At 48.3% G+C, this 144179-nt stretch overlaps 1 protein-coding gene across 13 annotated transcripts; it reads right to left on the bottom strand.

Annotated features, from left to right (window-relative positions):
- Positions 1–49125: 49125 nt before the first annotated feature.
- LOC100278251 (protein HESO1) lies at positions 49126–85307 on the bottom strand. Of its 13 annotated transcripts, XM_035960940.1 has the most exons (12): positions 85192–85282; positions 84982–85013; positions 84556–84744; positions 83868–84002; positions 83602–83781; positions 83326–83510; positions 83136–83231; positions 82697–82742; positions 82487–82593; positions 50533–50601; positions 50259–50360; positions 49126–50162 (listed from the first exon to the last, which is right to left on the bottom strand). In XM_035960940.1, the coding sequence occupies exons 4-12, from the start codon at positions 83944–83946 to the stop codon at positions 49452–49454; spliced, it is 1575 nt and encodes a 524-aa protein (XP_035816833.1). In that variant the 5' UTR covers positions 83947–84002; positions 84556–84744; positions 84982–85013; positions 85192–85282; the 3' UTR covers positions 49126–49451. The 13 variants fall into 13 exon arrangements, 12 of the variants coding, with proteins under 12 accessions (XP_035816833.1, XP_020396481.1, XP_020396479.1 ...); XM_020540892.3 differs by lacking the exon at positions 83868–84002 and having other exon boundaries at positions 85192–85307; XM_020540890.3 differs by lacking the exon at positions 83868–84002 and having other exon boundaries at positions 85098–85289.
- Between the last annotated feature and the right edge of the window lie 58872 nt (positions 85308–144179).

Genomic DNA, 144179 nt, shown 5'->3' with positions numbered 1-144179 from the left:
CCAGCACTGTTTTACTTTTCTCCTTTTCTTTTTCTGTGAAGCTTTAGAAATTTGTTAAAAATGGTAGGAAAATCCTAAAAATATGAGACCAATTTTCTTAGAACCCTAATTTCCTGTAGTATTTAATAAAAATAAATTCATGATTTTTAAATCAAATAGGGAATTTTAGAGTATTTAAAATAGCCTGAACTACTGGTTCTAGATTTTTAGAAAATAGATAATAATCCCAAAATTGCCCAAACTTTTTATGTGAGCTTTTCACATTATTTAGAAGCCATGGGTAGAGTTTGGTTTGATTTGAACATTGTTTGATAACTAGAACCCAAAACCACCCCCTGCTCTTTGAACTCCTTTACCGACTCCGGAAACCCTAAGTTCCCGAAATCCCGTGAAGGAAAGTTGTACTCAAGACATAGATAATAAGTTTACATTATCTTTGCATTCTCATGAGCATTACATGACATTCATTCTTATATATATACCTATATGGTTATATTTAGAAAACGGAGAAGAGAGTGAAGTGACTGAAGGGAAGACACAACCACCTTTGGAATCTCAGGCAGAGACTTGGCTCTACTTCGACATCTGCGAGTCCGAGCCTGACTCACCTACTAACAAAGGCAAGCCCCGGTGCATGCAACCCCTTTCCTTGTGTTTTTAAATACTTTTCGCACACTTAAGTCTAGTGAAATGTGCATTAGGTTCATAGGAATTGCTCGAAACCCTTTGATGCATTGCTTTCCTTGATATCCATACCTTTATAGATACTTCTGTGAAGTATCAAAATATGATTTACAAAAATGCTTAGCCTTGCTTAGATCTTGTGGTTAGAGGTTGTCCTTAATTTAACTCGAGAAAGGATGGCTTCTACCTGCAAGAATATTTTCATTTGGAGCAATGGTGGGATCTTACTGCAAAGCTCCCTGTGATGCTCTTTTCATCCTCGGGAACAGAAACAATCCTAAGGATGGAAGTATGTAAATCGAGACTTGGGTTAGGAACAGGTGATGTTCTACCCAGGTTGATTAAGGATTAACGCGTATGTAGGCTTGATGATCGAGGACCCTTTAACTGGTCACATGCCTCGTCATGGGTAAGCCTTGCCTCGGGCAGACTAAGGCCGGAATAAGATAACACGAAATGGGCGTGGAGCGGTGGCGAGAGTAGCGTGTACCCTCCGTGGCAAGAGGCTGGACGGTGGTGTATCTGTGCTCTCGGTTTGCGTGAACCTGATCCGGTCTTAAGAACCCCGGTGGCGGGTTGACATATGCAAGGGTTAAGTGCTACATATGTCGTGTGATTGGAGATCCTCAGCTGAGTATAATCGATTCGGATCGCCGTACCTTCGCGGTTATGAAGACTTGGTCACTGCCCTGCAACCTAAAGTCAGGATGTGAACACTATGGATAAAAATGATGTTGTATGGATGAGATGTTGAAATTAGACTAGATGCAAATAGAGTCTATTAATACTTAATATGACGTTAAAAGATTGAAAGTAAGGACTCACTTTAGTAAGCTGCTTCTGCAAAAGTATAAGTTGATTTTTGCTAAAGCCTCTCCTTGACTCCTATTTATCCAGCATACCCTTGAGAGTCCTTTCCTTAGTCGGGTAAGACTTGCTGAGTAATTCCATACTCAGGGTTTATCCCTTTGTTGTTTTTAGGTGAGGAAGCGACAAAGTTTTGTTGCTTTTGCTCCAAGGTGGTATCTAATGAAGAAAAACAAGAATGAAGATACGGGAGGACTTGGTCCTCCACATAGGATCGTTTTGTTTGATAATTACTTGGGAGGAGTTTTTGCCTCCCTTGATATGTGTACTCAGCACTCGTTTATAGCTCTGGTCTGTAATAAGTAACTTGATCTTACTTTCTAAATAAATGTAAGTTTATGTAATTGCTTCCGCACTTCTATATCTCCGATGTTCTGTAATGTCTGCAAGACGGGTGAAACGTTCCTGGTGAGGTAAGGAAAGATACCGAACTTGTCAAGTGACTTAGGAACATCTACAGGGTGTCTGATGTCTGTTAGACAAGGACAACTGTAGGTGGGCCTAATTACTTGGGAGGTTCCGTCACAGCTGGTATCGGAGCGTAGCCCTTCTTTGCAGATGTTATGAGGCATCTTCAAAAGGATTTCTAAAAGTCTTACCTAAAAACTCTTTTCTCTTCTTACCTGAGTATTCTGAAGAGTCTATCTTAAAGACCAAATAGGAAGAGTGCAATGTATAGAAGGTATGAATCAACTAAGGTTGATTCTGTAATTACACATGCATCATGTCATACAAACTTTAAGTTAAACCCCCTGCGTAGCTAGTTTAGTACATGATTCATCTACCTTGTTCATACATCCTTAGTGAATAGAGTGTATCCGTTGCCCTTCTCTATAGATGAATCAACAAGAAGCTCCTACAGGAGTTGGAGAGTTTCTACAAGATTTTGGTGTTCCAGTGGTCCTGTGGCGACTACTTCAAGAGGTCGGATATACCGAAGCACCCAAGTACCAGTGGTCACGCACTGTTCTTAGAGGACAACCATGGTATGAGGTAGTAGTGCGTATTACAGAACGTGCTAGAAAACCATCTTGGCCGTATTGGATGTTCCATGCCGAAGGAATGACTCCTTGGGAGGGTGCTCAGGTAGCTGCCTTAGAGGTACTAACAACCATTTGTTACCAGAAAAGGGAAGAAATACAAGCCACATCTATGAGGTTGTTCCCTGCAGTTGCCTTAAGTGACCCGTTGGTGTATCATCACCAGGCCCGATTAATGGAAAGCATTCCTATTGGGCAGGATTCTGTTGAATCGGCATCTGCTCGAGTTTTGATGGTCGTGCTAGAATTGCAACTTACTCGGGGGCACAGTCGTCAAAAGTGGCAGCAGTTGTACACTGGGAGCTATGCAGCATTTAAGATGATGGAAAAGGCCAAGAACAGTGCTTGTACTCAAGCACAAGAACGACTTGAGGAAACAAAGGTTCAAGCGGAACAGGTTATTGGACTAGAGCATCAGGTGATAGAACTTCAGATACAACACCAAGCTGATCAGAATCGCATTAAGGAGCTTGAGCATCAGCTAACTAATGCTCATTCTAAATAAAAAATTTTGAGTCAGCAACAAGAAGAAATTTGTCTGTATGCTATTGCTGTTAGAGAAGACCTTAAGGAAACCATGAGCTTCATAAGCCATCAGGATCAGGCGATAAAAGAATTGAATCGTGCTCATCCCATGGAGTTTCAAGTAGCACAACGGCTTATCAACCATCTGTAGCAAGCAGTGCATAGGCTCAATGTTGCCTTTTATCCTACTCCTGCACCGGCGGACTAAGGATTCCTTGGAAGAATGGCAACAAACATCTAGCAGATGGTGTAGCTAGAGAAGATGTAATAGATCAATGTAATAAGGTAGGTGTAGATAGACTAGCTTGGTAATAAAAACAGGTTAAACTTTGTTGGAAAGAGTTTTCCTGTTTTACCTGAATCATGTAATATGTGAGCTTTTATATGACTATGGTGTAAGAAACGACTGCCGGTTTATGAAGCAACTTTTAATATCTATAGTAGTTTCTCAAAATTCAAGAGTTAAGATGGCTATTCCTTTGGATATTCCATGTGGATCACCATGTTGCCTTATTAACCTAACCTAGGAAAGACATGTTATCTATCGAAGGCCTACCAACTTAATCCTTGACCTGATGATCCCTATGATGGGCATAGAAATATGCTTGGGCTGAAATAACAGTCTCCCATCATACTTCTTTCATCAAGTTTAGGTTATGGCCATGCCTTGTTCACTTCCTTGGGCCATGATCTATTTGGATCTCTACTTGTGATCGTACTTACAGGTGGAGTTTCTTTTGTACCTTGTCATCCTTGATCAATCTATTTGTGTTGTGTGAGATTCCTTATTGGTTATGTCTGGTATTGGCGTTATGACTAAAATTGATGATGCTGCGCCAAAACCGAGGGCCTCTTGTGGGTATACACACAAGGTTGTGCTGCTCGATGCACGCTTGTATCACAGTTAGTAGTCATAATCCATTATGAGATTATATCAAAATGCTATCTCTACGCAAATTGTTCTTACCACGTGAGATTCATTGTTGGTACTAGTTTTGTAATGGTGTCATGGTTAAGGACTTATGGTACCGCGGCGAAACTGAGAGCCTCCTATGAATGTGCACCCAGGATTCTGCTCCTTGGCGCATGTTGGTATCAAGGTCTCTAGTCATGATCCATTGTGGAACTACACTGATGTGTTATCTCCCATTGACCTTTCCTTGAAACAATTTCTATGTTGTTTGTGAAAGAGATCAAGCAACATTTGTCATTTCCATTGGATCAAAAGGATATACCACTTACACGCGTGGTCTTATTTCTTTTGATCATGGTAGTGACTACTCATACAAGTTTCCTTTGCATCCTTTGTGTAAAGGTGAAGCCTTGGATCTTTTTAGTGTTGAATAACAACTGATTAGCTTTCAAAATGGAGACTGGTTTTCCCTGCTGCTGAAATGCAGGAGTTTGTTCATTCGCTTTCCTAATTAATCTGTGTATTCCCTAACCAAGTGGATAATTCATCTCGCTTGAAGAAACGGATGAACAACCTGACCAAATGGATTTCTATCCAAATGCATGACCTTTGGCTTGCAAATGTGAACTCTCAACCCTTGGCTTACCGATGGTACTGAGAGGACTTGCTCAATGTCAAAAGTAGTTCAACAAGTTGGTTTCACTAACGTGCAACTGCCTAGTGAACGAAGGTTGAGTTTAGAGATCGTTTTATCGAGTTGTCTAAACTCACTTTGGTTCAACCCACCATAAAGAAAGTACTTACAAGAATCGAGATTAAGTCAACCAATAACCCCCTAGTCATCGCTCTAGTCACGCCTCGACCGTCTCACGCGTGTTTTTCCTGCATGTGTGATCATGTCGATCCATGACTAGTGCTGGATAAAATGGACTGGTTGCAAAGTCCGCATCTACAGATTCCTCCGCTGGTGATTTTTCTTGAATCAATATCACCTTTCGTGAATCTGGATTCCCTGGCTAACACGAGTTGACCGTGATGTTATTCGACATTCACACTCGTCTCGTGTGCTATGAACTTACTGTAACCACTTGTTGGTAAACCTCTTCTTGTGTGTTTTACCCAAGATGGTGCATCTGATTCTATTTGGGTAAAGTTGCATAATTGCCACCCAACAGACTCAGATAGTACAGTGTCATCAGAAAAAGCAAGTTGCACACGTGGAAATGGGAAGATATTGTATGGACTTTATCATGGGATTACCCAGGACTACAAAAGGGTATGACTCTATCTGGGTTATGGTTGATCGGCTTACGAAAATTTCTCATTTTCTGCCAGTCAAGACAAATCACCCGGTTACTGTCTATGCCCAATTGTACATTGCTCGTATTCTTAGTCTGCACGGTATTCCGAAAACCATAGTGCCGGATCGTGGATTGCAATTCGTATCCAAATTCTGGGAAGAACTTCATAAATCCCTGGGTACTAAACTGCTCCACAGTTCGGCCTATCATCCTCAAACCAGTGGACAGACTGAAAGAGTCAATCAAATACTGGAAGATATGCTGCGAGCATGTGTTCTGGACTTCTCACAAGAATGGGATAAATGTTTGCCCTTAGCGGAATTTTCATACAATAATAGCTATCAAGAAAGTATCAAGATGGCACCTTTTGAAGCTCTGTATGGGCGACGATGTCGAACTCCGCTAAATTGGTCTGAACCTAGAGAAAGATACTTCTTTAGGCCTGATATGGTGAAAGAGGTCGAAGAAAAGGTTCAGAGAATTATTCATAATATGAAGAAAGCTCAGACTCGACAAAAGAGTTATGCAGACCGACGACGACAACCCTTATGCTTTCTAGTAGGCGATTATGTCTACTTAAAAGTTTCACCAATGAAAGGAGTATCGCGTATTGGGGTTAAAGGGAAGCTTGCACCCAGGTACATTGGTCCATTCCTGGTGATTGAGCAATGTGGACCAGTGACGTACCAACTTCAACTACCCGAAACATTGTCTGCTGTGCATAATGTGTTCCACGTGTCACAATTGAAGAAGTGTCTTCGGATTCCCGATCGAACCGTTGAAGTGACTGATGTTGTCCTGAAACCAGATTTAACATACTCGGAACATCCTATTCGAGTTCTGGATCAAAAGGACAGGGTTACCCGAAGAAAGACTCTCAAGTTCTACAAGATACTGTGGAACCAGCATTCTGAAGATGAAGCTACTTGGGAAACTCAAGACTTCTTGAATAAGAATTTCCCAGGCTTCCTAGCCTCATGTAAATTGTAAAGCCTGTATAGCTGTTGTAATAAAGAAGTAACCCCCACATCACCCCTGCCTTGCACCAAAACTTAGGAAATAAAAATGTGATGTGTTTCCTTTACCATTATCTACCCTAGGATCTTAATCTCGGGACGAGATTCTTTTTTGGGGGGAAGGATGTAACACCCCTGGTGTTACTGTAACTAAAACTTGAGCATGGCATCATAAGCATTGGCATTGCATATGTTTGATACACCTAGAGTGCATTCACTAGGTAAAAATTTCAAACAAGTTGTATTGTTTTAATGTTTTTGCAAATAGAACCCTGGTTAAAGGACTTAACCCTAAATAGAGGTTAAAAGGGTAAAACTTAACCCAAGTTGAGAAAACCTAAAATCTTTAGGGTAAAAGTTATAAAATGACCCCAAAAATAAAGTTGAATCACATTTATACCCCTAAGATACCAGAAACCCTAATTGGAACCCTGGAAAACCCTGAAACCAAACCCTAGGAGCTTATGTGCAAAATTAGTCCACTTTTGGGCTAAAGTGCAGAAACCAAGCTAAATAAGTATTTAAAGTCATTTGGTTCACAAATATGTGGACTTGAAAGCCAAACCCTAAGTTTTGGACCAAAATGCAAAAATCACTTCTTAAAGCACTATAGAGGCTAAGTCTGAAATTAAGTGTTGAGGGCTCAACTTTGGAGCATTGGATCTTCCAAAGTATTGAGAATTTTCCCTAGGTCACCACATCAATATTGTAGATCTATGGAAGGAGAGTAACTTTGTTATAGAACTCATGCCTTGGTACCATAAGGGATTCTGAAATAAATGAGCCCGAAGTTGCTCTGTCAGGCTGGTTTATTTTGAAATTCAGACTTACTGTGTAATAAAGCCATCTTTGGGGTTGAATTCAACCATGATCTAGTTATCAAATGAGCTCAGTCACTATAGTTGATTTGTAGCTGGTATGTAGCCCTATAACTTTGGTACAGAAAGCTTGCTCGGTTACTACACAAAATTGGGAGTAAATAACCCTGCAAATCACGCTGTCATGTCGGCTGATGATCTTTGCCATGGTACAGTGACAAAAGATCTGCGGTGTCGTGCATATCACCGTCGGTGACTCACCGCCGCGATTCGTGTCACCGCCGGTGGTCGATCTCGTGCTACGATTCGTGCGGACCGTGTGGATAACACTTGGAGACCACCGCCGTGGATAAAACTTCAGCCGCTAAAGAAGTCCAGCCACCGTACCATGTTCACCGTGGTGGAACCGATAAGAACACCGGTGAACCGCCGCCTCCCGGCTTTGTGCCGCGTGGCTCTGCCCTTCCACCTCGTCGTCGTGACTCCTCACGGTTGTCTCATCGATGCCGGTGAGCCCGCCACGGCGGTGGACACGAAATCGCGAAGCCGATGACCTTCCTTATCTCCGGCCGCCACCGCGCTTAACCCAAATTCCCGGCCACCGCTATCGCCCCCTATAAATTGAAGCCACCGTGAGCTCTGCAAGGTCATCACGCACCCAGCCACCAGATATCGTCCTCAATCGTTCACCTGAGAGCTCGAATTTTGGATTCCCCCCCCAATTCGGTTTCCGCCGCCGCGATAAACACCTCCCCGTGGCCAGCCCAACTCAGGTTAGTTCCAGTGTCCCAGTTGCTTGTTCTAGAGTCCTTAGACCCTCCTCAAGCTCTACGACCCACCTAATTGAACTGGACCACCCTGGGTTGCCGTGAACGCTCGTGTTCTTCCCCGATACCCGCGGTCACCGTGGCCAGAGACATTGGTGTAGTTGTTTATGAAATTAACTTGGGGAAAACCTTTACTCGGTCCTGAATTCGGTTTAGACCAACGTAGAGCGCCAGTACTTGCCCCAATCAACCGATCTACTAGCTCGTCGGAGCTCCACGGCGCGCTGCCGTCGTCGGGGACTCCACCTTGCAAAAGGATAGAACTACGGGGGTCTTTTTATAAATGGTCAGCGACTTGGTTAAACAGTAGTGAAACCTGTTCCCAATTATTTAAGAAGGCAAGGGCCTCTGCGCAATCTCGCCGTGCGGGCGCGCGCGCTGGCGCGATTCCCCTCTGGGCTGGGCCGTATGGGCCGCTTCTGACCCAGCACTGTTTTACTTTTCTCCTTTTCTTTTTCTGTGAAGCTTTAGAAATTTGTTAAAAATGGTAGGAAAATCCTAAAAATATGAGACCAATTTTCTTAGAACCCTAATTACCTGTAGTATTTAATAAAAATAAATTCATGATTTTTAAATCAAATAGGGAATTTTAGAGTATTTAAAATAGCCTGAACTACTGGTTCTAGATTTTTAGAAAATAGATAATAATCCCAAAATTGCCCAAACTTTTTATGTGAGCTTTTCACATTATTTAGAAGCCATGGGTAGAGTTTGGTTTGATTTGAACATTGTTTGATAACTAGAACCCAAAACCACCCCCCTGCTCTTTGAACTCCTTTACCGACTTCGGAAACCCTAAGTTCCCGGAATCCCGTGAAGGAAAGTTGTACTCAAGACATAGATAATAAGTTTACATTATCTTTGCATTCTCATGAGCATTACATGACATTCATTCTTATATATATACCTATATGGTTATATTTAGAAAACGGAGAAGAGAGTGAAGTGACTGAAGGGAAGACACAACCACCTTTGGAATCTCAGGCAGAGACTTGGCTCTACTTCGACATCTGCGAGTCCGAGCCTGACTCACCTACTAACAAAGGCAAGCCCCGGTGCATGCAACCCCTTTCCTTGTGTTTTTAAATACTTTTCCCACACTTAAGTCTAGTGAAATGTGCATTAGGTTCATAGGAATTGCTCGAAACCCTTTGATGCATTGCTTTCCTTGATATCCATACCTTTATAGATACTTCTGTGAAGTATCAAAATATGATTTACAAAAATGCTTAGCCTTGCTTAGATCTTGTGGTTAGAGGTTGTCCTTAATTTAACTCGAGAAAGGATGGCTTCTACCTGCAAGAATATTTTCATTTGGAGCAATGGTGGGATCTTACTGCAAAGCTCCCTGTGATGCTCTTTTCATCCTTGGGAACAGAAACAATCCTAAGGATGGAAGTATGTAAATCGAGACTTGGGTTAGGAACAGGTGATGTTCTACCTAGGTTGATTAAGGATTAACGCGTATGTAGGCTTGATGATCGAGGACCCTTTAACTGGTCACATGCCTCGTCATGGGTAAGCCTTGCCTCGGGCAGACTAAGGCTGGAATAAGATAACACGAAATGGGCGTGGAGCGGTGGCGAGAGTAGCGTGTACCCTCCGTGGCAAGAGGCTGGATGGTGGTGTATCTGTGCTCTCGGTTTGCGTGAACCTGATCCGGTCTTAAGAACCCCGGTGGCGGGTTGACATATGCAAGGGTTAAGTGCTACATATGTCATGTGATTGGAGATCCTCAGCTGATTATAATCGATTCGGATCGCCGTACCTTCGCGGTTATGAAGACTTGGTCACTGCCCTGCAACCTAAAGTCAGGATGTGAACACTATGGATAAAAATGATGTTGTATGGATGAGATGTTGAAATTAGACTAGATGCAAATAGAGTCTATTAATACTTAATATGGCGTTAAAAGATTGAAAGTAAGGACTCACTTTAGTAAGCTGCTTCTGCAAAAGTATAAGTTGATTTTTGCTAAAGCCTCTCCTTGACTCCTATTTATCCAGCATACCCTTGAGAGTCCTTTCCTTAGTCGGGTAAGACTTGCTGAGTAATTCCATACTCAGGGTTTATCCCTTTGTTGTTTTTAGGTGAGGAAGCGACAAAGTTTTGTTGCTTTTGCTCCAAGGTGGTATCTAATGAAGAAAAACAAGAATGAAGATACGGGAGGACTTGGTCCTCCACATAGGATCGTTTTGTTTGATAATTACTTGGGAGGAGTTTTTGCCTCCCTTGATATGTGTACTCAGCACTCGTTTATAGCTCTGGTCTGTAATAAGTAACTTGATCTTACTTTCTAAATAAATGTAAGTTTATGTAATTGCTTCCGCACTTCTATATCTCTGATGTTCTGTAATGTCTGCAAGACGGGTGAAACGTTCCTGGTGAGGTAAGGAAAGATACCGAACTTGTCAAGTGACTTAGGAACATCTACAGGGTGTCTGATGTCTGTTGGACAAGGACAACTGTAGGTGGGCCTAATTACTTGGGAGGTTCCGTCACAGTTACCCTACGCCCCCTTTGTACACGGTGCAGTTGTATGAGGAGCATCGGGTACCTCGTTGTCGGGTCTGGCTAACTTTGGAGGCTCATCCCCTTCAGCCGGGTTGGCGTTCTCTTGATTCCGAGACGATTGGACTCAGGACGGACGACACCGTTGAGGCAGCAGCCATGAAGACTCTGACAACTTTCTGTGGCTACCATCCCCTGGAGATGGTGATGCACCCCTTGGGACTCTTCCCTGCTGAGAAGAAGGATGATCCCATGTGGTGTAACCGCGTGAGCCATGTGAAGGATGTGTGGGCAATGTATCCTGACTTGGTTGGGAGGGTCACTGTTCAGTGCATGAGTGCGCTATACCGCCTTCAGGCCCTTCAGAGCGATGCTATGACACTTCTTGCTAACACCGCTCAGGCTGCCAAGCTCACTCTCGACAGTCGGGAAGATTTTGTGGTCGACCTATCCACAAAGTTGGTGGAGAAGGATCTGCAGGTGGAAAGGCTGAGCCAGCGTATCACCACCCTGGAGCAGCAAGTGGAGATCCGAGATAACACTATTGATGTCTTGGAGAACCAGCTTCACGACGTGCAGAGGGAACTCGAGGAAGCAAATGACCACTTGGACATGCACCACCTGGAGATGGAGGCCAATGAAGCAGGAAGCGAGGGAGAAGAGGCTCCCGAGGACCTAGGACCAGCCCCTGGTGCCAATGGGACTACCTCCGTGATGCCTCCTTCACCCGTATCCAGTGTCGCTTCCACCGCTCAGGGTTAAGCAGTCGCTTCGACGTTTTTTTAGGCGGATAGAAACCTATGCGAGCTTAGTAGTATCACATTTTGGACTAGGCTTGTGGGTACCTTCCCCTGATTGATGTAACCCTGTAAACTTTTGATATCTGTGGGATCCTTGTCACCCTGTTATCTTCATTTCGAACCTAATATTATGATTATGGCATTTTCCTTCCATATGAGATGATATCTTGTCATTCGGAAATGTGAGTTGGGATAACAATGGCGACAATCTCTGTTTTCAGATGGCAGCGAGGCAGCGTCGTGGGCAGAATGAGCAAGCTCCCCCGCCACCTCCTCCAGCTCCCACATTGCAGGAGCTGATGGCCCAGCAGAATGAGATTCTGCGACAGCTCTTGCAGCGCCAGCCCCACCCTCAGCATCATGGTGGAGGCCAGCATCAGCGACCTCCGGCTATGGCAACATACCAGGAATTTCTGAGCACGCAGCCGCCCTTGTTCACCAAGGCAGAGGATCTGTTGGACGCCGACGTGTGGCTTCGCGTCGTCGAGTCCAAGTTTCCCCTCCTCACGGGAGACTGCCCTGATGAGGCCAAGGCTCGCTTCGCCGCACAGCAGCTTCGCGGCCCTGCTCGGACTTGGTGGGACCACTTCCGTGCTATGCTCCCCGCTGATCGTGAAGTATCTTGGGAGGAATTCAAGACTGCCTTCAGAGGGCACCACATCCCAGCTGGCATTCTTGATCGGAAGCTGAATGAATTTCTGGCCCTTAATCAAGGAACCCGCATGGTACTGCAGTATGCGCAAGCCTTCAACGACTTATGCCAGTATGCAGGGTACCATGCTGATTCTGATGAAAAGAAGAGGGATCGCTTCCGCAGGGGGTCTCAATACCAAGCTGCGGGAACGACTCAACACTGTCCGGGCTGATAGCTTCAATGAGTTGGTCAACATGGCAATCTCTCAGGAGGATTGCATTGTTGCTCACCGGGCAGAGAAGAAGAGAAAGGCACCAATGGCAGCACCATCCGCTCAAGCTCAGAGGTTCCGGATTGTTTCTCACAATCAGAGCAGGGGTTTCCAGCAGCAGGCAGGCAGATGGGTGATCAGGCCACCTCAGCAGCAGCAGCAGCCGGCACCCAACCGCTATCCAGCTCCCGCCCCAAGGAACAATCAGCCTCCGCAGCAGCAGCAGTTCCGCCAGGGCAATGGGAACAAGTGTTTCACTTGTGGCAATGTGGGCCACTATGCCAAGAATTGTCCCAGGAACCAGCAAAGGCAGATGCCAGCACCAAATCAAGACAAGGGAAGAAAGCAAAAGGTGCAAGTCAGGCAAGGGAAGCTCAACTTCACTGCTCTAGAGGAAGTGCCAGAAGGAGCTCCTATCATGACCGGTACCTTTTCAGTTTATAATCAACCTGCTTTAATTCTGTTTGATTCTGGTGCATCTCATAGTTTCATTAGCCAAAAGTTCAGTGCTAATTGCAAACTGCCATTCTCTCACTCAAAAGGGTCATTCATGATAGTCACACCTGGGGGTAAAATTGCAACTAATCAATTAAACCAAAGTGTGCCTATTCAACTGGGAAGCCACATTGTCAAAACCACTCTTCTCGTGTTGGGATTGGAAAATGTGGACATTATTCTAGGAGCAAATTGGATGACCTTGCACCAAGTTGTGCTTGATGTAGCCAGTCGTACCGTGGAAGTTAATTCTCCTTTCTGCGGGAATTTCACTTTGATTCTGCCTAGTCAGGGTTCTTCTCAGTCATGTGCTTTCTCTATGACGGAGTTACCCCTGAAGAAGATCCTAGTGGTCTGTGAGTATGCAGATGTCTTTCCTGATGAATTGCCAGGGATGCCACCGGACCGGGATATTGAGTTCGCCATCGAGTTGCAACCGGGAACGGCCCCAATTTCCAAGAGGCCCTACCGAATGCCACCCGCTGAGTTGGCAGAGTTGAAGAAGCAGTTGCAAGAGTTGCTGGATAAGGGTTTTATTCGCCCAAGCACTTCGCCTTGGGGATGTCCAGCACTGTTTGTGAAGAAGAAGGATGAAAGCTTGAGGCTGTGTATAGATTACCGCCCTCTTAATGCGGTAACTATCAAGAACAAGTATCCTTTGCCTCGTATTGATGTTCTCTTTGACCAGTTGGTCGGGGCCTAGGTGTTTTCCAAGATAGACCTTCGCTCTGGCTACCATCAGATCAAAATACGAGCAAGTGATATTCCGAAGACGGCATTCTCAACCAGATATGGGCTATATGAATTCTTGATGATGTCATTCGGGCTGACAAATGCACCAGCATATTTCATGTATCTGATGAATTCTGTTTTCATGCCGGAATTGGACAAGTTCGTGGTGGTTTTCATCGATGATATTCTGGTGTACTCAAGGAACGAAGAAGAACATGCCGGGCATTTGCATGTAGTGCTTCAACGTCTGCGAGAGCACCACCTTTATGCCAAGTTATCCAAGTGTGACTTTTGGCTAAAGGAAATCAAATTCTTGGGTCACACTATCTCTCAGGCTGGGATAGCTGTTGATCCTGACAAAGTGCAAGAGGTGATGAACTGGAGGCCACCAACGACTGTTCGCCAGATTCGGAGTTTTCTGGGATTGGCTGGTTATTACCGAAGATTTATTCCGGACTTCTCTCGAATTGCGAAGCCTATTACTGAGTTGCTGAAGAAAGAAGTCCAATTTGTGTGGAGTCAGAAGTGCGAAAATGCCTTCCATGCGTTAAGGCAGCATCTGACCACAGCACCAGTATTGGTGCAACCCGACAGCAGCAAGCCTTTTGATGTGTATTGTGATGCCTCGGGCACCGGGTTAGGTTGTGTCTTGATGCAAGACAACCGAGTCATTGCTTATGCCTCAAGAGCACTCAGGCCTCATGAGCAAAATTATCCCACTCATGACCTTGAGTTAGCAGCAGTGGTTCATGCATTGAAGATGTGGAGGCACTATCTAATGGGAACCCACTGCAACATCTTCACTGATCATAAGAGCCTTAAGTACATTTTTACTCAGGCTGATCTCAACATGAGGCAGAGAAGATGGCTAGAGCTGATCAAGGATTATGACCTGGAGGTACATTATCACCCAGGGAAAGCTAATGTGGTAGCTGATGCCTTGAGTCGGAAGTTGCAATGCAACTGTATTCTGATGGATTCTCGTGTTAACACCTTGTGTGATGAGTTGAGCAAGATGCAAATTGAAGTGATTCCTTCTGGTTCTTTGTCTCAAATGGCTGTTGAGCCAGCTTTGCAAGACCAGATTATCATGGCCCAGCTCAGTGACAAGGGAGTGCAGATTATCAAGAAGAATCTCCATCAGAAGGTTGAGAAGTATAATTGTTTCCGCCAGGATGAGAAAGATGTGTTATGGTTTAAAAGCTGATTGGTAATTCATAAGGATCAGGATCTCAAGAGGAAAATTTTGGATGAGGCTCATCTCTCCAAATTCTCTATGCATCCGGGAAGCACCAAGATGTACCATGATCTGAAGCTTTTGTACTGGTGGACCAGAATGAAGAGGGAGATAGCCCAGTACGTATCAGAGTGTGACACCTGTCAGAGGATAAAGGCAAGCCACTTGAAGTCCGCTGGAGCTTTGCAACCACTGTCCGTACCTTCGTGGAAGTGGGACGATATCAGCTTGGATTTCATTGTGGGTCTGCCCAACACTTCTCGTCATCATGATTCAATTTGGGTTATTGTGGACCGATTGACGAAAGTGGCACATTTTCTTCCTGTGCACACCACCGATAAGGCTCAGAAGTATGCAGAATTGTATATTGACCGGATCGTGTGTTTGCATGGATTACCTCGGACCATTGTTTCTGACCGAGGAGCCCAATTTGTTGCCAGATTTTGGGAGCAATTGCAAGAGTCTTTGGGAACCAAGCTAATCAGGAGTTCAGCTTACCACCCACAGACTGATGGTCAGACGGAAAGGGTAAACCAGATTCTGGAAGATATGCTGAGAGCTTGTGCGATCGATTGTGGCAAGAACTGGGATAAGCACCTCTCCTTGGCAGAGTTTGCTTATAACAATAGTTACCAATCCAGCCTAAGGATGGCACCTTTTGAAGCTCTCTATGGAAGAAGGTGCAGAACACCACTCAATTGGTCTCAGCCTGGTGAAAGAGAAGTTTTTGGACCTGATTTGGTGACTGAAGCCGAAAGGAAGGTCAAGCTAATCAGGAAGAACCTAGAAGCTGCTCAGGCCAGGCAGAAGAGCTATCATGATAAAAGAAGGAAACCTCTCCAATTCGAGGTGGGAAGTTTTGTATACCTCAAGGTATCACCCACCAAGGGAGTGCAGAGGTTTGGGATCAAAGGCAAGCTAGCCCCTCGTTACATTGGACCTTATGAGATCATCGAAGCATGTGGACCCGTGGCATACAAGCTGAAGTTACCTTCAAAGATGTCTGCCATTCACAGTGTATTCCATGTATCTCAGCTGAAGAAGTGTGTTCGATTGCCGACTGAGATCATAGCAGAGCCAGAATTGGAGATAGAGCCAGATCTCTCGTACCAAGAGTACCCCTCCAAGATTCTGGATTGCAAGGAAAGATCAACTCGGGCTAAATCAATCAAGATGTTTAAGGTCCAGTGGAGTAATCACTCAGAGGAGGAAGCTACTTGGGAAACCGAGGAGTTCTTAAGATCCAACTTCCCCGGTTGCCTACCTAAGGAAGCTGGTATGTAATCACCCCCAACCCCTCCTCCTGCCTTTCGAATCTAATTTCCAAAAATATGATCTTAATTCAGAATGAAGTAACTAAAAGATAAAACTTAAAAGGACTTCCTTCTGAAGTTGCAAAGAGAATGACATTCGAAGAGCAGTTTTGCCCTAATAATAATAATCATCACCCTTTTCCTATCAGTCTCACCCTTCGCTTCACCCCGGGAGGACTCTGGCCTGAATCTCGGGACGAGATTCCTTTAAGGGGGGAAGGCTGTGACACCCCAGTGTCACCTAGGGTTTCTCTTAAAAAGCCAAACCAAGAACCATTATTTTATGTGAACCAAAGTAAGCATGAGCATCAAATTAACTTAAGTAATAAAGAATTCACCAAGTACATACTTCAAAGTGTCATGATCAAAACAATTGAGACTTTTGAAAGATAAGAATGTGTAACCCTAGTCTAGAACTCTAAGTGAGCCCCATGAACAAAATTCAAGAAAATAAGGAAAAGGGAATGAAAAATTTAAAATTTTGAATTGAGCCAATTATATAAGTTAAAGTATATTTATTAAGCAACAAGAAAGATTGAGAAAGCTTAGCCAAAATAATTCAAATAAAACCCCAAATCAAGCTTCTCATGTAGGGACTCATTGGGAATTCTGAATTTCAGAATTCTGAAATTCAGACCTTGAGCCAAAGATCAGGGATGTTCACCTTGATCCCTAACTCGAATCCTAATGGCCCCATTGACAAAATTGTGTCTAACTAACCCCTCTATCGTGTGCCAGAAGATGGCATTGGGACGCGAGCCCTAGACACGACAAAACCTGGGATTTGCCTCGGGTTTGGGCAGGGAGACAGACCAGATTTCCTGGCTCCATATCTCTGCAACCAGTAGGCAAAATCCTATGACCCCCACACAAGAATGGTAGCTTGTAGGGAGGAGAAGAGGTTTTGTGCACTGACCAAGGCGAGAGCAGGCTCGGATGAGCGACCACACGCGCCAGAACTTGGGCAGAACGCACGGGCACACGTGTTCGACCCTGGTCGTCACGCCAGAGCTCGCCCAACCCGCGCGCGCGCTCACCCCGGCGTCCGGTCAAGTCCGCCGCGCGCCCACGCCCTCGGCCGTGCCCGCCCGCGCCTATAAAGCCTCCCCGGGCGCACCTCTCTTCGCCCCGCACTCACCCTCTCCGGCCAGCCACTTTCCCTTAGCTCCGGCGAGCTTATTTCCGCCCGCCATTGCCACCAGAGCTTCGGCCGCCGTGGCCAGCCCACTCCAGCCACCCTCAAGCCCAGCCAGTGCTTCGGCTAGCTCCGCCAGTAGCCCGTGAAGCTTGCCAAGCCCTCGGACCCGACCGGACTTCACCGGAGGCCCGAGATCGACCTCACCGGACTTCGGTCTTCCGCCGCAGCGCGTGGACCGAGCTATCCAGTGAGTCTCCGCCCGATTCCTTTCGCTCATAGCTTCTCTGGCATCCCGTGGACCTCCCTGACCCATTTGATTGAACTATCTCGCCGTGACCAGGCCGGTCTCCTCGCCGCCGACGAGCATCCCCGCCTGCGCGCGTGGACCGACCGACTCCGGCCATCTCCGACGGCGTTCCGCACACCGTTGTGATCCCCGCGACCTCCCCTTCATCCTCGACCACTTCACCGGAACAGTCTCGCCGCCGGTAAGCCCCTCCGCCCTTTTCTTCGCCGCGGCTACAGTTTAAGGTAGAAGAAGGACCTTGGGTTAGGTTCTGTAGAACCCGAGGGGTTTTCTGTAATGTCAGCGACTCATGTGAATAGTAACCTAAGGACTGATTCGCGTAGGAAACTTAGAAAACTGCCAGGGACCCCAGTGCAAACTGGATTTCCATTTAATCAATTCTGTTATTCTTTTTAAAATGACCAGAGAACTTAGAAAATCCATTACTTGATGAAATCTTAATAAAAAGTTGTCAAACCAATTTTGCTAGCTTTGGAATATTGTAATCTGTCTTTTAAAAATAGTGAACCATATGCTTTCTGTTCTAAAGTTTAGAGTTTAAAATTAAAAACAGAAACCCCCTAAACCTTGTTTAATTAAGGAAAATTAGTTTTTCTTTTGTGCTGAGCTTAAGAAAATTTGTAGATGCTTATACCTTAATTAGACACTGTTTAAAAATAGTAGGAACCCCAGCATTACAGATTATGATGTAGTTATTCATTTAGAGCTATTTTGTCCAAAACTTAGAGAAAATCAGAAAGGCATTAGAAAATGTTGAACAGTGATTAATGATATTTTTCCTAGTTTACTTATGCAACAGAGAACCTAGGAAAAATGCAGAGACCATTAATTTGGACCAGTTTTTAATTAAGATGCTTTAATTAGCCTCATATAGACTGAAAATCAATTATTAGAATTGCAAAACTATAACCAAAGTGGTTAACAAAAATCCAGTGAACTTATAACCACCAGAACCCCACTACCAAAATACAGAGCACCCCAGCCCAACTCTTTAAGTAAGGAAATTAAATGCAAAATAATAATAAGGCATTTTTCAACTAAATCATGAACAACCCCAAATAATGTGATAATGGGCAACCAAAAATTAGCTAAGTCCATGATGAGACAAGCCACCAGAGAAAAATACAAACCCATGAAAAAGAAGTGAACCCATACCTTGTGCTAGTAATTTGTGAGAAAGGCCATTTAACTCAAATAATGCAAACCACCCCTTCCCTTAAGCAAAAAGAAGCCAAACTTCAGAATGATTGCTCTTGCACAAAATACTAACTAAGAAAACTAAGAACTCTGTTGTTTGATGTTTTTCAAATATAGTGGTAGTAGAAAGCACCCCTTTGGCTAGAAACCTTAAGAAAACCATAGGAAAAGAATTAAAAGGTATTAATGACTAGAAATTTGTATCAAGTCATGTTATAACACCTAAAAGCCAGCAAAAATAAGTTTTAGAGAATTACCCACTGTTAAATAATAGTTGTAGTTCAAAGCACCCCTTCTGCCCTGAAATTTGGTAATTTTGTCCAGAGAAAACCATTCACTTTCTGACCCCCAAATTTTGTAACAGGGAATCATACACCAGTAACAAGCCACTGTAATTTTTGCAGAATTTTTGGAATTTTATAAAAGCAACTTGTAGTTCAAACCTACTCCAAAACATTAAAGGAATAAAAGAAAAAGGGAAGAAGAATTAAACCCCACCTCAATAAGTCTAACTTGAGAACTTATCATTTATCACTAAGACTTAAAAAGAGTTCAGCAGAACCCCAAAAAAAAATAAACCTATCCCTTACCTTAGCTAAGTGTAACCCAATCTACCAAGTATACCACCCAAGGGTTTTACACAAGTAAAGTTAACTTGTTTAAATTCAAAAGACCATACACCTGTAAAGTTATAATTTCTAAAAGCACATATCATATCATGCATATATCTTACGCATTGCATTCGTTAGATTGTAATCTTGTCGACGGAGAGTACGTGCTCATCCCCGAGCAAGGACCTGTCCAAGAGGAGGACCAGGAGCAGGCTTCAGAGGCTGCTATTGAGGATCTCCCCGCAGCCCTAGCAATTGAAGGCAAGCCCCGGTTTTATGCATAACCATGTTATTATATGCTACTTTACTACACTTAATGCTTGTAGGACTGTAATGTGCACTTAAGTGTAGGAGTTGCTTGAAACCTCTAGTTGCATGAACTTAGGATTCCTTTTTGAGATGAATACTAGTATGCTAGGTCGAGTAGCTGCTTGCTAATCAGGATCTCGGTAGAAGTCGAGTGATTTTTCTAGCACTCGCGCGAGGTCAGGAATTGATTGTACTCATCTTGATAATGCGATATATGTTGGTCTATGGATTCGAATCCAGGGAGGATGCCTTGTCCATGAGACGGGAAAAACGAATTAAGGATTAATGTGTGGATACCTGAGTCAAGCTTTTGAACGTACTAAGCACATGCCGGGAAAAATGGTAACCGGTAAACCTAGTACCTGAGTGAAGCCGGGCGCGGACTTTATCCCTCATGCGACCTGAGACAGGGTCTCCCATGCTAGCTATGGTGGGTACAAGTGCGGTCACTGCACGGCGGCAGCCGGGGTCAGTGGAGCATTGTATGCCAAGGCGGTGAGGCCTGGACGCGAACGGGGAATCAATGGGGACGGTTGTCATGTGTGGGGTCGGAGTACCCTAACATGCCGTGTGTTTAGGTTTACCTTGCAAGGTTTAAAACTCGATTCGAATCGTCTGCTTCTCGCAGCTAATGAGACTGCTTGATTCCTTGTACTGCATCGAGTAAGAAGTGAAATGAGGATTATATGAGATAACTTGTTGGTTGAACTAATTGATTGTTACCATGTATGCTTAGAAGGAGCAAATCTAGCTAAGTTAATGATGGTAGAACTTGAAAAGCTAAAAATTGATTTTAGAAACAGCTAGTGCTTTGGCAAACCAAACCCCTCAGCCAAACAGCTGCATAGTCTAGAGGTAGAGGAGTAGACTCCTCACACCGGTTAAGTCTAGCTGAGTATTAGTATACTCAGCCTTGCTTGTGGCACCATTTTTGCAGCTACCATGCAGGATGTAGTTGATGGTGTGACTTGGCCTACCACCCTGCCACCGGGTTGGACGGTCGAGTGGGATGTTGCTCCGGCAGGAGAGGAGCATGAGGAGTAGTGGGCTAGGCCTTGCCCATTTCCTCATTACCGACGACGTTGATTATCTGCTGCACTTTAATTTGTGAACTTTACTTGCTACTCAAAAACTCCGATCTATGTAATAACTCAGTACTTAATTTGAGGTTTCCTGTTTTATTGTATATCTTCTGTGACTCACCTTCGAGTGAGATTGTGGAATTTGATCATGGTTAAGTGGCTCTATCAGACTAGATCTGAGGGACTGACGGGTTATTCCGATTTAAGTGTGTTACGGCCCCTGAGGCGTGACTTAGGCACTTAGGCTGGAATAATTCGGGCGGTTCTGCCACACTTTCTTCCCCCCTTCGCGCTCGGCCTCACGCCGACCCATCTCGGCTAGGGCACGCAGCGACATTTCACTCGTCGGCCCAGGGACCCCCCGGTCTCGAAACGCCGACAGTTGGCGCGCCAGGTAGGGGCCTGCTGCGTGTTGACGAACAGCTTCCTGTCAAGCTCCAGATGGGCAGTCTCCAGCAACCTCTCCAGCCCGGGACGGTGCTCCGTTTCGGGAGTCTTGAATTCATGTCCCTCGACGGCAGCTACGACATGATACTCCTTCCCCCGCCGTGCGACAGCGACAATGGCGGTCGGCAGCTCGCCCGCCGGCGGCGGAATCAACGACGTCTTCCCCGCGTGGTGGAAGAACAACATTCGAGCTCACCCCGCCCTCTCCCCCGCCGACGGAGGAGGAGGCTGGGCAACCAAGGCCAAGCAGGAGGCGGCCCCTCGTCGGCTGTCGAGCAAGTCGACGGCGCCAGCGCCCCAACAGGGGGCGCGTCGGGCATCGACCTCGCGTTTGAGACGAAGACGAGCGTCGTCTCCCTGCAACACGCCAATTCCGAGCAAACAGACGACGCCAGCACGCTCGCAAAAGGCTTGCTGGGCGTCACCCTCGTGCCTGAGACGATGGTGCAGTCAGTCCCCGACGTGACTTCATCACCGCCCGTCGACCAAGAGGTACCGACCGATTCCCATCTCACGCCCCTTGGATTCAGCCTCGACCCGCCAAGCGGCTTCGCTTCGGCGGACGCTCTCGTAGAGGCGAGTCCAAACCCTCTGGGGTATCGTATGTGTCACCCTGGGACCGGCTGACGGACGTCTCGACCTACGGGCCCTCGGGGTCTGAGGAAGATGACGAGCCCGACTTCTGTTGGGATTTCTCTGGACTTGGTAACCCCAGTGCCATGCGGGACTTCATGACCGCATGCGACTACTGCCTTTCCGACTGTTCCGACGGTAGCCGCAGCCTCGGCGACGAGGAATGCGGCCCAAGTCGTGAATGTTTCCACGTCGATCTAGGGGGTCCCTCCGAAGGCAACCATCTCGGTATGCCGGAGAACGGTGATCTCCCTAGGCCTGTGCCTCGCGTTGACATCCTACGGGAGCTAGCTGTGGTCCCCGTCCAGGCAGGGGGTCATGACCCACAGCTTGAGCAAATCCGCGGGGTGCAGGCCAGGCTCGACGAGGGAGCAGGAACACTTGAGTCGATCCGCCGGGACGTCGAGCAGGAATGGGCGGGCCAGCCTCCGGCCGGAGAAATGCGTCATCTACCCCAGGGTATCCAGCACCGCATCGCCAACGATGTCAGGGTAAGGCCGCCACCCGCTTCCAGTGGGGTCGGCCAGAACCTGGCTGCAGCGGCAATGCTTCTCCGCGCGATGCCGGAGCCATCAACCACCGAGGGGCGGCGAATCCAGGGAGAGCTCAAGAATCTCCTGGAGGGCGCCACGGTCCGACGGGCCGAAAGCTCCGCCTCCCGAAGGCAGGGGTACCCCTCGGAACATCGCGCCGCGACTTCCCGATTCATGCGGGAAGCCTCGGTCCACACCGGGCGCACACGCAACACAGCGCCTGCGGCCCCGGGACGCCTCGGCAACGAGCACCATCACCGCGACCGTCGGGCCCACCTCGACGAGAAGGTGCGCCGAGGCTACCACCCCAGGCGTGGAGGACGCTACGACAGCGGGGAGGATCAGAGTCCCTCGCCCGAACCACCCGGTCCGCAGGCCTTCAGTCGTGCCATAGGACGAGCGCCGTTCCCGACCCGGTTCTGACCCCCGACTACTATCACAAAGTACTCGGGGGAGACGAGACCGGAACTGTGGCTCGCGGACTACCGGCTGGCCTGCCAACTGGGTGGAACGGACGATGACAACCTCATCATCCGCAACCTCCCCCTGTTCCTCTCCGACACCGCTCGCGCCTGGTTGGAGCACCTGCCTCCGGGGCAGATCTTCAACTAGGACGACCTGGTCCAAGCCTTCGCCGGCAATTTCCAGGGCACGTACGTACGCCCTGGAAACTCCTGGGACCTCCGAAGCTGCCGACAGCAGCCGGGAGAGTCTCTCCGGGACTACATCCGGCGATTCTCGAAGCAGCGCAACGAGCTGCCCAACATCACCGATTCGGATGTCATCGGCGCGTTCCTCGCCGGCACCACCTGCCGCGACCTGGTGAGCAAGCTAGGTCGCAAGACCCCCACCAGGGCGAGCGAACTGATGGACATCGCCACCAAGTTCGCCTCTGGCCAGGAGACGGTTGAGGCTATCTTCCGGAAGGACAAGCAGCCCAGGGCCGCCCACCGGAAGATGCCCCCGAGGCGTCAACTCAGTGCGGCGCCAAGAAGAAGGGCAAGAAGAAGTCGCAAGCGAAACGCAACGCCGCCGACGCGGACCTTGTCGCCGCCGCCGAGTACAAGAACCCTCGGAAACCCCCCGGAGGTGCCAACCTCTTCGACAAGATGCTCAAGGAGCCGTGCCCCTATCATCAGGGGCCCGTCAAGCACACCCTTGAGGAGTGCGCTATGCTTCAGCGCCACTTCCACAGGGCCGGGCCACCCGCGGAGGGTGGCAGGGCTCGCGACGACGACAAGAAGGAAGATCACCAGGCAGGAGAGTTCCCCGAGGTCCGCGACTGCTTCATGATATACGGTGGGCAAGCGGCGAACGCCTCGGCTCGGCACCGCAAGCAAGAGCGTCGGGAGGTCTGTTCGGTGAAGGTGGCGGCGCCAGTCTACCTAGACTGGTCCGACAAGCCGACCACCCCGACCACGTGCCGAGCCCGAGGAAATACCAGCTCGTCGTCGACCCCGTCATCGGCGACGTCAGGCTCACCAAGGTCCTCATGGACGGAGGCAGCAGCCTCAACATCATCTACGCCGAGACCCTCGGGCTCCTGCGTGTTGATCTGTCCTCGGTCCGGGCAGGCGCTGCGCCTTTCCACGGGATCATCCCCGGGAAGCGCGTCCAGCCCCTCGGACAACTCGACCTCCCCGTCTGCTTCGGAACGCCCTCCAACTTCCAAAGGGAGACCCTCACGTTCGAGGTGGTCGGGTTCCGAGGAACCTACCACACGGTACTGGGGAGGCCATGCTACGTGAAGTTCATGGCCGTCCCCAACTACACCTACCCCAAGCTCAAGATGTCGGGCCCCAACGGGGTCATCACCGTCGGCCCCACGTACAAACACGCGTTCGAATGCGACGTGGAGTGCATGGAGTACGCCGAGGCCCTCGCCGAATCCGAGGCCCTCATCGCCGACCTGGAGTGCCTCTCTAAGGAGGTGCTAGACGTGAAGCGTCATGCCGGCAACTTCGAGCCAGCGGAGACGGTTAAGTCCGTCCCCCTCGACCCCGGCAGCGACGCCTCCAAGCAGATCCGGATCGGCTCCGAGCTCGATCCCAAATAGGAAGCAGTGCTCGTCGACTTTCTCCGCGCGAATGCCGACGTCTTCGCGTGGAGTCCCTCGGACATGCCCGACATACCGAGGGATGTCGTCGAGCACTCGCTGGATATCCGAGCCGAAGCCCGACCCGTCAAGCAGGCTCTGCGCCGATTCGACGAAGAAAAGCGCAGAGCCATAGGCGAGGAGATCCACAAGCTAATGGCGGCAGGGTTCATCAAAGAGGTATTCCATCCCGAATGGCTTGCCAACCCTGTGCTTGTGAGAAAGAAAGGAGGGAAATGGCGGATGTGTGTAGACTACACTGGTCTAAACAAAGCATGTCCGAAGGTTCCCTACCCTCTGCCTCGCATCGATCAAATTATGGATTCCACTGCTGGGTGCGAAACCCTGTCTTTCCTCGATGCCTACTCCGGGTATCACCAAATCAGGATGAAGGAGTCCGACCAGCTCGCGACTTCTTTCATCACGCCCTTCGGCATGTACTGCTATGTCACCATGTCGTTCGGCTTGAGGAATGCGGGCGCGACGGACCAGCGGTGCATGAACCATGTGTTCGGCCAACACATTGGCCGGACGGTCAAGGCCTACGTCGATGACATCGTAGTCAAGACGAGGAAAGCCTCTGACCTCCTTTCCGACCTTGAAGTGACATTCCGATGTCTCAAGGTGAAAGGCGTGAAGCTCAATCCCGAAAAGTGTGTCTTCGGGGTGCCCCGAGGCATGCTCTTGGGGTTCATCGTCTCCGAGCGGGGCATCGAAGCCAACCCGGAGAAGATCGCAGCCATCACCAGCATGGGGCCCATCAAGGACTTAAAAGGCGTACAGAGAGTCATGGGATGTCTTGCGGCTCTGAGCCGCTTCATCTCACGCCTCGGCGAAAGAGGCCTGCCTCTGTACCGCCTCTTAAGGAAGGCCGAGTGCTTCACTTGGACCCCCGAGGCCGAGGAAGCCCTCGGGAACCTAAAGGCGCTCCTCACGAATGCGCCCATCTTGGTGCCCCCCGCTGCCGGAGAAACCCTCTTGATCTACGTCGCCGCGACCACTCAGGTGGTTAGCGCCGCGATTGTGGTTGAGAGACGAGAAGAGGGACATGCATTGCCCGTCCAGAGGCCAGTCTACTTCATCAGCGAGGTACTGTCCGAGACCAAGATCCGCTACCCACAAGTTCAGAAGCTGCTGTATGCGGTGATCCTGACGCGGCGGAAGCTGCGACACTACTTCGAGTCTCATCCGGTAACTGTGGTGTCATCCTTCCCCCTGGGGGAGATCATCCAGTGCCGAGAGGCCTCGGGTAGAATCGCAAAGTGGGCGGTGGAAATCATGGGTGAAACAATCTCGTTCGCCCCTCGGAAGGCCATCAAGTCCCAGGTCTTGGCAGACTTCGTGGCTGAATGGGTCGACACCCAGCTCCCAACTGCTCCGATCCAACCGGAGCTCTGGACCCTGTTCTTCGACGGGTCACTGATGAAGACAGGAGCCGGCGCAGGCCTACTCTTCATCTCGCCCCTCGGGAAGCACCTACGCTACGTGCTACGCCTCCATTTCCCGGTGTCCAACAATGTGGCTGAGTACGAGGCTCTGGTCAACGGGTTGCGGATCGCCATCGAGCTAGGGGTCCGACGCCTCGACGCTCGCGGTGACTCGCAGCTCGTCATCGACCAAGTCATGAAGAACTTCCACTGCCGCGACCCGAAGATGGAGGCCTACTGCGATGAGGTTCGGCGCCTGGAAGACAAGTTCTACGGGCTCGAGCTCAACCACATCGCCCGGCACTACAACGAGACTGCGGACGAGCTGGCTAAAATAGTCTCGGGGCGAACAACGGTTCCCCCGGACGTCTTCTCCCGAGACCTGCATCAACCCTCCATCAAGATTGACGACACGCCCGAGCCCGAGGCACCCTCGGCCCAGCCCGAGGTACCCTCGGCTCAGTCCGAGGCACCCTCGGCTCGGCCCGAGGCACCCTCAGCTCGGCCCGAGGCACCCTCGGCACCCGAGGGTGAGGCACTGCGCGTCGAGGAGGAGCGAAGCGGGGTCACGCCTAATCAAAACTGGAAGACCCCGTACCTGAAATATCTCCACCGAGGAGAGCTACCCCTCGACCGAGCCGAGGCTCGGCGGTTGGCGCGACGCGCCAAGTCGTTCGTCTTGCTGGGAGATGGGAAGGAGCTCTACCACCGCAGCCCCTCGGGCATCCTCCAGCGATGCATTTCCATCGCCGAAGGTCAGGAACTCCTACGAGAGATACACTCGGGGGCTTGCGGCCATCACGCAGCACCTCGAGCCCTTGTTGGAAACGCCTTCCGACAAGGTTTCTACTGGCCGACGGCGGTGGCCGACGCCACTAGAATTGTCCGCACCTACGAAGGGTGTCAGTTCTACGCAAGGCAGACCCACCTGCCTGCTCAGGCTCTGCAGATGATACCCATCACCTGGCCTTTTGCTGTGTGGGGTCTGGACCTCGTCGGCCCCTTGCAGAAGGCACCCGGGGGCTACACGCACCTATTGGTCGCCATCGACAAATTCTCCAAGTGGATCGAGGTCCGACCCCTAAACAGCATCAGATCCGAACAGGCGGTGGCGTTCTTCACCAACATCATCCATCGTTTTCGGGGTCCCGAACTCCATCATCACCGACAACGGCACCCAGTTCACCGGCAGAAAGTTCCTGGACTTTTGCGAGGATCACCACATCCGGGTGGACTGGGCTGCCGTGGCTCACCCCATGACGAATGGGCAAGTAGAGCGTGCCAACGGCATGATTCTACAAGGACTCAAGCCTCGGATCTACAACGACCTCAACAAGTTCGGCAAGCGATGGATGAAGGAACTCCCCTCGGTGGTCTGGAGCCTGAGGACAACGCCGAGCCGAGCCACGGGCTTCACGCCATTCTTTCTAGTCTATGGGGCCGAGGCCATCTTGCCCACAGACTTAGAATACGGTTCCCCGAGGACGAGGGCCTATGCTGACCAAAGCAACCAAGCTAATCGAGAAGACTCGCTGGACCAGCTGGAAGAGGCTCGGGACAAGGCCTTACTACACTCGGCGCGGTACCAGCAGTCCCTGTGACGCTACCACGCCCGAGGGGTCCGGTCCCGAGACCTCCAGACGGGCGACCTGGTGCTTCGGCTGCGACAAGACGCCCGAGGGCGGCACAAGCTCAGGCCTCCCTGGGAAGGGCCGTTCGTCATCGCCAAAGTTCTGAAGCCCGGAACGTACAAGCTGGCCAACAGTCAAGGTGAGGTCTACAGCAACGCTTGGAACATCCAACAGCTACGTCGCTTCTACCCTTAAGATGTTTTCAAGTTGTTCATATACCTCGCTCCCACGCAAAGTTTAGTCATCAAGGAAGGGTCGGCCTTGCCTCGGCAAAGCCCGACCCTCCCTCGGGGGCTAAAAGGGGGGAACCCCCTCTGCGTCGAAATTTTCCTCGAAAAAAGATCCTTTCTGCCAGAATGTCTTTCGTGCTTTTTGACTACTTCGAAAGTGGATCCTGAAAACGACGGAGTACACTTAAGCAGCCAAGGCTAATCGAGCCGAGGGACTCCTACGCCTCCGGGATACGGATACCTCACTCATCACCTTCTGTGATAAGTAACTCACGTTCGGATAAGTGATTCCGCGGACCGAACAAGTCTTCACGTTCGAAAGCTCCTCTGCCGAAGCGATTCTTCGAGCCTTCTCGACTGCGTCGGTGACAGAACCCTATGGACGGGTAAGAGTGCGCGTAAGCGGCAAGGCCGACCGAGCCGAGGGATTCCTACGCCTCCGGGATACGGATACCTCACTCATCACCTTCCGTGAGAAGCAACTCTCGCTCACACAGACAATTCTGTTACCGACGAAAAAGTCCAGATACTCGAAACAAGAGGAAAAGAAACGCAGCTTTACAACACGGCGAGGGTGTGTTTGGGCCTCGGCGGCCGCAGAAAACACACACTACAAGATAATCTGATCCTGTAGGCTCGGATCTCGACAGTTGAAGGGAACAGCAGCACCCTCGGCGTCAACTACACCTTCGACGAGGTCCGACCTAGCCTCCGACGGCAACACGGTCCGAGGGTCTCCACTCTGAAGGACGACTTCACCATCACGCCCGGGCCATCGCCGCTTGGGTCTCCTCCAAGAATCCGGCTCGAGCAGGTGGCTCGGCTTGTCACCCCGAGGCCTCGGCCAGCTATCCCCCGAAGATATCAGCCCGGCCCGAGGCCTCGGCAGATCGACTCCGGCGTCGGTCCCGCTAACGGACGACCCGGACAGGCTCTGGCCGACCAAGTCTTCTTTTCGAGCCAACTCTGCCTCTGTCTGTGCTGACACCGCTACCCCTGGCTTCGGCTCATCGAAGAGCGGCCGAGGGGTTCCTTTAACTAAGCAAGAGAAGCCTCGGACAGCAAGGCCGACCAAGCCGAGGGACTCCTACGCCTCCAGGATACGGATACCTCACTCGTCACCTTTGCACGGGGCGACTCACGCTTGGTGAAGCGGTTCAGACAACCAACAGGCGAGTCTTAGTGCTCGAAAATGAGGAAAAAACACGGCTCCGTGCCAAAAATACATACATGTTCAGGCCTCGACAGCCACAATGAACAAAAACACCGGCATTTAAGGTGCCATTACAAACGGAACTCCGGTTCCACCTCCGCAGGTACGAACAACCCCACTCGCTGGGGGGGCCTGCGGAGCAACAGAAGACCGACGAACGGCACGCCGTCACCCGCTCCAGCAGCGGCGACGACGACGACTTCTGCTCCGGGGGGCCGAACAGCGATAGCGATGACCTCAGGGCGGATGCTGCTGCCAGGAGGCCCCCGCCCGTGCCCAAACTCGTGAGGCAAGGACGGGCAGAAGGCCGTAGAGTTGGAGGTCGGTCCGTAGGCGGCCCCGGCTATCTCGTCGGCGGAGGAACATCTTCCAGCTGCCGTGGCGGAAGGCGGCGCCGGGAGCGGCTCCGAAGCCACTCGCGTCCGAGAGCCGGGCACGCGGCAGCTGCCAGCTCCACGGACGGCGAACGCCCTTCCCCCCGATCACTGAGGGAAGGAGCGGGCCACCGCCCACGCAGGGGCCGACCCCAACTCGGCACACTCCCCTCCCCAGCACTGGTGATGAAAATCCATGAGGCTGAGGGAGGGGCAGAGGCCGCAGCCCGGCTTGCTTTCCCCCGCCATCGAACTGGAGGTCACCGTCTCGGGTGACCGCCGGCGGAGGGGTGCAGCTGGGCTGCATGATGAAAATCATTGAAGCCGAACAATGACTGAAAGGTACCGACTCCCACGGAGTTGCGTTCCTCCAACGACAAGGCGAAAGGACTGCGGGCATCCCCCATCCGGGGGCTCGAAGGTGAAAAGACACGATGCATAAGGGAGCGCGAAGACATGGTCGCCTTTCAAGGGGGTCACCCTCCTTTTAAAGGCGACTCTCCCTACTTGCGTCCCCAGCCGTCGTGGGCTGGGTCTTCTCCAACACGCTCCAAGATCCTCCCCCTACGGCGCGGGGGCTGGGTCCCACACGTCATGCAAGCCAGCCCAGAGCAGAAGAAGCCAAACCGCCGCGCGTGGTGCATGCAACCGCCCAGCGGTTACAAGCAGTTCTCCACTTTTGCCCAGACCAGCGGGCGAAAGGGCGGGCAGCCATGCAGGCGGCATGCAACCGCGCCAAGTGGGCGCACCTCTCCGACTTCCAACGCGCCCAGCATGGAAGCCCACGCCCACGCGTCAGGCAACCAGCGCGCCGGTCGCTACGTGCAAGCAACTGCACCGCCACTCGCACCACTGCCACGCCTCCTCGACTGCGGAACCAGTACCGCGACTCGAGGCAACCCTGCGTACGACCCAGCAGTGCCAGCCAGGTGCGACGGTCAATACGGCCAAAAACGGGCCGGTAGTGATGGCGGTGGCAGGCGGGCGGGAGCGGCGGTCACGTCGTCAGCCAAGCTTACGTCCCATCCTGGGGCAGTGAGAGAGCCCTCTCTCACGGCGTGAAGACGACGCGCCCGTGTTCCGTTCCTCGAAAGGCTCGCGCACGCGCAACGGCCGCCCCGCGAACCACTCGCCCCGTCACATTAACTCCGCGCTGCGACAGGCGGCGTCTCTGGCAGGGGAAGCGAGCGACGCTTCGCCTTCGCCATAATGACCGCGTCAAAAAAGGTACGCCGCGTCATTCGATTTCGTGTCCTTTTCCTTTTCCTCTTTCTCTCTTACAACAGGGACCGGGAAAGGGGGATACCCCGAAAAGGCCACTTCTCCATGAAGGAAACGGGCTCCGAGCCTCCCTACTGATCAGAGGTTCGAAGGCTGGCCCCTCGGAGGGGTTCAACAGCCGCCTCAGAGCACGTGGGCTCCACACCCACTACTGGTCAGAGGTTCGAAGGCCGGCCCCTCGGAAGGGTTCAACGGCTGCCTCAGGCCACTCGGGCTCCGCGCCCACTACTGATCAGGGGTTCGTAGGCTGGCCCTCGAAGGGTTCAAAGCCGCCTAAGACACAGAGCGAGGGATGACCATGGGTACGTTCGATACATAACCAAGGCTCGGGCTACGCTCCCGAGGTACCCTAGGACATTTCCGAGACCAGCGGGAACGATCTTGTAACGGAATCCCATCAGAGGGAGGCATCGAGCCCTCGGACCCCGTCGACAGGGGACCGGGTCCGGTAGATCACCCGCAGGTACTTTTGGGCGCGCCTCTGGTCCTCTAGCCGTCCCCTAACAAATGGGGCACGGACGTCCGCTCGGATTACCCGCCAGCAGCTCAGCGGAGACACCATGTTTGGCGCCCACCGAGGGCAACATGGCGCTTTCCCCCCTCCTCCTTGCGAAAAGGCGACGCAGGGGCGTATGTAAAAAAGTCGAGTCTGTCCCTGATCGTCCTCTCGCCCTGTGTAGAGGCTCGGGGGCTGCTCTCGCAAACCCGGCTCCGGCCAAACCGTTGACAGCGTCAACATACCAGCCCGAGAACTTGGAACCCGACCGTGCACCCGGGCTACGGCCAGCTCGCATGAGGGAACGACCAGACCAGCCGAAGCATTACGCGAGGCATTAAGACCTCGGAGGAGTCAAACCACTCCTCCAAGGCCTCGGGGGCTACACCCGGCGGGTGCGCTCGCGCGCACCCACCGGAACAAAACGCAATCGAGAAAGGCTGGTCCCCTTGCAAAAAAGTGCGACGAAAGCCTCCAAGCGAGTGCTAACACTCCCTTCGAGGCTCGGGGGCTACTGTCGGGGACCATAATTAGGGGTACCCTCAAGTCTCCTAATTCTCAGCTGGTAACCCCCATCAGCATAAAGCTGCAAAGGCCTGATGGGTGCGATTAAGTCAGGGATCGGTCCATTCGAGGGACTCGATCACGCCTCGCCCGAGCCTAGCCTCGGACACGGGCAGCCGACCCCGGAGGATCTCTGTCTCGCCCGAGGCCCCCCTCCAGCGACGAACATACTTCCGGCTCGCCCGAGGCCCTGTCTTCGCCAAGAAGCAACCCTGACCAAATCGCCACGCCAACCGACCAGATCGCAGGAGCATTTAATGCAAAGGTGGCCTGACACCTTTATCCTGGCACGCGTCCTCCAGTCGACAGAGCCGAAGTGACCGCAGTCACTTCGCCGCTGCACTGACCGGCCTGACAGAAGGACAGCGCCGCCTGCGCCGCTTCGACTGCTGTGCCGCTCAACAGAGTGAGGCTGACAGGCAGTCAGGCCCGACCTCAGGCACCATAGGAAGCTCCGCTCCGCCCGACCCAGGGCTCGGACTCGGGCTCAGCCCCGGAAGACGGTGAACTCCGCTCCGCCCGACCCAGGGCTCGGACTCGGGCTCGGCCCCGGAAGACGACGAACTCCGCTCCGCCCGACCCAGGGCTCGGACTTGGGCTCAGCCCCAGAAGACGACGAACTCTGCTCCGCCCGACCCAGGGCTCGGACTCTGGCTCAGCCCCGAAAGACGGCGAACTCCGCTCCGCCCGACCCAGGGCTCGAACTCGGGCTCAGCCCCGGAAGACGGCGAACTCCGCTCCGCCCGACCCAGGGCTCGGACTCGGGCTCAGCCCCGGAAGACGACGAACTCCGCTCCGCCCGACCCAGGGCTCGGACTTGGGCTCAGCCCCAGAAGACGACGAACTCCGCTCCGCCCGACCCAGGGCTCGGACTTGGGCTCAGCCCCAGAAGACGACGAACTTCGCTTCGACCGACCCCAGGGCTCGGACTCGACCTCAGCCGACGGTCTCCGCCTCGCCCGACCCAGGGGCTCGGACTCGACCACGGCCACGGAAGACAGACTCGACCTCGACCTCGGAGGAGCCTCCACATCGCCCAACCTAGGGCGCGGACCAACCACGTCGACAGGAGGCGCCATCATTACCCTACCCCAAGCTGACTCGGGCTACGGGGAACAAGACCGGCGTCCCATCTGGCTCGCTCCGCCAGATAGGCAATGATGGCGCCCCGCATGCTCTGTGACGACGGCGGCTCTCAGCCCCCTTATGGAAGCAAGAGGACGTCAGCAAGGACTCGACAGCCCTGACAGCTGTCCTTCCGCCAGGCTCCAGCGCTCCTCCGACGGCCACGACACCACACGAACCGGGTGCCAAAACCTCTCCGGCTGCCACGACGGCATGTACTTAGGGCGCTAGCTCTCCTCCGCTAGACACGTAGCACTCTGCTACACCCCCCATTGTACACCTGGATCCTCCCCTTACGCCTATAAAAGGAAGGACTAGGGCCCTCTTACAGAAGGTTGGCCGCGCGGGGACGAGGACGAGACAGGCGCTCGCGTGAGGCCGCTCGCTCCCTCTCCCGCGTGGACGCTTGTAACCCCCTGCTGCAAGCGCACCCGACCTGGGCGCGGGACGAACACGAAGGCCGTGGGATTTCCACCTCTCTCACGCCTGTCTCCGGCTGCCTTTCTTCCCCCCTTCGCGCTCGGCCTCGCGCCGACCCATCTGGGCTGGGGCACGCAGCGACATTTCACTCGTCGGCCCAGGGACCCCCCGGTCTCGAAACGCTGACAGTATGTTACTTCGCTGATGACACCGGCACTTAGAAGTCTCTTCACTTCATTTCGTGCACCTTCGGCTTTATCATTGGATATTTTTCGAAGCCTTTCCTTTCTCAGTCTGAAGGACAGGTCCACATTGATTGAGTGCTCAATAACGTCTCTATTGACACCACAGAGATCATTGGTTGTCCAAGCAAAAACATCTTTGTTGTAAAACAAGAATCTTAATAAAGTTTTTTCATGTTCATCAGACAGCTAGGATCCCAGCAATACTTTTTGCTCTGCTATGTCTTCACACAAAAGCATAGGCTTCGGTTGATCCGCTGAAGCAGCCTTCTCTCTTTTATGCTTATACTGCTGATAAGCTTCGGCTTCATCTATATTATGAATAGCCTTCGAATCCGTCCAACTCCCTTCAGCTCTCCTGGCAGCTTCTTGGCTCCCGTGTACAACAATGGGCCCTTGTTCCGAAGGTATCTTCATGCAAAGATATGTTGGATGAAGTATTGCTTCGAAGGCATTAAGCGTCCCTCGACCAATGATTGCATTGTATGGATACTCCATATCAATAATGTCAAAGACAACCTGTTCTGTTCTTGTGTTATGAACATAGCCGAAGGTAACTGGTATTGTTATCTTGCCAAGTGCCACAATCTGTCTTCCTCTGAAGCCACAAAGAGGGTGTGTTACATCATGTATCTTATCCTCTAGCTGTTGCATTTGCCTGAAAGCCTTTGCAAAGATGATATCTGCTGCACTACATGTGTCTTCTAAGACATTATGGACCGGAAATCCTTTGATAACACAAGATATTACCATTGCATCGTTGTGAGGATAATCCTTAAGCTGAAGGTCTTCCTGAGAGAAGGTAATTAGAATATGAGACCACTTGGACTTGATGAAGGGTCCTTGCACTCCAACATGTTGTACCCTTCTCTCTGCTTCTTTCTTTTGCTTCTTGTTGGCTGGTTCAGAACTTGAGCCGCCTGTGATTGGGAGCACCAGCTTTGTGGTCGAAGGTGCTACAGCTTGGTTGTTTTGCGAAGCCATCGTCGCAACTGTGTAAGTGAGTTCACCGGAGGTGGGCGCCAATGTTGGTCACTTGTTCTCAAATGCTATAGGTCAAGAACAAGGCAACACAATTATTAATAGTTAAAGACATTTGTCCTTCGAAGCATTATTTCCTTTTGCATATAATGATCTTCAGACGAAGGCCATGAAGGACACGCCTTCGTAATTTTTAGCATTTAATCATAAAATGTAAATAAGAATGCGAAAGAACATTAAATACTATAGATAATGATTAAATCTTCATAGTTTATTTATATTTATATTTATTTCCATAGGCAAGAATCAACATTAATAATATTCATAATACAATAATACCTTCGGTTCACCGGAAGGCGAGAATGCTGACGTGAGAGAGAGAATACAATCCAGCGTGAACAGTACGGGGGTACTGTTCATCTATTTATAGGCATGGGACGCAACCCGGACAAAATTACATTCATGTCCCTGATAACTAATTGTAATCATAATACAAACCATTAAGGACTAGATAGTCTTTTCCTCCTTAAGTCGGTATCGTCCTTTGCCTTCATCATAATACTAAGCCGAAGCTCCTTCAGTCATAGCTTCGGATTCTATTCGCATCATCTTCGGATTGTATCTTCATGTCGCGTATACCTTTGTAGTATTTTGACGAAGGTGTTTTTGCCTTGAGCACCTTCAGCGGGAAAGAAGACCCCCAACAGTATCTTTCCTGCAAGGCAATTATCCTTCAGACGACAAAGCTTACATAAAAAGAATGCAAGCCAGGACAAGACCTTATATGATCATAGAAGGAGAATTGTTCAAAAAATGAGTTTGTTCTCCACTCCTGAAGTGTTTGTCTAGAGCCGAAGGTTAAGAGCTAATGAAAAAGATACACGCAGGAATATGCGGAGCTCATATTAGATCCAAGCCTTTGCTTGGAAAAGTTTTCAGACAAGGATTTTATTGGCCGAAGGCAGCTTCGGATGCAGCGGACCTAATTCAAAAATGTGAAAACTGTCAGAAGTGTGCCAGAGATAAAAAAAACAACCTTCGTCTCTAACTGAGCTAATCCAGCCCACTTGGCCACTGCAAAGGTGGGGCCTAGATTTACTAGGCACACTTCCACCATCGCAAGAAAACTTGAAATACGTTGTGATACCAGTGGAGTACTTTTCAAATTGGATCGAAGCTAAACCCCTAGCTACAATCACTTCGGTCACGGTCCAGAAGTTCTTCTGACAGAATATTGTTTGCCGGTTCGGTGTGTCGAAGGCTATCACGGTGGATAACGAAACTCAATTTGATGCTGAAACATTCAAAACTTTTTGTGACCAATTTGGACAAAAATACATTTTGCATCTATGAGGCATCCAGAATCAAATGGATTGGTAGAGCAAGCTAACAGAATTATTATAACAAGAAATTATGAAGTATCTTCAATCTGCCAAAAGGAAAGTGGCTAGATGAGTTGGTAAAAGTGGTATGGAATGATAACACTGTTGTCTCAAGATCAACAGGGTTTACTTCGCTCAAGCTTTTTTTCAGCGATGAAGCAATAACATTGGAAGAAGCAAGAACAGGTTCAATAAGGACCCTAGCTTCGGTAGAAGACGAAGAGACTTGCAAAATAAAAAAAGACATCATAGAAGGGACCAGGCTTCAGGCAATAGATCACATCAATAAATATCAAGCCAAACAGTTAAATGGCGAGACAAAAAGGTAAGATTAAAGAATATATGTAATACCCACTTTGTAATAAGAGTATGAAAAGAGAGATTATTTTCATGTGAACACCTCACTTTCACAAATAAATAATCAAATAAAGAACACTCAAATAAATCATGCATCATGCTGGGATTTTCTTTTGTGTGCATATTGTGACAAAATAAAATAAAAATGTGACAAGAAATATATTAAAGTCCATAGTGGAATTTAAAATCTAAAAGGAATTCTAGAAATGTGGAGAAGAGAAAGAGATAAAGGATAGGAATAAGTAAATAATATATGTAAATAAATACCTCCAGAATTAATATCTCTAAATGTTGCAAGTATAAATTGTAATAAATGGTCACAAGAGTTTGAATTAAATTTGAATACAACTTGAATTTGAAAAGAGAGAGAGAAAAGAAAATAAAAAGAAAAAAAAAAGACAAACCTAGCCTGGGCCGAATCTGCCCCTAGCGGCCCAATTCCCCCTACTCCCGCGCAGCTCACGCTCCCTCCGTCGCTCGCTTACAGGTGGGCCCAGCCCGTCAGCTCCTCGCTACGCGCACTGGCCGACTGACAGCTCGGACCCGCTGCTCAGCCCCTCTAAAACCGAGCGTCAGCTATCGGGCTCCTCTCTCCCACCGAACCTCACGCGGGCACCGTCTATGACGCGTGGGGCCCCACTGCAGGTGTCTTCCCCAACTAGCCGCGGATCTCGCGCGCGGAAGCTCTGGAATTTGACCGGATCCGCTTGCTTCGGCCTCGGCTGTTAGGTCCTCGACTCCGGGGACTCGGGGGGATAAAAGCTGGGGCGCCGCGACCTATTCTTCATTCCCAACCACCCCAAGTCGAACCTCGCGCTGTCGTAGCACCGAGAGGAGAGGAGCGGCGCCGTCGAGAGTGAACAGGCAAATTGGCCACCCCGTGCCTTCGAAAACCAGCCTAGGTGAACCACCCGACATCGCGGTGTGCGCTGGGGCCTTGGCGATCGGGGAATTGATTCCAGTGCCACTGGAATTGCTCGTCGGACTTGGCGGTCGACCACCGTACCGCTTCACTCGTCGACCGCGGGTGTCTGCGCTCCAATCTCCGGTAATAACCCCTCTACAACGTTCGCCATCCTCTCGGCTGCGTGGTGCGCCATTTAATTTAAAGAATAGCACGCTTGCGCGTCGGGCTGGCTACTCCGGCGAGGCCCCGCCGTGCGGGTCGCGCGCTCCGCCGCAGCCTGGCGGCCGGGTGTTGAAGACGAGTTCATAACCGTTGATTTCGGTGGCAACGGACACGATTAGACCTGGGTAACGATTCGCGTTAGGGTAATCCGAGCCGTAGAGTTCTGATCGGACGATCCTTGATGCGCTCACGTCTTTAAAATCATGACCGTCCGATCCAATCGTGCGGCTAGGATTAGAAGCGGGGTACCGCTTCGGTGCATTAAATCCACACCGTTCGGATCTAATCCAACGGCCAGAACGACTCGATACCCCTTCGCGGGTCAGTTTTATTAAAGAGTCCCTCACCTTTTAGCGAATCAACCCGCCATCCTCTGGCACTATGCGCTGGGTCTCTGGATTCTTACCCCGTAGCCCCTGGCATTTCCATTAATTGAGGCCCAGTCCAGAGCATAATAAAACCAGAATAAATGATTATTAAATAGATTTTTAATAGAAAAATAATTGCTAGAACTTCAATAATTCATAGAAAATTCATACTAACTCCAAATTAATCCATTCCACTTTCTAAATTTTTATAATTTTATTGTCTATCACTTAGAGCCACTGTTTTATCATGACAACAGTAGGAAAATTAATCTCACACTTAATCTTATTTAAAACACATAAAACCTTTAAAAAGGCATAACTTGAAATCTATAACTCAGAAAATTATGATTCCAGTTCCTAGGTTTTTATTTTAATATGTAGAATATCTCTGTGTATTTTGTTTACATGCTTGGTGTAATGTTAATTTTCCCTATATCCTGTGCTTGTTTGTATTGTGGCGAGTAGAAGAGCCCGTTGCTGAGGATCCTGGTGAGCAGCAGATTGAAGTAGCTGAGCAGGAGCTCATTGAAGGCAAGTTGTGCCCTTGACCACTTTTTACCCAATAATGTTCTTTAATATCACTTATCCATGCATAGGTTAATTTTGATGGGACCCAATAGGTTACCCTAGATTGTTTATCTCATTACCTTGTTCACCCCTGAATCACTTGGGTAGTTTGCTATTGCTTTACATGGTTTTGGGATAATCATTTATTACCTCTATGTTCCAGTTATTTTTGTTATTCTATTTATGTTCATGTTGAGATCATTAATGTTAATTGGAACATAGAGCTTAACTTGAGAACCACGTGCCACCACAAGGGTTTAATGGGACGCCCTTGGCTGACTAATTAGGAAATCTAGTGGAAGACTACCTTACCCGAAAGGGGCAAGGGCAGTAGGGGAGAGGTCAGTGCGGGGAGGTCCCTGGTTGATTTTGCTGCGATGGCGGTCAGCCAGGAACCCTGTACTGGATCTTCCCATAAACTGTATCGGGTTTTCGGAAGCTAGTGGAACTTTGTAAAGGCCTCGTAGTGTTGCCCTGCCGCGCTTCCTAGGTAGAGGTGTATGGGATTCATGACCCCTTGGCAGATGGGTAACATGACTTGTGGGTAAAGGGTACAACCTCTGCAGAGTGTAAAACTGGTATACTAGCCGAGCTCACGGTCATGAGCAGCTCAGGACTCTCTGATGTTTAAATTATGGAACTTAAATTCAATTTTGTCATTTGCATTGCATGGGTTTGTTATTAATTTTGTTCTATTACTTTACTTATGGTTTGGTATTTACTTACACTTAGTAACTGCTAATAAAATTTTGACCAACTACTTAAAAGCAATGCTCAGCTTTAACCCCTATCATTGATTAGCCTTACACATCACATGAACTCCCACCTTTGGTGAGTTCATGTCACATTATTCCCCACAACTTGTTGAGCGATGATCATGTGTGAGCTCACCCTTGCTGTCTCACACCCCCCCACAGGAGATGATCAGGTGGTTCAGGAGGAGCCGCCTAACACTGAGGAGTTCGATCTGATCTAGGTGGCGTTTCCCAGTCGACATTGGCGCCGACGATCCTTAGTTCGTTTTATGTTTACACTTTTATTTTGTAATAAGTCTTCCGCTATGTAATAAATACTCTGATGTTTTATGACATTTATCTCTATACACTCTGTTATTATATATGTTGTCTTCTTGGCGCATGTATGAGATGCACCCGGCTTTGTCCTTTAAAACCGGGTGTTACAGAAGTGGTATCAGAGGAAATGTTGACCGTAGGACGAAACCTAGATAGAAATGGACAAACCCCTTTCCTACTTACCTTACTCTGACTCATTCTATACTTATCTCATCTTGATCTTGTCTCACCTTTTGCTACTCTGCTCTGATTAATCTTATCTTTTCTACTCTAAGACAAGATGGATTTCACACCTTGGAATCCTACCACTATGATCTTTTGAGAGATAGGGAACCTAAGACAAAAATTTAAAACTATTTTCTTTAAAAATGTTGCTTGATTGTGCTGATGCTAAATGCCTGATTTGCTTCTTTGATTGAATGAATTATAGATGGACATCTTAGTATGTACCATTATAAGGTATTGTATTAGCTTTAGTAGGTGACACACTAATCTACTTAGCTAATAAATCCCCCAAAGTAACATGATTGTAATTACTGCCTTGTCTACTATTTTCTTACCATATGTATCTAACTCAGATGGTCAATACCAGGCGGGGTGGTGGAATTGATTTGCCTCCTAATCGACATACTCGGAGGATATACAGACAACCCCAGCCACAGCCTGCAGAGATGAATCCCCCCAATCCTCCACCAGGCGGAGTTGACCCACTGGTTGCTGCTCAGATGGCGGTGATGCAGCAAATGGCGGACACTATGGCTGATATGCGTGCCCAGATGCAGCAAGAACGCCAAGAGATGCGTCAGGAAAGAGAAGATATACGCCAGGAGCTGCGCCAGGAGAGAGATGAGATACGCCAAGAAAGGAGGGCGCAACAACAGCAACTGCAACAACAAATGCAACAGCAACAACAGCAACAAGTGCCATTGCCTCCACCACCACCACCAGTTCCACCCCGTGATAAGCATCGGGAATTCATGAGTCATAAGCCACCTACATTCGCTAGCTCACCGGATCCACTGGACGCGGATGATTGGCTGAAGTCTGTTGAGAAGATGCTAAATATTGCACAGTGCACTGATCGGGAGAAGGTTTTATATGCTTCGGGACGTCTGACTGGTCCTGCTGCTGATTGGTGGGATTCATATACTGCTGCCCACGATGCTGCTGATACTATCACTTGGGCAGAGTTCAGTACACAGTTCAGGAACTACCATATTCCAGCTGGGATGATAAAGATCAAGAAGAAGGAATTTCTGTCGCTGAAGCAAGGAAGTATGTCAGTCAGCGAGTACCGCGACAAGTTTATTCAGTTATCCAGATATGCCCCTGAAGAAGTTGCTGAAGACGAGAGGAAGCAAGAGCATTTTATTGAAGGACTTAATGGACCCCTGCAGTATGCTCTAGTGGCACACACATTTCCATCATTTCAGAGACTGTTGGATAAGGCACTTGCTATTGAACACAAGCGTGTTCAGCTGGGAGATTTGAAGAGAAAGGCAATATCTCAAGGACAAGGAAGCAGCATTGTTCGTCCTCGCTATAGCTCACCACAGGGTACACCGACTCGACCCGGAGGACCACGCCCAGTTCAGCAGTCACCACTGAGGACACCCCCTCGACAGGCTACTCCCACTGGCACCCCGACGAAGTTTTCAGGACAGAGTCCGGGCACTCAATGTTTCAAGTGTGGGAAGATTGGTCATTATGCAAATGTCTGCCCACAGAGGATTGCTACTACACCAGTTCAGAACAGGCAGCAAACACCAGGTTCTAGCAAGGGATATTCTATTGCCAAGGTTAATCAAGTCAGCGTTGATGCTACTCCGGATGGAGGGGACCTCGTAATTGGTATGTTTTATGTTAATGCAATTCCTGCAACAATATTATTTGATTCTGGTGCTACACATTCATTCATGTCTGCTAGATATGCCAACGCAAATGAAATACCACTGCTAAATATGAGAAAACCCATGATAGTAATTACACCTAAAGGGCTTGTTGAGGCGAATCAAATGACACGTAGATTGACATTAACCATTATGGGTAGAGAATTTGGAGCCACTGCTATAATATTGGAGTCAAGCGGTATAGATTTGATCCTTGGTATGTCATGGTTAAGGAAGGCAAAGGCCGTTATAGCATGTGGTAGAGGTACCGTAGAACTCACTACCACTAAAGGAGAAAGGTTTCAAGTTAATATTGCAGTAACCTCCTCACCCATGCGTGCAATGTTCTTTATACCTGAGGAGTTTGTTGGTAACAACATACGGGTGGTTAGAGATTTTCCGGATGTCTTTCCAGAGGAGTTACCAGGAATGCCACCTGATAGAGAAGTTGAGTTTGTTATTGATCTCTTACCTGGAACTGCCCCTATTTCTAAACGGCCATATAGGATGTCCGTAGAGGAATTGAAGGAACTCAAGAAGCAGTTAACTGAGTTACAAGATGTTGGGTACATTCGTCCGAGTTCCTCACCTTGGGGAGCACCGGTCTTGTTTGTACAGAAGAAGGATGGATCGCAGCGGATGTGTGTGGATTATAGATCTCTTAATGACGTTACAGTGAAGAACAAGTATCCGTTGCCCCGTATTGAGGATTTATTTGATCAGATGCGAGGTGCTAGAGTATTCTCGAAGATTGATCTCCGCTCCGGTTACCATCAGATGAGGATTAGACCATCGGATATTCCTAAGACAGCTTTCTCGACGAGATATGGATTATATGAGTTTACTGTTATGTCATTTGGATTAACCAATGCACCAGCTTATTTTATGAACTTGATGAACAAGGTGTTTATGGAGTATTTGGACAGATTCGTCGTGGTATTCATCGACGATATTCTTATTTATTCTCAGAGTGATAGTGATCACGAGGAACATCTGAGGATGGTGCTACAGAAGCTACGAGATAATCAACTATATGCCAAGTTCAGCAAGTGCGAGTTTTGGATTGGCGAGGTGCCATTTCTTGGTCATATCATTTCTAATGGAGGAATAGCAGTGGATCCTGCTAAGGTTATGGAGATAATGGAGTGGAGAGTACCCACTACAGTTACCGAGATTCGGAGTTTCTTGGGATTAGCAGGTTATTATCGGAGATTTATTGAAGGATTTTCTAAAATTGCTAAGCCTATGACTTCGCTTTTGGAGAAAGAAAAAGAATTTAAGTGGGACGAGAAGTGTCAAAACAGCTTTGATCTATTGAAGAAGAAGTTGATGTCGCCACCAGTATTGGTTATGCCAGATCTACAGAAAGGATTTGATATCTATTGTGATGCATGTGGCCAAGGCTTAGGATGTGTGCTCATGCAAGAAGGACATGTGATTGCTTATGCTTCTCGTCAGTTACGCAAGCATGAATTGAACTACCCTACTCATGACTTGGAATTGGCAGCCGTTGTGCATGCACTTAAGATTTGGAGACATTATATCATGGGGACCAAGTGCCAAGTGTATACGAATCATAAGAGTTTGAAGTATATATTCACTCAGAAGGATCTCAATCTTAGGCAACGCCGTTGGTTGGAGCTTATTAAGGATTATGATTTGGAGATTCACTATCACCCGGGCAAGGCAAATTTGGTTGCAGATGCCTTGAGTCGCAAAGAGCATGTTCATTCAGCTATTGTTGCCCAGCTACCCGATGAGATTGTTGAGGACTTCAGGAGACTTAACCTGGGGATAGTTGCTCATACTGAAGGAGTCACTATTGATGTGGAACCCACTTTGGAGCAAGTGATCCGCAACGGACAAATTGGTGATGCTAAAATAAAAGAGATTAAGGATCTGATTACTGAAGGTCGAGCTCCGGAGTTCACGGAAGATGAGCAGGGCACTGTATGGTTCAAGGACAGGATGTGTGTCCCTGATATTAAAAGCCTTTGGGAGACTATCTTAAAGGAGGCCCATGACTCGGATTATTCTATTCATCCTGGTAGTACCAAGATGTATCAGGATTTGAAACGGAAGTATTGGTGGTATGGATTGAAAAGAGATGTAGCTGCACATGTAGCTATGTGCGATGTATGTCAAAGAGTTAAGGCTGAACACCAGAGGCCAGCTGGATTATTGCATCCACTGAAGATACCCGAGTGGAAATGGGAAGAGATTGGTATGGATTTCATTACTGGATTGCCTCGCACCCAAAAAGGATATGATGCTATATGGGTGATTGTGGATAGATTGACTAAAGTGGCTCACTTCATTCCTGTGAAGACTACATATAAAGGTTCTCAGCTAGCAGAGTTATATATGGCTCGGATTGTGTGTTTACATGGAGTACCAAAGAAGATCGTGTCTGATCGAGGTTCACAGTTTACCTCAAGATTTTGGAGAAGCTTTCATGAGAACATGAGTACAAAGTTGAATTTTAGTACGGCTTATCACCCTCAGACTGATGGACAGACTGAAAGGACAAATCAAGTTTTGGAAGATATGTTGAGAGCATGTGCCCTTCAGCATGGAGGAAGTTGGGATAAGAGTCTGCCTTATGCTGAGTTCTCATATAACAATAGTTATCAGGCTAGCCTGAAGATGTCACCTTTTGAAGCTTTATATGGGAGGAAGTGCAGGACTCCTTTGTATTGGGATCAGACTGGAGAAAGACAGTTCTTTGGGCCTGAATTGATTCAAGAAGCAGAAGAACAAGTCCGTATAATTCGAGAGAATTTGAGAGTGGCTCAAACCAGGCAAAAGAGCTATGCTGATAATAGAAGGAGACCACTGGAATTTGAAGAGGGAGATTATGTGTACCTCAAGGTGTCACCACTGCGTGGAATGAGGAGATTTAAAGTTAAGGGCAAATTGTCCCCTCGCTATATTGGACCATTCTTGATCTTTAGAAGAGTTGGGGAGATGGCATACCAACTCGAGTTACCTGCTAGTCTATCAGATGTGCATAATGTGTTCCACGTGTCCCAACTTAAGAAATGTCTCCGTGTGCCTGAGGAACAGTTACCCATGGAAGAGCTCAGTGTTCAGGATGATTTATCTTACACGGAGTACCCGATCAAGATTTTGGATACTTTGACCCGAGTTACAAGAAATAAGGTGATAAAGATGTGCAAAGTCCAATGGAGTCACCATGGTGAAGATGAAGCAACTTGGGAAAGAGAAGAAGAGCTTCGCATAGATTTTCCCCACCTTTTCTCTAGTTCTTCTTAAATCTCGAGGACGAGATTATTTTTAAGGGGGGTAGGATTTGTAATACCCACTTTGTAATAAGAGTATGAAAAGAGAGATTATTTTCATGTGAACACCTCACTTTCACAAATAAATAATCAAATAAAGAACACTCAAATAAATCATGCATCATGCTGGGATTTTCTTTTGTGTGCATATTGTGACAAAATAAAATAAAAATGTGACAAGAAATATATTAAAGTCCATAGTGGAATTTAAAATCTAAAAGGAATTCTAGAAATGTGGAGAAGAGAAAGAGATAAAGGATAGGAATAAGTAAATAATATATGTAAATAAATACCTCCAGAATTAATATCTCTAAATGTTGCAAGTATAAATTGTAATAAATGGTCACAAGAGTTTGAATTAAATTTGAATACAACTTGAATTTGAAAAGAGAGAGAGAAAAGAAAATAAAAAGAAAAAAAAAGACAAACCTAGCCTGGGCCGAATCTGCCCCTAGCGGCCCAATTCCCCCTACTCCCGCGCAGCTCACGCTCCCTCCGTCGCTCGCTTACAGGTGGGCCCAGCCCGTCAGCTCCTCGCTACGCGCACTGGCCGACTGACAGCTCGGACCCGCTGCTCAGCCCCTCTAAAACCGAGCGTCAGCTATCGGGCTCCTCTCTCCCACCGAACCTCACGCGGGCACCGTCTATGACGCGTGGGGCCCCACTGCAGGTGTCTTCCCCAACTAGCCGCGGATCTCGCGCGCGGAAGCTCTGGAATTTGACCGGATCCGCTTGCTTCGGCCTCGGCTGTTAGGTCCTCGACTCCGGGGACTCGGGGGGATAAAAGCTGGGGCGCCGCGACCTATTCTTCATTCCCAACCACCCCAAGTCGAACCTCGCGCCGTCGTAGCACCGAGAGGAGAGGAGCGGCGCCGTCGAGAGTGAACAGGCAAATTGGCCACCCCGTGCCTTCGAAAACCAGCCTAGGTGAACCACCCGACATCGCGGTGTGCGCTGGGGCCTTGGCGATCGGGGAATTGATTCCAGTGCCACTGGAATTGCTCGTCGGACTTGGCGGTCGACCACCGTACCGCTTCACTCGTCGACCGCGGGTGTCTGCGCTCCAATCTCCGGTAATAACCCCTCTACAACGTTCGCCATCCTCTCGGCTGCGTGGTGCGCCATTTAATTTAAAGAATAGCACGCTTGCGCGTCGGGCTGGCTACTCCGGCGAGGCCCCGCCGTGCGGGTCGCGCGCTCCGCCGCAGCCTGGCGGCCGGGTGTTGAAGACGAGTTCATAACCGTTGATTTCGGTGGCAACTGACACGATTAGACCTGGGTAACGATTCGCGTTAGGGTAATCCGAGCCGTAGAGTTCTGATCGGACGATCCTTGATGCGCTCACGTCTTTAAAATCATGACCGTCCGATCCAATCGTGCGGCTAGGATTAGAAGCGGGGTACCGCTTCGGTGCATTAAATCCACACCGTTCGGATCTAATCCAACGGCCAGAACGACTCGATACCCCTTCGCGGGTCAGTTTTATTAAAGAGTCCCTCACCTTTTAGCGAATCAACCCGCCATCCTCTGGCACTATGCGCTGGGTCTCTGGATTCTTACCCCGTAGCCCCTGGCATTTCCATTAATTGAGGCCCAGTCCAGAGCATAATAAAACCAGAATAAATGATTATTAAATAGATTTTTAATAGAAAAATAATTGCTAGAACTTCAATAATTCATAGAAAATTCATACTAACTCCAAATTAATCCATTCCACTTTCTAAATTTTTATAATTTTATTGTCTATCACTTAGAGCCACTGTTTTATCATGACAACAGTAGGAAAATTAATCTCACACTTAATCTTATTTAAAACACATAAAACCTTTAAAAAGGCATAACTTGAAATCTATAACTCAGAAAATTATGATTCCAGTTCCTAGGTTTTTATTTTAATATGTAGAATATCTCTGTGTATTTTGTTTACATGCTTGGTGTAATGTTAATTTTCCCTATATCCTGTGCTTGTTTGTATTGTGGCGAGTAGAAGAGCCCGTTGCTGAGGATCCTGGTGAGCAGCAGATTGAAGTAGCTGAGCAGGAGCTCATTGAAGGCAAGTTGTGCCCTTGACCACTTTTTACCCAATAATGTTCTTTAATATCACTTATCCATGCATAGGTTAATTTTGATGGGACCCAATAGGTTACCCTAGATTGTTTATCTCATTACCTTGTTCACCCCTGAATCACTTGGGTAGTTTGCTATTGCTTTACATGGTTTTGGGATAATCATTTATTACCTCTATGTTCCAGTTATTTTTGTTATTCTATTTATGTTCATGTTGAGATCATTAATGTTAATTGGAACATAGAGCTTAACTTGAGAACCACGTGCCACCACAAGGGTTTAATGGGACGCCCTTGGCTGACTAATTAGGAAATCTAGTGGAAGACTACCTTACCCGAAAGGGGCAAGGGCAGTAGGGGAGAGGTCAGTGCGGGGAGGTCCCTGGTTGATTTTGCTGCGATGGCGGTCAGCCAGGAACCCTATACTGGATCTTCCCATAAACTGTAGCGGGTTTTCGGAAGCTAGTGGAACTTTGTAAAGGCCTCGTAGTGTTGCCCTGCCGCGCTTCCTAGGTAGAGGTGTATGGGATTCATGACCCCTTGGCAGATGGGTAACATGACTTGTGGGTAAAGGGTACAACCTCTGCAGAGTGTAAAACTGGTATACTAGCCGAGCTCACGGTCATGAGCAGCTCAGGACTCTCTGATGTTTAAATTATGGAACTTAAATTCAATTTTGTCATTTGCATTGCATGGGTTTGTTATTAATTTTGTTCTATTACTTTACTTATGGTTTGGTATTTACTTACACTTAGTAACTGCTAATAAAATTTTGACCAACTACTTAAAAGCAATGCTCAGCTTTAACCCCTATCATTGATTAGCCTTACACATCACATGAACTCCCACCTTTGGTGAGTTCATGTCACATTATTCCCCACAACTTGTTGAGCGATGATCATGTGTGAGCTCACCCTTGCTGTCTCACACCCCCCCACAGGAGATGATCAGGTGGTTCAGGAGGAGCCGCCTAACACTGAGGAGTTCGATCTGATCTAGGTGGCGTTTCCCAGTCGATATTGGCGCCGACGATCCTTAGTTCGTTTTATGTTTACACTTTTATTTTGTAATAAGTCTTCCGCTATGTAATAAATACTCTGATGTTTTATGACATTTATCTCTATACACTCTGTTATTATATATGTTGTCTTCTTGGCGCATGTATGAGATGCACCCGGCTTTGTCCTTTAAAACCGGGTGTTACAATATATCAAGCCAGGACACTTGGTGCTTCGAAGAGTGGCCAACCCAGACACAGTGGGGAAGCTTCAGCTTAAGTGGGAAGGTCCCTTCTTGGTGGTGTCTTCGTCAAGACCAAGATCATACAGGTTGAAAGACTTGGACGGTAATGACATTCCAAGATCTTAGAATGCAGATGAGCTTCGAAGATATTATGTGTAAACTATGTAATTTTCTTATTTTTCCTATGGCACCCTTTTCCTTTCAAGAGGAGAGAAAGATTTTTAATGGGTCCATAAGTTGTAATTTTCATTTTTTTTTTCTTGCTTAGCCCTGTGCAATACAAGGGCCGGCTTCCCCACATATAAAATGTAAAGATTTGGGATTACACCATCGAGTGTAAAAAAGTATGAAAAAGCTATAAAGTCGTTCCTAAGGGGATAAAGAGCTAAAATGTCACCTAAGTGAAAGGTGAAGAAGCTCCAAAGTCATTACTAAGAGAATGCAGAGCTTAAATGCCACCTAAGTCAAAGTTGAAGAAGCTACAAAGTCGTTTCTAAGCGGATGCAGAGCTAAAAAAACCACCTAAGTAAAAGGTGAAGAGACTACAAAGTCGTTCCTAAGGTGATGCAGAGTCCGAGTGTGTATTCACGTGAGTTTTTTTACCTTCGTCATACATTTGCATACTTTGCATTTATACGAACATACATTAAGCATATATAGCTTCATCGCATCATGACATAACACATAAGGCATTAACAAGAGAACAAGCGAGGGTTTCTGCCTTAAACGAGAAAATGCTTCGTTGTGAACGAAGATGCTTTGTTTTAAATGAAGTTGTTTTTCAGAAAAAGAAAGAAAAACGCTTTGTTATATATGAGGGGGTCATTCTTTGATTTTGGTCCAAATGTGCTTCGATGTGAATGAAAATAAGGGAAGGTGTTTTCTCCTTCGACTCAAAAAGCTGCGAGCATTGGTTTCGTCCACAGCAAAGCAGACAACAGTTGAATAAATGGTAAAGCAGCATTACAAAGCATTCAAAAATATTTACAAAATCTGTTCACATTCAATTACAATTCTTTGCCAAATAATACATTTTCTTGTACAAAGAACCTCCAAAAGTGTTTGTACATATATTAACAAGAGAAGCTTCTAAAGTCTAATTTACTAGGTTGGTTGACATAATTCAAAGCTATAGGGTGCTAAACTCTTTTTATGTTAGATAGCAATGCTTAACAAAAAATCATAGTGCATATCCAGGTAGCATATTGCATTGGTTTTAATAAGTAGATTTTAAAAGTGATTGATTTTAAAGTTAAAAATCTATAAGACATTATACGTCATTCATGATCCCTTCAATGAAAGAAGAAAAAAAACTAAAACTTGAACTAACAAGAGCAATGAAAAGTGCCTCAACACAAGAGGGAGCTCCACATCAAGGGTCTGTTTGGTTGGGCTGTGGCTATGGAAAAAAGTTGTTGTAGGCTGTGAGCTGTGTAAAAAGCTGTTGTAGGTTGTAAGCTGTTAAAAAATCTAAAAACCGTTTAGTGAAAACCACTAAAAGTCGTTAAAAATTCTTCGATATATGTTTTCATAGTTCCATCCGAAAAGCCACTAAAAGCAGGTTCAGGGGTGCTTTCAGATTTACACTACGAGAAAGTCGGCTTTTAGAAAAAAGCTGCTTCCTGTATCCAGCCCTTTGGTTGGCTTTTAACTTTTAGGGGGCAAAAGCCAAAGCCAAAAGTCAAACCAAACACACCCTAAATCTAACCTCAAACTCCTAACCGCTACTAGAGCTGCTCATCACCGGACCTTATCATTAAGCCACGCCGGAGCTGCTCGGCTCCATAGCTCCGCCACATGATTGCTGACATGTATGCTGGTGTGGATTCCGTACGTGCACTAGTTGAGTTGAGCTCCGTTGATCTAAGGGTGTTATATTACTTGGTGGCTTGCCCAGTATTCCGTTACCAAGGTGAGGAGCAACTGATGGAATCTCAAGCGACAATCCGTAGCCAAAACCAGAAGGAATGATTGGTGGCTTGCCCAGTATTCCCTTGCCAAGGTGAGGAGCAACTGATGGAATCCCAAGCGATAATCCATAGCCAAAACCAGAAGGAATGATTCGTGGCCATCGAATAATGGGCACAAACTGATGAATGCTAGACTGATGGCCAGCAACTCGATAATGGAGTGCATGATGCAAGACCTTGTTAGGAGTGGGTAATGAATCACTGCCAGTAGCACTACCAGCATGCTTTGCACTCTTCTGGAGCACACATCTTCCCCCTTGCGGGGTCCGTTCCCAATTCCTTTTTCTCTTGACATGCTTCAGACGAGGTTTGCTGACTAATTCGTCTGGGCTAAGCCGCCCAAATAAAAGGGTCTTCAGCTTCGTTGTGTCCATTTTCCCTCTCATGAAATCTAACAAATTCAAAGCACATTCTCTAAGGCATTTGCAAATCTTCTGCATCTGCACCTTTCCCACTGACCTTGCAAAATTTTGCGACCGGTCCAAGAAATCTTCAACCTGCATCAAAAGAAGCAAAATTATTGTTCGTGTGCTTTTTCAGGGTATGAGACTAATCTTTTGCTGCTTGTTAATGCTTAATGCACAAATTCCTACACTTAAATTGCCTACTCCTTTCTTCCAGGTCTTTGAGATCCATGACGCTTCAAAATTGCTTGCGCACAGCCCATGCTCCCATAAACTCTCTGCTGACAATAGCTGCAGAACAAGACCGATTTATTGCCCTATTAGTGAACACAATCATTTCAAATAACGAATTCAACAATAAAAAATGAAACCTGGTACAACTAATATAAAATATAAATCACTGTTATAACTTGGCAGTATTAGGCTGGGCAACAAGAAGTTGTTTTATTCATAACTGTATTACCTCTGCAGCCTTATGGGGCTTAGAAATGGTAGTTCTTTTCAGAATGTGCAGCGGAGGAGCAGGAACAATCTGTATCAAAATGTTGCAAGATCTGACTCTGAAGAAAAAGGCTCTCAGAGATCTGGCAAACTCTCATGTGATTATCTTAAAATGAGGAGGTGCTCTCCACAGCTGTGGCAGCGTGGTGCATGGAGGTACTGGTATTGAAGATCTTGAGGGTGCCAAGTTTCAAGAGGTGGACATTCGTTGGTGCAATGGTGCTCCTCTGAAGTTTAGTGCTCACTCTGATAGGATTGTGGATCCTACCGGGAACGCGGCGTAGGGAATAGGGGTGAGGTGCGGGGTGAGGTGCAGGGGACCGACAACGATCACGGCGCTGGGGCGCCATGGCTGGGCTCGACTGAAGGAGAGCAAGAGAACAGAGGGTTCTACAGCACCCGCGCTACAGTACCGCGCTACAGTACCGTACTGATGTTGGATTAGGACTGCAAGCGAGAGGAGCAAGAAGGGGTGGCGGCTAGGGGTCACCCTGCTCCCTGGGGAAGCGGGCAATAGTAATTGCTTCTACTTGATTATAAATATAGGTGTACACTGTATAGAGTTGTTTTATAGTCCCTCCTCTCATCTTATCTTATCTAACTAACCCTATTTAATAGCTTCTTATCATATCCTATCTAACTAACTCCTATCTAATAGCTATCTCCTTTTCTAATGATAAATTGGCCTTTCAGCCTCCTGATCCTGATCCCGACGTCTCTTATAGCTGATGCCAGTCATAACATCTCTCCCCGCCTGCGCAAACAGCTCGTCCTCGAGCTGGAAGTCGGGGTAGAGGCCCCAAAAATTCATCCACCCGAATCAATCCCTGCCACAACGTCGTAGCCATGATGTCTTCGTCAACGAAGTCGGCCGACTCCAAGTAGAAGAGGCATTGACAGACGTGGCTGCGGACATATGGTTCATCGCAGTTGTAGCAGAGACCTTGACGACGCCGATCTTGCTATTCGGCAGGGGAAAGAAGACGGAATTGGCGAGCAGGGCCGCCGGTTTTTGTCGGGGCTGGCCCGCCGCCCAGGTGCTAGGGGTGGTTGCTGCAGTGGCACGTCCAGCGAGGCTCGGGTTGGCGCAGGCTGGTACTAGCACGGCGGAGGTTTGGCGCCCCGCGCTGTCGGGGGCGGTTACGATGCAGCTGCGTGGGTCTCGAAGACCTGGGGCCAAGTACATGGCCGACTAGAGGTCTCACGGCTCGCGAAGCTCGACATCGATGTGAATGTGGTCTCGGAGCCCGCCCACGAACAACTCGACCTTCGAGGGTGCTAAGAGGTTGCAGGAGTGGCACAACACTACGTTGAAGCGGTCGACGTAGTCCTACACTATGGAGGTGAACGGAAGGCGCGCCAGCTCGGAGAGGCGTGTACCCCGCACAGTCGGTCCAAAGCGAAGGGAGCACAACTCACGAAAGCACTCCGATGAGGGCATAGTACCACGTTTGGGCTACACATGTGAGGTGGTAGGAGGCCAGCCATCTCCGATCTGAGGCCATCGTCCGCTGTCCTCGGAAGAACTTGTCGTGGTTTTGGAAACCGGGGGACAATAAAATTTGTGTTCGATAGGGGTGCTAGCGCGGACTCACTCCGAATGGTGAATCACTAAGACTTGAACGATGAACTTGAGATACAGGGGTTCTACTGGTTCGGGTTCGCACCCTACTCCAGCGTAGTGCTGATCGTAGTATTGCTGAGCGTGTTACAACAAGTGTGCTTGTGTACCTATCCTTCTAAGGAAGAGGGTCCTTCCCTTTTATATCCTAAGGGTCATGCCTTACATTGCTCTCTCTTCTTAGAGAGAGAGAGAGAGAGAGACGGAATAAAGAGAGAAAAGTCCTTCGTCCGTTGTGGCAAGTCCCCTTCTCCTCATTGTATGAAGTGGTGCTCCTGGATATGGCACTGCCAATTACTCCCGTCCCTGCGGCAGGTTCGTGGCTGACGTCCCTGTGGTGATGCGTGGTGGGTCCCATGGTGCAGCCCCAGGGCTCGACTGACACGACATGGTTTGTAAACCCTAAATATAACATTATTGAACTTAGTTTATGAGTTGAGGAGTAATATTAAAAGTTATTTGATGTTGTGTTCTATTATTGAGACATTCCTTAAAAATAGATAAACAAATATATATGTTGGGGACCTTCGGCTTTCGAAGGTCCTCAAAAACGTGATTTGACAATGTTTTCTAAGTATGCGAGCAGGTATCTTCGGAATCAGGAATCAGGTTGCGGGTATACAGAAGCATGGTCAAGACGAAGCTTGACTAGGATGGTGATCACGACGAAGGATAGGATGATCACGAAGCTATATGCAGAAGAGCTTCGGCATCACGGCGGGAAGGGGAAACCGACTTAAAGATGAAAAGCCAAACTAGACCTCGAAGAATTACTATAGAGTTATTGATAAATGTAAAGGGCATTAATGTAATCTTGCATGGGCTGCGACCCGTGCCTATAAATAGGTGAACAGTATTCCCGTACTGTTCACGCTGACTTGGCATTCACTTTCGCGTCACGCCTGTATTCTTTTCCTTCAAGCCGAAGGTACATTTGTAATTTATCTTTGTTTAAACAAGTAATAAAAATAGAAATAGATTAATAATAATGTTTATAGAAATTGTGTCACTTTCTATATTTTGTTTGAATGTTCTCCATTTTTTATCATGATCATGAAGGTATGTCCTTCATGACCTTTGTCCTAAATTCGTTATGTCCGAAGGGAAATAATGATTTGAAGGACGAAGGGCCTTTGATATTTAACATTTTATGTTGTCTTGTTCTTGATTCATAGCATTTGAGAACAAGTCCCCAACATTGACGCCCACCTCCGGTGAACTCACTTCCATTTTTTGAGTCTTGAACACTTTCGGCAAGCATCACCTTCGTCATGCCGCCGAAAAAAGCTTCAGCGACAGGGGCTGGTACTTTACAGCCGCTGGATCCCAATCAGGACGTCCTTTCTCTTAGAGAGGCCCGAAGCCAGAAGAGGAAGGCTGTTAGTCCAACACCTCCGGAGGATGACCTGGATCAGGAGATCCAAAACCTGAAGATCCTTCAGCAACAGGTGCAGCGCAAGAAGGAGAAGATGGCTCGTCTAGCTGATCTTCAGAGACAGATAGACGAAGCTTCTGAAGAGGTTCGGCATCTTGTTCAAGATAATCAGAGCTGAAGGCCTCCACGCAGAGAGCTCCATCAGGAAGGCTTCCACAATGAGGACGACTGGTATGAAGATTTCCATCATGGAAACTTTGCTTTTGATGATGCTTCTCTCTCAACAGAATTGCAGGCTACACCATGGCCCCAGTCTTACAAGCCACCCCAGCTCCCCATGTATGACGGTCATACAGACCCGAAGCAATTCCTGATGAGCTATGAAGCAACCATATCTTCGTATGGTGGCAATACGGCAGTCATGGCAAAATCTTTTGTCATGGCCGTCAAGAGCGTTGCTCAGACCTGGTACTCTTCTCTTCGGCCAGGGACAATCACTTCTTGCCAGAAGTTGAAGGATATGCTGATAACTAGCTTCCAAGGGTTTCAGACGAAGCCAGTCACTGCTCAAGCTTTATTTCAGTGTACCCAGGACCACGAAGAATACCTCCAGGCGTACGTCCGAAGGTTTCTACGTCTGAGGGCACAAGCGCCAACAGTGCCCAATGAAATTGTCATTGAAGCCATGATTAAGGGGCTTCGGCCTGGACCTTCAGCGCAGTACTTTGCCAGGAAACCACCACAAACGTTGGAGAAGCTGCTCCAAAAGATGGACGAATACATTCGAGCTGACAATGACTTCCGCCAAAGAAGGGAGGAAGTATTCAGGTTCTCTGAAATGACCAGGGGCTTCGGAGGAAGATTTCACCCGAGGCACGTTAGGTCAATTCATAACTCTGCTCAAACTGATGATCGAGGGAGTCAGCAGCAAAGGCCACAATACTCTTCACAAGCTTCGGGCCAGCAACAAAGTTCTTTTCGGCCACCAGCGCCAAGAGGCAGAGGCGCCAGGGGCTTCGGGGGAAGGTTTGGAGATCAGCCAAGAAAAATTTATTGCCTATTCTATGGTGAAGATAAGGGCCATACCACCAGGATGTGTCACGTTACCATCCAGAAGCAGAAGGAGATAGCAGAAGCAGCTACGCAACAGAGTCAGCCGAAGCAGGTCATGCATACTGATTCGTATCATTCGCCTTATATTACAGAATATGTAGGCAACCACCCCGCAGCTTCTGTCGCTTCGGCAAGCCAACCCCAAGCATCTTGGCAGCATCCTCCACCACCGCCGCCGACGCAGCGAGGACAGCAGCCAGAAGGGAGTCAGCACAATCACCTTCAGAGGGATTTCAGAGAGGAGTCCGAAGCTCGCACAGTAAACAGCACTGTGCCGGAGTCGAAGCACATTTATTGATGGATATCCTACCTCAACAGCAGTTCTTTCGCATTCTTACATTCAGTATTACCTTTTTGTTAGTAAGGAACAATTATGAGGAGTTTAAGTGTCTTTTATCGTTTTTTGATTTCTTGTAACACTTTCGTCTATTACCATAATAAAAATATGTCTTTTCCATAGGCTTGATTTGTCGAAGCATACAAATTTATGGTGGCATGAAGGACCTCTGTATTATCAAACATTTGTCCTAACGGACATAGTACAAATTCCTCGAAACAGTAAAAAGTCGCTCCTAAGGGAACGCAGTGTAAGTTTTCTGAAACTGCAGCGAAAAATAAGCGCTGATTCCGCCGAAAGTAAAAGGCGAAGAAGCTCCTAAGGGAGGCTTACAGCGAAAAATAAACGCTGATTCCGCTGAAAGTAAAAGGCGAAGAAGCTGCTAAGGGAGGCTTACAGCGAAAAATAAACGCTGATTCCGCTGAAAGTAAAAGGCGAAGAAGCTCCTAAGGGAGGCTTACAGCGAAAAGTCAGCGCTGAGATAAAAAGTGTGTGTGCTCTATTTTAGGGATATGTATCTGCGGCACAAATATCATTTTACATAACATAACATCATCACATCATTCTGCATAACATAAGCATCATACAGCATATTGCATGTGGAACAAGAAGGGGATACAGTGTTGGTCTTCGGAGAATATTTTGGAAAAGAGAAAATCGTGCTAAGGCACAAGACAAATCGAGATGAAGTATAGCCTCATCGGAGATGCAACACAAAACTTTTTTATAGCTTCGGAGAATATTTCACGAAGCTTGGATATTCTTCATCAGATAAGTATGAAAAGATTTTCTTCACGAAGCATGAAAAGAAGGGAACGTGTTTTTTTTCGCTGAAGGCTCAAAAAATGGTATGTATGCAAAATTTCATGCATCGTAAAGAATTAAACTATAAATAAATTATATATTACATTCAAATTTACAATGTATTACACATGTTACGTTCCAAATGTTTCTACAATAGCGTTTAGTCCTCCTTAAGAACTATTTCCGCAGCTTCGTTCAGTAGCTGGTCGATAACCTTGTCCATAATGGCTTCGGCCATTTTTCTAATTTCATCGTCCCCCTTCGGGTGGGGGCCTGGAGATGCCTCAGCAGGTTCTGAGGGAAGAGAAGATACAGCTATATTACTATTACAAACCGCGAACAGAGTCTGGAATTAAAAATTACAGCATGATAAAAACCACTAATTAATACCTATTTGCCCTTCGGGCTCTGTACTTTTCTCGGCAGCTTCCGCTACTTTTCTAGCATCGTGGATGCCTTTTTCACTCTTTTGAATAATTTCTTGCGCCAATTCTCGGCCGCCGTTATCCCAGATATCGGTGAATAATTTCCCGCCGACCATGCTTGCTTCGGGTGAGGGGTTTTTAATGTCTTCAGTGGACAAGGTAGCTTCGGACTGCGCTAAGGATTTTACATGCTCGCAGCCCTTCCTCTCCAAAACAGCAGCAATCCCTCTAGCACCCGAAAAAGCGCAGATGTCACCGCGGCTATTCAGAATTTCCTCGAAGGCCTCTGCTTCGTGACTGATCCATTCCATTGGACCTTCAGGATTGCCTCTTGAGAAATTCTCTTCACTAGAGAATGCGTCAACGCTGGCGAAGCTGGATTTTATCTTCTTGACGCACTCTATGGATTTAACATAGCATTTTCACTGGGATGCACGAAGCTCCTTAACACTTATCTCTAAATGATTGGCCAATTGATCACTAAGCTCTCGTTTTGTTTCTTCAAGTATACGTTCTTCTTTAGCTCTAGCTAGCTGTTTCTGAAAATCTTTAATTTCACGTTTTTGGGCTTCGGCCTGGGCCTTTGAGGCAGCTTCGTCCTTTTTTACCTTGTCTACCAATGTAAGCAGAATTTTATCCTTTTCCAGAGCTTCGTTTCTCAGTTTAATAACTTCTGATCGTAGGTTGTTGAACGCAATTTCATAGCTCTCGTCATCGGCACTCTTTTGTGCTCTCAATGCATTGCTTAGAATTAAACCCTATATATAAAAAAGTTGGTATAAGAATAAAAGAATGAGTTACGAATTATAAAATTTCCAAACGCCCAATTCTCATACCTTCAGGCTATTGTACGCAAGACTATCCGCGAGATCCTCCTTCGTCATAGCACATAATCTAGCTTCGAGCTTCGGAAACCCCATACTTCTAGCCATCTCCCGACAGACGGATAATTCTTTGTTGTCTGGGAGGCAGTATAGGAAATCTTCTTCGTTCGTCCCATTGAACACTAGTGCCCCCTTCGGATATTTCAATTCTTTGGCATAGTGATTAGCTTCAAAAACTTCTTCCGATAACTTTTTCCCCGAAGCATGTCGCACGATATAATCGTATATTTTGGAAGATGCTTCGGGGGCAGCGGTATCAATTTCTTCGACCAAAGTTGGCTCTGACATTTTCATTTCTTCGGTTGCCTTTGCAATTTTTGCTTCTTCTGCTTCCAAAGGTATTACCTTAGTTGGTTCTGAAGGCCCGGTTTCAACTCCAGTCTGTTGCTTCGGAGCTTTAGCAACGGATACTTCAGCAAGCGCCTCAGAAGTTTCAGCAGTCTTCTTTGGGGTTGTGCTTGGAAGTTTAATTGTTTCCAAAACATCTAACACATTAACCATTCTTTTTCTTTTTGGGGTCACTGTTGGCCCCTTTTTAATTTTTGCTGCTTCAATTTCTTCTGAAGGACTTGAAATTTCTGATATTTTCACTCCCTCAGCTGATGTTTTCGCTTCTTCCGTCTTTGGTTCTTCCATCTTTTCCGCCGCTGGCACTTCGGCCATTTCTTTGACTTCTGGCAGCAGGGTTGGCTCTTTAGCTTTGGTGGCCGAAGAGGTCTCACCGGCGAATGCAGGCACCGTGGCTGGTTCAATGTAGCGTGGCCGGTGTGTGAGAACCTTTACCCTTTTTCTCTTCGGCGCTGGCTCGCTAGGAGCAGCTGCAGCTGTTTCTTTCGCAGAAGTTGTGCCTTTTCTTTTTTGCCCCCGCATTGGATAGCGATAGTCGGGGTAGACAAACCTGACTGCATCAAACACTCGGTTGAGTCTTTTCTTTTTTCGGCCTCCGAAGGCCGCTGACAATGCAGTGTCTTCGGCCTTCGAATATACCCCAAGCAATTCATCACTTACAGTCTCAATGCTCTTTAACCAATCATCATCTGGTTCAACGAACTTGTCTCCGTACTTGAATGTATACTTCAGCCTGACTAGCCCACCTTCGTCAGTTTCTTTAACAGTTTCTTTCGGCATTTCCCAATTATCTGCAAGAGGCCACACTCTGAAGGCAATGTGTTCTTGTATTAAATCCCTTGTCCCAATAAAAGAGCAGACTACGCCGAAGGCCCGTTGGCATTCTTCGGCTACTTCATCCATTTCTACCTTCGGTTTCCGGAGTCCGAAGCGCTGCCAGATGGGGCACATGATGACATCCTTAATATCCTCGCGAACCTTCAAATCATTTTTTACATAGAACCATTCTTTCATCCATTCTCCGGGCCATCTTTTCCGAAAGGTGGGCACAGGACAGCTTGATCCAGAGCGAGCACCGAAGTTGTAGCAACCAAAGTTGTTATGATATTGCTCTTTACCCCAGGGCTTCGTTTCGTATAATAATTCATGTATATTGCAAAAGCTTTTCGCACTTGGCTCTAGGCCCTGACTCTTCACAGCCCAGACGAAGATTCTCATTCTTATTATTGCTTCAGGGGTAAGTTGATGAAGGTAAACCTGATATATTTTCAGAACTTCTACCACAAATCTGCTTATAGGGAATCGTAGTCCAGCTTTTAAAAAGCTTCGGAAGATAACGACTTCATCATCTTCGGGAGTCGGCACAGTTCTTTCTCCGACATCTGCTCTCACAATGGACATATCTCGAAAATAACTCCCCCTCATGTTTTCAAGGTGACTTTGCCCAATAGTTGATTTTCCGAAGACTGAATGGCTTGGTCGCCATGGTCGATCTTCGGAATCTTCACCCCCACTGTCTGCATCATAACTGTCACTATCACCAGTATCTTCAGATAAACCTTCTAAAATCTCCCTTGTAATCTTCTCTGTATTCGTCTTTGCTATTGACTCAAGAAAACCCAGATGCATCTCTTCAGAAAGGCTCAGCTTCATTTCGGCAGCAACCTTCTTCTCATACATCTCTTCGGAATTCTTGCCTCTCGCTTCCGAAGCTTAAAACTAGGGAGGCAACCAAATATTTGTGGGCAGAAAACTATTTGAGCAGGCAAAACAGATGGCAAGAGAGCGTGCCAAATAAATTGTGGCGAGCCCCTATTTATACACCCATTATGTCGAAAACTGGAGGGTCCCGCTTGTCAAAGACTGTTGCTATTCTAGCAAAGGGAAGGTGTTTTTTCGGACCTTCGGCTCAAAGCCTCCGTCCATATCGCAATATGAATTTATTATTACAGCAAAATTAATATTGCGAGGGGCTACTGTTGGGGACCTTCGACTTCCGAAGGTCCTCAAAAACGTGATTTGACAATGTTTTCTAAGTATGCGAGCAGGTATCTTCGGAATCAGGAATCAGGTTGCGGGTATACAGAAGCATGGTCAAGACGAAGCTTGACTAGGATGGTGATCACGATGAAGGATAAGATGATCACGAAGCTATATGCAGAAGAGCTTCGGCATCACGGCGGGAAGGGAAAACCGACTTAAAGATGAAAAGCCAAACTAGACCTCGAAGAATTACTATAGAGTTATTGATAAATGTAAAGGGCATTAATGTAATCTTGCATGGGCTGCAACCCGTGCCTATAAATAGGTGAACAGTATTCCCGTACTGTTCACGCTGACTTAGCATTCACTTTCGCGTCACACCTGTATTCTTTTCCTTCAAGCCGAAGGTACATTTGTAATTTATCTTTGTTTAAACAAGTAATAAAAATAGAAATAGATTAATAATAATGTTTATAGAAATTGTGTCACTTTCTATATTTTGTTTGAATGTTCTCCATTTTTTATCATGATCATGAAGGTATGTCCTTCATGACCTTCGTCCTAAATTCGTTATGTCCGAAGGGAAATAATGATTTGAAGGACGAAGGGCCTTTGATATTTAACATTTTATGTTGCCTTGTTCTTGATTCATAGCATTTGAGAACAAGTCACCAACAATATATATATATATATATATATTCATGCATCTCATGCAGAAATTTTGATCGTGCACTTGAATGTGAGTTTGAACATAGAACTAATTTGGATTTGAATTTAGCTTGTGGAAGAAAAGAAAATAGAGCAAAGAAATAACAAAAGAGAAAAAAATAAAAAGGGAAACATGTCCGTCCTGAGCCGAACCCTAGTCAGCCCAACTTACTTCTCACACACCGCCAACCCAACAATGATGCGACGTCGACATGTGGGGCCCACAAAGCCAGCCACACCACGCGCGCTCACGCGCTCTTGCACCTGTATCCCCCGCTGACACCTGGGGCCCTACAGTCAGACCCCGGTTCACACCCGCACGCGATAGATTTCTTGTCAAGCGCGACTCCGTCTCGCTGTCGTGTGGGACCCACCCGTTAGCCTTCCTTTCTTTCCTGCAACAACACAGAACACACTGCAGTGTCATGGTGGACTTCACCGCATCCGGCGCCATCATGTGCACTCGGGTGGTTGTGACCCTATTCGCATGTGTATAAAAACACCAGGTCGTGGTCCTCCCTCGTCCTATACCCCGTGTAGAAGATCGGAGCCGAGTGAAGCGCCGCCGCCACGTGAGGAGAGAGATCAGAGCCGTTGCAGCCAATCCCCGCGCCTGCCGTCGTTCTGCCATTGCCGGGGTTTGCAGGATCACACCGAGCGTGCTTGCTGGCGTATCGGACGGAAACGACGACCTAGGTTCGAGCGATTGCTCGTCGGGGTTCCTGCGTAGCCGCGAATCCGCATGTTATGGTCGCTAGATCGGTGAGAGATTGGAGAGGGGTATCGATGGGCAGGAACGTCGGCCGGGGGCCTCTGCCCACGGCCGAGCAAAAGGAGGATTTCTCTCTTCTAATTCTTACCTTACTTTATTTCTCATCAGTTGAATACATAAATAGGCCGGCTGGCCGCCCCTGTCTAACTAGATATCCTTATCTCCTTAAAACTCTCCTAAAAACTCTCAACAAACTAACTGATAACCTTTCTAGATAATCTCAACTAATCTTCTAAATAATCTCAACTAATCTTCTAATCTTATCTCTAACTATCCTTATCTAATCCACCTTGGAGGGCCCATGGCTGCTGCTACTGCAGCCCCTCCGTGGGCCTCCTTAGGCCCTGACACCGCATAACAACGAGGAGCCCTGCCCGCACGGCTCTCGGTAAGAACCCCACCCATACTCTTACATTAGTCCCGGCTTCGTGTAGTACCCCCCAGATTCGAGTTCTAGGCGAGGAAATTGGTGGCAGGTGGAGGCCGGCGATGGCGCCGCCGTGTCCAGCGTGCGCGCCGCCGCTGGCGCGGTCACCTGGGTTGGGTTAGGTCGTGGTCGTTGGATCGGTCACCAACGGTACAGATTTGATCAAAATCAAACAACATCTGGGCCAATGATTCCGAGATGAATGCGTAGGAATTAGTCGGTGACATAACGTTTCGGAGATTGGTCGGGGACCATCGATCTGAGATCGGTCGGATCCCTGTCGATCTGGCTTACCTAAGATCCAAGCTGCTGGTCCACGATCCAATGGCCAGTAGAACATACCGGTTTGCTTGAATTGGAATCTAATCCTAACCGTAGATCCAAGATCCATCGGCCCCAGTGCAAAGATACCCCTTCGATCTGTCGCTTTTGCGAAAGAGACCTCGCCTTTATGTAGAATTAACCCGCCATCAGCAGTCGTTATAGAACCATTACAAAAGAGTCCTTTTTCTTGTGTAAAGAACCATTGGTTCCGAAGAAATGGTGGCCGCAGTCCAATAATCTGGTGTAATTATAGATTTAATCCGAAAATTGATTATTATATATAAAAATATACCTAAGAACAAAAGGAAGTCATAACTTTCTCATACTAACTCCGATTTGATCCATTCAAATTGTATTATCTTCGTATTAAAATTGTCTACATGATAACAACATTTTTTTAGTATTTTCAGAAATACTTAAATATCCTTTTTATTACATTGACTTTCATAATCAAGGTTAATGAGACTGTTGGGACCATGCTTCGTCGCCGAAGGTCCTGCAGAAAGAGACAGCTTCGGCTGAAGCTGCTCGTACGTGACGCCGAAGGTACCATTCATGAAGCTTCGGTATTACAACATATCCGAAGATGAAGGGTCGAACCGACTTAAAGATAGAATGACCTTTTAGTCCATAAAGGTCTGAGTCAATGTTGTAAACTTTTATGAGGGGCATGGTTGTAATTCTTCACAGGCTGTGTGTTGGAAACTGAACCCATACCCTAAACAGGGTTGGGAGTGGTATTAATAGAGTAAGTAACTGGGCCAGGCCCATTACACTGGGGGTATGACGGTCATTACAAGGGGAATACCACAAACCCTAGACGGGTAATCTAACACCCCCCCGCAGTCACAACTCTATCCTGTACAGATGTTGAGACTGGATCGAAAGTCTAAAAAGACACTCGACGATAACCCCTTGGTGAAGATGTCGGCGAACTGAAGCGTGGTGGGGACGCTGAGAACTCGAACGTCACCGGCAGCGACACGCTCGCGGACGAAGTGCAGGTCGATCTCCACATGCTTCGTGCGCTGATGCTGCACGGGGTTGGTGGAGAGGTAGACCGCGCTGACGTTGTCGCAGTAGACGAGGGTGGCGCGCTGGAGGGGACTGTGGAGCTCGTGGAGGAGCTGGCGCAGCCAGGAGGCCTCGGCCACGGCACGGTACTCAGCCTCAGCGCTGGAGCGAGAGACGACGGGCTGACGCTTAGCGGCCCAAGAGACTAGGTTGGCGCCCAGGAACACGGCGTAACCGGAGGTGGACCGGCGCGTGTCGGGACAGCCAGCCCAGTCAGCGTCGGTGTAGACCACGAGCTCCGACGTCGGGGACGGTCGGAGGAGGCCGTAGTCGAGGGAGCCACGGAGGTAGCGCAGAATGCGCTTGAGCGCGGTGAGATGGGGCTCCCGCGGAGTGTGCATATGCAGGCACACCTGCTGGACGGCATATGCGATGTCGGGCCTGGAGAAGGTGAGGTACTGGAGTGCGCCGGTCAGGCTCCGGTAGGACGTCGCGTCGGCGACCGGAGGCCCGTCGTCCTCAGAGAGCTTCGCCTGAGTGTCGACAGGCGTGGAGCAGGGCTTGCAGTCAGACATGCCAGCCCGCTCCAGGATGTCGATGGCGTACTGGCGCTGGTGGAGGAAGAGACCCTGGGGCCGACGCTCGGCGGTGATGCCGAGGAAGTGGTGGAGGGGCCCAGGTCCTTCATCGCGAACTCCCGCTGAAGGGCGACGATCGTGCGGTGTAGAAGGTCGGCGGTGGATGCCGTGAGCACAATGTCGTCGACGTAGAGCAGGAGGTAGACGGTGTCGTCGCCGCGCCGGTAGATGAACAGGGACGTGTTCGACTTGGCCTCAACGAAACCGATGGAGGCCAGGTAGGAGGCAAAGCGACTGTACCAAGCCCGTGGCGCCTGCTTGAGGCCGTACAGGGACCGGTTCAGCCGGCAGACCAGATCCGGACGGTCGGCGTCGACGAAGCCGGTGGGCTGGCTGCAGTAGACAGTCTCTGTCAGAGTGCCATGGAGGAAGGCATTCTTGACATCGAGCTGATGAATCGCCCAGTCGCGGGAGAGGGCGAGGGAGAGGACGGCGCGAACAGTGGCGAACTTGACGACGGGGCTGAAGGTCTCGTCGTAGTCCACTCCGGGGCGCTGGGTGAAGCCCCGAAGGACCCAACGGGCCTTGTAGCGGTCGAGGGAGCCATCCGAGGTCAGCTTGTGGCGAAATAGCCACTTGCCGGTGACCACATTGGTGCCTGGTGGACGCGGCACCAGGTCCCAGGTGTGGTTGGCCAAGAGGGCCGCGTACTCCTCCATAGCCCGACGCCAATGTGGGTCGGCGAGGGCAGTGCGAACGGAGGAGGGCACCGGGGAAGCGTCGGGGGGGGGGGGGGGGGTGCTGGACGTAGTAGCTGCCAGGATCAGCCGGTCGACGGGGCGGAGAACGCCAGCGGCGCGCCGAGTCACCATCGGGTGGACGTGCCCGGGGTCGTGGTGGATGGCGACCGGGTGGTAAACGGACGACTCGGAGCGAACCGCCGGAACGTCGAGAGCGGCTGGTGGGGCCGGCTCGCGGCGGTGATAGACGACGGCGGGGTCGGTGAACCGGGCCGTGCTCGTCGACGGGACCGAGTCGGGGGGCGCCGAGGTAGTGGTGTGGCCGCGGCGATGGTAGACGAGTGCGGGGTTGGCGAAGCGCGCCGGAGGCGGGGTCGACGGGGCCGCGCGTGGCGCAGGCAGGATCGACGGGGCCGCGCGTGGCGCAGGCGGGGTCGACGGGGCCGCGCGTGGCGCGGAAGAGGTCGTAGTGGCCGCACGAGGAGCAGGTAACGGCGCAAGACGGGTAGCCGGAGGTGGGGGAGGAATCGGACCGGACTCGAGGAGGGAGTCAAGATCGGTGGGTGGGGTGGAGCCAGCAAGGGGAAACACATCTTCGTCAAAGATGACATGACGAGAGATGATGATGCGGTGGGAGGTGAGGTCCAGACACCGGTACCCCTTGTGGTCAGGGGAGTAGCCAAGGAATAGACAGCGGGTGGAGCGAGGAGAAAGCTTATGTGGGGCGGTAGCGGAAGTGTTAGGGTAGCAGGCACAGCCGAACACGCGAAGGTGGTCATAGGAAGGGGTTGTGCCGTAAAGGGCGAAGTGAGGGGTAGGGTGGCGCACCGCCTTCGTGGGAAGACGGTTGAGGAGGTGGGTGGCAGTGTGCAGGGCCTCTGCCCAGTAGCTGGCAGGGAGAGACGCCTGGAAGAGGAGGCAGCGGAGCATATTAGTGGTGGTGCGGATCATGCGTTCGGCTCGTCCGTTCTGTGCAGAGGTGTAGGGGCACGAGAGACGCAACTGGACGCCATGGGTGAGGAAGAAAGAGCGAGAGGCGTTGTTATCGAACTCGCGGCCATTGTCACACTGCAGAGCACGGACCGGGCGACGAAACTGAGTGGATACCCAGGTGAAGAAGTGTGTGAGGGTGGTGAATGTGTCCGACTTCAACCGAAGCGGGAAGGTCCAGAGAAAGTGGGAAAAATCATCCAAAATCACCAAATAGTATTTATAACCAGAAAGACTGAGTACAGGGGAGGTCCAAAGATCACAGTGAACCAGGTCAAAAGCCTGCTCAGCCCGAGAAGAAGTAGTAAATCGGAGACGAGTATGTCGGCCTAACTGACAAGCATGACAGAGGCCCTCAAAATGTCCCCTACTACATGAAGGATCTAAACTACTGGTAATCTTGGTCATGACGTCGGGTCCAGGATGGCCGAGACGACGATGCCATGTGGTGGAGGAGGTGGTGGAGACCAGGACAGGGGTGGAGACACGCCGGCGGTGGAGGGCTGGAGCGTGTAGAGCGGCCCCGAGCTGTCACAGCGGGCGAGAAGGGTCCTGGTGGCCAGATCCTTCACAGAAAAACCAGAGGGGTCAAACTCAAGGGAACAAGAGTTGTCAGTGGTGAATCGACGAACAGAAAGAAGATTGTGAGTGATGTGGGGAGCTACGAGAACATCGTTGAGGTAAAACGGCCCAGGGAGAACCGAGACACCTACTGAGGTGACTGGCAGAGTGGAACCGCTTCCAACGACGATCGAGGATGGGTGAGAGGGTAGGGGGGATGGGAGCGAGAGAGCGTGCCTGTCGTGGGAGTGGTGTGGTACGAGGCACCGGAGTCGATCACCCAGTCGGAGGGGGGTGGGGTCATCGCCATGGTGCTGAAGGAAGCAGCGAGGGAGGCGTTGTCCCAACCGCCAGCCGGCGGGGACCAAGGCGTCGAGGTGTGTCCCTGGGGGCAGGAGCACGGGCGGAGCCTGGGGCACGACGGGCACACCGTAAGGAGGCGTCGGGGGCAAGCTGTAGTGAGGTGTAGTCAGGAGGGCCGGCACCGGGGGACGGGAGGCACTGTGTGTCTGGCCCGGCCACATGGCGATGGTCCCGGTCCAGGGGTTGTAAACGGACGGCCACGCGTGGCCGCCACCCCGGCCGGAGGGACCACCACGAGAGGATCCGCCACCCCCACGGCCGCCCTTGCGGGAGCGACGACCCCCGTCGGTCGTGGAAGTCGGACGAGGGGCCGTCGGGACGGCGGGTGGAGGGCGGGTAGGAGCCCCGGTCGACGGAGGACGGGTGGCCTGGCCCCCTGAAGGCGGCTGACCACTAGTGGGAGCGCTGTAGAGAGCCGAGGCAGGAGTGGGTGCCTCATTCGCCATGGTGAGCTCCTCGAGGAGAAGCTCGTTCCGCACGGCGTGGAAGGTGGGGAAGGGCACGCTCCTCTTGATGAGAGCCTTCAGGTGGCCGTAGCGGGGGCTGAGGCCACGCAGGAGGTTCAGCACCAGGGTACGATCGGCAACTGGCTCGCCGAGATCGCGGAGAGAGTCAGCCAGGCCCTTCATCTGGCGGCAGTATTCTCTCACGGAGAGGTCCCCCTGAGAGAACAGGTGGAACTGGGCGTCGAGGTGGAGCGCCCGCGCATCCCGATTCCCGAGGAACTGGTCCTCGAGAGCGAGCCACGCCTGGCGTGCAGTGTCCGCCTGATCGCGGATGATGTCCTGCAGCTCAACGGTGATGGTGCCGTGGAGCCACGAGAGGACAACGCTGTCCATGAGGCACCAGGAGCGAGGCGGTGGAGCGTCGTGGTCGACGAGAACGTGATCGTCGAGGACGAACCGCCGCAGCGTGAGAAGGACCTGTCCTCGCCAGCGGGGGTAGTGGGAAGACGCCGGATCCAACACCACGGACACGAGGGCCCGGATGTTGTGTAGACCAGCGGCTTGAGCGTGGAGAGCAGCGATGAGGTCGGCGTCGAGGTCAGAGTCGCGGGGGTCCTCCGGGGGTTCCACAGGGGCGACCGGTGGGCGGCCGAGGAGACGCTGCGTGGTGGCCATCTGGGTGGTCAGAGCGGCACCCAGGGCACGCTCACGCTCCAGGGCGAGGGAGGCGGCGCGCTCACGCTCCCGCGAGGCCATCACAGCCGCCTGGATCGTAGCGAGGGTGTCGCCGAGTGTGGAGTCGGTACCGGGGGGTGCCGCGAGGGCAGGAAACCCCGGTGGAGAGCCTCGACGGTGGGCCGGGGAAGAGACGTCGCGGATGGGCCGTAGGCCGACGATGTAGGGAGCCTCGGCATCGGCCACGGAGCGGCCGGGGCCCATGGGGTGGGTCTGGCCGGTAGCAGGAAGGCCCAGGGAGGCGACGCCGGCGGCCAGGGAAGCGGGGGCCGCGCCCAGGCCCGCGGTCAGGGGCGGTTGCACCAGGTCGGCGGTGTGCGGGTCCGGTTGGAGGTCCGCCATGAGCAGCAGAGGATTGTAGCAGTGGTGGCGAAGGGGGAGGAGGGCGCGCAGGTTGGGGCGCGACCCGCAGGGGAGGAGAGGCGCGGCTGGCACTTGACAGGGCGCGCAGGCTGGGGCGACGGCTGGCAGGCACGCGCGGATCCGGCGGGAGAGCACGCCGGAGAAGGAGGGCGCGGCCGGGGAGAGGAGGGGCTGGGCGGGGCTGCAGGGGAGATGAGCGTGGGCGGGGCTACACGGCGCGCGGTGGTCGGCGGCTGGAGACCGGCGGCCGGCGCAGGGGAGATGAGGGAGAGGCGCGGACGTTGGCTGGGTGCCGGCGGCCGACGCAGGGGAGAGGAGGGAGAGGCGCGGACGTCGCAGGGGAGAGGAGGGAGAGGAGCCAGCGGCAGGGGCCGGCGGCTGCAGGGGAGAGGAGCCCCCTGGCGGCTGCGCAGGGGAGAGGATGCCCCTGGCGGCTGTAGGACAGGAAACAGAAAACCTAAACCTAGGCTGATGATACCATGTTGGAAACTGAACCCATACCCTAAACAGGGTTGGGAGTGGTATTAATAGAGTAAGTAACTGGGCCAGGCCCATTACACTGGGGGTATGACGGTCATTACAAGGGGAATACCACAAACCCTAGACGGGTAATCTAACACTGTGTCCTGTGCCTATAAATAGTGAACAGTATTCCTTTACTGTTCACGCATTCCTGTAATTGCAATCGCGTCACTCGGAAACTATTCTTTGTCAAGGCAGAGGTATAAAATGTATCTGATATTATATTCGAATACATTAAGTTCATATAATATGTAAATGATGTTGTTTGCTTATAATTCACTTGTCTTTTATGCTTTTTATTTCGCATTATTTTATATAATCTTACGGGTTCAATCACGAAGACTCAACCTTCGTAATTGTATCATGTTAACCTTCGTCCGAAGTTCATTAAACCCTGGAGGGAATAATGCTTCAGCGGATGAAGGGCATTAACATTTAACATTTTATGTTGTCTTGTTCTTAATTCATAGCATTTGAGAACAAGTCCCCAACAGAGACATTGTGAATCAATCTATGACTATAGTCTAACTAAAATATGATTCTAATACAGTTATAACATAGATTAAAGTTTAATTAATTATCTAAATGTGATATAGTCTCACATGATTTATATTAATCAACCTAGAACATAATCACCTAAAGCTTTCGAAAATCATATCTTCACAACTGTAACTCCGATTCTAGTGCTTCTCGAACCTACGATCTCGTAGCAACGCGTAGAACATTATTACACAGTTTGTTCTCATCTTTGGTGTGATGTTAATTTTGTATATATATCATGTTTGTTTGTATTGTTGCGAGTAGACGAGCAAGTGACGGAGGAACCCGAAACTCAACAGGTGGAACATTTTGAACAGGAGCTCGTTAAAGGCAAGTTGTGCCCTTGATCACTCTTCTTTACCCAATAATGTTTCTGTTAATCACTATGCTATGCTCAGGGTAAATGGATGGGACCTAATAGGTTACCCTAGTTTGATCTACTTTACACCTTGCTTACCACTGAACTTTTGGGTAGTATCTGCTATTGCTCTATGTGGTTTTGGGTGTTAAGATACATATTATTCATGATCATGTTATTTATTATCTATGAATTATTTACTGTTCATGATAAGATTATTATGTTAATTGGAATATGGAGCGACCACCCGGGAAAACAGTGCTACCAGAAAGGTGGAATGGGACACTCTTGGCTAATTAATTAGGAAAGCTAGTGTGAGTTAACCCTTTCCCGAAAGGGACAAGCGGGATGGAAGTGTGCAGGTGTAGGAAGGTCCTCGGGTCAGACTGTCTGTTATTTTCGGACGAGAGATTCATATACCGCTTTCGACCTGGAAACTGTAGCGGGTTCTCTCCTCTAGTGGAACTTTGTAAAGGCCTCGCAGTGTACCCTCGCCTACTCACCTTGATAGTGTTTAAGGGTCCGATCAATCTGAGGCGACAAAGGGAATACGTCTTGTGGGTAAAGATGTGCAACCTATGCAGAGTGTAAAACTGGTATATCAGTCGTGCTCACGGTCATGGCTCGGACCCTCATATGAGTAAATTATAGAATTAAACTTAATCTGTCATATGCATTGCATTGTAGGAATTATTATAATTGTGATCTCTTATTTTATTGGGATGGTATTTACTTATACTTAGTAACTGCTAATAAAAATTTAACTAACTTATTAAAAGCAATGTTGTGCCTTAACCATTATTTGTTGATCAACCTGACACTACACATGAGCCCTTCGTAAATGAGCTCATGCACATTATTCTCCACACTTGTTGAGCGATGAACATCTGTGAGCTCACTCTTGCAATAAAATCCCCCCCACAGGTGAAGAGCAGGTGCTCCCAGAGGAATATTACGATGAGTTTGACGAGGTCTAGATGTCGTCTCCTAGTCAGCTTGATGGCGCCAAGGGACAATAATGATATTAGTTCGTTCTATTTAATATCAGTTATTTTGTAAGACATTTTCGTTATGTAATAAAGATTGTGACATTCGTCTCTATACACTGAGTCATTGTATGTGTTGATCTTGATTGGCGCACATATGATACGCACCCGGGTTTGTCCTTAAATTCGGGTGTGACAGAAGTGATATCCGATTCTTCCTATGCTTTTCTTGATCTTATCTCACCTTTTGGTTGTTCTACTCTAACTACTTTTAACTTTTCTACTCTAGAAAGACAGAAGGGATTTCACACATTGGAATACTATATCTAAGAATCCCTAAAGAGATAGGAGACTTAAGACAAAATTTTATTTTTATCGATATTTAAGTGTTTGAATGTTTATTCTTATGGTAATTGCTTAATTCGCTTCTTTGATTGAGTGCAATAGTTGTAGGGCTATATACACCATAAAACTTAGTATAGTAGGGCATCCTAGCATGTATCCATAGGTGTAGTGCAGTAGTGCTAGGTAGGTGACACTCTAATCTACTGAGCTATTGTGACCCAAAAGATCGTGACCTAAAAGTCGGGTGTTTCGTACTTATTTGTCTTATATGCAGATCTATCTTAACCTGTGTTTCTAACCCAGATGGTCAATAACAGGAAGGGAGGCGGTGTCGATCTACCTGCACGTATTCGCCGAAGGAGGGCAATAGCTAATCCAGACCGGAGATGAATCCTCCTCTGAATCCCCCGCCTGTTGGGACTGATGTTTTGGTTGCCACCCAAATGCAACTGTTGCAATAGATGTCCAACACCATGGCTGTTATGGTCGCTACATCGGTGAGGGATTGGAGAGGAGTATCGATGGGCAGGAACACTGGCCGGGGGCCTCTGCCCACGGCCGAACAAGAGGGTTTCTCCCTTCTAATTCTTGCATGTTTTATTTCTCATCCATTGATTACATAAATAGGTCGGCTGACCGCCCCTATCTAGCTAGAGATCCTTATCTCCTTAAAACTCTCAACAAACTATTAATTGATAACCTTACTAGATAATCTCAACTAATCTCCTAAATAATCTCAACTAATCTTCTAATCTTATCTCTAAATATCCTTATCTAATCACCCTTGGAGGGCCCATGATTGCTGCTGTCGCAGCCCCTCCGTGGGCCTCCTTAGGCCCTGACACTATACCCCTCCTGGACAAGCAGCTCATCCTCGAGCTGCAGCATGACAGGTGCTCAAAGACCAAGCCTACTTAACCCAAAACCAGAAACCTAGAAGACAAACCTTTTACATCTAGGCTTATCTTATTATTCGGAATCTGTTTTTTTACCCCATAAGATAAGGCGAACACCCTCCGCACATTGGACTTGCACGTGTGCAGCCACCTGGATCTCATGGACGCCATCTGGACGAAAGGGGAGCACATAGACGGGCACCTAGGATAGGTCGCAACAATAACCAGCGGAGGCGCCCTCGTGGCGGGCGGTAGAGGAATGTGGTGGCGCTAAATAGTGTGCCCTTACCGATGACGAGGGTAGTGCCTTCCCTACCGCCGCTGCCATAGAGTTGAAGTTCGTCGCCCTCGGGACACGTACCATGCTCTCACTTGGAGATAGCGGCCCGGTGCCGCTGCTGATGGCCGTTCGATAGGGCGAGGTCGTGCCCCGTGTGTCGAGGTCAATCGTCACCAAGGCTGCCTCGAGCATCCGCCGACGCAACTCCCGCACTCTCCGTCGTGCAAGGAAGCAACGAGCAGCAGCTTGTATGCCCACAGTCGCCAACGTCTGGAGTCGTGCGGACAACGCCAGCTGGTGCTGCTCATGTTGCACTGCTGCCTTGATTTACAGCAGCCCTTGCTCAACCTTCTAGAGCGTGGCTTGCATCTTTGCGAGATTAGCCCTTATGTTGGTCCACAAGTCCCTCATCGTTGGAGCTGGTGATTGCTGAGCCGTGGCTGCCCCTAGTGGCGTCGCCAATGGGGACGGAGACGCCGTCAACGAAGATGATGTGACGAAATTTGGCGTTGTTCCTAGAGATGGGCACGTCGGTGTCCAGGATGTGGTGACAAAATTGGCAGGCGATGGTGCCCATGGAGATAAGGACACCGGTTGCCAGGATTGTGTGACGAAGGTGGCATGTGGCGCAGCCCATGGAGATGGGGACGTCGGTTGCCAGGACGGCGTGATGAAGGTGATATGCGGCGCAGTCCATGGAGATGGGGACGCCGGTTGCCAGGATCAGATCGAAACCCAAGCTAGCCGATACCAGATGTTATGGTCGCTAGATCGGTGAGGGGTTGGAGAGGGGTATCGATGGGCAGGAACACCGGCCGGGGGCCTCTGCCCACGGCCGAGCAAGAGGAGGGTTTCTCCCTTCTAATTCTTGTCTGCTTTATTTCTTATCCATTGATTACATAAATAGGCCGTCTGACCGCCCCTATCTAGCTAGAGATCCTTATCTCCTTAAAATTCTCCTAAAAACTCTCAACAAACTACAAACTGATAACCTTCCTAGATAATCTCAACTAATCTCATAAATAATCTCAACTAATCTTCTAATTTTATCTCTAACTATCCTTATCTAATCCCCCTTCGAGGGCACATAGCTACTACTGCCGCAGCCCCTCCGTGAGCCTCCTTAGGCCCTGACAATGGCAGAGATGCAAGCTCAACTTCGCCAAAACCAGCAGCATCCACCACCATCACCACCCAGGGATAAGCATCGCGAGTTCATGAGCCACAAGCCACCCACTTTCTTCAGCTCCCCAAATCCACTCTAGGCTGATGATTGGCTGAAGCCAGTGGAGAAAATGCTCAATATCGCTCGATGCACTGACAGGGTGCTCCTATATGCATCGGGTCGCATTACTGGACTCACCGCTGACTAGTGGGATTCTTACTGTGTTGCCCACGCCGCTGCTGACACCATCACCTGGGCAGAGTTCTCAGCTAATTTCAGGAATTATTGTATTCGTGCCAGGTTGATGAAGATTTAAAAGAAGGAATTCCTTTCCCTCAAGCAGGGAAATATGTCGGTGAGTGAATACAGAGATAAATTCATACAACTGTCCAGATATGCTCCTGAAGAGGTTGCTGAAGATGAGAGGAAGCAGAAGCAGTTCTTGGAGGGACTCATAGGGCCACTCCAGTACCAGCTGATGTTTCATTCCTTTCCATCTTTTCAGAGGTTCTGTATAAGGCTATAGCTCTTGAACACAAGCGTGTTCAGCTTGTCGAGATGAAGAGGAAGGTCATTATTCAGGGCCAGGGGGCCTGCAGCAGTCGTCCTCGCTATACTCAGCCTCAGGGTACACTAGCTCGTCCTAGAGGAGGGCAGCAGTCTTATCAGCGCCATGTTCAGCAGACACCTCAGGCCACACCTCAGACACCACGCCCTCGCCAGGCTACCCCGGCTGGCACCCCGGCAAGACCTGCTGGCCAGAACACTGCTACTAGTACTACATGCTTCAAGTGCGGCGAGGTTGGGCATTATGCTAATGTTTGTCCTAAGAGGAACACCAACACTACAGCTCGAGGCAGTAATGAAGGCAAGCAGAATTAGACTCCAACCAATAATCGTGGATTCAGTATTGCCAGGGTTAATCAGATCAGTGTTGAGGCTACCGCTAATGATTCTGACATTGCTATTGGTACGTTTCTTATTAATTCAATTCCAGCATCTGTACTGTTTGATTCTGGAGTTTCGCATTCGTTCATATCTGTTCGTTATGCTAATACGCATGATTTATCTTATATAATTATGCGTAAACCCATGGTAGTTATCACACCTAAGAGACCTATTGAAGCAAACTATACATGTTGCAAAATCGACATAACTATTTTGGGAAGACATTTTTTGTCTACACCTGTAATACTAGAGGAAAGTGAAATAGATCTAATCCTTGGGATGAAATGGTTAAAAGAATGCAATGCGGTTATACATTGTACTAGGGGAACAGTTGAACTCACTAGTTCGGACGGAAATAGATTTGAGGTCACAATCACCTTGTCACCATCCACTAAGCCTGTTATATACTAGATGGCAAATTTGTAGGTGATCATATCCGGGTGGTTAGAGATTTCCCGGATGTCTTTCCGAAGGAGTTGCCCGGGATTGTGACATTCCCCCAGAGCTCAGTCTTGCAATAAAATCCCCCCAATAGGTGAAGAGCAGGTGCCCCCAGAGGAGGACTATTAAGACGAGTTTGACGAGGTCTACGTGTCGTCTCTCAGTCCAGCTTGTAGAAACGAGGCGGGGCAAGGCCGGGTTTGGATATGAGGCGATGCCGTGGGAATGCGTGGCTAGAATGCCATGGTCAACGAACGACCCACACCGTACACCAGGGTGTCGTCCACCCCACCATAGAATACCCGAGGGCGTGTCGGGCCGAGGGCGTATGATGGGATGAGCGAGGGCGATGGTGGCATGGATAGGAGGTGGATGGGGACGGGGGCGCTAGGTGGGCGGATCGAGCCTGGAAAGGGGAGTGGGGCTGATGCCGATGGCTTCAGCAATGCATGCATCGGCAGAAGGGTGGTATGGGACGAGTGCCCTAGCGGTGGAAAATTGGTGGAGAGGAAGGTGGTGATGGCTGCCACGGAACAGCTGAGATTGGCAACCGCCTAGGCGACGACTTCTAGGGTGAGGGTCGACGCCGTCGCAAGTGACGCGAGGGCAGGGGTTGAGGCAGCCAGTAGTAACACAGAGGACGTCGGAGGCGAGGTGGTGGTGGCTGGAGGGCCTTGACATCACAGATACCAGATTGATAGGATTGCGGATCCTACCGGGAATGTGGCGTAGGGAATAGAGGTGAGGTGCAGGGGACCAACGACGATCACGACACTGGGGCGCCGTGGCTGGGCTCGGCTGAAGGAGAGCAAGAGAACAGAGGGTGCTACAGCACCCGCGCTACAGTCCCACGCTGCTGTTGGATTGGGGCTGCAAGCGAGAGAAGGAAGAAGGGGTGGCAGCTAGGGTTCGCCCTACTCCCTAGGGAAGCGGACAATAGTAATTGCTTCTGCTTGATTCTAAATAGAGGTGTACAGAGTTGTTTTATAGTCCCTCCTCTCATCTTATCTTATCTAACTAAAGTCCTATCTAATAGCTTCTTATATTATCCTAATTCCTCTAACTAAAGGGCAAGGAGCTTGCAAGGAGGCAGGAGCAATTAAGTCTGCGTGAAGCAAACATCAAGCATCATGAGGAAGAGCTTCAACCTCATGAGGCAACTCTCAAGAACAAGAATGATAGGAAAAAGGATACAATAGAACCATCTCCAGGGCGTGAGAAAGAAGAAGCACCCATGCTACACCAAGTAGACAAAATGTAATAGACAAAGAAATTATATTCCCTTAGGCAAGTTAGGACAAGTGGGGGAGTTATAAACATTAGAAGTACAGAGTTCCACACATGCCATTGCAAGACATACTTTGTTTAATTTCCCTAAAGCCCGTTTATTTCCCTTCATTTTGAAAATTGGAATCTAACTAATAAAGTATGCTATTTGTTTTAGAATGTAACATTTCATAACTTTCTAAAGTTTATATATGTTATACAGTGTGTGTGTGTGAGTGGGCCGGCACCACTGTTGGGTTGCCGGCCCATTAGGGTTAGGGTTGTGAGTCTATATATTGTACCCCATCTATTATCAATACATCTAGTCACTTTCACTATTCTACAGGGTATCAGAGGATTAGGGTTAGGGTCTTCTCCCACAGCAGCCGCTGGCTGCTCCATCCGCTTTGCAGCTGCCTCCTGCTCCGCTGCCCCCGGGAGGCTCAGCCTTCCCTCCCGGGGGCGGCCTCCCACCCGCCGACCGCCGAGACTCCCTCCACCAGCCACCACACTCCCTGGTTTCTCTCCCCCCACGGCAGCAGGGCGCGGGAGCCTTCTTCCATGGAGCTGACGCTCTCCTCCCTCATGGCCGGCAATCTCTCGCTCGGCCGCCGCCTCCAACTCTCCTCCCTCACGGCCGACAATCTCTCGCTCGACCGCCGCCTTCAGCTCGCCGATCTCTAGCAGCAGCAGTCGGACCGCGCCTTCCACCGGCCGCCGCCCAGGCCTGGTCACCCCAAGCCGACGCCACCACTCGCTGCTCCGCCGCCACGAGCAGGCGTGCGGGCGCGAGCCGACGGCGCCCCTTCCCTCGACGGTCGCCTTCGTCCTGGCGCGGCCACGGACCAGGCCTCGGCATGTCCTAGCGGCACAGCCGCCCCTCCCCGTTGGCGCACTGCGGCACGGCCGGGTCACCCTTCGCCGACGCCGCTGACGTGGCCCTGGGGGCAGACGCCGCTGCCGTGCTGGGCGCGCGCGCCCCATGGCTGTGGATCTGGCCGCCGACTCCCTCTCTGTTGTGTCACCCGTTGGCCTCCACCGAGCTCTTCTCCTCGCTAGCCATGGCAGCCATTGCCCCAGGCGGCCTTGCTCCCTTCCCCAACGTTGGCCGCCCTGATCCGCTGATACAGGTGGGCTGACCCTCGGACCGCGCCGATGGTCGCGCCGACCGGGCACCTCTGACTGCATCGTCACCCAGCAGTGCCTCCTCTTCATGCTTCTCCCGTCGTCGGCGCCGTCAACACCCCTTGCCAGGCCCGGGGCAGACCCCTGCCCGGTTGGACCCGCCCCGCCACCCACCCCTTTCATCGCCTTCGAGGGATCCATCGATGCCGCGGCCTTCCTGGCCGGATCCACGTTGCTGCGACCTTCCTGGCTCGATCCGTCGTCCCTTTGGCCGGATCGCGTCTTCCCGGCTGGATCCGTCGCTGTCGTGGCCTTCCAGGACGATCTGTCGTTCCCCTTCTATTCTGCCGCGGGCGCGGACACCATGAAGATGCGTGCGCTGCTGTCGACCTCCCTAGCGGGGTTCCTTGACGCCCGAACGATCAAAGAAGCTGGAAGGTCGGCCTGCCGGTGCTCTTTTGTTGTGTCGCCCTGTTGATCGTTGACGCTCGAACGTCGACCCCTCCCGAAGAACAGGCTCCTGCTGCGTGTCTCCTGACCTCAGCCGCCTCGACTTTGGCTACCTCAGCATCTAGGGGCTATCGTCTTCTTGGAGCACACAATGGTCTCTACTCCAGCCGCAACATTCGCACCATCACGACGCTGCGACTGCGGGGGATTTCAACCCGTCAGCTCCTACCTTTGGCCTCTATTCCAGTCTCATCGTGTGTGGTGCCCCCGTTGCGACTGCGGGGGGATGTTAGACTGTGTGTGTGAGTGAGTAGGCCGGCACCACTGTTGGGCTGCCGGTCCATTAGGGTTAGGGTTGTGAGTCTATATATTGTACCCCATCTATTATCAATACATCTAGTCACTTTCACTATTTACAATATATAAGTCTGTCTCAAATTCATGGGGTGAGATGGAAATTGATTCTATAGATTTACATGCTACTTTTCTAATGTACAACACTACAACTTATAGCACACTCTTTTGTTTGCTTCTCTATAGCATAAGTGTAGTGTATAACTCTCTCTCTCATATGATTAAGGATAATATACAAATATATTACATATACAAATATATTAACTTAATTAGCTTGTGTCTAAATTATGATTATTAGAATGGAATTCAATTCCAACGAAACAAACGGGGCCTAAGGCATATTAGGATTAGTGGTGGGACTATTTAGCTTTAGATACCTTTACCTAGAGCTCCACATATGCCATGTATCACTCCATGTAATATCCATATATCGTTAGGTTCATGAAACGTGTCTACTGCTTCAAATGGTTCAAAGACCGAGAAAGAGTGCAATCAGTAGTTCTTTTTTTTAGTTTGTACAATACGATTATCAATTCATGATAAAATAATATAATATATCATAAATAAAACTATTGCAACATATTACAATTGTCCATACCATCATCAAAGAGAAGGGTTAGGGGAGGGGTCAATATTGTTACTAACCTTAGGATTAACAGTCCATTATCAGTCCCTAAGGACTATTATATATATAGGCAGTGGGCCTGGGCCTAATGGGCCTTAACACCCCTCCTCAAACTTAAGGTGGAAATGGAGGATCTGAAGCTTTGAGTTTGATCAAGTGAAACTAATGTTGTGCTCTTGTTTGTGCTTTGGTGAAGTAATCTGCCAATTGAGATTCTGAGGGCACATATTGAAGATCAATAGTCTTCTGCTGACAATGAGATCGAGTAAAAGATGCATCGACACCAATGTGTTTAGTAAGTTCATGCTTCACTAGACCATGAGAAATCTGTATAGCACTCATGTTATCACATAACAGAGGTGTAGAAGTGTCACAAGAGACACCAAGATCATTTAAGAGCCAGCACAGCCAAATAATTTCAGCAGTTGTAGTAGCAAGAGCCCGAAGCTCGGCTTCAGCACTAGAACGAGATATGGCCACTTGCTTTTTGGATTTCTAGACAATAGGTGAGGATCCAAGAAGAATACAATAACCTTTAGTAGAAGAACGGTAAACAGGATCACTTGCCCAAGTGGCATCGGAATATGCATGAAGCTGAAGTGGGCTATCCGAGGCATAGAGTAAACATCTGGATCTTGTCCCGCGTAAGTATCTAAGCGCACGAAGCAAATGACCATAATGAACTGAGGTCGGTGTGGATACAAATTGGCTCAAAATATGAACAGCATGAGCAATATCAGGTTTGGTGATGGTGAGATAAACAAGGCTACCCACAATATGGCGATATTGAGTTGGGTCTGCTAGTGGTGTCCCATCCTTCGGACGAAGTTGTAAATGAATATCCATTGGTGTCGCAACTGTGCGTGTATTAGTAAGTCCAGAGCGATCAAAAAGATCTTGTATATATTTGGACTGAGATAGATAAAAGCCTTTTGGAGTCTGCTGAACTTCAATGCCCAAGAAAAAGCTAAGGGGACCCAAATCAGACATCTGAAATTCCTTACTAAGATGCTTCTTGACATGAGAAATATGTTCTAAATTGTCACCTGTAACCAGCATATCATCCACATATAATAGAAGTAAAGTGCGGCCTTTTGGAGAGACATGAACAAACAATGCAGATCATGTTCACTCGAAGAAAAACCAGCAGATGTGATGACAGAGATGAATCTCTCAAACCAAGCACGACGAGCTTGTTTCAGACCATACAATACACGACGAAGGCGACAAACGTGCCCTGAGGTGGTAACAGGACATAACATAGAGATCCAAACACACGAAGATGATCATATCGTAGAGATGTCCTTAAAAGAACTTCACCCGGTGTTTTGCCAGAAAGTTTAGATGATGGTTGTCTATTAATGAGATACACGGCAGTGGAAACAGCTTCACTCCAAAAATGTGAAGGAACAAAAGAAGATATCAAAAGAGTACTAGCACTCTCAATAATATGACGGTGTTTGCGTTCAGCAACACCATTTTGGGCATGAGCACCAGGGCAAGAAAGTTGAGCTAAAGTACCCTCTAAGGTCAATATCTGGCGAATATTATCAGATAAAAATTCACCACCGGAATCAGAGCGAAAAATTTTAATAGTAGCAGAAACTGGGTGTGAATCATGCGAGCAAAAGACTTGTAAATAGAAGGCAATTCCGAGCTGCGTTTCATGATTAAATCCAAGTATAACGAGAATGATCATCAATAAAAATGACATAATATTTATGACCACCTTTGGAAACAAAAGGAGCTGGACCCCAAATATCAGAGTTAATAAGATCAAAAGGTTTAGCAGATTGTGAATCACTAGTAAAGTATGAAAGTTGTACTTGTTTTCCAAGATGACAACATTTACAATGAAAACTAGACTCAACATGTGTAGGGCCTAAACATCCTGTCTTTATTAGAGTAGACAGACGAGACCCACATAAGTGACCAAGACGATGATGCCACTGAGCAAACGACTTCGTGGGACCCGAAGCGGCAAGCACATGAGCTGTAGAGGCATGGTAGGAAGGAAGACGCAATGTGTCCAAGATGTAGAGGCGAAGCAAAGATTTACGGCGACGGCCAGTCCCAATCACATCCCCTGTGTGTCGATCCTGTACAAAACAAGATAAGACATCAAATCCAACAAAGCAATTGTGATCAGTAATTTGGCCAACTGATAGTAGATCCATGGATAATTCAGGCACAAAGAAAATATTTGGGACAGTAAAACTAGAATTGGAAAGAGAACCCTTGTGGGTGACATGACATAATGTACCATCAGCAGTCTGAACTGAAGTACCCCAGTGACAGGTGTAGCAGATGCCAGCTGTGACTGATCAGATGTCACATGAAATGAAGCTCCAAAGTCAAGAACCCAAGAAGATGACAAAGCACCAGCAGATGAAGTAGCAGCAACAGCAACTGAACCTCTAGGAGAGGGTCCTGTACCACGACCACGAGTAGCACGACGGACACGAAAATCAGCCAGCTTCTCTGGAAACTTAGTAAAGCAGTTCTCAGACCGATGAGTGGTATTTTTACAATGCTCACAAGGCTGAAAAGAGGTGCTCCTGGACTTCTGAGCAGCGGCCAATACACTGTGAGTACTCACACCAGTAATAGAAGACATGGACTTAAGACGAGTCTCTTCAGCAAGTAATTCAAACAACGCCTGAGCCATGGTGAGAGTATCAGAACTGTGTAGTAACCTTGCACGAAGAGAATCAAATTCAGGTCGAACGCACATAACAAATCTGTAGGTAAAGAACTTCTCAATGAACTTATGGGCTGGGCAAGGCACAGTTGTACAAGCAGGCACCATGGAGGTCAATGCACTCATAAGACGATCAAAAGCTGAATAGTATCCATCAATGAACATATCATGTTGCTCAATGACATGAGTCTGTTGCATAAGGGTATGTAAAAGAGCCCTAATGTCCTGAACAAATCGATCCTTCAGATGAGACCAGATAGCCCTAGCAGTGGTGAATTTGGACGGACTCATAATCATAGTTGGTTTCGTACTATTGACCATTTCAGCCATTACCTTGCCATCATTGATTTGCCAAGTCTTGATTGCAGTTGTGTTGCTTCTATCAGCTGCTAAAACTGGTGAATCTTCAGTCAAATGGAATAGTAAACCATGACCTCTTAATGCAGTTTGAACACAAAAAGCCCACTCTGGGTAATTTTGCCCATCAACACAATATTGACAACAATAGCATTAGACGTCATATTGAAGAGCAAGAAAAGGACAAAAGTATAACGGATCTGAGAAAGACTGGCTTGATGGTATCAAAACCCCTGGTTGTAGCTGATGAACAGTGGATACGCCGCTGCAGCTTAGCCGAAAAACAAATGCCAGCAGATCTGGCCGGCGTGAGCTGGATGCGTAGTCGAACACAGCAGATCTGGAATGGCCGCGACGCTAGCGAATAGGGTAGACAGCGTGGATGGCGACAGACCACGGCGAGATCCTGGGCGCGAAGAAGTGGACGCAGATGGCTGCCCGGACAGCGATTCGGCATAGAAGGTCGCAGATGTGACAGACTTCGTGGACGGCGACGGAGAAGAAGGCCACGACGGTGCTCAAGTCTCTGGTGAGCCGGACGGACGGCGTTGCGAACAGCACTGGAGGGGCTGAGTCGACGTAGAAGATGGTCGTGACACCGACGGCGGGCGGCAGACGCGCAGACGACGCGCGATGGACGAGGAAGAGCGCAGACAGCGCACAGACGAGGCAGGCGCAGACGGCGGCGGACGCGCGAACGACGCGCAGATGACTGCGCGCGGACGAGGGCGGCGGACGAGGACGGCAGACGAGGCAGCACAGACGATGGCGAACGAGGGCGAGGAGGGCCGCGACGGCCGCCGAGCAGGGAGGTCCGCGACGACGGCTATAAAACCCTAATCGAAACCTCCTCTGTTACCATGTTACTAACCTTAGGATTAACAGTCCATTATCAGTCCCTAAGGACTATTATATATATAGGCAGTGGGCCTGGGCCAAATGGGCCTTAACAAATATTACGCTGCCTCGGCTAGGAAGGAGGCCAAAGATTTTGGGTAAGGAGCTCGATGCCACAACATATGATGTCGAGCTCCCTACCAGGTCCCTGTCAGGCAAGCCTCCACACATCGGCCACGCCACATAACTCGGTGCCATGAGTCACAGCATTGAGACGTGTTACCTTGGCACTGTGACCCACGGCACCAGCTCAAGGTTCAAAGGTAAAACGTGCAGGGGTCTAAATTTGATATTTTAAAAAAAATCTCAAAATTTAAAAACGGTAAATTATTCTGGTCTTTTGATTTTAATTGTACGGTTGGAGGTCATGGCCCTAAAACACAAAAATAATTCTTGGCCAATGCAATACTTGACAAAAAAAAAGGAAGCTAAACTAGCAAAGGTTTAGGGGTATGGCACAATTAGTGCCTCGTGCCATAGTTCATGACTAAAATGCCCAAGTACAGAAATTAACATGTCAACACAGGTACATAATGAGAATTTATGCAAATGTAGTTCAAGATTATCTAACTAAATATGCTATTTGCTATAAGAAAACTGTGTATAGTATTAAACGCAAGTGTGTGTGACAAGCTCATCCAACATACTAATACCAAGGAGCAATTATAAAACATGTTTATATATATTCAGTTATGACAAGTAACCTCAACCGCAAACATAAGTAGAAGATGAACCTTATAGTTACTCACTTTACTTATCAATGATACAAACAGTTCAGCGACAGATTCTTTATTTCTACTCCCAAAATCCCTAAACCGTAAAGCATTCCTCTCAATGCTTTCGCAATCTAACCCATCTGCAAGAATGACAATATAGAAAGTTATCCGTGGTTTCAGTTGAAAACTTAGCAGAATAATGCCAGTAAAAGGAAAAACAAAGAACAAGCATCATAGAGTAACCTTTTAACAAGTCAGAGAACGCAGGCAATATTGGAGGATGCCGGGTCTGCACTGCACATTGATGCTTATCTTCTTAGCCATGCATCTAATGAGTTGCTACTCAAACACTACCATTAAGGAAAATGGAGTAAAATCCATTTTTTCTGGTACATAGAATGCAATAGCATGAAGTGTAGGAATTTAGACTGAGGAAGTGTAGAAGAAGGGTATCTATCATGTTTTCTGAACTGGCATAAAGCATATCCAGAATTTGTCGATAGTAAAGAAGATAATTCATAATTTCCCCAATAAGTATCGTCTTATTTTCTATACAAATGAATCCAAAGTTTGTGTCTTCAAATGCAGATTGGTTAGTAGGTCAATTAATTAAAACAAAAGGTAATGGGACAGTTACTTGCAATTTAATAACCAAACCAAAATAATAATTAACCCATGGTACCTGCAAATGGAAAGCAACTAGTGAAATAATTGACATGGAGCTCATAGTTAGTTGTCTTGGGGTATTCAGATCATGTACCTTAGCCCAGAACTTAACCTGAAGAACAAATGGGAAAAGGAAAAGATTATTGCCACATAGTTTCAATTCATCACATCACTTTGCTAAGTTACTAGAACGAAGATTGCATTACCAAGTAACTTAGTATCTGAAACCTTTCATCAAGTGAGGAAACAAATTTAATGATCATTGACCTTGTCATGCCATCTTTGTTTTCAACCGAAATATCACATTCGACCCCTGTGCCACGATCAATAACCTTCAGTATAGGCACCCTAGCACTTACAATAGGTAAAACCCCACAGAAAATTCCACTCCCTGGATGGATCAGAAAAAATAGGTTTAATATATTTATAAATATCAATGGCCACACAATGAATATCTGAAAATAGTCTGGGGAAATACTTACTCTGATAAGAAAATAGAACCTTGGAAAATTTCTTGATAATAGAGATCATTTGCTTGCGAGTATATTGCTCATCAGTATTAGCACTAAAATTGATAGAGAGGTCCAGGTCACTGTGAGGAGTAAATAAATCCATCGTGAATGATCCAAATGGTTCCACAACCGGAGACCCACTGTTGCTACCTGAAATTTGTGTTAGATAAAGGTCAAATCAATGGAAAAAATTATTTGCAGACCAAATGCAAACCGGGATCTTTGCAGCCCCTCACAAACTGGAGAATAGGTCCCACGTGCAAGTCCACCAGCTGTTACAGAATAGCGTTCTGGTTGCTGTTGCTGCTGCTGCATATGAGGCCTACTCTCCTGTTTACGATGAGCTGTAGGAATCCTGGTTTACATCTAGGCTGCAGCAAAAAAAAATCCAAATCAATATGCATGAGACATAGTTCAACGTTCTGATGTGACTGGTACATGATTTCCTGAACATCTACAACTTGTGTCATTGCTCAGTGAGTTTACCCCCAATACAGTTCTGTTTTAGCAGCAGACTAGCAATAGGCCAATACAACCTCTGTGTATTCCCTTTTGTTTTTGGAAAATTCTTCATGTTTCCTAATACTTATTAAACCAGTACAAGGTGAAACATCAGGTGGCATGTGATGATATATCCAGTTACCTGAACAATTTGATGCATCAGCCCAGGACATAAACTACTACTATCAGCATTGTACTGGTATTGCACCCCGGAATCACCTAGACTTTCCTCCACACAAGGAGACTGAGACTGATTTCGGAGACTCAAAAATGAAGAGAATTTTCAGAAAATGAATTAATGAATAAATGAGATCAACTGCAAATTCTATAACTAATCAACAGTCAGCATTCTTATTGTTTATTTTTAGACTAGAAGTTGATGACTATATTCAAACAATCGATAATATGCAAGAAATGGTATACCAAATCTTTGATTCACCATCTTCCTGAAGACATCAACCAAGGTGTTGCGCTGGTCATAGTCAAGCGGCTTGGGACGTAGAATGGCATACGCCTCGAGAAGCAACTGATTCAAAGCTGGAAGCAGACTGGGATTGACTGATATTGCAGTCAACTCCTCCAGCTCCAGACATTCAGCATGCCTGCTTAACACTACACAGCAAAAGACAAGAGAACTTGTTATATCTTCCAAAACCCACAATCCGGCATAGATCAACAGTTGCATCTGAAAAGCAGCAAAATCTGCTTTGGCAGTTTAATTTCTGGAGCGCAAGGGCCCAGCTGCACGCCTGCACATGGAAGCATGAACTGCGGGCAGCATACGTGCTGCAAGGAAATAGATATAGACAGGGGAGAGAGCAGCAAGCATAAGGAACTAGCAGGAAGTACCTTGAGAATCCCATGTGCTTGCCTCGCTGCACCTGCAACAAGGAAAGAGCAAAATCATTCCCCACAACAGCAACAGCGCGCGCTAGCAGAAATGCGATCCCCATTCTGGCGAGCACCCCGAAAGAGAGAGAGAAGGGAACCAAATCGATCGTCTCCCATGGAGTAGATTGAACTTGGGGTTGGACGGGGAAATTAGAGAGAGAGAGTAACCGCGAGGAGTCGGAATCGGTGTCTGTGTCATAAGACACGGAGGAGATGGCCGCCAGAGTAGCCATGGCGAAGGAACACCCGACGCACCCTCTTTAATCTCTTTAATGTGTTTGTTTGGTTTTTGGCTTTAGATTTTGCCCCCTAAAACCAAACAAATGGCTGGATCCAGGAAGCAGTTTTTTATAAAAGCTTTCTTACAATGCAAAATTAAAACACACCTGGATCTACTTTTAGTAGCTTTTAGATGCAACTGTGAAAACATATATCGAAGAACTTTTAATTGTTTTCAATTGTTTGCACCAAACGGGTTTTAACTTTTTAACAGCTCACAACATCTTTTTCCACGGCTCACAGCCTACAACAGCTTTTTTCATAGCTTACAGCCTACAACAGCTTTTTCCACAGTCACAGTCCAACCAAACAAACTCATAGACAGACCCCAACTCATACAAAATGTTGACCACCAAAAGTGCCCAACGGTCCGGTCCTTGGCCCAGACAATCCGTACCCCCGCGATCAGATTAACTTGAGCGATTATTTTTATCTTATGTGTTTCTGAAGCTGTAAAACTCGTTCCTAAGGGAGCGCGGGGTAAGTTCCGAAGTTACAAAAGTCGTTCCTAAGAGAGCGGAGTAAGTTTCGATGCTACAAAAGTCGTTTCTAAGGGAGCGCAGAGTAAGTTTTTAAGCTCAGAAGTCGTTCCTAAGGGGATGCAAAGCTAAAAATTCCACCGAAATAGAAGGTGAAGAAGCTCCAAAGTCGTTCCTAAGGGGATGCAGAGCTTAAAGACTTCAAAGTCGTTCCTAAGGGGATGTAGAGTCTTTCGTGTTCCAGTGTGGGCGTGCGTGTGTGTATTCGACGTCACCATCATTTTGCATCGTATCGTCGCATCATTTTGCATAACATTATATCATACATCATATCGCATCAACGACAAAAAGTTTGGATACGAAGCAAATCTTCGGCAATACTTTGTTGAACGAAAATGTGTTGAGGCACGAAGCAAACTTCGGGAAAATAATTTTATTAGACGCCATAGAAGGGGTTTCTTTCTTTACGAAGCATTAAAAGAAGGAAAGGTGTTTTTCGCCGAAGACTCAAAAACGGTATGTGCGTAAATTTCATGCATCGCAAAGAAATATATCACAGCAACTTACATGACTAATTGATTGTTCCATACATCAAATGTTACACAGTATTATTACAATAAAGTTCAATCTTCCTTAAGTATTTTCTCCGCAGCTTCGTTCAACAGTTTGTCGACGATGGAGTCAGCAATGCTCATTATATCCAATGCTTCTTTCATGACTGGATCGGCTAGGGGTTGTATGGTTTAGGCAGCGGTGATAGTTCGGCTATAATAAGCAAACTGTTAGTTCGAAGCCGGAAAATAAACGTCGAAGCTAAAATTCAAAAAACAATATTGTCGGCGTTTCGACCCCGGGGGGTCCCTGGACCGACGAGTAAATTGTCGCTGCGTGTCCCAGCCCAGATGGGTCGGCGCGAGACGGAGCACAAGGGGGAAACAATAAGGGGAACCGCGGCCTCGTGTTGTCCTGCGCCTAGGGCGGATGCGCTTGCAGTAGGGGGTTACAAGCGTTCGCGAGGGAGAGAGTGAGAGCCTACGCGCCAGCCCGTCCTCCCGCGCGGCCACCCTCTTGTATGAGGGCCCTGGACCTTCCTTTTATAGATGTAAGGAGAGGGTCCAGGTGTACAATGGGGGGTGTAGCAATGTGCTAACGTGTCTAGCAGAGGGAAGCCAGAGTCCTATGTACAGGCCGACGTGGCTGTCGGAGAGGTTTTGGTGCCCTGTTCATGTGATGTCGTGGCCATCGGAGGAGCGCTTGAGCCCTGTAGGAGCACAGCTGTCGGACCTGTCGGGTCCTTGCTGACATCTCCTTGCTTCCGTAGGGGGCTGAGAACCGTCGTCGTCATGGAGCACGCGGGGTGCCATCATTACTTGTTTTACCGGGTCGAGCCAGATGGGACGCCGGTCTTGTTCCCCGTAGCCTGAGCTAGCTAGGGGTAGGGTAATGATGGGCCCCCCTGTGGCGTGGTCGGTTCGAGCCCAAGGTCGGGCGAGGTGGTGATTCCTCCGAGGTCGAGGCTGAGTCCGAGCCCTAGGGTCGGGCGAGGCGGAGTTCGTCGTCCGAGGTCGAGGTTGAGTCCGAGCCATGGGGTCGGGCGAGGCGGAGACCATCTTCCGAGGTCGAGGTGGAGTCCGAGCCCTGGGGTCGGGCGAGGCGGAGATCGTCTTCCGAGGTCGAGGTGGAGTCCGAGCCGTGGGGTCGGGTGTAACGCCCCGAATTTTTGCAGTTGAATTTTTTTTCTTTTCTTTACTCGCCAAAATTCGGGCGTTACCTTTTCTTTTTCTTTTTCCCTCGCTAAACCTTGACCTTTTCCAAAGTTCTAGCGGGATTCGGTTTGGAATTCCCGTATGTATAAAAACCCTAAATACTTTATGTTGTTTGATGCACCATGCCGAACCTTGCATTTCTTTTGATTGCTTTGAAAGTGCAAATGCATTCATGTAGAAAGATCGGATTTCGAAAATGTTTTCTTTCTCTTTTCTTTCTCTTTTCTCTCTCTCTTTCTCTCTCCTTTTTTTTCTCTCTCTCCCGCGCCGTGGGCCGACCCCGGCCGGCCCAGCCGCCCCCTGGCGCCCCCCCCTGGGCCCAATAGGCCCAACCGCCCCCCCCCCACCTCCCCTTTTTCCCCAAACCCTCTCCCTCTCCCTCTCATTTTCTCTCATTTTCTCTCCCTCTCCCTAAGCCGCCGCCCCTACCCCTGCCCTAAGCCGCCGCCGCCCCCTGCCCAACCGCCGCCCTCGGCCGCCCCTGCCGCCGGCCGCCCCTCGCCGTCGCGCCCCTCCCCGGTGAGCTCCCCCTCCCCCTCTCCTCCCTCCCCCATCCCCTCCCCCCTTTCCCCATGGCCGGTTCGGCCGCCCCCCTGCCCCGCCGGTTCGGCCGCCCCGCCCCCCGGTTCGGCCGCCCCCTGCGCCGCCCCCCGCCCCCCGGTTCGGCCGCCCCTGCGCCCAGCGGCTCGGCCGCCCCGCCCCCTGCTCGGCCGCCCCCCTGCGCCGCCCGCGCCCGCGCCCCGCCTAGGGCCGGTTCAACCGCCCTAGGGCCGGTTCAACCGCCCCCCCCCTCTGTTTTTTTTATTTTTTTTTTATTATTTTATTTTATTTACTTTCTGTGATCATAATTACTGTATTTTAAGTAGGCTAATCACTGTTCATGCTATGGGAAAATAGGAAGTTTAATTTAAAATTCCGTTATGCTATTGACGCACGTAGTTAATTGTTTACCCTGTGCAATGTTGATCAACTAAAAGTGATTAGGTTTCCATTAGTGTATATGTAACAGAATTATTTTGTTAAAAACCAATTGTAATTGATCGTTAGCGCATAAGATTTAACCCCCTGCGAGACCTTTCCCGTTTCTTTCTAACCATAACAAATGCGTTATCGAATGTCATACTTGATGCATATTCGCTTTATTTCTTATCTTGTATGGTGTACTGTTCTTTTGTATTAAATATGTGGATGGATGTATGTATGTTTGCGCTCGCATAGAGAACGATCCGGTCGAAGAGCCCGAGGAATTCGCAGGAGAAGCCCCTGAGCAGCAGTCGTTTGGTGGAGGCAAGTGTCCTTTGACCTATCTATGTCCTATTCATTCTTTAATTCACCTCCCGCATTACACATTTATACCTAAGGATTGACTAGCTTTTGTTATCCATGTCCTTGTTTACCTATTTGGGTCGGATTATTACTACTTAGTCTGATGCTATTGCTCAACTCTAATCAATGAACATGATGTGATTATCTATGATACGCTGTTTTCCCGTTCTTCTTTATGATATACTTGTGGTTTTCAAGGGGACTCGAGCGGTTTCTCGAGTGCCTCTCTGTAAGGACCTGTTCTATGGATGACCGCCCGGGAAAACAGTGCAACCATGAGGGTGGAATGGGGTGCCCTTAGCTGAATAATTAGAGGATCCGGGGTGTAGTTCACTTAGCCGTCGTGCCGTCAATGGGGCTCGGTGTATGCGGCTCGCTCTGCCAAGTTTGGGTTCGCCCCTTGGGGAGGAGTGCGGTGCATTTAGGAAACCTAACGGGTGGCTACAGCCCCGGGGAATCTTTGTAAAGGCTTCGTAGTGATGCCCTGCTGGATCACCTTGGTAGTGATCAATGGAGAGTCATGATCTCCGGGCAGAATGGGAATCACGGCTTGTGGGTAAAGTGCACAACCTCTGCAGAGTGTTATGAAACTGATATATCAGCCGTGCTCGCGGTTATGAGCGGCCAAGGGAGCTCCAATGATTAGTGATACTTGATCAGAGACATTGTGGTACAGGTGGTTATGAGATTGATGGTTCTGGTTATGGTTATGGTGCTGGTGAGTGGTATTCTTTCCGTTTGGAAAGGATACACTGGGTTAATAACTTGGGTTAATGTTAAAACCTGGCTTTCTACTAGTAAGTAATAACCTGACCAACTAAAAGCAACTGCTTGACTTATCCCCACATAAAGCTAGTCCACTACAGCCAAACAGGATACTTGCTGAGTATGTTGATGTGTACTCACCCTTGCTCTACACACCAAACCCCCCCCCCAGGTTGTCAGCATTGCAACCACTGCTCAGGCGAAGATGAAGCTGTGGAAGGAGACTTCCAGGAGTTCCAAGATTACGACGAGTTCTAGGTGTGGGTTAGCGGCAACCCCCAGTCGGCTGCCTGTGAAGGCCGCGTTATCTACGTTTCTTTTCCGCACTTTGATTTATTGTAAGAACTATATGGACGTCTCAGACGTATGATGTAATCGACTATTTCCCTTATTAATACTATTTTGAGCACTGTGTGATGATGTCCATATTATGTAACTGCTGTGTACGTGAATAACTGATCCTGGCACGTACATGGTTCGCATTCGGTTTGCCTTCTAAAAACCGGGTGTGACATAAGTGGTATCAAAGCCGTGCTGACTGTAGGACCGCTAACCTAGAGTAGAATGGTCGTTCTAAGGACTATAGACCTCTGTCTCTTCCTTGACTTTGATATCCCTTCAAAAGTTGGTCCTACTGACCAAACCTATGTTCTACTACATATTATACCTTGCTGAAAATTATGTTTCATTCTGATCCTTCATTTACTTATTACTTGCTGGTCATATTAATTCTGTTCTCACCCTTTTGCTTGCGATGTCTTTTGTAGATGGCTCGACTTAGACACACTGCACGAAAGTCAGTCATCCCCTTCTTACCCTCCCGTCTTGCTGAGCGTCCGCTTCGCCGTCCCGTGGCCGGACAGTCCAGCCACTTGGAGAGACTACACCACCGCCTGCGTGAGGAGCAGGAGCGTCGACGACAGGAGCAGCGGAGCTCTTCCCTCTCGCTCCACCAGGAGATAGAGTCTGTGAGGAGCTGCTCCCCTGTGCTTTCTCTGGAGCCGCCCCCTGCACCACCACTGGGCGCCCCAGCTTCTGGAGTAGCTGCTGGAGGAGACCCAGACGACGGAGGAGGCGACGACAGCTCGAGCCACGACACCGACTTCTCTGCTAATCCTGAGCCGGAAGGATGGGTTGCTCGACCCATCACTCGCGACGCTGCTCGCGGGTGTCACTTCCATGATGCGCTCGACACCCTGCTACGTCGGGCATTTGACCGGCATACTTGGTCCGTCGAGTATCGCTGTGTGGTCTACCAGCATAGTCGCGGGGTCTACCCGGACCGCTGGGAGGCGACTTGCTTGGTGCGCTGCCCGGAGGACAGTCTCCAGGGTGCAGAGGCCTGTTCAGAGCACTATTCTATCTCTGAGCGGGACTCAGCTGAGGCAGCCATGCAAGATGCTGCACGGCGTGCGCTTTCGCACTACTGCTCGGTTTTCGGTGGGGCAGCTGACGGTCTTGACCTGAAGTATTACCCCCGCCGTTCATCTGGCAGCACAGGAGGCGTGATTGTCTCACCTGTCGGTGAGGGCAATCCTAGGTTGAGCAGCACAGTCAACCTAGCCGCCGTGCTAAACACGGAGCTGGACCATGCATTAGACGAGCTGAGTAGGGCTCGTGCTGAGATCGCCCTGCTGCGGGCTGAGCGCGCGGAACGTCGTTTTCTGGACGGTGGATCCCCCGCTCCCGTTGGGACTCAGCACCCGTACCGCTCACCTCAGCGTGGACACCAGTCTTATGGCAATCCCGCCTGCAAGACCAAGATAACTCTAGAACCATAGATCGTTAGAGTTGGATCTTGTAATTAATACGAAATATATACATAGAAGCTTCAGTCTTAGCGTTAGCCTCGATCTTAGTTAGTTTTAGTTAGACAGGGTAGTTTGCTATATCCTGTGCATTTATGTTTGTCATGATGAACTATGTTTGGTTTGGATCTTTGTAATGATTGTCACCAGAGTGTGGGTATCCCCTGCATTTTGGTCTACATACTATGTCAATAAAGTTAGTTATATAGTTGGGAAACCCATTATTCTCCTTTCCTCTTTATCTGAGAAGCTGTGTGGTCTGTGTTGGAGATCAGTGAAGATGCTCATCTGTTCAGTGCTGTTGGAGAATTCTATACTCTTTTCTCATGCTGCAAGCTTTGCCAGATCAGTTCTGATGTGTGGTTGCGTTCTGCAGATGTCAGAGAACAGCCGTAGAGGAGGAAGGCGTGCTCAGCAGGAGCGAGCCACTCCGCAGGATGAGGTGCCCCAGCAGCAGCACCTGCCGCCCCCGCCCCCGATGTCGATTGAGCAGATGTTTCTGATGCAGACTCAGGCAGTTCAAGCCATCGGTCAGACTCTGGCCGCCATTCAGCAGCAGCAGCAGCAGCAACAGCAGCAGGCTCCACCCCAGCCTCAGATGCCTCAGATGCCTAGAGATAAGCGTGCTGAATTCATGAGAGGTCATCCACCAACGTTCGCTCATTCTTCTGACCCCATGGATGCTGAAGATTGGCTGCGCACTGTGGAGCGGGAGTTGCATACCGCTCAGTGCGATGACAGGGAGAAAGTTCTGTATGGTCCCCGTCTGTTGAGAGGAGCAGCCCAGTCATGGTGGGAGTCTTACCTCGCCACCCATGCCAACCCCGACACCATCACCTGGGAAGAATTCAGATGTAGCTTTCGTCAGTACCATGTGCCTGCAGGTCTGATGACAGTGAAGAAGGAGGAGTTCCTGGCCCTTAAGCAAGGGTCATCGTCTGTCAGTGAGTATCGGGACAGGTTTCTGCAATTGTCTCGCTATGCTCCTGAAGATGTCAACACCGACGCCAAGCGACAGTACCGTTTCCTGAGAGGCTTGGTTGACCCTCTGCAGTATCAGCTGATGAACCACACCTTCCCGACATTCCAGCACCTGATTGACAGAGCAATCATGACAGAAAGGAAGCGCAAGGAGATGGAAGATCGTAAGCGCAAGATCAGTGGACCCCAGCCTGGGAGCAGCAGCCGTCCCCGTTTCTCAGGCAATCAACCTCAGCAGTTCAGGCAGAACCAGCGTCCACCTCAGCAGCATCAGCAGCGTCAGCAGTATCAGCAGTTCCAAAGGCAGTACCCTCAGAATCAGTACCAGAACCGTCAGAGCAATCAGTCAGGAGGTCAGTTTCAAAGGCAGAATCAGCAAGCACCTCGTCTTCCTGCCCCAGCAAATCAGCAGAACAGTCAGGCAGCACCAGCTCAGGTTGGAAACAGGGCATGTTTCCACTGTGGAGAGCAAGGCCATTGGGTGATGCAATGTCCAAAGAAGGATTGGCTGTGGATCCGAAGAAAGTGGCAGACATTCTGAACTGGAAAGCGCCAACGGATGCTCGAGGAATCAAGAGCTTCATTGGAATGGCCGGATATTATCGGCGATTCATTGAAGGGTTTTCGAAGATTGCGAAGCCAATGACAGCGTTGCTAGGCAACAAAGTTGAGTTCAAGTGGACCCAGAAATGCCAAGAGGCCTTTGAAGCGCTGAAAGAGAAGTTGACTACAGCGCCTGTCCTAGTCTTGCCTGATGTGCACAAGCCCTTCTCGGTGTATTGTGATGCTTGTTACACAGGTTTGGGATGTGTGTTGATGCAAGAGGGAAGAGTTGTGGCTTACTCGTCCCGACAGCTGAAGGTTCATGAGAAGAACTACCCCATCCATGATCTAGAGTTGGCAGCAGTGGTTCACGCACTGAAGACATGGAGGCACTATCTGTATGGACAGAAATGCGATGTTTACACAGATCACAAGAGTCTGAAGTACATATTCACTCAGTCAGAGTTGAACATGAGGCAACGAAGATGGTTAGAATTGATCAAAGACTATGAGTTGGAGATTCATTACCATCCAGGCAAAGCAAACGTAGTGGCAGATGCTTTGAGCCGAAAGAGTCAAGTCAATCTGATGGTCGCTCGTCCGATGCCTTATGAGTTGGCCAAGGAATTTGACAGGTTGAGTCTCGGATTTCTGAACAATTCGCGAGGAGTCACAGTTGAATTGGAACCTACCTTGGAGCGCGAAATCAAAGAAGCGCAGAAAAATGATGAGAAGATCAGTGAGATTCGGCGATTGATTCTAGATGGCAGAGGCAAAGACTTTCGAGAAGATGCAGAAGGAGTGGTATGGTTCAAAGACCGCTTGTGTGTTCCCAATGTCCAGTCTATTCGGGAGTTGATTCTTAAGGAAGCTCATGAGACAGCCTATTCGATTCACCCTGGCAGTGAGAAGATGTATCAGGATCTGAAGAGGAAATTCTGGTGGTACGGAATGAAAAGGGAAATCGCAGAGCATGTGGCTATGTGCGATAGTTGTCGAAGAATTAAGGCAGAACACCAGAGACCAGCTGGATTGTTGCAACCGTTGCAGATCCCTCAGTGGAAATGGGATGAAATTGGCATGGATTTCATAGTCGGATTGCCTCGCACTCGAGCCGGCTACGATTCCATTTGGGTAGTAGTGGACCGTTTGACCAAGTCAGCCCACTTCATACCTGTCAAGACCAACTACAACAGTGCAGTATTGGCAGAATTGTATATGTCTCGGATCGTTTGTCTTCATGGTGTGCCAAAGAAGATAGTGTCAGACAGAGGAACGCAGTTCACCTCTCATTTCTGGCAGCAGTTGCATGAAGCCTTGGGCACGCATCTGAATTTCAGTTCAGCTTACCACCCGCAGACAGATGGCCAGACCGAAAGAACCAATCAAATTCTTGAAGATATGTTGAGAGCATGTGCGTTGCAAGATCAGTCCGGATGGGACAAGCGATTGCCTTATGCGGAGTTTTCCTATAACAACAGTTACCAGGCCAGTTTGAAGATGTCACCGTTTCAAGCGCTGTATGGAAGGAGTTGCAGAACTCCGTTGCAATGGGATCAGCCTGGGGAAAAGCAAGTGTTTGGGCCAGACATTTTGCTCGAAGCCGAAGAGAACATCAAGATGGTTCGAGAGAATCTGAAGATAGCGCAATCAAGGCAGCGAAGCTATGCAGACACAAGAAGAAGAGAGCTGAGTTTCGAAGTCGGAGACTTTGTCTATCTGAAAGTGTCACCGATCAGAGGAGTCAGAAGATTCGGAGTGAAAGGCAAGCTAGCACCCCGCTACATTGGTCCGTATCAGATTCTTGCAAGACGTGGAGAAGTGGCTTATCAGCTCAGTTTGCCAGAGAATTTGTCTGCTGTGCATGATGTCTTTCATGTGTCTCAGTTGAAGAAGTGCTTGCGTGTGCCGGAAGAGCAGTTGCCAGTGGAAGGTCTGGAAGTCCAGGAGGACTTGACCTACGTTGAGAAGCCAGTGCAAATCCTTGAGGCTGCAGACCGAGTCACCCGAAGGAAGACCATCAGAATGTGCAAAGTCAGATGGAATCACCACTCTGAGGAAGAAGCAACCTGGGAGCGTGAAGATGATCTGATGGCCAAGTACCCAGAGCTCTTTGCTAGCCAGCCCTGAATCTCGAGGGCGAGATTCTTTTAAGGGGGATAGGTTTGTAACGCCCCGAATTTTTGCAGTTGAATTTTTTTTCTTTTCTTTACTCGCCAAAATTCGGGCGTTACCTTTTCTTTTTCTTTTTCCCTCGCTAAACCTTGACCTTTTCCAAAGTTCTAGCGGGATTCGGTTTGGAATTCCCGTATGTATAAAAACCCTAAATACTTTATGTTGTTTGATGCACCATGCCGAACCTTGCATTTCTTTTGATTGCTTTGAAAGTGCAAATGCATTCATGTAGAAAGATCGGATTTCGAAAATGTTTTCTTTCTCTTTTCTTTCTCTTTTCTCTCTCTCTTTCTCTCTCCTTTTTTTTCTCTCTCTCCCGCGCCGTGGGCCGACCCCGGCCGGCCCAGCCGCCCCCTGGCGCCCCCCCTGGGCCCAATAGGCCCAACCGCCCCCCCCCACCTCCCCTTTTTCCCCAAACCCTCTCCCTCTCCCTCTCATTTTCTCTCATTTTCTCTCCCTCTCCCTAAGCCGCCGCCCCTACCCCTGCCCTAAGCCGCCGCCGCCCCCTGCCCAACCGCCGCCCTCGGCCGCCCCTGCCGCCGGCCGCCCCTCGCCGTCGCGCCCCTCCCCGGTGAGCTCCCCCTCCCCCTCTCCTCCCTCCCCCATCCCCTCCCCCCTTTCCCCATGGCCGGTTCGGCCGCCCCCCTGCCCCGCCGGTTCGGCCGCCCCGCCCCCCGGTTCGGCCGCCCCCTGCGCCGCCCCCCGCCCCCCGGTTCGGCCGCCCCTGCGCCCAGCGGCTCGGCCGCCCCGCCCCCTGCTCGGCCGCCCCCCTGCGCCGCCCGCGCCCGCGCCCCGCCTAGGGCCGGTTCAACCGCCCTAGGGCCGGTTCAACCGCCCCCCCCCCTCTGTTTTTTTTATTTTTTTTTTATTATTTTATTTTATTTACTTTCTGTGATCATAATTACTGTATTTTAAGTAGGCTAATCACTGTTCATGCTATGGGAAAATAGGAAGTTTAATTTAAAATTCCGTTATGCTATTGACGCACGTAGTTAATTGTTTACCCTGTGCAATGTTGATCAACTAAAAGTGATTAGGTTTCCATTAGTGTATATGTAACAGAATTATTTTGTTAAAAACCAATTGTAATTGATCGTTAGCGCATAAGATTTAACCCCCTGCGAGACCTTTCCCGTTTCTTTCTAACCATAACAAATGCGTTATCGAATGTCATACTTGATGCATATTCGCTTTATTTCTTATCTTGTATGGTGTACTGTTCTTTTGTATTAAATATGTGGATGGATGTATGTATGTTTGCGCTCGCATAGAGAACGATCCGGTCGAAGAGCCCGAGGAATTCGCAGGAGAAGCCCCTGAGCAGCAGTCGTTTGGTGGAGGCAAGTGTCCTTTGACCTATCTATGTCCTATTCATTCTTTAATTCACCTCCCGCATTACACATTTATACCTAAGGATTGACTAGCTTTTGTTATCCATGTCCTTGTTTACCTATTTGGGTCGGATTATTACTACTTAGTCTGATGCTATTGCTCAACTCTAATCAATGAACATGATGTGATTATCTATGATACGCTGTTTTCCCGTTCTTCTTTATGATATACTTGTGGTTTTCAAGGGGACTCGAGCGGTTTCTCGAGTGCCTCTCCGTAAGGACCTGTTCTATGGATGACCGCCCGGGAAAACAGTGCAACCATGAGGGTGGAATGGGGTGCCCTTAGCTGAATAATTAGAGGATCCGGGGTGTAGTTCACTTAGCCGTCGTGCCGTCAATGGGGCTCGGTGTATGCGGCTCGCTCTGCCAAGTTTGGGTTCGCCCCTTGGGGAGGAGTGCGGTGCATTTAGGAAACCTAACGGGTGGCTACAGCCCCGGGGAATCTTTGTAAAGGCTTCGTAGTGATGCCCTGCTGGATCACCTTGGTAGTGATCAATGGAGAGTCATGATCTCCGGGCAGAATGGGAATCACGGCTTGTGGGTAAAGTGCACAACCTCTGCAGAGTGTTATGAAACTGATATATCAGCCGTGCTCGCGGTTATGAGCGGCCAAGGGAGCTCCAATGATTAGTGATACTTGATCAGAGACATTGTGGTACAGGTGGTTATGAGATTGATGGTTCTGGTTATGGTTATGGTGCTGGTGAGTGGTATTCTTTCCGTTTGGAAAGGATACACTGGGTTAATAACTTGGGTTAATGTTAAAACCTGGCTTTCTACTAGTAAGTAATAACCTGACCAACTAAAAGCAACTGCTTGACTTATCCCCACATAAAGCTAGTCCACTACAGCCAAACAGGATACTTGCTGAGTATGTTGATGTGTACTCACCCTTGCTCTACACACCAAACCCCCCCCAGGTTGTCAGCATTGCAACCACTGCTCAGGCGAAGATGAAGCTGTGGAAGGAGACTTCCAGGAGTTCCAAGATTACGACGAGTTCTAGGTGTGGGTTAGCGGCAACCCCCAGTCGGCTGCCTGTGAAGGCCGCGTTATCTACGTTTCTTTTCCGCACTTTGATTTATTGTAAGAACTATATGGACGTCTCAGACGTATGATGTAATCGACTATTTCCCTTATTAATACTATTTTGAGCACTGTGTGATGATGTCCATATTATGTAACTGCTGTGTACGTGAATAACTGATCCTGGCACGTACATGGTTCGCATTCGGTTTGCCTTCTAAAAACCGGGTGTGACATCGGGCGAGGCGGAGACCGTCTTCCGGTGTCGAGGTGGAGTCCGAGCCCTGGGGTCGGGCGAGGCGGAGTCCGTCGTCCGAGGTCGAGGTTGAGTCCGAGCCCTGGGGTCGGGCGAGGCGGAGCTTCCTATGGCGCCTGAGGCTGGACTTGGCGGCTGTCAGCCTCACCCTGACGGGTGGCACAGCAGTCGGAGCAGCGCAGGCGGCGCTGTTTTCCTGTCAGGTCAGCCAGTGGAGGGGCAAAGTGACTGCGGTCACTTCGGCTCTGTCGACTGAAGAGCACGCGTCAGGATAAGGTGTCAGGCGATCCTTGCATTGAATGCTCCTGCGATCCGGTCGGCTGGCGAGGCGATCTTGGCCAAGGTTGCTTCTCCGCGAAGCCTGCCCAAGCTGGGCCTCGGGCGAGTCGGAGGTGTGCCCGTTGCTTGAGGAGGCCCTCGGGCGAGGCGTGAATCTGCCTGGGTCTGCTGTTCCTGCCCGAGGCTGGGCTCGGGCGAGGCGAGATCGTGTCCCTTGAGCGGACAGAGCTTTGTCCTGTGTCGCGCCCATCAGGCCTTTGCAGCTTTGTGCTGATGGTGTTTACCAGCCGAGTTCAAGAGTCTTAGGGGTACCCCTAATTATGGTCCCCGACAGTAGCCCCCGAGCCTCAAAGGGAGTGTGGGGTACTCGCTTGGAGGCTTTGTCACACTTTTTTGCAAGGGGACCAGCCTCTCTCGGTTGCATTTTGTTCCGGTGGGTGCGCGCGAGCGCACCCGCCAGTGTAGCCCCCGAGGCCTCGGAGGAGTGGTTTGACTCCTTCGAGGTCTTAACGCCTTTCGTGATGCCTCGGCCGGTCTGATTGTTCCCTCATGCGAACTGGTCGTAGCCCGGGTGCATAGTCAGGTTCCAAGTTCTCGGGCTGGTATGTTGACGTCATCAACGGTTTGCCCGGAGTCGGGTTTGCGAGAGCAGCCCCCGAGCCTCCGCACAGAGCGAGAGGACGGTCAAGGACTGACTCGGCTTTTTTCATACGCCCCTTCATCGCCTTTCCGCAAGGAGGAGGGGGGAAAGCGCCATGTTTCCCTCGGAGGGCGCCGAACATGGTGTCTCCAGTGAGTTGCTAACGGGTGATCCGAGTGGACGCCCATGCCCCGTTCGATAAGGGTCGGCTAGTGGCCCAGAGGCGCGCTCCAAAAGTACCTCCAGGTGATTTGCCTGACCCGGTCCCGTTTGATAGGGTCCGAGGGCTCGATGTCTCCCTCTGATGGGATTCTGTTACAGAATCGCTCCTGCTGGTCTCAGAAATGTCCTAGGATACCTCGGGAGCGTAGCCCGAGCCTTGGCCATGTATTGGACGTACCTAGAGTCATCCCTCGCTCTGCGTGTTCTAAGGCGGCTGTCGAACCCTTCGGGGGGCCAGCATTCGAACCCCTGATCAGTAGTGGGCGTTGTAACACTCCGGGTTCCACAAACAACCCGGAATGCTACTGAACTACACTTCCGACGTCCATATATAAAATTTCGGCAGCATCCCCTTTGCAAGATTGCATAAAAGAGGGGGCAACAGGGTATAAACATATATCATGACTAAAACATACTAAGTATTATTAATCGGCTAGCAAGGGAAGATAAACATACGACCTGAACTGAATTAACCAGTGCGCACAACCATATAAAGAAAACAAACTTCCTTTAACAATAAGTTTCTAATTAAATCATGGCTGCGCCTGGGCAGCGTTATTGTGAGGGTAAAAGTGGACGTGCTGCTACTCCCCTCATTCCCAACATGTATCAAGTACCTGCATTGAGTAATGCAAGAGTGAGACGACACATCTCAGCAAGTAAAATAATATCAAACAGTTTAACCACATAAGAACATTGTTTTACCACCACTTGATTCCACAACCTTCTTATTACGAAGGCGCAGCATGTATACAACGTACAACACACCTAGTTACCACACCTCGCAGGTAGAAACCACAATAGTAACATAGTAATGTCACACTTCATATATTCCTCATGAGTGCAAATGTCTGCAAATGCAAGGATGACTTCTGCCTTCATACCACTAAGGATATGAAGCCGCATCGTACCCCTCCTCGGGCAACGTACGATGCTAAAAATGTACCGTTACGGTCGGACCATAAGATCACGACATAGCTTCAAAATGCAAGATGGATGATGCGATGTGCATGTCATGCCTACAACACTTCATATAACATGATTCAAAAAGATACTTCAACTTCATCCAAGATGGGAATCAACCACATATATCATTACCAAATTATGATCATCCACAATATTAGACAATTGAGAAATAATACTTCCAAACAAATAAACTTCATCATAGAATTCAATGATTAACATAATTAAAACTTATGCATACTCAATGATAGGGAATAGGATGCAAACCAAATGGTAGCAACCACCACTGTATTTACTTGCCTTTACCGGAAGTTCGGGCAAATCCCTAAATACGATCCGGAAGTCCACCACCTGTTTTTGACACCCAACTTAGTGCACCAATTTCACATAATCAGGCTCATAAGCGACGCCGCAACTACGCACAAACTCAAACCCCGCCGCGGGTTACATCTCTCCCTACACCCACCAAACTGCAGCGGCGCTGCTTAATAATTTTATAACTTTAAAATTATGACAACAGTGGTAACAAACAAAAACTCTAGAGGCATCTACATAAAATTCCCCACAAGTTTTGTATACAATTTATAATTAAATTCCAATTTCTAATTAGCCCAAAACAGTCCACAAGATGAACCCTGTAATCTGTTTTTCTTTGTCTTTTGGACAGCGACATACCCGAATTCAAACAGCGATATCTTTTAAAATATAATTCCAAATCAAGCGCATAAGTACTCATTGGAAAGGTAAGACAAATCCCTACATGATTATCATACTGGTTAACACTAATTACCCACGAAAAATTCCCAGAAACTGCTAATACCACTGCTGTTCACCCACCTGAAAAATCTGTTTTTTTGGACAGCAACATAACCGGATTCAAACAACGATATCTCCTAAATTATAACTCCGAATCGAGCGTATAAGTACTTGTTGGAAAGATAACATAAAGCCCTACATGATTCTCATACTGATTAACACTAATTACTCCCGAAAAATCCCCAGAAACTGGTAATACTGCTGCTGTTCACCCCCCTGAAAATCTGTTTTTTTGGACAGCCCACCTACCCGGTTTCAAACGGTGATAACTTTTAATTTATAACTCCAAATTGAGCGCATAAATACTCGTTGGAAAGGTATGCCAAAGTTCTACATGATTCCCGAACTGATTCCCCTTAATTCTCCACGAAAAATGCCCAGAAATCACTAATTCTGCTGCTGTTCGTCTACCCCCTTAAAATTCTGGACAGCCCTTCTACCAAATCGCACACGCAACATCTAAACAATTGGATTGCCGCATAAAATGAACAAGAGATAAACACAAAAATCACCTTGGGTTCTCCCCCTTTTCTTCCTCCCTTCCTCCCTCCACCGAAAACCATTGAAGATTTGCACCACGCGACGGAGATCCGAGCGGCAACGAATGGCACCATGGGAGGAGGAGATGGGGGGCGGCTAGGGTTTGATGTGTGGCTGCAAGTGCTTGAGAAAGGAGGAGATGGGAGGGGAGGCGGCCAAGAGGGTAGGGGAATGGGGGGAGGGGCGGCTGCACAAAGAATGGGGGTTAGGGGGAGGGCGGCTAAGGTTATGGGGGTTAGTGGGCCGAAACAAGATTTGAGGCCCAACACGCCCACACGACGGCTCCCGACCCCGATGCAAGCACCTAACCAAAGAAATTCTACTGCCCTACTGGTGAATGTTTTTCCTCAAATTCCAAATTCCCAAAACGCAACCATCGAAAGAGAGAAAAAAAACAAAAAGAATACCCTCCAACTTCTCTTCTTTGCAAACCGGGTGTCACGCTCTACCCCCCTTAAAAAGAATTCGACCTCGAATTCCGACGCTTTTATCGGAACAACAAAAGAAAGATTAATGAATCAACAAAACTCACACATAAAGAAAAGTTCAAGTACTTCTGCTGCATCAGCTCCTCAAGCTCCTAGGATTCTAAGATACGCAGCAGACGACACTCTAGAGTCTGCTCTTGCTACACAGGAATCGGTTCTAGCTCGATTTGATGGTCTGGATTCCGCAAATACTTCCTCAACATAAAGACATGGAATACTTGGTGTACTCTGATCATAGATTCCGACAATTACATGTGCTAAGCCCAGCTGCCAACTCGGCCAAGATAGTAGACGGTCCTATATACCTCGGACCAAGCTTTACTGACACCAAATCAATCATTGACATATGCAAGTACTTCAAGGAATGTATATATGAATGCAAGGCATATAATGTTCCTATAGCCTAAACCAAACTTAGCCAAACAAGAGCAACTTCAAGAGAGCAACTTAATGCTTGCATATTTCTAGATAGCAGCACAACGGTTAATTGTTTTGCTCCTAACTCACAAAATATGCATCGAAAATTAGTAAACTAGGATTTTATGGAAAGCTTATAAAGTCCACTATACCCTTGGTATTAACATCACAACAATATTTGACACTTAGAAAGGTCAAACAATGCTAAACGTAAATTCTGTCCAGACTTTGACATAATTCAACTACCCAATTCAAAAATCCATAATTGGAGTCTCAAACATCCAATTCAGGTGCTCCCAGACTTTTTAGAAAGCTAGTAGAATTGTCTATAATTCATTTATAAACATATCAAGTTAATTCAATGCATATTAAGGTCAAAAGACACGAGAAAGGCCCTGCTGTCCAAATTTGGACAGATTCAGAGATCACACTTAAAACAGCTGTAACTTAACTTATAGATCTCCAAAAAAAATAATCCAAAATTTGTTGAAACGATTAAGAAAAGTACTACAACTTCTTTATAATTTATAATAAGTTATTCGAAGTTTAAATTGGGCAAACAAGGTCAGCTTCAAAATCTGTACATAATCTACACAGATTTCAAGACTGGACTTCAGAAAATCATAACTCCCAAACTACTAGACCTATGGTCATGAAATTTTTACACAAGTAAGATAAAGAAGTTGGCTACAACTTTTATATATAACATCTCTACAAAAAAGATGGTTTACTTTATTGAACTAGCTGCATAACTAAAACTGGTCATGCAGTCCCAATAGCAAGCAATAGATTTTATCAGGTTCATTACTCTTCTAAGATTAAGCGTTCATTGAAAGACTAATAACTTTAGGTTCTTCATTACGAGACACCTAGAACAAATATAAGTATAGAAGCAATATAATAACTTTTTAAATCATTTAAGCCTAATCTCACATCATGCAAGCAAGAATCAATTTAAGCATGTTATGTCTTCCCACATATTCATCCAAGCACATTCTATACATGATATCATAACTCCCTCCAGCTAACAAAAGTTTGCAAATATAAACTCATTGAAAAGATTATAACATTCCCTAGAACTTTTATTATAATGAGTGTCTCGGAATTGGTTTCCAAACCGATAAAACAATGCAACTCTTTTGTTACAAAACTGATAGGATTGAAACAATGGACAACTAAAATTCAAAAACCTATAACTCCTGCTATACTCAACTTAAACTACAACGAACACGCGTTGGAAAAGTTTTGAAAATTGTCCATGACTTTTGCAATAAAGTTGCACCCAAATTAATCCTTATAGCCCTCAACTCTGCATGACTTACAGCTAAACTCAGCCTGAGATACTACACATTAGAGATTCGACTTATATCCGCGCAACCACCTCTCCAAATCTATTTAACACACAGTTACAAGCAAATACCCATTAAAAAGGTACTGAAAAGACCTACAAGTTTTGCTTAAAGAGAATTCGCAAATTTGTGCTCTGCAACTATCAAAACGCGGTCGATTTATTGGTGATTATAACGACACCTAAAGTTGAGACACAACAGTGCAACAACTTCAGAGCAACCTAACTCCAATTATATGCAATGAGAATTAGAAACCCATACTCTTTGAAAAGATCATGAAATTACTAAAACTTTCATAATCCACAAAGACCAAATTATATCGTCTTCAATGTCTACTCTTCCGTACAAAATTAAAGACTCACTCTGCTAGAGACACCAACAAAGATGTTTTAAGAAACCCATATCTCTCAAATGTTTAGACCAAACATGGTGATTAAGCATCCTATGGAAAGATGAAGAAACATACTACAAAACATTCTAGATAAGTGAAGCCTGATTCAGCCTCCAACTAATTTAAAATGCCTCCCGAAACCAAACAACACATTATCAACAATAAAAAAATATAAAATGAAACCCAAGTCATTGGCAGGTGCAATCAACACTACGATTTTCCACTACCAAACTGGAATGCAACTCAACAAAGTCTTTAAATAACACTCTACCAAATAGGTTAGAACACTAAGCACAACAATCAATGAATTCAACAACCTCGTTTGTTAATGCCACTAAGGTCAAACATCCATGTATCGACAATGTATGAAACACCTGACATACCCGTCTCCAGCACTATAAAACATGGTTGTTATTACACTAGAATCCAACTACTAGAAATCTCGAAAACTATTCTGTTGACGTGAAGCAAATGGTGCTCATGTCATATAACATCTTTTTCTCCTCTCAAAAGAGATAAAATTTGCAATACTCATAAAGCAATGGAGGGATAACAACAAGAAAAACTAATGTACTTCTTGACACAGACTCATGCAAAAGCTTCATAAATATTACTTTCAACACTAAAATAATAACACGATACTATGCTCAACAGGAGTAATTGGACTTCAATAAGACAATCCACCTAACCAAACTACCTTGATTAACCTCACATACAACAATACCTCCTATTATTGCACTTGAACAATTTGTACCTAGTGATGTCATAGGATGAATTCAAAGTAGTAGACATACATGATCTATCAAACCATCATTCATATAAAAAAAATCTCCATCTGATGCAACAACCACATCATTATAGAGATAGATGACTAACAAACATAAGCAACTTCCAGTTAAACATTGACTTTGTTAAAGATAAAGCAGTCCAAATAATAATTCAACAAGCATGCATAGAGAACTGATCATATAAAAAAACTACCATATATCATCGGCGATTAAAAACAATATAAAACGGGTTGTCCATATCGTCCACATGACTAGCCTCCAACAATTAAAAATTATGCATAACCTTTTTGGCTATAGAAACAAACCATAGAAGGAAAACATGCATGCCTCTTCAACTATAATATAGACATAAAATCCACTTGAAATCACCCTATTTATTATTAAAGATAAGGTTGCACACAATAAGAAAACCTATCATGTAAACATGGTTGAACTTATCTATCCACGTCATCTTACAAATTCACTTGAGTTCTACCAGTCTCAAGATTTCATAGACAGTACAACATTGCCTTTGCTCTATGGAGACAAACCTATTGTACTCTAAGATCAAGTTGGCAAGTAGCCACACTAGCCAAAAAAAAGGTGAGGTGTAAAGCACTGCACCCATGGAAATATTACATTGATAAGTTGGGTTGTAACCCAACAGTCAATCAAACTCGACAACACCATAAAACTACATTGTATAGTGTTTTCACACTACACCAAGTCGGATTAGATCCTCTATACACAAGCTCAATAAACAATCGGTCCTACAAGTACTAGAACCCAAGAATCCTTTTGGGAAAAAACATCCACAGTCAAGCATATAGAAATATATGATGGTAATAGCTCAAAGATTAGTAAACATTGCATCCCAAAAAAACATCATGACGATATGTATATAAAACAAGTACATTAGTAGCTTCACTTGCATAATAATTTCAATAACAACCACATCAAGAAACCAATATTAAATAGAAGTAACATTTCATATCAAGCATTACGTCGTTAACGACATACCCCATCAAACCATAAAGGGATTTGGAGTAAGGAAATTCTAGTCATCTATACAATAAAATACTAATATGAAAGATATATGAACCCATACCCTTCCTATATGTGCAAGTGTGTCAAATTTATCTTCAAATTGCGTAGAATCTAAAGCCTATCCTCTGATACCAACTGTAACACTCCGGGTTCCACAAACAACCCGGAATGCTACTGAACTACACTTCCGACGTCCATATATAAAATTTCGGCAGCATCCCCTTTGCAAGATTGCATAAAAGAGGGGGCAACAGGGTATAAACATATATCATGACTAAAACATACTAAGTATTATTAATCGGCTAGCAAGGGAAGATAAACATACGACCTGAACTGAATTAACCAGTGCGCACAACCATATAAAGAAAACAAACTTCCTTTAACAATAAGTTTCTAATTAAATCATGGCTGCGCCTGGGCAGCGTTATTGTGAGGGTAAAAGTGGACGTGCTGCTACTCCCCTCATTCCCAACATGTATCAAGTACCTGCATTGAGTAATGCAAGAGTGAGATGACACATCTCAGCAAGTAAAATAATATCAAACAGTTTAACCACATAAGAACATTGTTTTACCACCACTTGATTCCACAACCTTCTTATTACGAAGGTGCAGCACGTATACAACGTACAACACACCTAGTTACCACACCTCGCAGGTAGAAACCACAATAGTAACATAGTAATGTCACACTTCATATATTCCTCATGAGTGCAAATGTCTGCAAATGCAAGGATGACTTCTGCCTTCATACCACTAAGGATATGAAGCCGCATCGTACCCCTCCTCGGGCAACATACGATGCTAAAAATGTACCGGTACGGTCGGACCATAAGATCACGACATAGCTTCAAAATGCAAGATGGATGATGCGATGTGCATGTCATGCCTACAACACTTCATATAACATGATTCAAAAAGATACTTCAACTTCATCCAAGATGGGAATCAACCACATATATCATTACCAAATTATGATCATCCACAATATTAGACAATTGAGAATTAATACTTCCAAACAAATAAACTTCATCATAGAATTCAATGATTAACATAATTAAAACTTATGCATACTCAATGATAGGGAATAGGATGCAAACCAAATGGTAGCAACCACCACTGTATTTACTTGCTTTTACCGGAAGTTCGGGCAAATCCCTAAATACGATCCGGAAGTCCACCACCTGTTTTTGACACCCAACTTAGTGCACCAATTTCACATAATCAGGCTCATAAGCGACGCCGCAACTACGCACAAACTCAAACCCCGCCGCGGGTTACATCTCTCCCTACACCCACAAACTGCAGCGGCGCTGCTTAATAATTTCATAACTTTAAAATTATGACAACAGTGGTAACAAACAAAAACTCCAGAGGCATCTACATAAAATTCCCCACAAGTTTTGTATACAATTTATAATTAAATTCCAATTTCTAATTAGCCCAAAATAGTCCACAAGATGAACCCTGTAATCTGTTTTTTCTTTGTCTTTTGGACAGCGACATACCCGGATTCAAACAGCGATATCTTTTAAAATATAATTCCAAATCAAGCGCATAAGTACTCATTGGAAAGGTAAGACAAATCCCTACATGATTATCATACTGGTTAACACTAATTACCCACGAAAAATTCCCAGAAACTGCTAATACCACTGCTGTTCACTCACCTGAAAAATCTGTTTTTTTGGACAGCAACATAACCGGATTCAAACAACGATATCTCCTAAATTATAACTCCGAATCGAGCGCATAAGTACTTGTTGGAAAGATAACATAAAGCCCTACATGATTCTTATACTGATTAACACTAATTACTCCCGAAAAATCCCCAGAAACTGGTAATACTGCTGCTGTTCACCCCCCTGAAAATCTGTTTTTTTGGACAGCCACCTACCCGGTTTCAAACGGTGATAACTTTTAATTTATAACTCCAAATTGAGCGCATAAATACTCGTTGGAAAGGTATGCCAAAGTTCTACATGATTCCCGAACTGATTCCCCTTAATTCTCCACGAAAAATGCCCAGAAATCACTAATTCTGCTGCTGTTCGTCCACCCCCTTAAAATTCTGGACAGCCCTTCTACCAAATCGCACATGCAACATCTAAACAATTGGATTACCGCATAAAATGAACAAGAGATAAACACAAAAATCACCTTGGGTTCTCCCCCTTTTCTTCCTCCCTTCCTCCCTCCACCGAAAACCGTTGAAGATTTGCACCACGCGACGGAGATCCGAGCGGCAACGAATGGCACCATGGGAGGAGGAGATGGGGGGGCGGCTAGGGTTTGATGTGTGGCTGCAAGTGCTTGAGAAAGGAGGAGATGGGAGGGGGGGCGGCCAAGAGGGTAGGGGAATGGGGGGAGGGGCGGCTGCACAAAGAATGGGGGGGTTAGGGGGAGGGCGGCTAGGGTTATGGGGGTTAGTGGGCCGAAACAAGATTTGAGGCCCAACACGCCCACACGACGGCTCCCGACCCCGATGCAAGCACCTAACCAAAGAAATTCTACTGCCCTACTGGTGAATGTTTTTCCTCAAATTCCAAATTCCCAAAACGCAACCACCGAAAGAGAGAAAAAAACAAAAAGAATACCCTCCAACTTCTCTTCTTTGCAAACCGGGTGTCACAGGCGCGGAGCCCGGGTGGCCTGAGGCGGCTGTCGAACCCTTCCGAGGGGCCAGCCTTCGAACCTCTTACCAGTAGTGGGCGCGGAGCCCGAGTGCTCTGAGGCGGCTGTCGAACCCTTCTGAGGGGCCAGCCTTCAAACCTCTGATCAGTAGGAGGGCTCGGGGCCCACTTCCTTCGCGAAGAAGGATCCCTTTCGGAGTATCCCCTTTCCCGATCCCTGTAGCAAGAGAGAGAAAGGGGAAGAGGAAAAGGATACGAAATTGAACGACGTGGTGCACCTTTTTTGACGCGGTCATCATGGCAGAGGTGAAGCGTCGCCCGCCTCGCCTGCCCTGCCGCGGAGTTAATGCGACGGGACGAGTGGTTCGCGGGGCAGCCATTGCGCGAGCCGTTCGAGGAGCAGGTTCGGGCGAAGTGTTGAACGGGTCTCGCCCGGGCCTTTATATATTCGGAAGAGGGACCGGTCGTGGTTCTTTACTCTGCTGCTCGCCTCCTGCTTAGGTCTCCGCAACCTGAGGGAATAGCCAGAGAAAGAAAACCACGCACCTTGTCCGCTCCGCCGCCACCTCCTTCGCTTGGTGATGGCCGACCGGGTAACCGTCGTTCCACCGCGCAACCCGTGGCCTTTCTCCACCGTCACGGCGGACGATCTGGAGGCCCTTGTTGGCGATGGTTTGCTTCGTCCCCTCTCCGGTGACCCGCAGCCGGAGTGGATGGCCCCTCCGAGCGGAGCCGCCCCTTCCCCGCCGTCGGGGTATGTGCTGAGTTTCGTCTCTTCCCATGAGCGGGGGTTCGGAGTGCCAGCAAGTCGTTTCATGCGGGCGATTCTGCATTTCTACGGGGTGGAGCTGCACAATCTCAGCCCCAACTCCATCGCGCAAGCAGCCATCTTTGCGGCGGTTTGCGAAGGGTTTTTTGGGATTGACCCCCACTGGGATCTGTGGACCCATCTCTTCTCCGTGGAGCCTTTTGCCTTGACGACGGGGGAAAGGAGAGTTCGCATGGCAGTGCGGGCCGGTGGCTGCATCCTCCAGTTGAGGTAGGCGCGTGCGCAACAGTACATCCCCGCCATCCTTGTGTCTTCGAACAAGGGGTGGCAGCGCCGGTGGTTTTACCTTTGGAACAACGATGGGAGGCTCCCGTCGTCTTCTCAACGAGTGGTGACTGCCGCCGGCAGCAACTGGCGCTATGGGGCCCTGCGCGACAGACAGAAGAATCTCCAGCCTCTTCTGGAGGCCTTGCAGGAGCTGCGAGACGGAGGGCTTACCGCCACGGGGGTGGTCGCCGCCATCCATCGCTGGAGGGTGCTCCCCTTGACGGAGCGGCGACTGCTGCTTTCGGAGATGACGCCGGGGGTTGACTTGGAGGGTTCGCAGATGTCCTCGGTCCCCCTCCCCGCTGATGACCTCCACAGGCGGGTAGCCGGCACGGTAGGAAAGTTGGACGCCGGTGCCCTTACCCAGCCCTCGATGCGTCCCGAGCGCGGGTGCATATCCCTGGTAATTGTCCGCTCCTTCTTCCTTCTTGTGTCAGATTGCCCTTGGTTCCCACAGCCGAGATTTCCGTCCGTCAGTTGGGGTTTCACAAACCTTCTCTGCCACCGGTCCCGGAGGATGCGGTGGACCGAGCCGCGCGGAGGGTCGCTGCGGAGAAGAAGGAGAAGAAGGACGCGGAAAAGGCTCGGGCCCGCGAGCGGATGCGGGCTCGGGACGCCTTGGAGAGGCGTCGTCGGAAGCAGGAGAGGGACGGGCTCCCGAGGGAGTCGTCGCCGGAGACGCCTGACGATGATGACGACGACGATGATGACGAAGACGACGACATGGCGGCCCGCCTTGGCCTCAGCCCGGATCTGCGGTTGGGTCAGGGGTCGTCGAGCCAGCCCCCGAGTGGGCTGGCGCCGTCAGTATCCAGGGCCAGGGTATTAGGGTCCCGGTCCGAAGAACAGGGGCAGGCCGAGGGGGTACTTGACCCCTTGGCCGAGGTGGTTGAGGTGACCCCGGGGAGTCAGGCCGACCCGCCTGTCCCTGAAGAGCCGTTGCCCGTGCCGGTAGCACAGGAGGCTGATCCCCAGGTCGCCGTGTCTGCGCCTGGGTGTCACACCCAGTTTTAGAAGGCAAACCGAATGCGAACCATGTACGTGCCAGGATCAGTTATTCACGTACACAGCAGTTACATAATATGGACATCATCACATAGTGCTCAAAATAGTATTAAAAGGGATAATAGTCGATTACATCATACGTCTGAGACGTCCATATAGTTCTTACAATAAATCAAAGTGCGGAAAAGAAACGTAGATAACGCGGCCTTCACAGGCAGCCGACTGGGGGTTGCCGCTAACCCACACCTAGAACTCGTCGTAATCTTGGAACTCCTGGAAGTCTCCTTCCACAGCTTCGTCTTCTCCTGAGCAGTGGTTGCAATACTGACAACCTGGGGGGGGTTTGGTGTGTAGAGCAAGGGTGAGTACACATCAACATACTCAGCAAGTATCCTGTTTGGCTGTAGTGGACTAGCTTTATGTGGGGATAAGTCAAGCAGTTGCTTTTAGTTGGTCAGGTTATTACTTACTAGTAGAAAGCCAAGTTTTAGCATTAACCCAAGTTATTAACCCGATGTATCCTTTCCAAACGGAAAGAATACCACTTACCAATACCATAATCATAACCAGAACCATCAATCTCATAACCACCTGTACCACAATGTCTCTGATCAAGTATCACTAATCTCTGGAGCTCCCTTGGCCGCTCATAACCGCGAGCACGGCTGATATATCAGTTTCATAACACTCTGCAGAGGTTGTGCACTTTACCCACAAGCCGTGATTCCCTCTCTAGCCCGGGCTTGCAAGACCCTTATTCACTCCCGAGGTGAATGGCCAGGGATTCACTACGAAGCCTTTACAAAGATTCCCCGGGGCTGTAGCCACCCGTTAGGTTTCCTAAATGCACCGCACTCCTCCCCAAGGGGCGAACCCAAACTTGGCAGAGCGAGCCGCATACACCGAGCCCCATTGACGGCACGACGGCTAAGTGAACTACACCCCGGATCCTCTAATTATTCAGCTAAGGGCACCCCATTCCACCCTCATGGTTGCACTGTTTTCCCGGGCGGTCATCCATAGAACAGGTCCTTACGGAGAGGCACTCGAGAAACCGCTCGAGCCCCCTTGAAAACCACAAGTATAATCATAAAGGAGAACGGGAAAACAGCGTATCAAAGATAATCACATCATGTTCATTGATTAGAGTTGAGCAATAGCATCAGACTAAGTAGTAATAATCCGACCCAAATAGGTAAACAAGGACATGGATAACAAAAGCTAGTCAATCCTTAGGTATAAATGTGTAGTGCGGGAGGTGAATTAAAGAATGAATAGGACATAGATAGGTCAAAGGACACTTGCCTCCACCAAACGACTGCTGCTCAGGGACTTCTCCTGCGGATTCCTCGGGCTCTTCGACCGGATCGTTCTCTATGCGAGCGCAAACATACATACATACATCCACATATTTAATACAAAAGAACAGTACACCATACAAGATAACAAATAAAGCGAATATGCATCAAGTATGACATTCGATAACGCATTTGTTATGGTTAGAAAGAAACGGGAAAGGTCTCGCAGGGGGTCAAATCTTATGCACTAATGACACAGTTGGTTTTTAACAAAACAATTCTGTTATATAAATCTATATATACTAATGGAAACCTAATCACTTTTAGTTGATCAACATTGCACAGGGTAAACAATTAACTACGTGAATCAATAGCATAACGGAATTTTAAATTAAACTTCCTATTTTCTCATAGCATAAACAGTGATTAGCCTACTTAAAATACAGTAATTATGATCACAGAAAGTAAACAAAATAAAATAAAAAAAAAATAAAAAAAAACAGAAGGGGGGGGGGGGGCGGTTGAACCGGCCCTAGGGCGGTTGAACCGGCCCTAGGCGGGGCGCGCAGGGGCGGCTGAGCTGGCGAGGGCGGGGCGGCCGAACCGGCGGGGCAGGGGGCGGCCGAACCGGCGGGGCAGGGGGCGGTGCAGGGGGCGGTGCAGGGGGCGGCCGAGCCGGCCGTGGGGCGGCCGAACCGGCGGGGCAGGGGGCGGCGCGGCCGAGCCGGCCATGGCGGCTGGGCTGGGCGGCGGGCGGCCGGACCGCGCGGGCAGGGAGGCGGCCGAACCGGCCATGGGGAAAGGGGAGAGGGGATGGGGGAGGGAGGAGAGGGGGAGGGGGGAGCTCACCGGGGAGGGGCGCGACGGCGAGGGGCGGCCGGCGGCAGGGGCGGCCGAGGGCGGCGGTTGGGCAGGGGGCGGCGGCGGCTTAGGGCAGGGGTAGGGGCGGCGGCTTAGGGAGAGGGAGAGAAAATGAGAGAAAATGAGAGGGAGGGAGAAAGAATTGGGGGAAAAAGGGGAGGTGGGGGGGGCGGTTGGGCCTATTGGGCCCAAGGGGGGGGGGCGCCAGGGGGCGGCTGGGCCGGCCGGGGTCGGCCCAGGGCGCGGGAGAGAGAGAGAGAGAGGGAGAGAGAAAGAGAGAGAGAAAAGAGAAAGAAAGATCTTCTTCTCATTTTCGAAATCCGATGAATGCAATTGCGCTTTCAAAGCAATCAAAAGAAATGCAGGGTTCGGCATGGTGCATCAAACAACATAAGGTTTTTAGGGTTTTTCTTACACGGGAAATCCAAACCGAATCCCGCTAGAACTTTGGAAAAGGTCAAGGTTTAGCGAGGGGAAAAAGAAAAAGAAAAGGTAACGCCCGAATTTTGGCGAGTAAAGAAAAGAAAAAAATTCAACTGCAAAATTCGGGGCGTTACAAACCTATCCCCCTTAAAAGAATCTCGCCCTCGAGATTCAGGGCTGGCTAGCAAAGAGCTCTGGGTACTTAGCCATCAGATCATCTTCACGCTCCCAGGTTGCTTCTTCCTCAGAGTGGTGACTCCATCTGACTTTGCACATTCTGACGGTCTTCCTTCGGGTGACTCTATCTGCAACCTCAAGGATCTGAGCTGGCTTCTCAACATAGGTCAAGTCCTCCTGGACTTCCAGACCTTCCACTGGCAACTGCTCTTCTGGCACACGCAAGCACTTCTTCAACTGAGACACATGAAAGACATCATGCACAGCAGACAAATTCTCTGGCAAACTGAGCTAATAAGCCACTTCTCCTCGTCTCGCAAGAATCTGATACGGACCAATGTAGCGGGGTGCTAGCTTGCCTTTCACTCCGAATCTTCTGACTCCCCTGATCGGTGACACTTTCAGATAAACAAAGTCTCCGACTTCGAAACTCAGCTCTCTTCTTCTTGTGTCTGCATAGCTTCGCTGCCTTGATTGCGCTATCTTCAGATTCTCTCGGACCATCTTGATGTTCTCTTCGGCTTCGAGCAAAATGTCTGGCCCAAACACTTGCTTCTCTCCAGGCTGATCCCATTGCAACGGAGTTCTGCAACTCCTTCCATACAGCGCTTGAAACGGTGACATCTTCAAACTGGCCTGGTAACTGTTGTTATAGGAAAACTCTGCATAAGGCAATCGCTTGTCCCATCCGGACTGATCTTGCAACGCACAGGCTCTCAACATATCTTCAAGAATTTGATTGGTTCTTTCAGTCTGACCATCTGTCTGCGGGTGATAAGCTGAACTGAAATTCAGATGCGTGCCCAAGGCTTCATGCAACTGCTGCCAGAAATGAGAGGTGAACTGCGTTCCTCTGTCTGACACTATCTTCTTTGGCACACCATGAAGACAAACGATCCGAGACATATACAATTCTGCCAATACTGCACTGTTGTAGCTGGTCTTGACAGGTATGAAGTGGGCTGACTTGGTCAAACGGTCCACTACTACCCAAATGGAATCGTAGCCGGCTCGAGTGCGAGGCAATCCGACTATGAAATCCATACCAATTTCATCCCATTTCCACTGAGGGATCTGCAACGGTTGCAACAATCCAGCTGGTCTCTGGTGTTCTGCCTTAATTCTTCGGCAACTATCGCACATAGCCACATGCTCTGCGATTTCCCTCTTCATTCCGTACCACCAGAATTTCTTCTTCAGATCCTGATACATCTTCTCACTGCCAGGGTGAATCGAATAAGCTGTCTCATGAGCTTCCTTGAGAATCAACTCCCGAATAGACTGGACATTGGGAACACACAAGCGGTCTTTGAACCATACCACGCCTTCAGCATCTTCTCGAAAGTCTTTGCCTCTGCCATCTAGAATCAGTCGCCGGATCTCATTGATCTTCTCATCATTCTTCTGCGCTTCTTTGATTTCGCGCTCCAAGGTAGGTTCCAACTCGACTGTAACTCCTCGCGAATTGTTCAGAAATCCGAGACTCAACCTGTCAAACTCCTTGGCCAACTCATAAGGCATCGGATGAGCGACCATCAGATTGACTTGACTCTTTCTGCTCAAAGCATCTGCCACTACGTTTGCTTTGCCTGGATGGTAATGAATCTCCAACTCATAGTCTTTGATCAATTCTAACCATCTTCGCTGCCTCATGTTCAACTCTGACTGAGTGAATATGTACTTCAGACTCTTGTGGTCTGTGTAAACATCGCATTTCTGTCCATACAGATAGTGCCTCCATGTCTTCAGTGCGTGAACCACTGCTGCCAACTCCAGATCATGGATTGGGTAATTCTTCTCATGAACCTTCAGCTGTCGGGACGAGTAAGCCACAACTCTTCCCTCTTGCATCAACACACATCCCAAACCTGTGTAACAAGCATCGCAATACACCGAGAAGGGCTTGTGCACATCAGGCAAGACTAGGACAGGCGCTGTTGTCAACTTCTCTTTCAGCGCTTCAAAGGCCTCTTGGCATTTCTGGGTCCACTTGAACTCAACTTTGTTGCCTAGCAACGCTGTCATTGGCTTCGCAATCTTCGAAAACCCTTCAATGAATCGCCGATAATATCCGGCCATTCCAATGAAGCTCTTGATTCCTCTAGCATCTGTTGGCGCTTTCCAGTTTAGAATGTCTGCCACTTTCTTCGGATCCACAGCCAATCCTTCTTTGTTGATTATGTGACCCAAGAACAGGACTTCACTGATCCAGAACTCACACTTGCTCAACTTTGCATACAACTGGTGCTCTCGCAATCTCTGCAACACCATCCTCAAATGATCTGCATGCTCTTCTTCGCTTTGAGAATAAACCAGAATGTCATCAATGAATACCACCACGAACTTATCAAGATAATCCATGAATACACTGTTCATCAAGTTCATGAAGAATGCTGGCGCATTGGTCAAACCAAAAGACATCACTGTGAACTCATACAAACCATACTTGGAAATGAATGCCGTCTTCGGAATGTCCGAAGGTCGGATCCTGAGCTGATGATAACCTGACCTCAGATCAATCTTGGAGAACACACTGGCTCCTCTCAACTGGTCGAACAGATCTTCTATTCTGGGCAAAGGATACTTGTTCTTGATCGTGACCTCATTCAAAGCTCGATAATCGATACACATCCTCTTGGTGCCATCTTTCTTCTCCACAAACAAGACAGGGGCGGCCCAAGGCGAGGTGCTTGGCCGGATGTAACCTTTCTCTGACAGCTCATCAATTTGCTTCTTAAGTTCATCCAACTCTGGTCCAGATATTCTGTAAGCTCTCTTGAAGATAGGGGCGGTTCCAGGAAGAAGCTCTATAGCAAACTCAACTTTCCGCTCTGGTGGCATACCCGGTAAGTCCTTTGGAAACACATCTGGGAATTCAGACACAACCTTGATACTCTCAATTGGGTCTGCTTCACTGCTATCAACAGCCATCTGATAACAACTTCCTTTCTTTGGCTCAGGCGGGACTAACTCGGTCACCACTTCCTCTCCTAGTGGGGACACCAACTTGATGGTCCTTTTATCACAACTAATAACTGCCTGATACTTATCTAGCCAATTCATCCCTAGGATGACATCTATTCCCTGAGTACCCATTACTATAAGGTTGGCGGGAAATGCTATCCCCCTTATTTCCACACTTATATTCAAACAAATGCTATCGGCTCGAATTCTACCACCGGCTGAGTCAATTTGAATGGGGGTTAACATGGTAGTAATTGGAAGATTATGTGCTTCTACCCATGATGCAGTAATGAAAGAATGTGTTGCTCCAGTATCAAATAACACTTCTGCAATATGGGAATCGACTGGGAACATACCTACTGTCATGCCGGGGGTCTCCTGAACTGCTTCAGCTTCCAAGTGATTCAGTCTTCCATGATTATAGCGCTGCTGAGAGCGATTGCCTGATCCAGGCTGAGACACATTCTGCCTTGCTGGGGCATTGGGGCCTGACTGCTGCTGGGCTGCCTTCTTCGGACATTGCATCACCCAGTGGCCTTGCTCTCCACAGTGGAAACACGCCCTGTTTCCAACCTGAGCTGGTGCTGCCTGACTGTTCTGCTGATTTGCTGGGGCAGGAAGACGAGGTGTCTGCTGATTCTGCTTCTGAAACTGACCTCCTGACTGGTTGCTCTGACGGTTCTGGTACTGATTTTGAGGGTACTGCCTTTGGAACTGCTGATACTGCTGACGCTGCTGATGCTGCTGAGGTGGACGCTGGTTCTGCCTGAACTGCTGAGGTTGATTGCCTGAGAAACGGGGACGGCTGCTGCTTCCAGGCTGGGGTCCACTGATCTTGCGCTTACGATCTTCCATCTCCTTGCGCTTTCTCTCTGTCATGATTGCTCTGTCAATCAGGTGCTGGAATGTCGGGAAGGTGTGGTTCATCAGCTGATACTGCAGAGGGTCAACCAAGCCTCTCAGGAAACGGTACTGTCGCTTGGCGTCGGTGTTGACATCTTCAGGAGCGTAGCGAGACAATTGCAGAAACCTGTCTCGATACTCACTGACAGACGATGACCCTTGCTTAAGGGCCAGGAATTCCTCCTTCTTCACTGTCATCAGACCTGCAGGCACATGGTACTGACGAAAGCTACCTCGGAATTCTTCCCAGGTGATGGTGTCGGGGTTGGCATGGGTGGCGAGGTAAGACTCCCACCATGACTGGGCTGCTCCTCTCAACAGACGGGGACCATACAGAACTTTCTCCCTGTCATCGCACTGAGCGGTATGCAACTCCCGCTCCACAGTGCGCAGCCAATCTTCAGCATCCATGGGGTCAGAAGAGTGAGCGAACGTTGGTGGATGACCTCTCATGAATTCAGCACGCTTGTCTCTGGGCATCTGAGGCATCTGAGGCTGGGGTGGTGCTTGCTGCTGTTGCTGCTGCTGCTGCTGCTGAATGGCGGCCAAAGTCTGACCGATGGCTTGAACTGCCTGAGTCTGCATCAGAAACATCTGCTCAATCGACATCGGGGGCGGGGGCGGCAGGTGTTGCTGCTGGGGCACCTCATCCTGCGGAGCGGCTCGCTCCTGCTGAGCACGCCTTCCTCCTCTACGCCTGTTCTCTGACATCTGCAGAACGCAACCACACATCAGAACTGATCTGGCAAAGCTTGCAGCATAAGAAAAGAGTATAGAATTCTCCAACAGCACTGAACAGATGAGCATCTTCACTGATCTCCAACACAGACCACACAGCTTCTCAGATAAAGAGGAAAGGAGAATAATGGGTTTCCCAACTATATAACTAACTTTATTGACATAGTATGTAAACCAAAATGCAGGGGATACCCACACTCTGGTGACAATCATTACAAAGATCCAAACCAAACATAGTTCATCATGACAAACATAAATGCACAGGATATAGCAAACTACCCTGTCTAACTAAGACTAACTAAAACTGAGACTAACGCTAAGACTGAAGCTTCTATGTATTTCGTATTAATTACAAGATCCAACTCTAACGATCTATGGTTCTAGAGTTATCTTGGTCTTGCAGGCGGGATTGCCATAAGACTGGTGTCCACGCTGAGGTGAGCGGTACGGGTGCTGAGTCCCAACGGGAGCGGGGGAACCACCGTCCAGAAAACGACGTTCCGCGCGCTCAGCCCGCAGCAGGGCGATCTCAGCACGAGCCCTACTCAGCTCGTCTAATGCATGGTCCAGCTCCGTGTTTAGCACGGCGGCTAGGTTGACTGTGCTGCTCAACCTAGGATTGCCCTCACCGACAGGTGAGACAATCACGCCTCCTGTGCTGCCGGATGAACGGCGGGGGTAATACTTCAGGTCGAGACCGTCAGCTGCCCCACCGAAAACCGAGCAGTAGTGCGAAAGCGCACGCCGTGCAGCATCTTGCATGGCTGCCTCAGCTGAGTCCCGCTCAGAGATAGAATAGTGCTCTGAACAGGCCTCTGCACCCTGGAGACTGTCCTCCGGGCAGCGCACCAAGCAAGTCGCCTCCCAGCGGTCCGGGTAGACCCCGCGACTATGCTGGTAGACCACACAGCGATACTCGACGGACCAAGTATGCCGGTCAAATGCCCGACGTAGCAGGGTGTCGAGCGCATCATGGAAGTGACACCCGCGAGCAGCGTCGCGAGTGATGGGTCGAGCAACCCATCCTTCCGGCTCAGGGTTAGCAGAGAAGTCGGTGTCGTGGCTCGAGCTGTCGTCGCCTCCTCCGTCGTCTGGGTCTCCTCCAGCAGCTACTCCAGAAGCTGGGGCGCCCAGTGGTGGTGCAGGGGGCGGCTCCAGAGGAAGCACAGGGGAGCAGCTCCTCACAGACTCTATCTCCTGGTGGAGCGAGAGGGAAGAGCTCCGCTGCTCCTGTCGTCGACGTTCCTGCTCCTCACGCAGGCGGTGGTGTAGTCTCTCCAAGTGGCTGGACTGTCCGGCCACTGGACGGCGAAGCGGACGCTCAGCAAGGCGGGAGGGTAAGAAAGGGATGACTGACTTTCGTGCAGTGTGTCTAAGTCGAGCCATCTACAAAAGACATCGCAAGCAAAAGGGTGAGAACAGAATTAATATGACCAGCAAGTAATGAATCATAAATAAATGAAGGATCAGAATAAAACATGATTTTCAGCAAGGTATAATATATAGTAGAACATAGGTTTGGTCAGTAGGACCAACTTTTGAAGGGATATCAAAGTCAAGGTAGGGACAGAGGTCTATAGTCCTTAGAACGACCATTCTACTCTAGGTTAGCGGTCCTACAGTCAGCACGGCTTTGATACCACTTATGTCACACCCGGTTTTAGAAGGCAAACCGAATGCGAACCATGTACGTGCCAGGATCAGTTATTCACGTACACAGCAGTTACATAATATGGACATCATCACACAGTGCTCAAAATAGTATTAAAAGGGATAATAGTCGATTACATCATACGTCTGAGACGTCCATATAGTTCTTACAATAAATCAAAGTGCGGAAAAGAAACGTAGATAACGCGGCCTTCACAGGCAGCCGACTGGGGGTTGCCGCTAACCCACACCTAGAACTCGTCGTAATCTTGGAACTCCTGGAAGTCTCCTTCCACAGCTTCGTCTTCTCCTGAGCAGTGGTTGCAATACTGACAACCTGGGGGGGGGTTTGGTGTGTAGAGCAAGGGTGAGTACACATCAACATACTCAGCAAGTATCCTGTTTGGCTGTAGTGGACTAGCTTTATGTGGGGATAAGTCAAGCAGTTGCTTTTAGTTGGTCAGGTTATTACTTACTAGTAGAAAGCCAAGTTTTAGCATTAACCCAAGTTATTAACCCGATGTATCCTTTCCAAACGGAAAGAATACCACTTACCAATACCATAATCATAACCAGAACCATCAATCTCATAACCACCTGTACCACAATGTCTCTGATCAAGTATCACTAATCTCTGGAGCTCCCTTGGCCGCTCATAACCGCGAGCACGGCTGATATATCAGTTTCATAACACTCTGCAGAGGTTGTGCACTTTACCCACAAGCCGTGATTCCCTCTCTAGCCCGGGCTTGCAAGACCCTTATTCACTCCCGAGGTGAATGGCCAGGGATTCACTACGAAGCCTTTACAAAGATTCCCCGGGGCTGTAGCCACCCGTTAGGTTTCCTAAATGCACCGCACTCCTCCCCAAGGGGCGAACCCAAACTTGGCAGAGCGAGCCGCATACACCGAGCCCCATTGACGGCACGACGGCTAAGTGAACTACACCCCGGATCCTCTAATTATTCAGCTAAGGGCACCCCATTCCACCCTCATGGTTGCACTGTTTTCCCGGGCGGTCATCCATAGAACAGGTCCTTACGGAGAGGCACTCGAGAAACCGCTCGAGCCCCCTTGAAAACCACAAGTATAATCATAAAGGAGAACGGGAAAACAGCGTATCAAAGATAATCACATCATGTTCATTGATTAGAGTTGAGCAATAGCATCAGACTAAGTAGTAATAATCCGACCCAAATAGGTAAACAAGGACATGGATAACAAAAGCTAGTCAATCCTTAGGTATAAATGTGTAGTGCGGGAGGTGAATTAAAGAATGAATAGGACATAGATAGGTCAAAGGACACTTGCCTCCACCAAACGACTGCTGCTCAGGGACTTCTCCTGCGGATTCCTCGGGCTCTTCGACCGGATCGTTCTCTATGCGAGCGCAAACATACATACATACATCCACATATTTAATACAAAAGAACAGTACACCATACAAGATAACAAATAAAGCGAATATGCATCAAGTATGACATTCGATAACGCATTTGTTATGGTTAGAAAGAAACGGGAAAGGTCTCGCAGGGGGTCAAATCTTATGCACTAATGACACAGTTGGTTTTTAACAAAACAATTCTGTTATATAAATCTATATATACTAATGGAAACCTAATCACTTTTAGTTGATCAACATTGCACAGGGTAAACAATTAACTACGTGAATCAATAGCATAACGGAATTTTAAATTAAACTTCCTATTTTCTCATAGCATAAACAGTGATTAGCCTACTTAAAATACAGTAATTATGATCACAGAAAGTAAACAAAATAAAATAAAAAAAAATAAAAAAAAACAGAAGGGGGGGGGGGGGGGCGGTTGAACCGGCCCTAGGGCGGTTGAACCGGCCCTAGGCGGGGCGCGCAGGGGCGGCTGAGCTGGCGAGGGCGGGGCGGCCGAACCGGCGGGGCAGGGGGCGGCCGAACCGGCGGGGCAGGGGGCGGTGCAGGGGGCGGTGCAGGGGGCGGCCGAGCCGGCCGTGGGGCGGCCGAACCGGCGGGGCAGGGGGCGGCGCGGCCGAGCCGGCCATGGCGGCTGGGCTGGGCGGCGGGCGGCCGGACCGGGCGGGCAGGGAGGCGGCCGAACCGGCCATGGGGAAAGGGGAGAGGGGATGGGGGAGGGAGGAGAGGGGGAGGGGGGAGCTCACCGGGGAGGGGCGCGACGGCGAGGGGCGGCCGGCGGCAGGGGCGGCCGAGGGCGGCGGTTGGGCAGGGGGCGGCGGCGGCTTAGGGCAGGGGTAGGGGCGGCGGCTTAGGGAGAGGGAGAGAAAATGAGAGAAAATGAGAGGGAGGGAGAAAGAATTGGGGGAAAAAGGGGAGGTGGGGGGGGCGGTTGGGCCTATTGGGCCCAAGGGGGGGGGCGCCAGGGGGCGGCTGGGCCGGCCGGGGTCGGCCCAGGGCGCGGGAGAGAGAGAGAGAGGGAGAGAGAAAGAGAGAGAGAAAAGAGAAAGAAAGATCTTCTTCTCATTTTCGAAATCCGATGAATGCAATTGCGCTTTCAAAGCAATCAAAAGAAATGCAGGGTTCGGCATGGTGCATCAAACAACATAAGGTTTTTAGGGTTTTTCTTACACGGGAAATCCAAACCGAATCCCGCTAGAACTTTGGAAAAGGTCAAGGTTTAGCGAGGGGAAAAAGAAAAAGAAAAGGTAACGCCCGAATTTTGGCGAGTAAAGAAAAGAAAAAAATTCAACTGCAAAATTCGGGGCGTTACACTGGGCGGACCGTCCCTTCGGCGCCCCGGGCGCCCGAGGCAGGGATGATGCCGAAGCCGGCAGCGAGACAAACCTTGGTGGTGCCCGCGGGGACCGAGGCTCGAGGGGCCTCCCCGCAAGCACGATTGATCGTGGCCCGGAGTGGGTAAGTATCTGAGGATACCTCTGTCCCGGCTCCTTCTTCGTGTGTCCTGATCCTGCTTTTCCTTTTCCTCTCAGCAAACGGAGGCACAGTTCGACCGGTCTGGCTCCCCGGAAGGTCCTCAAGATGGCGCCGGCTTCTGCAGCCGGTGCCTCACCGGACCTCGTTGGCCGGCTGGCCTCTACACAAGATGCCCCCATGCAGGGGGCTCAGGCGGCACAAGTTGTCGTGGGATGAGCTCCCGAGGCTGACCCCTCCGTCGAGGCGGCCGTCGTGCCGAGGGGGACTGCTGGCGCGGCCGTGGCTTTGAAAGGGAAATGTGCCCTTGGGCCATTTCTAAGTATTTTGGTGATTGGGTGCCAACACAAGTGGACTCATGTTAATCTATGCAAAGTGATGGATAAAGTGCAAATCAAGTAAAAAGGTATGTTTCTAAGACTTAGTACATTGTTTTGGAGACTAATGTATTGTGTCTAAGTGCTGGAAACAGAAGAAATCAAGTTGGAAAAGAGATGGTTTTGTTCAGCCAAAGACAACTAGGTCTGCGTGCACCGGACTGTCCGGTGGTGCACCGGACAGTGTCCGTTGCGCCAGGCCGGAGTCTGTCAACTGGCTGCTCTCAGGAAGCAATTAACGGCGTACGGCTATAAATCACCGGACTGTCCGGTGGTGCACCGGACTGTCCGGTGAGCCAACAGTCAGCCGGGCCAACGGTCGGCCGCGGAATCCGCACGCGACGCGTGGCAGAGCCAACGGTCAGAAGGGGGCACCGGACTGTCCGGTGCGCCAACGGCTAGGAATCTGCAACGGTCGGCTTCACCAAATAAGGAAAGAGATCCGCACCGGACAGTGTCCGGTGGTGCACCGGACTGTCCGGTGCACCAGGCGACAGAAGGCAAGAATTGCCTTCTTGAAATGCTCTCAACGGCTCCTAGCTGCCTTGGGGCTATAAAAGGGACCCCTAGGCGCATGAAGGAGTACACCAAGCATTCCTTGAGCATTGTTGATCACTCACACTTCATTCTTGCGCACTTGTTCAACATTCTTAGTGATTTGAGCTCCGTTCTAGTGAGAACCTCAAGATATTGTCTTGAGCTCAAGTCTTGGTCTTGTGTGTGCGTATTTGCTATGGATTTGAGTGTGTTGCTGCCCTCCCTTACTATTGTGCTTCATATTGATTCTTATTGTAAGGGCGAGAGACTCCAAGTTGTGGAGATTCCTCGCAAACGGGAAAAGAGCAAAGTAAAGAAGAACACCGTGGTATTCAAGTTGATCATTGGATCACTTGAGAGGAGTTGAGTGCAACTCTCGTCCGTTGGGACGCCACAACGTGGAGTAGGCAAGTTTTGTACTTGGCCGAACCACGGGATAAATCCTCGTGTCTCTTGTGCTTTTCCTTATTGTGTCTATTGTGCTTCACAAGAGTTCTCCTCTCGACTCACTTGATTTTATTATTCTAACTCTTAATCAAGTTTGTGGTGTAAAGTTTTAAGTTCTACAGGATCACCTATTCACCCCCCCTCTAGGTGCTCTCAATTGGTATCGGAGCCGTTCTCTTCAAGAAAGGGACTAATCGCCCGAAGAAATGGATCCTAGGGGCAAGGGGATGGTGGTCAATGATAAGGAGAAGGAGTCCTTCGTCAATGATCCAAAAGATGACAAGCCTACTGACTCGGGCTCAAGCCACAAAAGAAAAGACGGGAAGAAGAAGAAAACAAGGCGCATCAAGGAGATCGTCTACTACAACGACAACGACGAGTCCTCTTCTTCCCAAAAAGACGACGACAACTACGAGAAAAAGAAAACGGTCAATTCAAGCTTTTCTTTTGATTATTCTTGTATTCCGCAAAATGCAAATGCTCATTTACTCTACATTCCACTTGGTAAACCTCCTCACTTTGATGGAGAGGACTACGGATTTTGGAGTCACAAAATGCGTAGTCACTTGTTCTCTCTCCATCCAAGCATATTGGGAGATAGTAGAGAGTGGAATGCAATTTGATAGTAGTGATAGTCCCATGTTTATTAATGAGCAAATTCACAAAAATGCACAAGCTACTACTGTTCTTCTAGCTTCATTGTGCAGGGATGAATACCATAAGGTGAGCGGCTTGGATAACGCCAAGAAGATTTGGGACACCCTCAAAATCTCACATGAGGGGAACGACGTCACCATGCTCACCAAAATGGAGTTGGTGGAGGGCTAACTTGGAAGATTCGCAATGATCAGGGGCGAGGAGCCAACCCAAATGTACAACCGGCTCAAGACCCTCGTCAACAAAATAAGGAGCTATGGAAGCACGCGATGGACGGACCACGACGTCGTCCGCCTAATGCTAAGGTCGTTTACTGTCCTTGATCCACATCTTGTGAACAATATTCGTGAGAATCCTAGGTACACCAAGATGACGCCCAAGGAGATCCTTGGAAAGTTCGTAAGCAGGCGGATGATGATTAAGGAGGCAAGTTACGTTGACGATGCGTTGAATGGCCCAATCCAAGAGCCTCAAACCATTGCTCTCAAAGCAACGAGAAGCAAGGAGGCGCTACCTAGCAAGGTGGCACAAATTGAGGCGGTCGGGCTTAATGATGAAGAAATGGCCCTCATCATCAAGCGCTTCAAGACAACGCTAAGGGGTCGCAAGGAGCATCCCAACAAGACCAAGACAAAGGGGAAGCGCTCATGCTTCAAATGTGGTAAGATTGGTCATTTTATCGCTAATTGTCCCGATAATGATAGTGACCAGGAACAAGGGAACAAGAGGGAAAAGAAGAAGGCTTACAAGAAAGCTAAGGGCGAGGCACACCTTGGATAGGAGTGGGACTCGGATTGTTCGTCGTCTGACTCCGACAACGAAGGACTCGCCGCCACCGCCTTCAACAAAGCGTCCCTCTTCCCCAATGAGCGTCATACCTTCCTCATGGCAAAGGAGAAGAAGGTAAACTCTCGAAAATCCACTTATGCTTCTTCTAGTGAGGATGAGTCTAGTGATGATGATGAAATAAACTATGCTAGTTTATTCAAGGGCCTAGATACTAAGATTGATAAAATAAATGAATTGATTGATGCTTTGAATGATAAGAATAGATTGTTAGAAAAGCAAGAGGATCTCTTATATGATGAGCATGATAAGTTTGTAGAGGCACAAAACTCCCTTGCGTTAGAAATTAAGAGAAATGAAATGCTCTCTTGTGAATTGTCTACATGCCATGACTCTATTTCTAGCTTAAAGATCATAAATGATGATTTGAATGCTAAATTAGAAATAGCCAATAAATCAACATCGTGTGTAGAACATGTTGCAATTTGCAATAGGTGTAAAGATTTTAATATTGATGCTTGTAATGAACACCTAGTTTCAATTTTTAAATTAAATGATGAAGTGGCTAGTCTTAATGCCCAACTTAAGACTAGCAAAAATGATTTTGATAAACTAAAATTTGCAAGGGATGCCTACATAGTTGGTAGACACCCCTCAATTAAGGATGGTCTTGGCTTCAAGAGGGAAGTCAAGAACTTAACAAGCCATAAGGCTTCCATCTCCATCAAGGAGAAAGGGAAGGCCCCTATGGCAAATAGTATTAAAAAGAACCATGCTTTCTTATACCATGATAGGAGATATTCTAGGGATGTTCATCATGATAGGAGTTGCAATGATGTTGTGTCACATGCTTATGATTCAAATGCAATGTTTGCTTCTATTTCTTCTATGCATGATAGAAATTTGGCTAGGAAAAATGCTATACCTAGAAGAAATATTGTTCATGTTCCTAGGAAAGTAATGAATGAACCTTCTACAATTTATTATGCTTGCAATGCTTCCTTTGCTATTTGTAGAAAGGATAAGAAGGTAATTGCTAGGAAATTAGGGGCCAAATGTAAGGGAGACAAGACTTGCATTTGGGTCCCTAAGACTATTGTAACTAACCTTGTAGGACCCAACATGAGTTGGGTACCTAAGACCCAAGCCTAAATTTGCCTTGCAGGTTTATGCATCCGGGGGCTCAAGCTGGATTATCGACAGCGGATGCACAAACCACATGACGGGGGAAAAGAGGATGTTCTCTTCCTACGTCAAGAACAAGGATCCCCAAGATTCAATCATATTCGGTGATGGGAACCAAGGCAAGGTGAAAGGATTAGGAAAAATTGCTATTTCATCCAAGCACTCTATTTCGAATGTGTTCTTAGTTGAGTCGCTTGGATATAACTTATTGTCTGTGAGTCAACTGTGTAATATGGGATATAACTGTTTATTCACAAATATAGATGTGTATGTCTTTAGAAGAAGTGACGGTTCATTAGCTTTTAAGGGTGTACTAGACGACAAACTTTATTTAGTTGATTTTGCAAAAGAGGAGGCCGGTCTAGATGCATGCTTAATTGCTAAGACTAGCATGGGCTGGCTGTGGCATCGCCGTTTGGCACATGTGGGGATGAAGAACCTTCACAAGCTTCTAAAGGGAGAACACGTGAAAGGTCTAACTAATGTAACTTTCGAAAAAGATAGACCTTGTGCAGCTTGTCAAGCAGGTAAACAGGTGGGAAGCTCTCATCATGCCAAAAATGTGATGACAACATCAAGACCCCTGAAGTTACTTCATATGGACCTCTTCGGACCTGTCGCCTATCTAAGTATAGGAGGAAGTAAGTATGGTCTTGTTATAGTTGATGATTTTTCCCGCTTCACTTGGGTATTCTTTTTGCAGGATAAATCTGAAACCCAAGGGACCCTCAAAAGCTTCCTAAGGAGAGCTCAAAATGATTTTGAGCTCAAGGTGAAGAAGATAAGAAGCGACAATGGGTCTGAGTTCAAGAACCTTCAAGTGGAGGAGTATCTTGAGGAGGAAGGAATCAAGCACGAATTCTCCGCTCCCTACACACCACAACAAAATGGTGTGGTAGAGAGGAAGAACAGGACGCTACTAGACATGGTAAGGACGATGCTTGGTGAATTCAAGACGCCCGAACGGTTTTGGACGGAAGCCGTGAGCACGGCTTACCACGCCATAAACCGGGTCTATCTTCATCGCCTCCTCAAGAAGACTTCATATGAGCTACTAACCGGTAACAAACCCAATGTATCGTACTTTTGTGTATTTGGGAGCAAATGTTATATTCTAGTGAAGAAAGGTAGAAATTCTAAGTTTGCTCCCAAAGCTGTAGAAGGGTTTTTGTTAGGTTATGACTCAAATACAAAGGCGTATAGGGTCTTTAACAAATCATCGGGTTTGGTTGAAGTCTCTAGCGATGTTGTATTTGATGAGACTAATGGCTCTCCAAGAGAGCAAGTTGTTGATCTTGATGATGTAGATGAAGAAGACGTTCCAACGGTCGCAATGCGCACCATGGCGATTGGAGATGTGCGACTGTTGGGAACTTGTTCTCAAGTGCTATGAATTAAGAACAAGGCAACATAAAGTGTTAAATGTTAACGTCCTTCGTCCATGAAACATTATTCCCTTGAGGATAATGGGCCTTGGACGAAGGTTGATGAGAGTAAAATTACGAAGCTTAAATCTTCGTAATAAAATTTCAATAGATATTGTAAGACGACATAAAATAAAAGGTACAAAAGAGGTAAATAAATCATAGACGAATTATATTAAATTTACTTCTTATATTTAATCATTGAATACAATAATACCTCTGCCTTGGCAAAAGGTTGAATTCCAGAATATGCGATTGCAGTTACCAGAATGCGTGAACAGTAAAGGAATACTGTTCACTATTTATAGGCACAGGACGCAGCCTGTGAGGAATTACAAGTATGCCCCTTATAAAAGCTTACAACATTGACTCAGACCTTTATGGACTAAAAGGTCATTCTATCTTTAAGTCGGTTTGTAATACCGAAGCTTCACGAAGAGGAACCTTCGGCCATCTTATACAAACAGCTTCAGCCGAAGACCGCTTCTTCCTATAAGACCTTCGGCGACGAAGCATAGGCCCAACAGTAGCCCCTTTCGCGGTGCTAGATCGTTTTTCGTAACGAGCTTGATCCGTGAAAAAAGTCTCTTAAGCTTCGGGGAGCCGAAGGTCCAAAAAACACCTTCCCTGAGCTCGTTGTCGAGAAACGATTCAATTTCCCAGCGCGTAGCGGTCCCACCTTGCAGAGTTACTGTTTGGTCTCTGCGGTCCACCGCTCAGCGAGAGCAAGCGGGTGTCCGCCTGGTGTAAAAATTCTGGCGCTTCGCCTTCTTACTTGCAGTACTATATAAACAGACGAGTAGGTGTGAAGTTACCACAGCATTCATTGCTATTTGCACTGTTCTGCTGCCAAAATTTTTAACCATCGCCGAAGCTTGTCTGTCGGAATCAAACGAAGCTCCAGCTTGAAGCCTGCTTCGTCAGAAAAAACTTTGGAAAAAGAAAGTATTAAATTTCCACATATTTATAATTAAATGGCCAGAGTGCGTTCTACCGTCAGGGTTGAGCGTGAGGGAGACGAAACTGAAGCTTCGGAGACTGTTCCCATCTCCGAAGCCATGCAACGATCCGGGCTGGTGACTTCGGAAAAGATCCCTAGTGATGATGTAGAACAAGCAGAACAAGCAATCGCTGAAGCAGAAGAAGATGTTGAGGAAACTGATCCCGAAGATGATTATCGCATTGCCATGCCAAGCAAGCCCAGCCACTTGGACTTCGGGAAATCTACTGTTTCGAAGGCTGATCTGTCCAAGATGGTAAAGTCAGGCTTTTTTACTGAAAATCAGAAAAAGCTATTACGCTTCGGGGGAGAAGAGACTACCCCAAAGCCGGAGAAGGATGAAATTATTATTTTCAAGAGCTTCCTAAAGGCTGGATTAAGATTCCCCCTACATGGGATTATTGCAGAGGTACTGAAAAGGTTCGGTATCTATTTTCACCAGCTGACCCCTAACGCTATCGTTAGGCTTAGTGTTTATATCTGGGCACTCCGAAGCCAAGCGGTGGAGCCATTTGCGGATAGCTTTTGCCGAGTTCACGAGCTGCATTATCAGACGAAGGCTAGAAAGGATGGATTACATGACAATTTTGGTTGCTATAATTTTGCTTATCGGAAAACTACGAAGTTTTCTGTGATCAGCTACCGAAGCAAATGGGCAGCAGGCTGGAAATCGGAGTGGTTCTATGTCAAGGTTGATGATGATAAGGAAAAGCTTGTGCAAAGTCCACTTGAACTAATCTTCGGAGAAACCCGCCCCCACTGCAACATGACACCAGAGGGTCCAACTCAAAAAGCAATGCATGAATTCAGAATAATTGCAGAGCATATCAGTACAAGGGACCTGGTTCAGGAGTTTTTGGCTTTCAAGGTTTTTCCTAGTGTAAAAGAGTGGGAAATGCCGAAGCTGAAGGGGGAGAAGAAAGAAGGTGAACTTGTGCGCTTACCTTACTACTTCAAGTTTAAGAAATACTTTAAAACACCTTGCCAAGAGTGGCTGGATACAATTGAAGTGATGTGCAATGAAATACTTGGAAATTATTCCAAAAAAGAAGATCAGTTGATGACCGCAGCCTTCGGCACCCGTCCGAAGCGAAGACTAAACCGGGTGCTTGACGCCCTGGGTTTCGAATACCCTGATTACGAAAATCTAAACAAAGGTGCCGGAGGCCAAAAAAGGAAAAGGATAACTGAAGCCTTAAATGAAGATGAAAAAGAACTACCAAAGAAGAAAATTCCGAAGAGGAAGAAAGCGTCTTCTCCGAAGCGTAAAATATCCGACAAAGAAGAAACCCCCGCATCACCCTCTTCCGCTGACGTTGAGGAAATTCTGAAGGTAATGACTGAATCCTTACCTGCGAAGCTAAGTCCACTGGGGCCCCAACTGACAAAGTTTTTTCAGAAGGACAAGGAGCCCGAAAAATCGAAGAAAACAGTCAAAACAAAGAGACAAAGAATTATCACTGTGACAGAGGTAATTGACAAGACACCGCCAAGAGCTTCAGCTCAAAAAACACCAGCGTCTGCAGAAGGGACATATATTGAAATTACACCTTCGGAGGTCGCGGCTGCCGAAGCTGCCTCAGCTGAAGGTTTGAACCTGGAGAGCACAATTGAGCATATTGACAAAATACTGCTAGACATGGCTGCAGAAGAAGCTACCACCGCCGCCGAAGAGGCCACAACCGAAGCGTCGGGGAAAGGGAAGGAAATTGCTGATGAAGCTTCAGAAGATGAAGCCTTCTTGTTCCAGAATTTAGTTGGGGAAAAACTGTCAAAAGCTGAAGTAGAAGAACTTAAAGAGTATGCCAAATCCTGCGGATACAAACCTGGAGCACTCCTCTTCGGAGGCATTGATGATGAAAAATTGGATTGTATTCGAGATCAAACTGGAGCCAAAGTTATCGGTACTCTGTCAAAGAGTATCGGTTTTCCGAAGCTAGAGACAGACATCAGCCGCTACCGACGACAACATATCGTTGGTAGTTTATTTTATTCCAACTTCAAGGTAAACTACTTTTCCCTTAACTTTTATTGTTTCTAATAATAAAAACATGTCTGACGAAGGTTGATTTCGTGCAGAGTATGCTGTTGAGCAAAGCCTTGAAAATGCAGCAAGATTTTGAAGATAAGAAGCACGAAGTTATAATCGAAAATTTGGAAAGCAAAATAAAGGAGCACTCAGATGCTATCGAGAAAAAGAACTTTGAGCTCCAGGCAACTGAAGGTTTTTTGGCGGAAGCTGAAGCAAAAATAACAGAACTGAACACGAAGCTTCTCCGCCAATCTGAGCAGTTCGAACGAGAAAAGCAAGATCTTAATGCAAAACTTGAAGCCGAAGCTCAACAAAGTTCAGACTTGAGAAATTTATTGATGAGCCTTCAAGAAAAATGTTTGGAATTTAGCAACAAATGCATTCAACGATTAAGAAAAATTTTCCACTCAGTTGGAGCCAGCAGTGAAAAATTCACCCCCTCAGCTGAAGATCTACCGGGGACCTTCGAACATATTGAGGGTGAGATTGACGAGCTCGACGAAGTCATAGCTGGGCACGGTGACTTCTGTGCCTGGGTGGCTTCTCGGGGCACTGCTGCAGCTTTCCTAAAAGCTGGCTGCGATCATGGAAAGATTGTCAATAGGCCAAATTTCACTTTATCACCATCAATCCTAGATGACATTCCTGATCTCGCCCGAAGTATCTCTAACAGATTTGTAAAAATGATATGGACAAAAGGTGGGCGAGAAAAGGCTGGAGACGAAGCTCGGAGTCATCTTGAACTAGTAAGAAATTATACCTTGTGCTTACCTCTTCCTTCAAGCTCGGTTTTGACTTACAACAACCTTATTCATGTAGGATGACGAAGCCGAAGCTGATGATTAGAAAATGACGCCGAAGCTGAAGCTCCTTGGAGATTAAGTAGTAGACTGTAGACAATACTTGAGAAACTTTTGAGATAACTTTTGTAAATGTAACTGAAACTTGTCATTCTGTTCATACCTTGTAATATATCCTTATCCTTCCATTGATGTATGAGAAGTGCTTTGATGTGGATGAAATTTACTTTTTTGAGCCGAAGGCGAAAAAAACACCTTCCCTTCTTTTCGTTCGCAACGAAGCATAGAAAACAACATTTCCCTTCTTCCCGAAGCTCTCCTTTTTGTACACGAAGCTCTTTCTTTTTGCCAAAGCAAGCATTTATGCCATGATGATGATTATCCTACGAATGCCTGGATGAATGTTTTATGAATGCAAATGCTATGATGTAATGTGATGTGCAAATGAATGTTCAAGCGCGTATCCGAAACCATACTCATAGCCACAATCACACCCCAGCTCTGCATTCCCTTAGGAACGACTTTGGAGCTTCCTCGCCTTTACTTTTGGCGGAATCAGCGTTGACTTCTCGCTGTAAGCTCTGCATTCCCTTAGGAACGACTTTGGAGCTTCTTCGCCTTTACTTTTGGCGGAATCAGCGTTGACTTTCCGCTGTAAGCTCTGCATTCCCTTAGGAACGACTTTGGAGCTTCTTCACCTTTACTTTTTGGCACTCGATGGTGCGTTCTCAGCTTGTACATTTACATTCCTTGGGGGATTTTACTCTTATAGAACTAAAAAAGGAAATTACATGTGATGGCCCCATTAAAAACCTTTCTCCCCCTTCAGAAAGGAAAAGGGTGCCATGAAAGAAAAATAAAAAATGTGAAAAATTACATCGAGTTATACATAATATCGCCAAAGCTCATCCGCATTCCAAGATCTAGGAATGTCGTTGCCGTCCATATCCTTCAATCTGTATGAACCGGGTCTTGACGAAGATGCTACTAAGAAAGGTCCATCCCATTTCAACTGCAACTTGCCCACTGTGTCTGGGTTGGCCATTCTCCGAAGCACCAAGTGTCCTGGCTCAATATTCTTTAGCCGAACCTTTCTATCTCGCCATTTGATTGTTTCGGCTTGATATTTATTGATGTTCTCCACGGCTTGCAGCCTGATCCCTTCTAAAGCATCTTTTTCCACAGAATAAGCAGCTTCGAAACCTGTTTCTGCCGAAGCTACTACTCTTATTGATCCGGTTTTAGCTTCCTCTGGAGTTATTGCTTCATCACCAAATAATAACTTGAATGGAGTGAAGCCTGTAGACCTTGATGTTGTTGTATTGTGGCTCCACACCACTTTGGTTAACTGATCTGGCCACTTTCCCCTGGGTTGATTGAAGATTAACTTCATTATTCCTGTCATTATAATGCCATTGGCTCTTTCAACGAGTCCATTTGATTCCGGATGTCTAACTGATGCAAAATGGATCTTCGTACCAATTTGATCACAGAAATCCCTAAAAGCTTCGGAGTCAAACTGTGTTCCATTATCCACAGTAATAGCCTTTGGTACCCCGAAACGACAAACAATATTCTGCCAGAAAAACTTTTGGACGGTGGCCGAAGTTATTGTGGCTAAAGGCTTTGCCTCAATCCATTTTGAAAAATATTCCACCGCCACTACAACATATCTCAGGTTCCCTTGGGCCGGTGGTAACGGACCTAACAAGTCAAGGCCCCACCTTTGCAATGGCCAAATGGGTTGTATGAGCTATGTTAAGGACGAAGGTTGTTTTTGATCTCTTGCACATTTCTGACAACCTTCGCACTTTTGGACTAATTCTGCCGCATCCGAAGCTGCCTTCGGCCAATAAAATCCTTGGCGGAAAATTTTTCCAAGTAACGGCCTAGATCCAATGTGAGATCCACACAGGCCTGCATGTATTTCTTTCATCAGCTCTATACCTTCGGCTCTGGATAAACACTTGAGTAGCGGAGCACAAACTCCATGCTTGTATAACTCCCCTTCTATCATGACATATGGACGAGCTCTTGCCTCTATTCTCCTGTTATAAGCTTCGTCATCTGAAAGGAATTTTCCCTGAAGGTAAGAGATGATCTCAGTTCTCCAATCTTCGCTATAAACAGGAGATATATTGAGGACTGCTCTTTCAAGAAGTTCCACCGAAGGTGCTTTTATTGTTTCGAAGAACACATCCGAAGGTAAAGGCAGCCCCTGTGCTGCTGACTTAGCTAGCAAATCAGCATGCTCATTTTGTCCTCGAGGGATATTTTTGACAGAAAATCCTTCGAAGGAAGCTTCAACTCTTCGAACCACATCCAGATATTTTTCAAGCTTCGGATCTTTATAGCCTTGCAACTCTTGTCAATATGACCCGAAACAACCTGGGAATCAGTTTTAAGTATGGCCCTTCTGATTCCCATTGCTTTTAGCTTCCGAAGACCCAGAAGCAAGGCTTCGTACTCAGCAATGTTATTTGTGCAACTAAAATCAAGTTTTGCCGCATAGCAAGTTTTAACTTTGGAAGGTGAAACCAGCACAGCAGCTGCTCCCGCTCCGAAGGTTCCCCAAGATCCATCACAAAACACTGTCCATGCTTCGGCGTCTTTATTTGTTTCTTCCTCCTGAGCCCCTGGCGTCCAGTCAGCAATGAAGTCTGCTAACGCCTGGGACTGTATCGAAGATCTATGAACATATTCAATACAAAATTCGTTGAGCTCTGCGGCCCATTTTCCAATCCTTCCAGTAGCTTCTCGATTCCTCATAATATCCTTCAGAGGTTGTGAAGAAGGAACAATTATGTTGTAAGCTTGAAAATAATGCCGAAGCTTCCTGGATGCCATCAGAACAGCATATAACACTTTTTCTAATTCTGTGTAGTTTTTCTTTGATATACTAAGAACTTCAGATACAAAATATACTGGAACCTGCTTTCTGACTTGGCCATCAAGCTTCTCCTGGATAAGTGCTGCACTTATCGCTGAGTGCGAAGCTGCCACATATAATAACAAAGGAGCCCCTGGCGTAGGTGGAGTTAATGCTGTTAGATCTATCAAATACTGCTTCAGCTCTTCAAAGGCCTTTTGTTGGATTGGTCCCCATTGAAAAACTTTGGCTGACTTCAGCACTTCGAAGAATGGTAAGTTTCTCTCTGCTGATCTGGATATGAATCTATTGAGAGATGCCAATCTTCCTGTCAATCTTTGAGCCCCCTTTTTTGTAGTTGGTGGCTCCATCCGAAGTATAGCTTCAATTTTACTTGGATTAGCTTTAATTCCCTTTATTGAAACCAAGCATCCAAGAAATTTACCCTTCTTTACTCCGAAGACACATTTTTCTGGATTCAACTTTAAACCAGCTTGTCTGAAACTGGCGAAGGTCTCCTGCAGATCAGCAATATGATTTTCCTGTTTCGTGCTTTTTACAATGATGTCATCAACATAAGTTAGCACATTTCTGCCTATCTGAGACTGGAGAACCTTCGCAGTCATCCTGCTGAAACTTCCTCCAGCGTTTTTTAGCCCCTCAGGCATCCGAAGATAGCAATATGTTCCACTTGGGGTTATGAAGCTAGTCTTCGGCTCATCTTCCTTCTTCATCCAGATTTGATGGTAGCCTGAATAACAGTCTAACAGACTCATGAGCTCTGAAGAAGCTGCTGCATCAACTAAAGAGTCTATCCTTGGCAATGGGAATTCATCCTTCGGACAAGCCTTGTTAAGATCTGTAAAATCGATACACATTCGCCACTTGCCATTGGCCTTTTTTACCATAACAGTGTTAGCTAGCCATTCTGGGTACTTTACTTCTCTGATAACTCCTGCACTGAGGAGTCTTTTGACTTCGTTACGAGCACCTTCGGCCTTATCATCTGACATTTTCCGAAGCCTCTGCTTTCTGGGTCTGAAGGATGGATCGACATTGAGCGAGTGTTCAATAACATCCCTGTTAACTCCACAGAGATCATTGGCTGACCATGCAAAAACATCTTTGTTGTTAAACAAAAACCTTATCAAGTTTTTCTCTTGTTCTTCGGATAACTGAGAGCCCAACAGCACCTTCTGCTCTGCTATATCCTCACATAAGAGCATGTGCTTCGGCTGATCTACTGAAGCTGCATTCTCCCTTCTGAATTTGTATTGTTCACAAGCTTCAGCTCCATCTATGTTATGGATTGCTTTCGTGTCAGTCCAGTTTCCTTCGGCCCTTCTGGCAGCTTCCTGACTGCCATGAATAGCGATGGGTCCTTGATCCGAAGGTATCTTCATGCAAAGATAAGCAGGGTGAAGAATTGCTTCAAAAGCATTGAGGGTGCCACGACCAATAATTGTATTGTAAGGGTATTCCATGTCAACAATGTCAAACACAACTTGCTCAGTTCTAGTGTTGTTGATGAACCCGAAGGTCACTGACATGGTGATCTTACCCAGTGCCACAATCTGTCTTCCTCCGAAGCCACAGAGAGGATGTGTAGCATCATGAATCTTATCTTCTGGCTCTTGCATTTGTCTGAAGGCCTTAGCAAATATGATATCAGCTGCACTGCCTGTATCAACCAAGACATTGTGGACCAGAAATCCTTTGATGACACAAGAGATAACCATGGCATCGTTGTGTGGGTAATCCTTGAGCTGAAGGTCCTCTTGGGAGAAGGTAATAGGAATGTGAGACCATCTTGACTTGATGAAGGGTCCTTGCACCCCAACATGCTGTACCCTTCTCTGTGCTTCCTTCTTCTGTTTCTTGTTGGCTGGCTCTGAGGACGAACCACCTGTGATCGGGAACACCAGCTTCGGGTTCGAAACAGCTCCAGCTTGATTGTTGAACGAAGCCATCAGCTCAAAAAGTGGAAGTGAGTTTACCGGAGGTGGGCGCCAATGTTGGGAACTTGTTCTCAAGTGCTATGAATTAAGAACAAGGCAACATAAAGTGTTAAATGTTAACGTCCTTCGTCCATGAAACATTATTCCCTTGAGGATAATGGGCCTTGGACGAAGGTTGATGAGAGTAAAATTACGAAGCTTAAATCTTCGTAATAAAATTTCAATAGATATTGTAAGACGACATAAAATAAAAGGTACAAAAGAGGTAAATAAATCATAGACGAATTATATTAAATTTACTTCTTATATTTAATCATTGAATACAATAATACCTCTGCCTTGGCAAAAGGTTGAATTCCAGAATATGCGATTGCAGTTACCAGAATGCGTGAACAGTAAAGGAATACTGTTCACTATTTATAGGCACAGGACGCAGCCTGTGAGGAATTACAAGTATGCCCCTTATAAAAGCTTACAACATTGACTCAGACCTTTATGGACTAAAAGGTCATTCTATCTTTAAGTCGGTTTGTAATACCGAAGCTTCACGAAGAGGAACCTTCGGCCATCTTATACAAACAGCTTCAGCCGAAGACCGCTTCTTCCTATAAGACCTTCGGCGACGAAGCATAGGCCCAACAGCGACCACATGAACAAAAGGAGCAAGATCAACCTTCTTCCTCAACAATGGTGCATCCCCCAACTCAAGACGATGAACAGGTTCATCAAGAAGAGGCGTGTGATCAAGGGGGAGCACAGGATGTTCATGTGATAGAGGAAGAAGCACAACCGACACCTCCAACCCAAGTTCGAGCGACGATTCAAAGGAATCATCCCGTCGACCAAATATTGGGTGACATAAGCAAGGGAGTAACTACTCGTTCTAGATTAGTTAATTTTTGTGAGCATTACTCCTTTGTCTCTTCTATTGAGCCTTTCAGGGTAGAAGAGGCCTTGCTAGATTCGGACTGGGTGTTGGCCATGCAAGAGGAGCTCAACAACTTCAAGAGAAATGAAGTTTGGACACTGGTGCCTCGTCCCAAGCAAAACGTTGTGGGAACCAAGTGGGTGTTCCGCAACAAACAAGACGAGCACGGGGTGGTGACAAGGAACAAGGCACGACTTGTGGCAAAAGGTTATGCCCAAGTCGCAGGTTTGGACTTTGAGGAGACTTTTGCTCCTGTGGCTAGGCTAGAGTCAATTCGCATATTGTTAGCCTATGCTACTCACCATTCTTTTAGGTTGTTCCAAATGGATGTGAAGAGCGCTTTCCTCAATGGGCCAATCAAGGAGGAGGTGTACGTGGAGCAACCCCTGGCTTCGAGGATGAACGGTTCCCCGACCACGTGTGTAAGCTCTCTAAGGCGCTCTATGGACTTAAGCAAGCCCCAAGAGCATGGTATGAATGCCTTAGAGACTTTTTAATTGCTAATGCTTTCAAGGTTGGGAAAGCCGATCCAACTCTTTTTACTAAGACTTGTGATGGTGATCTTTTTGTGTGCCAAATTTATGTCGATGACATAATATTTGGTTCTACTAACCAAAAGTCTTGTGAAGAGTTTAGCAGGGTGATGACTCAAAAGTTTGAGATGTCAATGATGGGCGAGTTAAGCTACTTCCTTGGGTTCCAAGTGAAACAACTCAAGGATGGGACCTTCATCTCACAAACGAAGTACACACAAGACTTGATCAAGCGGTTTGGGATGAAGGATGCCAAGCCCGCAAAGACTCCAATGGGAACTGACGGACACACCGACCTCAACAAAGGAGGTAAGTCCGTTGATCAAAAGGCATACCGGTCTATGATAGGATCTTTACTTTATTTATGTGCTAGTAGACCGGATATTATGCTCAGCGTATGCATGTGTGCTAGATTTCAATCCGATCCAAGGGAATGTCACTTAGTGGCTGTGAAGCGAATTCTTAGATATTTAGTCGCTACGCCTTGTTTCGGAATCTGGTATCCAAAGGGGTCTACCTTTGACTTAATTGGATATTCAGACTCCGACTATGCTGGATGTAAGGTCGATAGGAAGAGTACATTGGGGACGTGCCAATTCTTAGGAAGGTCTCTGGTGTCATGGAGTTCTAAGAAACAAACTTCCGTTGCCCTATCCACCGCTGAGGCCGAGTATGTTGCCGCAGGACAGTGTTGCGCGCAACTACTTTGGATGAGGCAAACCCTCAGGGACTTTGGCTACAATCTCAGCAAAGTCCCACTCCTATGTGATAATGAGAGTGCTATCCGCATGGCGGATAATCCTGTTGAACACAGCCGCACAAAGCACATTGACATCCGGCATCACTTTTTGAGAGACCACCAGCAAAAGGGAGATATCGAAGTGTTTCATGTTAGCACCGAGAACCAGCTAGCCGATATCTTTACCAAGCCTCTAGATGAGTCGACCTTTTGCAAGTTGCGTAGTGAGCTAAATGTCTTAGATTCGTGGAACTTGGATTGATTTATAGCATACATGTGTTTTATGCCTTGATCATGTTCCTTAATGCATTTTGTTGTTTATTTATGGTGCTCAAGTTGTACAAGCACTCCCCGGACCTCACAAGTCCAATTGCAAGTGATGCACATATTTAGGGGGAGATGTGCTACAACTTGACCCTTTGAGGCTAACTGTGTGCTTGAGTTTGCTTAATTTAGTCTCAAAGGAGGTTTGACAGGGAAAAGGTGGACTTGGACCATGCAAGACTTCCACTGCACTCCGATGAAAGAGTAACTAATTCCAAGTTCATCTTTGCACGCTTATTGCCTTTTTACTCTTAGTTGAAGATTTTGGTGAGGCAATGGGGTTAAAGGGCCAAGATTGATCCCGTTTTGGTGCTTGATGCCAAAGGGGGAGAAAATAAGGCCAAAGCAAGAAATGGATCAGCTACCACTTGAGAATTTTGAAAAAGTAGAGTTGGAGTTTTTGTTTGTCAAAATACTCTTGTTTGTCTCTAATTGTCAAAAGTTGCTCTCTTGTGGGGAGAATGGTTGATTATGGGAAAAAGGGGGAGTTTTTGAATCTTTGGTGAATTTCTCTTCAAATATCTCTCTTTATGTTTCAACAAGTGTGTTTGACTTAGAGATAGGAAATTGAGTTTGACTTGCAAAAACAAACCAAGTGGTGGCAAAGAATGATCCATATATGCCAAATTTGAATCAAAACAATTTTGAGTTCTCATTTGTATTGATGTTGCACTTCCTTTAGTTGCTTTTCATTGTGTTGGCATAAATCACAAAAAAGGGGAAGATTGAAAGGGAAATGTGCCCTTGGGCCATTTCTAAGTATTTTGGTGATTGGGTGCCAACACGAGTGGATTCATGTTAATCTATGCAAAGTGATGGATAAAGTGCAAATCAAGTAAAAAGGTATGTTTCTAAGACTTAGTACATTGTTTTGGAGACTAATGTATTGTGTCTAAGTGCTGGAAACAGAAGAAATCAAGTTGGAAAAGAGATGGTTTTGTTCAGCCAAAGACAACTCGGTCTGGGTGCACCGGACTGTCCGGTGCGCCAGACTGGAGTCTGTCAACTGGCTGCTCTCGGGAAGCAATTAACGGCGTACGACTATAAATCACCGGACTGTCCGGTGGTGCACCGGACTGTCCGGTGAGCCAACAGTCAGCCGGGCCAACGGTCGGCCGCGGAATCCGCGTGCGACGCGTGGCAGAGCCAACAGTCAGAAGGGGGCACCGGACTGTCCGGTGTGCACCGGACAGTGTCCGGTGCGCCAACAGCTAGGAATCTGCAACGGTCGGCTTCGCCAAATAAGGAAAGAGATCCGCACCGGACAGTGTCCGGTGGTGCACCGGACTGTCCGGTGCGCCAGGCGACAGAAGGCAAGAATTGCCTTCTTGAAATGCTCTCAACGGCTCCTAGCTGCCTTGGGGCTATAAAAGGGACCCCTAGGCACATGAAGGAGTACACCAAGCATTCCTTGAGCATTGTTGATCACTCACACTTCATTCTTGCGCACTTGTTCGACATTCTTAGTGATTTGAGCTTCGTTCTAGTGAGAACCTCGAGATATTGTCTTGAGCTCAAGTCTTGGTCTTGTGTGTGCGTATTCGCTATGGATTTGAGTGTGTTGCTGCCCTCCCTTACTATTGTGCTTCATATTGATTCTTATTGTAAGGGCGAGAGACTCCAAGTTGTGGAGATTCCTCGCAAACGGGAAAAGAGCAAAGTAAAGAAGAACACCGTGGTATTCAAGTTGATCATTGGATCACTTGAGAGGAGTTGAGTGCAACTCTCGTCCGTTGGGACGCCACAACGTGGAGTAGGCAAGTTTTGTACTTGGCCGAACCACGGAATAAATCCTCGTGTCTCTTGTGCTTGTCCTTATTGTGTCTATTGTGCTTCACAAGAGTTCTCCTCTCGACTCACTTGATTTTATTATTCTAACTCTTAATCAAGTTTGTGGTGTAAAGTTTTAAGTTCTACAGGATCACCTATTCACCCCCCTCTAGGTGCTCTCAGCTTTGAGCCCACCTGACGTGTTGCCGACGCTGGCACCGGCTTCTGCCGAGGCTGTTGCCGTTTTGGCTGTGGAGCCACCCGTCGCCACCGATGCTGAGATGGCCGAGGTGCCGCTACTCGAGGCCGGCAATCGGAAGCCTGCCCCCTTAGCCGAGGAGGTACCCGATGCGCTGACTGCAGGGGGTGCCGATGCCTTGGAGGAGGGGGGCGCAGAACCGCGTCCCGTCCTGGGGAGCGGCGACCTTGTCCTCGCACGACGCGATCCCAATGAGCGGCGTGGGCAGATGCTCAGGTTCTGGACCCGCGACGCTTCGAAACCCCTCTTTGTTCTTGACGATGAGCGAGAGGAGCAGTCTCGGGACGAGCTTCGTGAGTGTGCCGAGGCAACGATGGGGTCGCTTCGGTCGACCCTGGAGGTCCTTTCCAGGGACGTTCCTAGGATCCTCCATGTAAGGTTTTCAGGCATACCTTTGACGTGATCAAGGCATTCTTTGTGATGCCCCGCTTCCCTTCCTCAAGATCTAACGGATCTGAGTACCGCCAAGTCGTCGTTCATCCGCCGTGAGGTCGACGTCTGGGGTTCGCTGCGGTTCCTGAGGAACGCGCTTGCCAAGGCTACCGAGCGCCTCTCCCAACAGAGCGCCGAGGCGGTGGACCTTCGGTTGCTCTGTGACGAGCTGGGGGCAGAGGCAGCGGCAGCACGCGTAGAGGCGCAGCGGCGGCAGCTGGAGCTTGGCTAGGTCATCGGGGAGCGGGACCAATCTCGGGGCTGGGCCGCCGAGGCTGAAAGCCGGGCTGAGGCCCTTGGAGGCCAGCTAGCCGAGGCGTCTGCTCGGGCCAGAGCCCTTGCGGCGGACCTGGCCGTGGCCGTCGGGTCTGCTCAGTCCGCCCAAGCCGCAGCCTCGGAGCAGCGTGCCCGGGTTGAAGGTATGTCTTGGCTGTTTTGAGATTTTGATTCAGCTTCACTCTTCAACTCGTGTTTGAAGACTTCTGCTTTGGCTGTTCGCAGAGTTCGAGTCTGCCCTTAATGAGTCCGCCAAGGCACTTGCCCAAGCGGCTGAGCAGAGGGAGGCCGACCGCGTGGCCATGTCCGAGGCTATCTCGGCCTTCTACCAGGTCTTTGGTCTTGACGACGTCCCCTCGGGAAGCTCCCCCCAGAGTCGCCTGCAGGCCTTGGGTGACCACGCGCGCGGCAGACTCCGCGAGGCGCTGCATCACGGTGTTAGGCGGGCCTTCACCGTGCTCACTTCCCACTACTATGTGGATCTGGAGCGGGTCAGCGAGGGGTACCGCCTTCCCAACGAAGATGAAGCTGCCCTGGCCGAAGTTCAGAGGCTTGACGCGGCCGCTGCGGGGCCAAGCGCGGTGCTGGCGACCACCTTCGAGGTGGAGATCCTTCTGCTTACGCCGCCGTCTGAGGCCGGAGCGGATCTCGCCGAGGGTGGAAACGAAGCCGAGGGTGCAGCTCCTCCCCCGGGCGATGCCTGATTCTGCTGGAGCAGTTTATTTTGAATATGTATGTGTCTTTCGTGGCCATCGAGGCCTGGACACTTTGTCATCGTGATATAAAGCTGTGTCTCTTTTCCTCCTGTTTCGCGTATCCGGACTCGTTGGTCAGTAGCAGGATTGCTTACCCAAGTAAGAGTTATTTTTTGCGGTAGGTGACGAGTGAGGTATCCGTATCCCGGAGGCGTAGGAGTCCCTCGGCTCGGTGGGCCTTGCCACTTACATGCACTCTTATACGTTTCTCGGGGTTCTGTTACTGATATAGCCGGGAAACACGAAAGTCGCTTTGGTGGAAGACTTTTTTTGAGGAAAATTTTAACGCAGAGGGGGTTCCCCCCTTCTAGCCCCCGAGGGAGGGTCGGGCTTTGCTGAGGCAAGGCTGACCCTTCCTTGATGGTTAGACTTTATTTGTGTATGTAAATGAGGTATATGAACGACCTGAAAACATCTTAAGGGTAGAAGCGACGTAGCTGTCGGATGTTCCAAGCGTTGCTGTAGACCTCGCCATGACTATTGGCCAGCTTGTATGTTCCGGGCTTCAAAATCTTGACGATGATGAACGACCCTTCCTAGGGAGGCATGAGCTTGTGGCACCCTCGGGCGTCTTGTCGTAGCCGAAGCACCAAGTCGCCCACTTGGAGGTCTCGGGACCGAACCCCTCTGGCATGGTAGCGTCGCAGAGACTGCTGATACCGTGCCGAGTGTAGTAAGGCTACATCCCGAGCCTCTTCCAGCTGGTCCAGTGAGTCTTCTCAGCTGGACTGGTTGCTTCGGTCGTCGTACGCCCTTGTCCTCGGGGAACCGTATTCTAAGTCTGTGGGCAAGATAGCCTCGGCGCCATAGACTAGAAAGAACGGCGTGAAGTCCGTGGCTCGGCTTGGCGTCGTCCTTAGACTCTAGACCACCGAGGGGAGTTCCTTCATCCATCGCCTGCCGAACTTGTTGAGGTCGTTGTAGATCCTTGGCTTGAGTCCCTGCAGAATCATGCCGTTGGCACGTTCTACCTGCCCATTCGTCATGGGGGGCTACGGCGGCCCAGTCCACCCGGATGTGGTGGTCCTCGCAGAAGTCCAGGAACTTTCTGCCAGTGAACTGGGTGCCGTTGTCAGTGATGATGGAGTTTGGGACCCCGAAGCGATGGATGATGTTGGTGAAGAACGCCACCGCCTGTTCGGACCTGATGCTGTTTAGGGGTCGGACCTCAATCCACTTGGAGAATTTGTCGATAGCGACCAGCAGGTGCGTGTAGCCCCCGGATGCCTTCTACAAGGGACCGACGAGGTCCAGACCCCACACAGTAAACGGCCAGGTGAAGGGTATTGTTTGCAGAGCCTGAGCGGGCAGGTGGGTCTGCTTTGCGTAGAATTGACACCCTTGGCAGGTGCGTACGATCCTAGTGGCGTCGGCCACCGCGGTTGGCCAGTAGAAACCTTGTCGGAAGGCATTTCCAACAAGGGCCCGAGGTGCCGCGTGGTGACCGCAAGCCCCTGAGTGTATTTCTTGTAATAGCTTCTGACCTTCGGCGATGGATATGCATCGCTGGAGGATGCCTGAGGGGCTGCGATGGTAGAGCTCCTTTCCGTCACCCAGCAAGACGAACGACTTGGCGCACCGTGCTAGTCGCCGAGCCTCGGATCTGTCAAGGGGTAGCTCTCCTTGGTGGAGATACTGCAGGTACGGGGTCTGCCAGTTTCGATTAGGCGTGACCCCATTCCGCTCTTCCTCGACGCGCAGTGCCTCACCCTCGGGGGCCGAG

Source organism: Zea mays, chromosome 7, assembly GCF_902167145.1.
Source record: "Zea mays cultivar B73 chromosome 7, Zm-B73-REFERENCE-NAM-5.0, whole genome shotgun sequence".
Taxonomy (NCBI): domain Eukaryota; kingdom Viridiplantae; phylum Streptophyta; class Magnoliopsida; order Poales; family Poaceae; genus Zea; species Zea mays.
Note: the sequence above shows the minus strand (reverse complement) of the source record. Positions and strands in the feature narration are given on the sequence as shown.

Bases quoted from the DNA above. Each gene is read 5' to 3' on its own strand.
- LOC100278251 (XM_020540890.3), bottom strand. From the start codon at position 85,222: ATGACACAGACACCGATTCCGACTCCTCGCGGTTACTCTCTCTCTCTA. The intron at 83,782-84,555 runs GTATACCATTTC...CACAAATTTCAG, and splicing joins GATGGTGAATCAAAGATTTG to GTAGCAACAGTGGGTCTCCG. The intron at 50,361-50,532 runs GTAATACAGTTA...CTTGTTCTGCAG, and splicing joins AGCCCCATAAGGCTGCAGAG to CTATTGTCAGCAGAGAGTTT.